Source organism: Patella vulgata, chromosome 9, assembly GCF_932274485.2.
Source record: "Patella vulgata chromosome 9, xgPatVulg1.2, whole genome shotgun sequence".
Lineage (NCBI taxonomy): Eukaryota > Metazoa > Mollusca > Gastropoda > Patellidae > Patella > Patella vulgata.
The window spans coordinates 21,894,821-22,038,999 of NC_065887.2; the positions used below are offsets into that span (position 1 = coordinate 21,894,821).

Consider the following 144,179-nt stretch of genomic DNA (forward strand, 5'->3'; position numbering starts at 1 on the left):
CAGCGGCTTACAATCACCGACTTAATATCATTGTAATTAAATAAAAGACGAGCCATCAGGGAATACCTGTTTACAATGGCCGTGGTACAATACCTGTCAACAATTAACTCTTTACAATCTCAAATATACTACTCTCTTTGAAACTGTTTGTGTTAGACACTGGCAGAAGTGGGTTGATCAAATCAAATAAATTGCAATTTATTGCCATTGAGTTTTGAAGACATTATACATTTAAAAAGTTGTTGGTCGTTTTTTCATTAGTACACTGACATTGTGGGTTTTGATTAAATTTTAAACCATTGAATTAAACATAGGTTGTGTTTATAACATGGGAAAGGGAAGGCCTATCGTTGGTTTAAAACGAAAGTCGCTGCTGTAATTTGGCCATTCCGAAAACTTTGGAATGATATTTCAGAAGGCCTTTGTCTTTGTCTTTTTAATTCTTCATATTTGACCATTCCAAAAACTTCGGAATAATATACTATTCAAAAAAAGTAGGGGATATTTGATTTTGGGGGCATAATACTAAAATATGCAAATGACTACGAAAAAAGTCACTATAGAACCTAACAGAAGAAACATTTCCAGTTACATTTGACGCAAAACGCACCAATAGCTACCGCATGGAATGCAGGTGATGCTTGGGATCATCATGGGGGTCCAACCCAAGATTTGCACGACTCTGACTTTGAATGTTACAGTCATTGTGGCATTGAATTCCAGGGTGGAAACATCAGTTTAATTGTTTTAGTGACCAGAAAACAAATTTTGATATGCGTCGGCTTACCCAAAATGAAAGGTTACGTGCCCTTGGCATGCTACAGATCGGCACAACACAGGCGGTTGTGGCGCGGACGATGAATGTTTCTCAGTCTGTCATAAGCAGGCTATGGTCCAGATACCGTGATACACAATCTGTACAGGACAGACCACGCTCAGGTCGACCAAGGGCGACAACTCAAGCCCAGGATCGATTTATCCGTACCTTGGCCTTGAGAAATCGTGTCATCACAGCAAATCAGATCAGCGCTCGTCTTCAAACAGACACTGGTGTGAGAGTGAGTGGCCAGACGATTCGAAATCGACTGCATAGGGGTCACCTTCGCGCCCGACGTCCTCGCGTGATCCCTTGTTTGAGAGATCATCACATTCAGGCAAGACGTCGTTGGTGTAGGGATCGTCAACACTGGGATAATCGACGCTGGAGCAATGTGATGTTTTCAGATGAGTCAAGGTTCACTGTTGATTTTTTGGACAGACTTAGGAGGGTGTGGCGTCGTCGAAACGAGCGCTTCCAAGATGTTAACGTCATCAGACATGATCGATTTGGGGGTGGTTCTGTTATGGTGTGGGGAGGCATCACTGTTGCTGGAAGAACGGCTTTACATGTTGTTGCAGGGCGTGTTACAGGCCAGTACTACAGGGACAACATCTTGGCAGTCCATGTTGTGCCGTTCGCACGACGTCATGGCCGCCGTTTCATCTTCCAGGATGACACGCAAGATGTCACAGGGCCAGGATTGTTACAGGTTACCTCCAACAACAGAACATCACCACATTACCTTGGCCAGCACTGAGTCCCGACCTCTCCCCCATCGAGCATGTCTGGGACATGCTTGGACAGAGGTTACGTCAACGTCAACAACGTCCTGACAATGTCCAAGAACTTGCTGCTGCGTTGCAACAGGAATGGGACAATCTGGACCAAAATGACCTTAGACGTCTCATTAGGAGTATGCCACGTCGGATCAATGCTTGTTTGGCAAACAGAGGAGGATTTACCCGTTACTGACTTGGTTGTGATGCTGTGGTAACTTTGCTGTTTGACCCCGGCTATCATTTTACCCTTATAATGGTCAGTCTGTGCCTTACTTAGTCTAACGATCATTTGGAATAAATCGATGAATGTGAACTTCATTTCATTTTGTCATTTGTTTCTTCGTCAGTTTCATTAGGTGACTTTAATAACACTTAAAAATCAAATATCCCCTACTTTTTTTGAATAGTATATTTAGAAGACTAATAAAATATTCTTCCCATCTGCCGTCTTCACCTACTGGTTCTTAGAATTTCTCTCGGACCTGGTGCAGTCGATCCTGATGTTGGGACAACATCAAATTCTAGTTTAGGTGATAAACATTCTCCCCGGACGAAAGCTTATATTATTTAGGAAAATTTAACCTGCGCAAATGAGTTGTGATTAGCACATGGTCTCGCGAACCCCTGCGTGACCAATAAGAACCTTGGGTAAACGTAATTTCTCTTTTGAAAAGGTACCAGCAATGCTAGAAGGATGGATGCTTTGACGTTCAGGGGCCCAGGTGGAATACACACATTAGCAGGGGCCTGTGAAGAAGGGTCGGGTCAGGGGTACGGACATTATTCTGCTCGCACAGAGCTAATTACATTAATTAATGGGTGCTATGATGATTGATGGGGTGGAATGAAAACATAGGTGGGTGGATTGGTGGAATGGGATTCGAGATGGATGGAATCATGGGACAAAATGAAATTAATGGATGGAAAGGATGAGAAAATGAGGTTGTGGAAAGATTCATGCAAAATGTGGAAGTCTTCATCAGTCCTAGATAATATATTATTTAAACAGAACAATTATCTGTGGCTTTCATCTAATATGTAATTAAACTGCATAATGGTGTGCACACATATATATCAAATAATTTACTTATAAGCTTTTAAAGCAGAATAGAGGTATATAATCAATTTGAATTACCATATCACTGATACAACTGAATAGTAAAATTCTTAAACCAGTTAGGTTATCCCATCATATAAATCTATTGATTATTTCTGAATAACACAAATATTTTGATTCTAAAAGTTTTAGACAATAGGTTTATTTCTGTCCATTTTAGTTTTTGGTGTGTGTAAATAAACCTACTTTTATCATGAGATATTCTGTGCAATCTCATTAAACAACATAATGTACTATCTATGTGTTAACTATGGTGGATGATTGGTATCATGTCGTGATGTTGTGGTGTCGCCCTTCATAAGGCGACAACCCAACATCACGACATCATGACATTATAACCCGACACCACAACAACCCGACATGATACCAATCAGCCACCATAGTTAACTTTATTGTTCTAGTATAAAATTTCTTTCATAATTGTGAACATTTTAGTATTCATTAAAATATAAAGAAGTATAAACTACTTAAATACACTAGGTTGGAATGGAAACCCTACTCCTTGTCACATACAATCAGGGAATCAAAACCATGCCATTTGACTCAATGACAGACCTTATGATTGAACAAACACACGTTAACCATTGGGCCACCCAACCCCACTATTAGACTTCAGAAAACACACAAGAGAATAATCAAATCAAGGGATGTAAAATACTTATATTAACTTATATTATTTAAAACATAGATTGAGTCTGTCAGACCTCCTTATACATGTATGCTCACTACCAGCAATAAATCCCTGTTCAACAATTCCATTGAGATCTCTATCCTGAAAATTTAGAATTTTCAATAATTTTCTTCCATATGCACAAATGAGTTTGAAATTTTATTACTGTGTTCATAAGAAATCTTAAACTGGGAGGCAACTTCACAACATCTGTCATGCACACTGAGCATTAGTGTGTTCACAAAAACAGATCATTGAACAGGATAAATAACAATATACGTCCACATTAAATGTGGGTATATAAAAAGTTATAGTCACATGATCATAAAAATACCAACAAAACAATATTTTAAAGCTCAAAACAGATACAGTACCACAACAACATTAACAATATTATATATTGAGATGCAATAAAAATGCACCACTGAAAACCCAACAGCAAACCACAGAAATCATAATAACTTTACTTTAGAGAGAAATGCAGGCACGTGGGGTAATAGAGCATCTTCAATAGAAGTCTTAATCTCGCTTTAACTCCGTACATCTATCAAGCCCTTAAAGTAATGCCCTGCATATTTTGTCACTAATTTCGATTGGCTACTGACCCAGCTGGGGAGAATATCAGATTTTCGCGCTTTCCAGCTAAAATGTCTACCTGTTTTAACATTCATCCCTCAAGCATGGTAATAGAGTGTAGGCACTGATGAACCCCTGACAGCTTACAGTAGCAGTGGTATGGGAACCTTAAAGAAAGCGATCCTGGAGATGTCGTCAGATAATGTGCCTATCTTGTTAAGGTGCTGTCATGTGTTATGGGTGACATAATCTGATGTTTTAACATTCATCCCTCAAGCCAGATTTACAATTATCCGTTTATAAAAGTGCTGCATATTCATTGCATCTCAGTCATGAGCAAAACAAAGCACCTAAAATCTTTTACTATTTCAAAATAAATGGTCATGCCACTGTCACTGTTACAACAACGTGGGCTTTTTTTTTCTTAAAATTAGCAAATCTGTGAACCTTAACATTCCAATATTTCGTTAATATCCATTAAGCAAAAAAACCAGAAACACTAATAAAATATATAGTACAATCACAGATTTTAGCGATAAGCTTGCAGACTTTTATTCATTTCCCCACTCTTCATACCAGGAACTAACGACGATCGACACATGCCCCAGAAGAGTTGTGGAGTGAAGTTTTTGTGTGTAGCTTTAAATTTCCAACCCATGTGATTGGCGCAACTTCTGCACTGTGCTATTTTCCATGAATATCCTGGAAACCATGAATGTTCGGTTGAAGAGCGACCAATTAGTTGAATATTCTGCACATTGTATATTGTCAATGTTTCATGTACATGGCCAGCAGGATTAACGAATGCACCCATTGGGCCCTCGACCGCCATACTGAACACATCATTCTTGTTAGCTATTGGTGCATTACAATATTTACATTGAAGAACTGTGCATGTTTTCATCACAACTAGCTCATAACGCAATCTCTGAATGGCTGAGTCATAACTAAGTAAACGAAGTCTAATTGTATCATCCAATGGAAGATTTTGAGCCAGCCAAAAGGACAACTCTGTTGGTGTTTGAGGGATTTTAGCTTCATTTAGAGAATCGTTCCAGCTTCTTAATTCCTTCTTTATTTCTTGAAACAATATATCTGTATCAAATCTTTTATATACCCAAGGAGGCCACCATGTATAATTTGCACAAGTCATTTTATTTATTCGATGTATCTTAACTGCTACAGGTGCAGTTTCAGCAACCTTGTGTTTCTTAAATATGCTTTTTTTCTCAACCTTTGTCTTCAAAGCTGCAGTTGCATCCGATGCAGACATTGGCTTACAACAAAATTTAAAATGTGACGGAGGACGTGCACCACATAAATTCTCAGGTAAAATTCTTTCTGGCATAATTTTAACTTTAGCTCTCAATACACCAGTTATGTCCCTTCGTGATTCTATCAAACGAAATCTTTGTCGCCCTCTGGCTTTTATCCTTAGAGTTGATATCCCAGAAATGTCGTCAGTTTCATCTTTTATGGAGAATATTTCTGCTGTGGTACCAATATAATCTAATTCATCCATCTCTCCATCAGTTCGATTTCTGTATGTCATTATTCCAAAGGTCTTGTCATTTTCTGGTTCTGCCACTCTTTTCATCATTGCCACCATCTGAGGCTGGAATAAATGAAGGGGGATAACCTGGTCTGGAATTAATACAATTCCTGGAAGCATGTATAATGGAATATCAATATAAGACTCGTCATCATGAATTGTTCTTCCAGAATGGACATCTTCCATGTCATTGCCTAGATAAGAGTGTGTTGATGGGAGGTGTCTATCGAAACCAGCGGTAGTATTGACGTGCTTTTCTTCCTCATCATGCATTTCGTTATTTCTGTTTTCATCTTCACTCTCCTCTGAATCTGAGTTACCTAACAACATAGCCAAATCCTCCATAATGTACGTTCATTTGTTTATACTGACACTCCGCTGATCTTGCTCGCGAGTAACTTTTACAAATTAAATAAGAGCTGTCAAATCCTTCGATGCCAATGTTGTTATGTCTTCAGTACACATGTACCGGAAAGAAATCAAGGTCGAGTTTCTTGCAATCTATTTCACAATCCCATGTTTTGGGGTAATTTCCAATTCAAATTAACAGGTAAATAGAGATTAGAAAAAAATAGAGTATCTTGGGAAACACGTTAAAAAAAAATTCCAATTTGTGATATAATAAGATCAATATTTGGTGTCATTCTATGTTTTGTTAAACACGACTCGGTGTAGTCTTGTTTGTCAATATTAAATAAGGTGAAGAAAAAAATAACCTAAAATATTTAAGAGTGCCTTCCCTTGGAAAATACTCTATCTTTAGAAACATTGAAGGTTAATAATTTTCAAGATGGAAGTACTCGACACATGTTATGTCAGTACAGCGTGTAATAGAACTTGTCACGCTGCTAATTGGGGACAGAACAACTTAATTTGCTATGGATCATGTAATGCCGTTTGCATTTACAAGCCTGAGGTAATGCCACTAGCATCATTTTCGAAATAAAACTTTTAACAGTAAAATTTCCATCAAGGATTAAAAGTTACATCACCTACCTCTACTACTGTTGAACCTTCGGAAATTTTAATTGGATTTCTTCGATTATGAACAAACTACTGCCATTAAAAACGTGCCTATATGTTTGAAATCACCTCCCGTTAAATAAAATCCATTGAACAATTAAATATCCCAATAAATAGAAAAGTTCTCTCTTGGAAAATTGAACTCCTCACAAAGTAAAAGTTGGACATGATGATGATGGTCGAGAAATACAAAAATAAACGTTATTTAAATTACGTTGCTTATCGGGATAGATTATTTCGTGTGGGGGGGGGGGAGTCGGCAAGGCTTGTCTGTCATAACGGGATGTCTACCTCTTATACGATAGTTCAATTTTTGTGTATGAATAACGTATTGCTCTCGGACCCAATAATGAGTTTGGGTGTTTACAAACATAAATACGCCTGTAGTCCATTATTTCGTGTCCGTCTTGTATTAATTATTTGATTAAAGAGTTGGGTGTGATTATTTCCTCTGAACACAGGTGCAGAACAAAAAGAATGGCATTCGTTTAATGGGCCTTGTATTTCACTCTTGAATATCTTTAATATTTCCTGATAAACATAGCAGCCTTGTCAGTTAACCTCGGCAATCTTCTGTAGCTGAGGTTAATCTGTATATGCCGGTGTATTGTACATTTTCCTCTGCAAAATAAATAGCCATGGCCATTGAATACGTATAACGTTATTTAGAGTCCATTTTATTTTGGTGGGGGGGGACACGGTGGCTAAGTGGATAAGATGCTGGCTCGCTAGCCTGGAGGTTGCATGTTCGATCCCTGCATTATTGGCCAAGAAAGTTCATCAGGATTTTCCGGCATAGTTTCCCCTTGTCAGTGGTGCAGGACGGAAGGCCTGACAAGGACAGCTGTCTAGTCATTTGAATGGGACAAAACCAGAGGTACCATGTATATATATTGGTGTGCATCTAAAAGATCCCTTGGCAGTTGGAATTTGCTTATAAAAGTAGGCCATAGTGCCGCTGGCCGAGCTAAATTTCTGTCATGGTACACTGTATGACGTAGTCCCATCTTTATTAGCCCAGTCGGAGCAGAACCGTAGGATATTAAATTTTAATACTGCGCATCGGTATAATTATCAACAGATACATGTAGTTCCATTTCTTTCTATTTCTCTTCGTATAATAATTCTGTTGTACAAAAACTGTTTTGAAATTCACAGGGCATTGTATCTATATGATTGTACTCTCAGTTATTAATTATATATTAATCACAAGTGCAACTCCATTTTGAAATCCATGGAGAATGGAATTTTCCGATGGCATTTCGTAGATCACGATCATTCCTCAGCCAATCAATGCTTTGAATTCTATTACCGTTAAAGGTTCCATGCCATAAGAGTTATTGTATGCTATACAGATGCACTGAAAATGGTTAAATTATGCGCAAAACATGCACAAGTTTTTCTCATGTCTAAATAATTAACACACAAGATCTAATAATACACAAAATTTGCGATGCCTCTTTTGACCAGTGAATTTTTGTTTCAATATATTTTTATAAGACGATAAATGATGTTTATTCATCCTGAATTATTCTTATGAAGAATTTTTCGTTTTCAGTATCTTTTGAATAAACAAAAAAACCATAATTTTATCTGGAATATTATTGACATGGACAGTCGGAACATGAATAAAATATGGAATTTTTTGAAGCGGTGACCTTTTTTCATATTTTTGTGGTAATCATAAAACTTTGAAAATGGACTAATAACCACAGAGCATTGATGTTAATTTATAAATGTTAGCCACAAAGTTGCCTATAATTGACAGAGATGTTATATAATTTATAAAAATATGTATAGTATACAGGCTATTTACAATTATGGGGAGACGATGATGTGAAAAGCAATGTTATTGTCTTCAGTTGCCATTTTTTGTTCCCCAAACTCAAACGATCGAAAAGTTTGTGTGGTTTTTTTTATTGCAACACACATGATTGTCACAATTTGTCAACCTTTACCCCCCATCCCCACCCTTCAATGTCTTACGATGGTTTAGCTCATCACATGACATGTGCAATGTTGTGATGAAATTCCACCAGTCTCTTTAAAACATGTAATATTGATAAAGATAAAATAAGTTACCCTCTCTGTGTGAATGTCTCCATATTTTAACAGTAGAATCGGTTGAAGAAGAGGCATATGATAGTATCTATCATAATAATAAATACAATCATAAGCCTTTTTGTAAATTTGACAAAATTAAATATAAACAGAAGCAGTCTGTCCTAATACAGGTGAATAGGGATGAACAGGAACGGTCAGAGGACAGCATTAGGATTTTACTGTAAAGGTTACCATTAAGCTGTCTAGATATGGCGAAAAGCATACCATTGGTGTACTGACAATGCCCAGGAAAAATATTCGCCACCCTTCTGGCAAGGAATAATTCGCCACCTATATCCATTATTTGCTAACCCGAACCCCAATTCTGGAATATCAAACCTTAAAATGGAGGTTTTCCAAGCTTTTGCTCCGCTGAAAGCAGCATGGTTATTTGTGAATATTATAGTATACAAGAACAATCAGGTGGTGACTGATTTTTTGCATTGTTCTGGGATATTAGCCACCCAAGCCATTGGTTAAAAGAAATATGGTCTCTTCACTAGCTTTAAATCCAATATATAGATTCTAAGAGTTTTATTCAAGATGATAATAGTAGGTGATTATTATGGTAAATCCAATGCCAACTAAGCACCTTCTGGTACTGTAAACTGCAGAAACTGATTGTTTTTACATATGATTTATTTGTAGGTTGGTAACAATTCACCATGTGAGATAACACAGACTCTCTGTGGACATACTGATAGAGTCAATTGTGTCAACTGGATTAAAAACACAGCAAATTGTAAGTAGATCTGATATTTGAAATGCATGACTACATTTAATTTTCCAAGCAATGTAATTATCATAATTGAAAACTTAAATACATGTATATATTACATAAATTGTAGTGTAGATTTTACAAATCTCAACCACAGCTCCATTATTCCCATCTTCAATAGAAGGCTTGATCCTGCTTTAACTCTGTACACCTTATCAAGCCCTTCACGTAATACCTCGCATATTTTGGCACTATTTTCGATTGGGTACAAGCCCAGCTTGAGAGCCTATCAGATTCCCTGATCATCGCGAATACCAAGTCTTGTGCTTTCCAGCTGGAATGTCTACCTGTGATAATCGAGTTTCAAAGTTCAATGTTCGTTTAATGTCAAGGTTTAATGATTGGACACTGCTGTTCACTTGTTCTGGGTAAAGGTAGATAACATAGCTATAAGTTCGGGAATTTCTGACTACTCTAGCAACGGTTAGATGTAAAACTCGCGGTCGTTGCTTCAGGAACATGCATTATTCCATAAGATCAGGCCTGGAAATAACGGTTTTAGATGTACCTGACAAAATGTCAGTCACTATTGAAATAGTACCTGGAATTTTCAACTTAGTGCTGGACATGTATTAATAATGTCAATAAAAAAGACAAATCAATGCCGGACAAAATGACAGGCACCAAAGGTTTTGTACCTGACAAAGCCTGAATCTGTGTCTGATATTGTCTGTGACAGGTGCCTTATTTCCAGGCTTGCATAAGATCATACTAATCATTCCCCATTCAGTTAGAATGTTTATTGCTATCAGATGATTGGATTGAAACATCTTGTTCTATATTTTACCACAATTCAGTCATGGTATCATAACATGTGTCACACTTGGTGGACAATTCCTGTCTGTATAATGTTTTTGCTAAATGGTTATTTTTTTATTATTTTTTTTTCTAAGGTGAAGAAACAGAGTTTGTATCTGGTTCTGTGGATAAGTCAGTCATTGTATGGAAAAAAGAAAATGATAAGGTAAATTAATATTAGCCGAGTAGCTTATTAGCCCATTGTTATTAAAATTAATTTTAATTACATTGTACATAAAAGATGAACTATATACTGTTAGTGAAATAGAGAACCCATTTCGCTCAATATGGAAATCATGACTATTTACAGCTGAATTAAGGTCATGTCCAACCTTTATTTTATTATTTTATTTAATCAATTCTTATCCAATTACATTGGTATAACATTTGAAATCTGTATACACCTGATCTGAAAATATTTTTATGTTGAACAGCAAATATATTTTTATATAGAGCAGTGTTTCTCAACCTTTTTTTACCAATGACACACCTTGGAACACATGAAAGAATAGCGGGACACCTGGCTAAATATATATGAAAAATATTTGAATTTTGCAAAATAAAAACATGTCAAGTCATACAGAGCATACAACCGTAGACACAGACTAATCATAGAATGACTCAAACTGAATAAATAAAATAAAACACAGCTATGAACTTACTTTATTGCAGTGTTTCGAATTTCAGATAGCTGGCTTCTTTAGTGAGTAATTTTCTCAGTGTGCTGTTCAAAATTTTGCGGCACACTTAGGAAGATCTCGCAGCACACTTAGGAAGATCTTGCGGCACACTGGTTGAGAATCCTGGATATAGAGAGATATACAGTAGTTGAGTTACATGTCTATGTACATTCTGTATAAGAAAGACTGCTTCTGTTTATATTTAATTTTGTGAAATTTAGAAAAAGGCTTATGATTGTGTTTTATTATTTCAGTTTGTGGAGAAAGTGTGTTTAAAGGGTCATTCACTATCAGTTAATGCTGTATGTGGTATCCATCTTGATAAAGAATCTCAGTCTAATAACAAATCTAATGTTGAAAATATAGATACTATCATAGCCTCTTCTTCAACTGATTCTACTGTTAAAATATGGAGACAGTCTCATGGAGAGGGTAACTTATTTTATCTTTATCAATATTACATGTTTTGAAGAGATTGGTGGACATTCGATCAACCTGCTTTGAAATATTTTTGAAAGGCTTTCATTATTCAGATAGGAGCCACACAGGCATCGGTGAGTAAGGCCATGGCTCACAAATCAGGAGATCCAGTTTTCAATCTCAGTGTTGGCCGAGAAAATTCCCAAAGATTGTCAGTGTGATTTCCCGATTTCAGTGATGTAGGACAGAGGACCTGGCCAGAAACAGTGTCTAGTCATTCAGATGGTATAAATAAAATGCGATCCTGTATACCTGTCTCATATTTCTCTGTATATTTCAGATTTCAAAGAGCTACAGACTATATCATTTGGAAGTGGATTTTCTTTAGATGTGGTGTTAACAGTAATTCCAAATACACAAGGTAATATATTGTATATAGCTGTGATCTCAATTGTCTTGTTTTAATGTGTTGTGTGGAATTCATGTGTTGAATATCATATTTCTGTTTTGTATTTAAAAATACACTGTCGTTATTTAAATAATTATAAAAGTATCAATTTGGTTAAATTTGATGTCTGCAGATAAAGCCAATGTTGACATATGACTGATTTTGTGTTCAATAGTCAAAAGTTTTAGCCAAAATTTGAAACTAGAGTTAATAATAAGTAGGCTACCGGTATCATTTAATCTTTCAAAACCAAATTTTGTTCTTCACAACTGAAATAACACATGAATTCAATACTTCAAATCAACCTAAATCTGGTAACATATCTGTAGTATGACTTAGTTTTATAAAATTATTTGTCTGTGTTCTTTTTCCAGTTCCAATACTAGCTTGTGGCGCAGATGATCAGAAAATACATATTTTTACTTTTCAAGAAGATACGGTAGATAGTATTAAACTCATCTATTATGCATTTATGAAACCATGAAAATATATTCTCATGTATTACCACAATGATTTGATATTGTTACATTCTGCATATCATGATTAAGATCTACCTCTCAAATGAGATTTAAATTTATCCATTAATAAAAGTGATTTATTTTCATTGCGTCTCCGTATATAAGTAAACTATCAAATAAATGAGATTTACATTCATCCATGAATAGAAGTACTATGATTTGCATTCTGTCACATTATCTAAGTAAACTATCAAATAAATGTATTGATAAAACCGACCATCACATCCGTCACTAATTTTTAGCAGTAGGTGCTTTTGCATTCAATTCCCCGATGAACTGGCCAGTGATATTTAGAACATGTGGAAACGACTATACAATATGCTCTTTTCAGTTATGTAGCTTCTGTAAAATTATATATCTCACATCACCAAATTTAATTGTCTCCCTTCCATATTTTTATATAATTTTTTGTTGTAGTTTGTGAAATCTATTGTAATAACTGGACATGAAGATTGGGTTCGTGGCTTGGATTTTTCAGTCGACAGTAAGTCTAATTCTGGATTTTGTTCATTGGTTGATGTGTCAAGGGAGGTAACTCTTACTAGGGAGAGATTTGGGGCGTTTAATCTTATATGCCAGTATGATTCAGAAGATTTATTACAATTACTAGATGCAAGAGAGTGATTTGAATATATATGTTTTCTGATAAATCTATAATAATTAGATTTGTATCAGAATAATGTGATACTTTTTTAAAGCTTTATTAAAGCACTTTTCGTACAATATCTGATTTTTCACAGTTTAATCTCTATGCTAACATGTACTTGTGTTGGTTATTTAACATTGAATTCAGAAAACAAAACCAAAATATCATTGGTAGTTCATTCATTAGATTTATAAGAGACTTATCAAAAGATTCTACCCTGGCTCGTTTATATCTTCTGTATGTAGAGGATGCTGAATGTTGAGAAATTTTAAATACATAAAATCCCTTGAATGACGATCAACATCTTTAACATTCTGAACATCAGAGACACTATTTTATTAAATGAGAAAACATGTAGACATATAGATTATCAATCTATACTCCGTTATATGTCTTCTTTTGAAAATTAACATTTAATTGCATTTATTTGATTACAGATTATTTATTGAATTTGTCTACTTTTGTATATTAGATAATGGAGATTTGTTATTGGCTAGTTGTGGTCAGGATAATATGATAAGAATATGGAGGTTCTCTAGACGAGAGAGTAGTTCAGGACAGCCTGTTCAGTCAGTGAAAGACCTTACTTTAAATGAAGATATCAAAATGCAAGAAAATACTTTTACTTTTGACATAAATGGTAAGATATTGTGTAACATTTTATCTAAACGGTTTAATTGGATTTATACGATTTTTGTCAACCAGGGGTTGTTACTTCTTTAATAGGCATATTAGTAATTGAACATATTAACATAATATTATGGATACACAATTACTGCATTTATTACTATGAAACATTTTGACAAGGATACTCTTGTCTTTATCAAGCAGGGGTTATTTGATTCTGATAATTTGCTGAAATTATTTTAAGCAAATTCCTATGAAATTGGATGATGAAACTGCTGTGAATCTTGAAGCATATCAGATATAAAAATGGGTTCAATAATGTAAGCTAAATTACAAAATGTGTGGATATTGTCTTTTTATCTTGTCTCAAAATAATCAGCCATTCAGAATTGATCACTAGTTTTGCTTATCATGGTTACGTAACTCATTGAGGGCACGTCAATTTTATATGCCAAAATTTTCATGTGGGCGTATATAGATGTCGCCTCCGTCCGTTCGTCTGTCCGTCCACAATTTGTTTGGCTAAATGCATATTTATAACCCAAAGATCTTGGTTCCTTTAGATATTCGCGCAGATCGGACAGTAACTTCCTGAATGATGGCCTCTGATTGTACGAAAAATGATTTTTTTAGCTTGTGATTCCTCCAGAGGTCACAATTATTATCCGATTTAAAAAAAACGTTCTTATATATCGCCGTTAAACCGTAATGTCTGTCGAGATTGAATTTCGTGAAAATCAGACCAAAACTGCCAGACAAAATGGCCGCCCCTCGAAGGCAAATAGTGTACACATATTAAGGTATATCAAGTTTGTGGAATGTGGACCCTTAATGGTCACAATTTTGATCCGGACAAAATGGCCGCCCCTCGAAGGCAAATAGTGTACACATATTATGGTATATCAAGGTTGTGGAATGTGGACCCTCTAGAGGTCACAATTTTGATCCGGACATGGCCGCCCCTCGAAGGCAAATAGTGTACACATATTATGATATAAAAATGTTGTGGAATGTGGACCCTCAAGAGGTCACAATTTTGATCCGATTTTGATGAAACTTGAAATACATGTTTATAATCCAAAGACCCTGGTTTCTTTCGATAGAGGTCACAATTTTCATCCGATTTTGATAAAACTTAAAATATATGTTATATGTCCCAAAGATCTTGGTTCCTTTCGCTATTTGCACATATCAGACAGTAACTTCCTGGACTACGGCCCCTGATTGTACGAAAAATCATGGTTTTTAGTTTGTGGATTCTCTAGAGGTCACAGTAAATTTGTATTTCTTCAGAAAAGTACAGCAGAGTTTTAGAAAGTTACATAGGATAAATGTTTGAAAGGGTAGTTTTTTGAGTAAAATATATCTGGGACAATCACTTATCACTATAACTTTTGTGATTATATAGACATTGTTATCCAGGCCAACCGAACAAAGTGTGAAAGAGAATAAAGGTTTGCACAAATTGTTCACCCATAATGAACTAGGTTTATTCATTAAGATTATTAGGGACTGTTCCTTTAAAGTCAGTATAAATATTAGATGTTTGAAAATTTATATTTTTAGGTCAGCTTTGTTATTATGCTGTGATTCTAGAATCTGTTTTAAGTGGACATGATAATTGGATCTACAGTGTAAAATGGCAGAAACCCTTCAAATCAGGTAATCCTCTTCAACTAAAACAGTTCCAATGCATTGAGTTAATTAGCCAAAGTATGCACAGTTCTACTAAGGTCAAGATTCCATTATTCAATAACTCCATGCCCTTGAATTATTATTCACCAACGTCCAACATTGATTCTCATTTTGGTATTTATGTATTTTCCACTGCCAATAATTTAAATGCACAATAATTTGAATCGTTTATCCTCCTACAAGCTGTCATCTGACAGATGTATGTAGTGTTCCAGTGATGGGATTTCAAAATTTTAGTTGTTGGATCTTTTCTTCCCGAAAATAAAGGGGCATAACTCTTATCTTTATTTAAGCAGGCGTTTTCAAACCACAATTAAGAATCACGTGTCAACAAATTATTCAAATTCATACGTAATAAAAAAAATAGGTGCACCTCGTTATTTTTCACATTTAATTCCCGTACGGTATTCAAATTTATGTCAATAATATTCCTACAAAATTACATGAAATCGTAATACCATAGAATGAAAGCGTGCCGACTACTACCCATCAGTACCGGTTTCAAATTCCTCCAAAATTACCGTATTTTTCAGGTCATAAGTCGATACATTTTTCAGCGAAGTCCGGCATTCGTCTTATACTCTGTTTCGATTTATATACGGAAGGTAAAAAAAATGACATCCCGAAATTTATTTGACCGTAAACCGTAGTAAAAAATCCCATTCGACTCTAAGCATGCGCTCTCGTCTAAAACCATTACCGTAACTACTTACGTTATTCCAATCAAAATATTGGTCAACATTTTTTAGCGTGTTTATTTATTTATTTAAAAACATAAACCCCATTCAAAATATGATCATAAATTCGACAATATGCCATCAAAATATAATCTTTTCTCCCAACATCAGACGTATTAGATTGGCACGTTTACACGTGTCTCGCGAGATTTCTACTTTCATTTTGCGAGTGTGTGAAATAGCTTTATTTAACATCGGCTTCCCCTGAAGAAATATCACAGACAAGTTATCGAACACAATGTATATTAATTTGGGGTGTTATATACTATTAGGATATGTGACATATATGACTAATGTCTACGGCTGACATCAAGGAGATTAAAACGTGAGACAATGGAGAAATCACGGGTTAATCACATAGATTAAGTTTACTGGATTGATATATAGTCTGACAAAGGAGAAGCAATGACTTCTGTTCAGGATTGAATTGATGAATTGTCCGACAAAGAATTAAATTTGGTATTCAAGGCAGATTAAGTAGTTAATCAAGGTATGTGTATAGACTGTAGTACAAAACGATAAATACGTTGATCACCAAATTACCTAATCAATCCAGCCTATTATCAATGATAATCGGGTTGAGTGGTAGTTATACACTCAGTACACTATATTAATTTTGGAATTTTGAATATTATTTACCATATTCTTTAAGTGGCATTTAGCGATCGGGGAACACATTAACAGAACACAGTTTTTATGGGATACAATCACTAGTTTATTCTAAAAGCACGACGTTTCGACAAGTATCCTCTTATCCTCTTTTGTGCTTGATAACGATAAGAGGATACTTGTCGAAACGTTGTGCTTTTAGAATAAACTAGTGATTGTATCCCATAAAAACTGTGTTCTGTTAATATTATTTACCATGTCTTGAATATTATTTACCATGTCTTGATGTCTGATTCGGCATATTCCTGGTCGGACAATTGATGTTTGGAAAATAGCGTCGGACATGTCCGGAATATACGGGCAAAATCCCATCACTGTAGTGTACGTACAAAGGGACCTCACAAATGCTATAAGGCAGTTTGCTGTATAAGGCTGCGGTCACCATGGGTTTATGAGGTGCTGGTAATGGAATGTAGTCATTACAAGATCGGTCATGTAATGAATAATGGAAGATTTCAAAATTAGATATTAAATTTAAATACATTCCAAGAAACATGTAATTATCAATTACTTTAAATTTTGAATTACATTTTATTTCAAATAACAGTATTTCCAAAAATGACAAGCCTAAAAATTTAGCATCAAAGAAATAAATACATTAGAATTGAAAAAATAAAATTGAATACGTTTCAACAAGCCGTAGCAGTTTTAGTTAGTAAATTTCAGTTTTATAGTGAACCGTATTATGTAGATTTTATATTTGTTGTTGATTCTGTACCTATAATGCATTTGTTCATTATTTTTATTTTAAAGAAACTGGTGAATTGAATCAGTCGATGAGTTTATTATCAGCTTCTATGGATAAAACAATGATTGTATGGAAACCTGATCCTGAGGCTCATGTATGGGTTGAACAGGTACAGTTTAAAATAATTTAGAAATTTCCTGTGGTCAAACATATTTTTTTGATGAATAATTGCTCTGAAATCTCTCTTGTAAATTTGTGCACAACTATATTGTTACCAGTATATGATGAGCAAAACCACATGAACTGCAAATTAGTCAGTCAGGTGGCCAAGCCCAAGTAGGCTGCTGCATTGCACTTGAGCTGTTCCACTGTTATCTATCAGTACAGGGGTGATGGTGGCTGGGTAAGTATGGCAGCAGGTTCACTTACAACAAGGTCCAACTCCAAGGTTCAACTGTGATCGTGGTTGAAAAGTTCCTCAGGATATCCCAGTCGAAAATACTAATCGGTGTTTCGTGGTCTGATTAAAAATAATATTCACGGTACAGATCAAGCTAACACTAACTTATCTTCTCTGTAGGTTCGTGTTGGAGAAGTAGGGGGCAATACTCTTGGTTTCTATGGTGGAATGTTTGGACCAGATGGACAATCTATAATGGCACATGGTTACCATGGTGCTTTCCATCACTGGTCATTTAATGATGTAAGTAGGGTCTAACCCAGACTAAATTTCTTGAAAATGTTTTCTTTGCATCTTCGTTTAAATCAGAACTAATCTTAAAAGCATAGGCATTTTGCCTGTTCACCAATCTCCCATTCATTTATAGTGAATAAAATATCTCTTTAAAAACAAACCAACAAATTGGAGCTAATTTCTAATATTATATTTTTCTAGAAAACTAAACAGTGGGATCCATCTGTGACTGGTGGTGGCCATTTTAACTCTGTGGAAGATATTGACTGGGATAAAGATGGTGGCCAATTTCTACTGAGTACGAGTACAGATCAAACAACACGATTACATGCACCCTGGGTAGTTAAAGATAGACCAGTAAGAATTTAATAATTTACTAGATTGTGACACCTTTATTTAATGTCACAGTTATCACAATATCTCAAAATATTTTGAAAAGTCTGATTTGTACTTTTGGTAAACCAAATTCATTTGCAAGTAAGAAAATGTATTATTGATAAAGAGTTATGCTGTGTTGCTTTTGAGTTCTCACAGTTTATATCATGTAGTAAATTTAGCACTAAGCTTTTATGTTTAGCTCTGTTGGGACAAGTCACTTGTCCATCGGATATGGAGGTTACTATTTTCATTAGTAGTCACCAGGGCTCGCTGTCAGTCGCCAAAATCGCAATTTTCGATAAAAATATGAAAATGGCAATTAAAATTTGATTATGACGATAATTTTGGCGAAACAGTTATAGGATACTGGCGATTTTTTTTGAGAACTGGCGACAAAAATCTTAAAATTCTAGTCGTATATATATATTGAGTCTCAATCACACTCACGTGGCGAGGCTGCATACTATAAATTAATCACCTCGCTGATAATCTGGATCGTGCCAATGAGTAATACTAACCAATTGTCATGGATTAATGATTACTTGATTGATTATTGCCAATGATATATATATAGCCTGTTTCAAGACATTATTTACTCCTAATAATTAATCCAAGCGGTGATTATTTAATGTTTCGCTTCGTCTTAAAAAAATAAATGGGAATAATCAAAATGGCCGACAATCCTTTTCGAAGAGAATTAAATATTTTGATAGTTGAATTCCGTTTACTGTGGCTTCATACAGCATGCAAAATATACAAGCATGCCCTAATCGAATATTATTATTTCGAATTATATTATTTTCATGTGAACGTATATTGTCGTCACCCCTGTGTGACTTGTCACAATTTTTATCCATTTTGATGAAACTTAAAATTTATTTTTATATCCCACAGATCTCAGTTCCTTTCAATATTGGGGATCACGTGGCTAAGTGGGTAAGACGCTAGCTCGCTAGCCTGGAGGTCGGGTGTTCGATCCCTGCATTGGCCGAGAAAGTTCATCCAGATTTTCCGGCGTGGTTCTCCCTTGTCAGTGATGCAGGACGGAGGGGCTGACAAGGAAAGCTGTCTAGTCGTTCGGATGGGACGAAAAACCGAGGTCCCGTGTACACATTGGCGTGCACGTAAAAGATCCCTTGGCAGTTGGAATTCAATATAAGAGTAGGCCGTAGTGCCGCAGTCCGGGTAATAATTTCCCTCATAGCACACTGTATGGCGTAAGCCCGTCTTCATTAGCCCAGGTTAGGAGCAGAACAGTAGGACGTTAAACTCCATTTCATTTCATTTCATTTCCTTTCAATATTCGTGCAATTCAGACCATCTCTTGCAAAATGTGGGCGTATCTTGCATGGCAACTGTTTTTTAGTCATTGTGATTGATTACAGATGTTGTTAGACCATACAAATAGAAGAGAAACGAAAGAAATAAGTATTTATCTGACACTGACAGAATATATATGAGTGTAAAATTTATTTATTTCTAGGTAAAATGGTATGAAATAGCCCGTCCCCAGGTACATGGTTACGATTTACAGTGTCTCACTATGATCAATAGATATCAGTTCGCCTCAGGAGCAGATGAAAAAGTTCCCAGAGTATTTGGTGCACCCAAAAACTTTTTAGAAAACTTTTGCAGAATATGTGGAGAAAATCTTCAAAATGAACTGAACAAAAAGGTGTGTGTGTGATAGATTAAAATTCTGTTTTAAATTTAAGCAATTTTTTATATATATAATGAGAACTACACAAAACCTCAGTTTGGAAAATAGAAATACATTTTTCTCCTGTCAAAGGGAAAGCCATTTATTTCTATTTTCATGTTACTGTCATGTAAATGTTTTAAAAGAAGAAAGGCTTTCCAGTCCATTGGCAGAAGTATAGTTATTATCTCACTTACCTCGTGTCTTGATGAATATCGATGGTTAATTTAAACCTAAGAGTTAAGCAAGTTTATTTAATAAAACAATTTTGAACTAATTGAAGTATTCAAACTTTGGAATTCGTCATGATTTTAAAAAAAAGTCCAAAAAATCAAAAGGGTCCTGCGATTTCAAACTGGAGTTTGTCCTGCGATCTCAAACTGGAGTTTGTCCTGCGATCTCAAACTGGAGTTTGTCCTGCGATCTCAAACTGGAGTTTGTCCTGCGATCTCAAACTGGAGTTTGTCCTGCGATCTCAAACTGGAGTTTGTCCTGCGATCTCAAACTGGAGTTTATAAATGCAAATGACTTGCATTAGTACACTTATACCAGCATCTGTCAATATGTACAACTTCATATCATTATAGAGGAGATGACTCCCCTAGATTTATGATATTCAACAATGATGTATGAGACTATTCTTTAAATGGCATTTAGTAATTGGAACATAATCAAATAACACACTATTTATGGATAACAATTACTGTGGTTTATTTCACTGCGACGTTTCAACAAGATTTCACAAGTCGTTATCAAGCATATAACACATTTTATGCTTGATAACAACTTGTTATAATGACTTGTGAAATCTTGTTGAAACGTCGCAGTGAAATAAACCACAGTAATTGTTATCCATAAATAGTGTGTTATTTGATGATGTATGAGACTAAGTGATCAAGAATAGTAGCTCATTGTAAGCCAATTATCTTTCTCTTTATTTGCCCCTTTGGTTCATTGGGTGAAAAAAAACCATAACACCATTTGTATGGGAAAAAAATCATTGTTGCATTCACATAATGTTTCGTTTTCAATCACAAATGATGACTGAGTGAAAGATATTGATCCTAGACAATACATTATGTAATACAAGCAATACAAATGTATTTTAATTTGATTTATTAGGAAGCAGAATCACTACCAGAGGGAGCCAGTGTACCAGCTTTAGGTTTATCTAATAAAGCTGTGTTTTCAGGCGATGTTTCATCAAATATACAGGAAAATACAGAAGCTAAATGGAATGAACAGTACCCTGAAGTCTTTTTCAATCCTCTTTCAATATCAGGTAGATTTTTATTTTGAGTATGTGGAAAAGGATGTTTTGGATGATTGTATTCTTACCAACACCTTTTCTATACACAAAGATAGATATTAAATTTATGTTCCAGTTTGTTTTCTAATTGTCATTCATGAAGATGCCTTCTCGCAAAGCACATGACAAGGAGTAGGGTCGACTGACCAACCTCGTTTTTTTTCTCCAGGACCTTCTGTTTCCTCCCACTGCTAAAGACCCCTACGCGCAAGCGAATTATTGAAATAAAATTGAACCATGTGTTAGTCCCGAAATGACCTAGTTTGTGTCAATGGTTAAACTCTCTCTCTCTCTCACTCTCTCTCTCTCTCAAATCACATTTGTTTTTATATGGTTATGTTATCAGAGTTTCAGTACAAACAATCATATAACCAGTCTTTGTAAAATATAGGGAGGGTGATTAATTTCATATATAAATGAAAAAAATTGTTCAACTGTTGTTCTTATGGAATAAATTGAAATCATCTAACCACTCAAATGATAATGTCATTTTGTATCAAAATATTAATTTATTTAGCACCACCAAGTGAAGAGAATTTGTTACAGAATACATTATGGCCTGAAACTCAGAAATTATATGGTCATGGTTATGAGATATTCTCAATAGCTAGTAATCCTAGCGGAACAATATTAGCTACAGCTTGTAAGGTAAGTCTATATATGGTAATATGGTTCAGTCTTATTAAAATTAAATCTTTATTTCATTTCAGTAGAATGAGGGGTGGGTGGCAGAGTGGTCTAATACGCACAATGTAGATCACAAGGTCTATCATTAAATTAAGCGCTGGTTTCAATCCCAAACCTGTATGGGACAAAGGTTAAAAGGTCTGTCATTGAGTCAAGTGCTGTGGTTTTGAACCCAGACCTGCGCATAACAAAGGGTAGGATCATCGGCCTAATGTGTGGGTTTTCTTTGCGTCCTCAGGTTCCTCTCATCAGTAAAAAGCGCAACATGGAAGCAAATTATTGAAATAAAAATGTTCCATATGTTAGTCCCAATATTAACTAGTTTGTGTCTATTTTACCCCCATTTCTTTCTCTCTTCTATTCCATTTCGATTTTAATTTTTGTTGACCTTCTCATGAATGAGTCCTACCTGTTGTGGATTTTTATGTGTGTAAGTAAAAATCAAGCCTATCTTAATATATTTAGCTGAATTCAAAATTGAATTTTAACTTTGTATTTTTCAGGCAACCAAAGCAGAGTATGCAAATATATTATTATGGGATACAACAACATATAAACAGGTCGGGTCACTAGAGGGGTCAACATTAACAGTAACCCAGTTAGCTTTCTCACATAATGGACAGTATTTACTAGCTGTATCTAGAGATAGAACATGGTCACTATATTCCCAAACAACAGGTACAATATTTACTACCTGTATCTAGAGATAGAACTTGGTCACTATATTCCCAAACAACAGGTACAATATTTACTACCTGTATATAGAGATAGAACATGGTCACTATATTCCCAAATAACAGGTACAGTATTTACTACCTGTATCTAGAGATAGAACTTGGTCACTATATTCCCAAACAACAGGTACAATATTTACTACCTGTATCTAGAGATACAGGTACAGTAAATCCCAGTATAATTTTATTATGTTAAATACAAGGTATTTTGTATGGAACAGCATCTTATCTCACCACTCAAACTCGATATATTTTAAATTAAATAATTTTCTATCAAAAGAAATGCTTCTGGAAAGTTTGCATGGCTGTGTGATTTATAATAGAATATATAGCAACATGACAGACTGAACAAAGCTAAAATTTAGTACACACTGAGAATTTTATTTGAAACTAAATGTAACAGAGGAAAGAATGTAAAGTTTTCCTAAACTTAGCACATGCTGTTGTAAATTGAATAATGATATATTACAGGTGATAGTGGTTGTATGTTTGAGAAAGTAGCATATGTTGATAAAAAGACCACATCACATTCTAGAATTATCTGGTCTTGTAGCTGGACATGGAATGATGAATATTTTATAACTTCATCGAGAGATAAAAAGGTGGGTAGTAATTGTAAACAGGAAACATATTGTAGATCATATTCAGGAACAAGATTCTAGTTTCCTGATCTTTCTTTTCATAATACATGTATATATGAAATAATATTAACCTTGTTAATCTCAGGATGCCAGAAAATTTGAATGTCCATTTTGAAGATGAGCTTGTAAAAGACATAAATCTTGCAAATCTTAGTAAAAAATATTGAGGCAAAATCTGTTTGGGCTGCGTGTTAAGCACTCACTTGTTACCAGCAGCGGATCTGCTATTAAAATAATGAAGCTTAAGTCCTGGAGGGGCTCTCAAGCAATTTTAGTCCACACTGTAGATATGTTTTATGGATCAAACTGTTAGTACATGGAGTAGGCAAGTTTGTGGGTAATTTCCCAGGTAAAATCTGGAATTAAGCTCCCACTGAATTGGATGAGTGTAACTTTTTGTATTAACTTCGTTGTTTTCTTACCACTTATAACTGACACAGCTGAATATTTTTTTTTTTCTAACAAGGTTATGATTTGGTGTGTAAAGGATGTCTGTGATAAAAATAAAGTACCCAAACCAACCAGTATATTAGATTTAACTGATTCTGTAACAGCTGTAGATATAGCTTCAAAATGTTTTAATTATAATACGTAAGATATTCAATATTATATTGTACATTTTTACGTGTACACGGAATATTACAAGAACTTTAAGACTAAACTGTCAAATGATTTTTATAAATGCACTCCATGCACATTGAATCTGTACTTACTATTATCCCCTGTGTCAGTAGTGCAGGATGGAGCATCTAGTTGTTTAGATGGGATGAAAAAAAAAAAGATCCACCTTTGTACTCAATGGTGTGAGAGTTCTAATTCAATGAAATGTAGGCAGAAATGCTTCTATCCGATAAAATTTCCATGGTAGCAGACTGCATGAAGTTTGCCCATCTTCATAAGCCAGGTTGGTGTTGAACCCCATCTCATTTCATTTACATTTAGTGCTTATTTTTTTTACGTAGGGGAGAGCATTTTAAACACCCACAGTGACTTTTTACCAAGGAAATGGGATACAAAAAAGTTGTGTTAAAGTAAATAAAACTGTTGTCTCTCTGTGATATGGTTAATTATTACTTTCAGGTATTTAATCAGTGTTGGATTAGAGAGTGGTTGTATATTATTATATAAATGGAATCCAACAGATGTAGACAAGTCATGGACACGATGTGCAGCATTAAATAAATCGTATCCTTTTACTATTCACTTTATAGCCCAGATTTCACATTTTACCAGTTGATAAAGGGGAATTAGCTATACAAATAAAACTTATATAAGTAGGGAGCAATGGTGGCTAAGTGAGTAGGATGTTGCCTTGCTAATCAGGGGTGCACAACAGGGGGGTATGGGGGGGGGGGGGCACCCCCCCGAGCTTAGTCCAGATAGGCAAATGGACAGATTTATTTGTCATGTGGGCTGAGTAGTTTTTTTCGGGGAAATGGGCCGGTTTGCCGGAGTCTCTTACACATTTAATCAAACCAAAATGAGGCCTACAAATCAATATTCAACTGAGTCATTTAAAAATTACATAATTATTATACTGTCCCTATGACGTCGACATCCAGTGAGTGTTCCTTTTCTAAGTTGAAGTTAGTAAATTGGAGGATTTGCTAATTCTCTCCTTAGAAAAGGACCTCACTGATGCAATTGATCTTAACAAGATCGCCAGTAAATGGGTAAAATGCCCAAAACAAAACGAAGTATCACATTATAGGTATCCCAGACTTTAGATGCGTATATATAATTTCTATCGATATTTACTGAAACTGCAATAGCTCCAGTTGGCAATGTTCATACTGTCGTTAATCAAACCAAGCTTTCTTTCTGCCTAAGAATTCATCCATTGCCTTAGGTCATGGTTTGTGTACCCCTGCTGCTAACCAAGAGCTCCAGTGTTTGATCCCTGCAGTGGCCAAGAAAGTCCATTGGGATTTTCCGGCGTGGTTCCCCCTTGTCAGTGATGTAGGACAGAGGACCTAGCAAGGGACAACGTATAGTCATTCGAATGGGAGGAAAAACCGAGGTCCTGTGTATACATTGGCATGCGCATAAAAGATCCCTTGACAAATTGAATTCGCAATAATAGTAGGCCTTAGCACTGCTGTCCAGGCAAAATTTCCCTCATGGCACACTGCATGGAACATGCCCGCTTCATTAGTCCAGTAGGAGCAGAACAGTAGAACGTAAAACCCCATTTCATTTCATTTCTTATGTAAGTATGTAGACATGGCTGTCAAGGCACTTGGGAATAGTTTGAAATTTTGGGATGTTTCACCAAAACATAATCATTGCTTTGAGATTGTATCCAAACTAAAGGAAAAAATATATTTGTTGATGAAAAACACATTGTGAATTATATTTTATCTTAAATCTAAATCTATTTTCCTTAATTCTTTTCTAGAGAAGCTCATCATTTAGCTGTGAAAAGGTTAAAGTTTCGGCAATATCTTGGTCTAGCACCAGACAAAAAGGGAGATAATTCATCCATATTACAGTTAGCCAGTTGTAGTGCAGATCACGGTGTTAAAATATATAATATTCATTTAGATAAATTATGATATTTATTATTTTCTTTTAACATGTTTCACCTTTCATATTATAATGTGATAAACAGATTAAAATTATCTCCTGTTCTTTACTTGATGGCAGGGTATGCTTGCATCTTCTGGAACACCAGCAAGTTTGAAAAAACTCTTCAATTAAAGATACATTATGGGAGATAAGATAAAGAGATGGCAGTTCTTGCTATAATAGTTAAAAACTAGATAGTGTAAAGGTAATTTGCTGAAAATTTCAGTCAAATTGATCCACTATGGGGTTCATTCCAGGAAATTTGAAAACAAACAGAGCGATTACAAGTTTTCTTTTTAACACAAGGTCATTATGTGACCTCACACATGTGCTTTAGATCATAGATGGCAATGAGTCGGGTCACCTGTCCAACCTCATGGGTTTTCTTCAGGTCCTCGGGGATTTTCTCCAAATGCTAAGACCTATACGTGCAAGCTAATTATTATAATAATATTGAACCATATGTTAGTCTGGAAATGACCTAATTGTGTCAAATGGATGGTAAACCAACCTCTCTCTCTCTCTCTCTCTCTAGTAAAAACTTCTGAGTGACAAAAGAAAAATAAACTTGAAAACTCTGCCCTATAACCTGTAACTGATTGCAAGGTTTCGATGATAAAGACTCTGTGAACTAGTTGCATATATCTGTAGAGTGATTACAAGGATTTGCACAAACCCACTAAAAGATTGACCACAAAATACCATTACCCATGTGAGCTATAAACACTATTTGTCATGTTTACATCCCTGTGTGTAATCAACCTTGAGTGTAATTGAGTTGATAATCTTTACCTGATCAACCCGAGATTGTAAGGGGGATAATAGTCTTTAAACTCAACTTTTCTAAACCTGCACCACGTAAAAGGGTGATTTAGATATGCAATATAAAGGGGATATACATTAATGAATTCAGAGTAGACATCAGTCAGTCAAATCTCATCGATAATCCTCCAGATGACTTTAATGAACTTGTTGACCTATTCAATGCTACTCTGTCTGAGTTATTAGACAAGCATGTCCTACTTGAAACAAAATGTGTACAAACCTAAAAGTCAGTCCATTGGATTACCACATAGGTGCCGGGCAGAGATAGTGGAAAAAGACAAAGCTTGAAATTGATAGACAACTGTTTAATTCAGCCCACAGTGACACAAACAAACTTGTGAATAGATCAAAAGTTGATTATTACAACAAACTTATTGAAGATAATGTGGATAATCCTAAATGCTTTACTTGGCAAGACTGAGGAATAGGATGTACCCTATCCCAAAGGAGACGATCTGAAAAATGCAAGAATCAATACGGTTATCAACATAATCAGCAAGATCCGATCAGGATATAATCCAATATCTGATAGAATTGTTGCTAATGATTACATTGGGTGAAAACTTTGAATCTTTTGAACCAGTCAGTGAACATGATCTTAAATGTATTACTCAATAGTCTAAACCTACGTCATGTGATCTGGATCACATTCCAACCAATCTTCTGCTTCAAGTATTGGATGTTCTTCCTGTAGCAACTAGAATTGTTAATACTAGCTGAAGTATGGTATTGTACCTCAGTAATCTTAACATGTTATCATTAACCCCCTTCTAAAGAAATCAACACTGGATACTGAAGTTCTAAAAAACTACGACCAGTTTCAAATTTGCACCTTTTCTTCAAGATCCTTAAAAAGGTGGTCAAACTGCAACTTGTCAACTTGCTAGAATGAAGTAACCTATGTGTTAAATTCCATTCTGGGTACCGAGTGGCACACAGCGCAGAAACTGTTCTCAACTGTGTACTGAAAGCAGCAAGTGATCTGTTAACAATGATGACGTGTCAATGTTGGTAATACTTGATTTATCAGCTGCCTTTGACACGATTGACCATAGGAAGCTTCTACATCGTCTTGAATGTGATTATGGCATCAGTTCAGTTGCCCTAAATTGGTGCTCCTCATATTTGTCTGGAAGGTAACAGGCTGTAGTAATCGGAAAAGCCGTCTCAATCCCAGTGACACTTAACATTTACTTCAAGGATCCGACCGTGGACCAATACTGTTTTGTCTCTACACTACACCCCTTGAACTGTTGATTTGGCATGTGATTACCCGTAAAAATATTTGTTTGTGGACACTCTACAGGTTACAGTTTTTATCCCATACGATTACCTCCTAAAGATCTCTGTTCCTTTCAAAATTGGCATCTAACGGATCGTAACTTAATGGATTATAGCCCCCGATTTTTTTCGAAAAATCACGTTGTTAGCTTGTGGACATTTTAGAGATCACAATTTTCATCTGATATTGAATATTGATGAAACTTGAAATGTGTGTGTATAACCCAAAGATCTTGGTTCATTTCGATATTCGCGCATAGCGGATCATAACTTCGTGGATTATGGCCTTTGATTGTACGAACATTTGCATTTTTAGCTTGTTTTCCCTCTAGAAGTCACAATTTTTTATCTGATTTAACAAAAAAAACGTTCGAACACATTACTGTCGATCCTCCAGAGATCACAAATTTTATTTTGATCCGATTTTAATGAAACTTTAAAGTTATGTTTATATCACAAAGATCTCAGTCGATTTTGATAATCGCGCATATCGGAACGTAACTTCCTGGATTATGGCAACTTGTGGACCCTCTAAAAGTCACAATTTGTAGTCTTTTTTAAACACAGATTAAATATATCACAGGGGTGTGGTGACCCATGATTATGCATGAGGAACAAGATCCCGTCCGCCCCCCCCCCCCCGCCAAAACAAAACCCCCAAAAATATGTGTGTGCAGGGAAGGGGTGGGGTGGCAACCCCTCCCAGTGATATTGGCCTGTGTGGCATATGCTAGAGCTGATTTGTATATGTTTGACACTGGTTGAGCATGATGATTATAATTTGGAAACCAAATTGAACCTGTATGATTTTATGCAATTTGCGAGGGGGGCGCAAAAACTCAAGAGGGCGCAAACACTTTAAACCATTACACAAAGCTGGTCGTCGCGTCCCTCTCACTTAGCCCCCGATATATAACTGTTACACCCAAATGAAGGTTGAGATCGAATTTCGTAAATATCCGACCGAAACTGTCAGACAAAATGGTCGCTCCTTGTATGCAAATAGTCTAAAAGTATGTAATACTAAGTTTGTTGACCTCTATAGCTAGAAGTCACAATTTTTATTCGATTTTGATGAAACTTGAAATGTATGTTTATAACCTAAAGATCTCGGTTCCTTCCTATATTCGCGCATATCGGATCTTAACTTCCTGGATTATGAGATTTATAAAACCGTTTAAATATATCACCATTACACCCTAATGATGGTTGAGTTCGAATTTCGTAAAAATCGGACTGTAAAAGTATGTTATACTAGGATTTTGGACCCTCTAGAAGTCACAATTTTTATCTGATTTTGATGAAACTTAAAATATATGTTTATATCCAAAAGACCTCTGTTCCTTTCGATATTCGTGCATATCGGACCGTAACTTCCTGGATTATGGCCCCTGATTGTACAAAAAATCACATTTATTTTTAACTTGTTTTCTATCCATATCCTGCAAAACGTGGGCGTGTCTTGCATGGCAACCGTTGGTTCCACCTCCTGCTCGACTCCAGAAATGTGAAATCACTTCCCTTAATGTCAATGATTCAATTATCCCTTTCGCTTTATCTGTAAAAAAAACCAAAAACTTTTCTTATAATGGATCAGCTACTTATGGAAGGTCTGCGCTGTGCCAGAATCGTCACTGGGCCTAAACTGCGTTCTCACATGTCTTAGTTCTGAACATTCTATATTGGCTTAGAATTCAGGAACAGGTGGAATTTAAAGTACTCTCTTTAACATTTCAAACTGTCAAAAATGGCTCCATCGTATCTACAGGACATTGTTGTTCCAGGTTCCCTACGTTCTAATGGTCAATATCCGCTTGAGAAACCCAAATACAAATTGAAAACATTTGGAGCCAGATCTTTTTCATATAATATCTCTGCAACGTTTTGGAATTTCTTACCCCTAAAATTCAAGTCTGCTGAAACATTAACTTCCTTTAAATCAAACCTCAAGACCTATCTTTTCAAACGTTGTCTTTAAATAGGACATTATCATGTGTGTTTTGTCTTGTAGCATGCTTGGTGTGTGGTCAGCACTTATGAACATTTCCCTATTGTGATGTGGATTTTAGCGCATATTTTAAGTGGAAGTATAGATGCATTACAAGAATCGAATACACGGTCGTCCATTCCACGTGCAAATTATATCCATCGCATTCACACAGTGGGTGTAGGCTATGTCATTATGCATATAGTTTTCCAATTCGGTATCACGGGAAACCACCATCGATCCTGGCTTAATGGTAACGGATGTAGAAAACAATTAAAACTTCACTTCAATGCTGAGTAATATAATTAGCCAGAAATCTCTCAAAATGCGTCCCCCCCCCCCCCCAGGAGCTTCAGGAACCTATGCATCAGAAATTACTTCTGCCCGGCCGGCTCTGCAGTTGTCGATTATATAGAGTTTGTAAAGAGTGTCTCCATTTTAATGTTTTGGGGTTTTGAAAAGAATCTCAGCAAGTTTGAAAGGCAAAATGTCAAAAATGCTGACTTTGATTACAAAGCTTTTAATGACAAGGTATTAATTCCAAAAGTAACTGATGGGCGGCTCTGAATTTCAATAGTGGCCATCGTTTTATCTCTGCCCGTTCCTAAAGGAACTATCTGAAAGCTAGTCAAGCAATTTCAAAAATTCTGGCCCAGGAAGGTACTGATATTTAACTCTTCAAGTGAAATACGAACGACTGTGAATTTTGAAAGGGATCATACCGGCTAAATTGAAAATAAGCAATTTCATACACATAATCCTGGATCTACGCTGTGGTGGGAAATGAAAGCTGTAGAGTTTCTTTTTTTTTCTTTTTGTGGATAGACCGTTTAGAATAATGGTATTCTGAAATGTTTCTGCCTATACAAAAAAAATTCTTCTGACCCGCATTGCAGAGAGAAATGTACGTGTAGGCTTCCGTACTTCTAACGTTTTGCTGCGGGAAAGATACATTTAGTGGGGCCTACAATAATGCAACAGAATATCAAAATATTATAGATCACTGTTTATATACATTACAAAGGTCTTGTGAACAAGCGTGGGGGACCCCTAAGAATTAAAAGTGCATGGAAATTTGGAGAATTTGGTATTATCGCACGCTAAAATTAAACCATGTTGATTATTTAACAATTAATTAAGAAATCAAAATATTAACGCTAGATAAACTCCGGGTTGGGTTCAATCGTATTAGCAGGAGTCATATCAAAAGATTTTCTCTAGGATTAAATAAAGGTACCCCACGGTACCGTATTTCTGCATGTTGACCGTATCCCGTTTATATCGTCTGGGGATGCCGAATGTTAACAAATGTTCCGTCATATTTGGAATTATTGAACCGGTTTTAGATTGATATTCTTTTCATAAATTCACCTTTCACAATATTGTAGTTTGCAAGGGATTTCTCAATCCATATAAATGACGTGTTTATAGACTTTATAAACGTGCAACGGTAAATCTCTTTAATCTTTGGGGTATATTCTATGCACGGAATAACTTGAGGTCTGAAAGTCGAGGGCGGCTTTGAATATATACAGGGGAATTTGGGGTTATTCTTCTGAAAGTTTTTCTTTAAACCTGTAACAGGGTATTCTTCCAGGGTAGGTTTTTTTTCTCCATAAGAAAACGTGATCTAAGGTTTTTCTTAGGGGAATTATGGGATATTCTCATTTTGCGTACATGTAAACCTAGACGGTTTATAAGCAAGATAAAGTCCTCGACTTCGGTTATGCTGGGGAAGTAAATCTTCAGAAAAAACCCTCGACAGAAAAACCTCGGCCTGCCGGCCTCGGTTTTTCTTTTTCTCGGATGATTTTCTTCAGTTTTTCTTTCCCCAGCATAACCTCAGTCTCATGCTTTATCCTACACTTAATTTTCAGTGGTTTAAAGGAACGCCCATGAAAATACCTTACTTTAACTACGTAGGTTACAACATGGATTTTCGATAATTAGCTAGATACGTCTAGGCCTGCGGTTATTTTGAAATAAAATATTAAATAAAACTTTAAAATTTATTTTCTTGTTGCCTAGTCTACAGTACATTGTAGATTTTTCTCTCTTTTTTTTTTTTTTTTTTTCTTGTAAATTACAGATTTATCTCTCTTTTTTGCAAACAACCTAAATACCCGATTCCACTCTATACTCATAAAATTCAAACTGATCAAACTGCCGACCAGCCAAATTAGAGTACCGCTTGGCGCTTTAATGTTTCCGTCCATTTCCCCGCATAAATCTAAGACGCGGAGTCGTGATACTTTAACTCTACTTTCAATTTCCCGCAATTTTTGAGAACCGGAAATGGAAAAGAATTCCCAGCGTGCTTTCCGAAGCAATGGAGGACATAGCTGGTAATGTAGCTTGTTTTCTCTCGTTTTATGACATTTTAAGTGGAATTTCTTATCTTCTTATGGAACGATAAAAGTAGACCATAACGAGACATAACGGCAAAATGGCGATGTTGACGGGAATGTCACAGACTTGTTGTAAAACGCCCTAGATATGGCGTTAGCAGGCAGGAAGTCAGTATGTCAGGTGAGATTGACGAACGGAACGTTTTTCTCATTAAAGCTGTCAGTCAGGAGTAATTTAACATCCCGACGTTCTAGCAGAGAGCTACTACATGTTTTCAATATTCATATCAATTTTATAGTAGAAGATAGCTTTATTGTACAAATTCTACAATTAATTATTTTACAAAGACCGCTATAAGATCAGAATATATCAGCATCATGGACAGTATTCTGTTCTGACACTGACAGCCACAAGTCATCAAGTTCAGTTGATGATGAGGATCAAATAAAAGAGAAGGTGGGATGGGCAACATGTTTTCTGAGTTATCATGCATTCACTTCGACAACCAGATTTTCTACTTGGCATATTAAACTTGTTATACAAATTTTATTTATGATGATCATCATGTGGTCAGGAAAAAAGTTTGGCCATAATTGCCATAATGATATTATTTATTTTCAACTTGCCTTGAATTGAAGTACCGGTAATAACAAGTCAGAATACTATTTTCTTATTTAGAGTATGATTATATATTGTTAATGTCATTACTAAGAAATATGTGTAGAAGAATCTGATATACATGTAGATATTTAGATAAATGAATGAGGAAAAGTGATTTCTACATTACAGTACCGGTAGTAACTACGAGAATGTAACTAAAAACACTGAGATATACTGATGTGCTTGTTTTTAGCTACAATTGGATGCCTTTAGTTCCAAGTGGCAAACTCAATTTCTTTATTAATGCATGTACCATCTTAAAAATAAGTTAATTTTATACTATTAGTACTTATTACACATATGCAGTCCAATCTACTGAAACAACATTCATTTATCAGCAAATATTGACAATAAAGTAAATCAAGCGATGTTTTTATCAAAATTGATTCAGACGTTCATAATTACGGCATATTACTACTGCGCAACTCTGATCAGATTACATGAGGTACTTTGATTGGCAATTGCACACGATGCCCCGCCTTTATGTGTTACAGACGTAAATTTAAAATGTCGGAAAAAGCAATCTACTGTCGCTTTGATTTAAAATGAGGGGATTTGTACCCGTTTCAGGTACATTAGGATTATATCCTTAATTGTAGTTGGGTGTGGCAGAAATATTATAAATAACAATAAATGAATTGTTGTTTTGATTAAAAATATTGTCAATTTTGTTTACAAATGCCGGGTGCGAATCGCTCCCGCATGTGCTACGTTGTTGATGTCAATAGCACCATTTCTTATCTCGAAACACACAGGGTGGAGAGATAAGGTTTGTTATCTATACTGATAGTTACTTAAAATTTATATAATCCAAAAATCACTCAGGCGACACCAAACATATAATTTATAGCCGAAACTTTTAGATAAAAAGAAAATGTGCATGTACAATACTTGCACAGCATTGATCTACTTGTTACTAAATATTTGTACAGTAAAAAGTTATTTTTAGTTCAAGATTACTATGAAGAGGTGCAATATATTTTGTTAAATAAGATCTTGCATGCCTACATCCCTTTTTCCTATAATTGAGGCCTTCTAAATCTCTTTCCTATTAAAGAAATAATATTTTATCAACACACCATTTAAATGTATCTGATGCCCCTTCTACTGAAAGGAGTTATTCATTCATGGCTAGAGTGGGTTTTTTTTGTATATTTATTTTCCTTCATGTACATGTATGGATGTTGTTTTTTTTTGTTTTTTTTTTAAACATTATGTGACCTCTTTCATATTGCTCTTGCATTCATTATGAAATTTAGTTATTTTCATTGCTGATTGGCGAACATGTACACATTTATTATTGTTACACTGTTAGCCCACAAATTCTAATTTAATAGAGACTTGAGAAGTTAACTATTATAAAGTTAGTGTTAAATTTTTTTACTACTGATCATCATGTAAATGTCAAATACATGTACATATACATCAAATGTAGGCAAACAAAACTATTGTTATTACCTTATGATGTAAATTATAGATAGTCTCTATTTGGAAGTCTTCAGCAATATGTTATTTTACGTTTAATCTCTGTGGTTTATTCTGAAAATCGTATAAAAGACCCTGTAGTTTTGCAGATCTTTCATTTATTATAAGTATAACTTCATAAGATGATATATGTTCATTATCTTCATTCACTGAAATTCATTGATTCAAACACAGAGAATCCCTGTATTTTATTATTAAACCATTTGGAGTTATTCAATAGAATATTCAGTCCACATGTATACACGAACACATCTTTGGTAATTAATTCAAATTTTTATTCAATGGTTGGATGTTTTTTCTATCAAATGTAAACAAACTGGCTTCGTGAATGTCATTTGTCTACAGGTACATGTAGTCGTTATCATCAAGTTCATGTTATTGATACTAGAGTTCAGCAGGCTGAGCGAAAGACTGAATGCACACTTTTGACATGTCTGGAAGTATGTACTCATTATAAAGTTATGAGCATTATGCTTATGAGAATGCTTATATTTAAAGACATGCTATGTACACAATCAATATTTTACTGTGCAATAAAACTCAATATCCACCTTGTAATACTGCAAATGTAGGTCCATCTATCCTGTTTATTTTATGTCGACCATAATATTATATAAAGGCCATTTCGGTATTAGATCTATTAGTATTAGGGTTATTTCCTCATAACCTAAACTGAATATACAGTGCACATACATGCACATGTATCAGTCATATCCCATGTATTTTAATACACAGTGTACACCAACTAATCATATATGAAGGCAAATGAATGCATGCTCTACAGGTAGATGGAAATTGATATGCGTTTTAAATTTATTTTGTTTGTTCTAGGTTTGTCAATAAACAATATGGATCAACATTTGAAAAAGAGAAAATTGCTGTTTGGTCACTGTGGAGTAAAAAAGAAACAAGGCCAGATTTAAACCTGCTTAATGATGGTTTTGCCAGTAAAATTATTCATGTTGAGTTGACAAGTGTGATATTAAACTAGTGAATGGTTTTAATTTTAGAATTAGAATGTCTGTTCCTGAACCGTAAAATGTGTGTTATTTTTTTTAAAATGTTCAAAATATAAGTGTTCAGTTCAATATCAATATAAAAATGGCGGAAGCGATGCTGCCTAAAAGTAAGAACTCAGACTACAGTTCTGTGGATGATTTGTCTATTCCTGTCACAAGAAAATCAAGTTTGTCAGATATAGAGACGCCAATACGCGAGAGGTCAAACAGTGACTCGACCCTTAACTTTATGAGTGAGCAGTCATGGTCTGTGCTATCGGTAGATAAATATAAGTTTACGATAGGTAAAGATAGATATATTACTGTATCCTGGGATGTAAGAGAAGATGTTGGAGCTAGAGACTGGATTGGTTTATTTCCTAAAGGTTTGTCCCATTGATTTTGAAACTATGTTTAGTGACCTATCGAAGCAGAAATGCTGCCTTCCATTGCTTAAGTACATGTATCTACGTAAGTGTGTTTTTGTAAAGCTCAAAATGTAGTTTGACATTGACTTTACATAATGCAGTAATCATGCAGTGAATTTGAATAGATTTGTAAAAACCTCAAATACATGGGTTGTTGTAATGTACATGTACCACGTAATATAAGCTTATTTGTAGGTGACATTTTTCTTATCTGTGACAAAATTTATGCAGCCATATTTTTCTATTTGCATACAATTTACATATCCCTATAGACTGTCTGCAGTTCTTCTAATGCATTATTAATGCATTGTTTCAATTTTCTCATTTAAAGAAGCATTATGTAAGATTTAGATAAAGAACTGGCCGTTCCTGCTATAATAGATCAAAAATACATAATCAAAAAATAAAAATATATATGTATTAGAAATTCCATTCAAACTACATTATTCTGGGCAAAGTTATGACAGATTGACGGTGTGGTGTCCTTGACAATCGATAGTAAATTTTATTGTTAAATTTTTAAAACTCGCAGGTATTTGAATCTTGGCCATCCGATGAACTAGAGAGTTGGTTATAGGCTTGACATGTTAGTAAATGTCTAAATAATAATTAACATAAAATTTTGTCAGAAAAAAGACCTGCAATTGGCAGGTACATGTATACATGTAACTCTTACTATAATGCATCTTACATGACTGTTGTGATTTACCTCCTCACTTGGTTATAATTGTGCTGTTCTTTGATGTTACATTACTGACAGAAGACATGTCCAGATTGTACTGGTCACATCAAATGCAAAATTTACTATTTGAATGCTATTCGAATATTTGATTCCATTGTATCTTCTCCTATTTGTACTTCTCAGATTGATATAGTTTCTTTTGAATTTGAATATTAATTTTATTACTATTGAATAACTGATTGCCCAGTGCCAAAAAATTCAAAAAAACAAATACACACATTTAAATATATGTGTAAACACTACATGTACTTTGTTGCTATTGCAAACCATAGCTAAGACCAAGAAAAACACTTTAAACTGGCTTGAATCTGCACATTCAGCACACAGGACAGAAAACATGTTTTGAGATGTAATTTCTTTGCAACTTAAGAGATTTTCAATAATTCTCATGCCAGATTAAATTTATCTTGCACGATTTATTGTACATGTAATTAGTGCATTATCATGAAATAACTATTACTTTCATACAGTTTCTGTAGACTGGAGTTAGCCTAATTTCTCTTATACATGTACACATTTCTTATACATGTGTTGACATTTATTGATTAATTTCTAAGTTTGTGTAAACATGATCAAGAACTTCATGTATATAATTATGATACAATTTACAAAATTTCTCCCTGCCTTCTTTATTCAAAATCCGGTGATAATTTTTGAAAATTATTTTCAATTTTAGGTGAAACAGTTTCAACTAAATTTGTTGATTGTAAGAATCGTGGCGTCAACGGAGGTCATACCGGTCAAATTCAATGGGATATTGATGCCATTAGTCATAATTTTATAGAAGGTGAGAAACAAATTAATGTTTTATTGTTATTTTTACATCATTATCAGACTGATAGAGGATCTTCTCAAAATACAGGTCAAATCTTTCAGTGCTCAATGTCCAGTTTCCGCACATAAGTGCATAATGAAACACTAAGCTACTTGCAAGACTATGGATGATGGAATGGACTGCATATTATATTGTCTTCAGTAGATCTGCATATTATGTTGTCTTCAGTAGGTCATTAATGTAATTTCTTGATTTAGAATTTGTAAAGACCATGCTCATTTCGGGGAACTTGAGTTGAGAATTGAAATAACATATCATTCCCCATTGTGTAACTATTCCATTGAACAGATTATTTATATTTACAGCTGAATCCGAACTATGTTTTAAATATTATCAAGGGAGTACTGGAGATGTTTTAGCTACAAGTCCTATGATAGTTCTCGTTAATCCACATCCAGGAAGAAGGGTAAGATTAGAATTTTTTTTTAAACATTTCTGTTTCTTTATCCTTGAAAATTGCAGCTGAATAAAACAGAATAAGATATGTTTAGATTGTCATAATAATAAAATTTTTGCGAATATAAATGGACAAAATAAAATGTAAAGTTTAAGATCATTCACAGTTAAAATTACATGTACACAATACTAAACAACAAAATTGTTTAAAAGTCCTTTAAATGTATATCATCATTTGCCCAATCTAATTAAAATAAAGATCTATATTTCGTTTCGTTTTTTATACTTTCGATGGCCTACACTACATGTAGATCTAACTAACAAGTTATAGTGGGAGTTCACGTTCTATGCTTTGTTTTGATTTCTATTGCCGCTAATGTCTACCCACAATTCCGTGCAAAAAAGGTCAAACGCTCGATTCGACAGACCATTTGATTGGCTGACCCCTCATTTCAAGCAGAACACAAGTTAAATAACAACGCTTCCAGATCCAACGACCAAGTGTAGTAAAGACAAGTAAAATCGAAATTTTGAACTATAAAAACGAAACGAAATTGGATCTATGTTTTAACCAGATTGTCATTTGCCCAAACATACATGTACAATGTAATTTATAGCCATTAGTTTCTATTGATCTCTTCTGCCATCTTGGTGTGACTGTAGTCTTTCGAAATAAGCTTCTAGTTTTTATTGACTTTATGGCTATTGGAAGTTTACGTTGGTTTTAACTTTTATCTAAAAAAAAAATTTAATTTAATTTCATAATGAGAATTTTAATGTTGCCTCCTTAATTACTAATAAACCCATACGCAACTACTAATTGTTTTAATTAATTATGCTGATCCTGTTCCCATTTTCTAGTTTGTCGTACATCTATGTTGATATAGATTAAAAGTAAGCTTACTACATAATATACTACCAAACTACTACAGTTGGTCGATTGTTTCAATGTTTGATTTTCTCTAATCAACTTGACCCCTCATTTCCTTAATAGGTCGCTATTCATGGTCAACCAATGGAAATTGGCCTATTAAATTAGCTGACCTCTGATTTCCTGTAAGACAAGCTTCTGCTCTTCTTCAAACAATGCTTCTGCAGTTTTCATCAAGAAATGTTTACGTGTGGTACATAATATGGGTTGGGATTTCCAGGTTTTCTATGCCATTTACGTGAAATTGGAGAAAGGGAGTGAATGTGAATGCTCTAAAAATACACCCCTCAAGTATCAGTTCCTTGTTTTATGAATTAATTCATTCAACTTCAAGTTTCATTAACATTATTTCAAAATGACACACTTTTACATCATTGATCCCAGTCCCTACCCGTTTAAAAATAGAACCTATTAAATGAGAGTATGTTAATATTAAACTTATTAAACTTTGGCATGTGAGCAGAGATGTTGTGAATGGATATGAACAATGAAGATAAATGTTAGTTTTACTATTTGAATATTCAGTCATTATTTGAATGCTATTTGAATATTCTGTTCAAATCTGATTATCTGTTTTAGGCCTACCGGTAGATTTCTTGAAGTTGTAAATTTTTCAAATCATTACATTTTCTTTAATTTTTGAATATTAGTTGATTTCATAAGATTAATATTTTTATATACATGTATTTTCTGTAGACAAAAGAAAAATGATCAAATTTCTATAGTCTTAATTGACATTCAAATTCAAATATTGTAATTTTTGACCGCGTACTGTTAGTTACATGTACACGGTAATACATATTTCATTTAGAGGTTGTTCATTAAGATACATTTGTTAAGATGATTCTATAGTAGAAATAATAGAATGTCATATATATGTAATTACTGTGAAATGTAACTAAAATAAATCAGATACATGTACCCATGGGTCTTAATATAAAACCACCACAACATTTTTTGATTAAACCAGTTACAATTGAAAACAAAAATATATTACAGTATAGTAAAATAACTAAAGCCAATTGTACCGGTACATGTATAAAATAGAAAACATTGTTTGTTTATGCTAGAGGGAAGACACAAATGTATTAGTTTACATTTTATTAAAAATGTCTTGTTGAATGACTAGGCAGTTACTATTGTACATACAGATATAATCATTTGATTTATCACTATATTTATCTTGGTTTTTTTTACAGCTGAAAAAATTTTGTGATTCACATTTTAAAGGGGTGTTATTAAAGAGCTAAATCTGCCTATTGTGGTTCTTTTTTTTCTGGCTTCAAATATGAAATGTTATATAAATTATTATTCAGATATTTATTCACATGATAAACCCATAATCAACTCGCTAGACCATTAGACGGCTGAGATATTAAGTGGATTAGACAATAACTGCGGTATATTCTTTAAAATGGAAAGTCGATACATCGATTATATTGTAACAATAGTACTTGACAATAGAGACTATTTGCGTTATTGGTTGTCAAAATTTCAAACATTCATAACTTCGCTCAGAACAAAATAATTAGACTGAAATTTTCAATATATTCATTTTTCATTATTAATTTTTGAACTATTATAAAATTATAAAATGACCAGCTCTTTATCTAAGTATTACATTTATGCATCTCTCAGGTTGAAGTAAACCATGTGCATGTCTTAGTCTACAGTAGTTACCAGTAATTAAACATTAACTAATCTAGGGCTCTTTCCAAAACAAGATAAACTCATGCCAAAATTTGTATACAGACAGCTTCATATGATAATACCAAGGGCATAAATATTTAATTTATAACAATATTTTGTTATTTTACAAATAAATGCTATTTAATTTATTTGAACGATTTGGAAAAGAAATCTGGTTTGGTACCACATGCTTCGGTTTTTGCTGATAACAAACACACATTAAAGGAGTCACCCCAGATATATTTTTATGAATCAGACGAGTAAGAAACCCTTATGCTAGCCTTGTACTTCTTTTTCAAAGAAATACAAACTTTCAGTTTCCATACATGTACAATATGTGGTTGGCGATAATGTAATCCCCAAATTCTGCGCTCTCCCTACATGTAATTGCCATGATAGCCATGTGTACATACTTGTATTATTTATAGTGTATATTTTTGTCGTCATTACAATTCAACAATGGAATTCCTTGCAAAATTAAATTGCACAAAAATTTGTTACCAGACAGCATTCAAGTAATTAATGCACAAAATTTGACCAGTTACAATATAAATTTCTGATGTTTAACAGAACATAATATCCTTTACTTTGAACAAAATAATCAATTGGAATGTGAAGTTGTTGTCAATGTCATGATTTTTCAAAAGTATGATTTTATTTGATATCAAGTTGTCTTTATATAAGCTCCCTTTGTGTCATACCAATTTCAATATGTTGATATTCTATACATCACATAGCATGTCAGATTTCAGTAGAACATTTATTGCAAAGATATTACTAAATAATATAGCAACAAAGAATTTAATAAAATGATTTGCTTTGTGTACATGTATAGTCAGTGATAACATTATTATAGTCAGCCATTGTTTTGCAGTGTTAATAATCCATCAGCATTAATGATAGCTCACAGACAGACAATACTTGATTACTTAATATCAGATTCGAGAATAAGAAAACATGTATTATTTTCTGATTTGGATTTATTCAACTTTGTAGTTCAAAATGAAAAGAAAAACTAGTCAGTGCAAAATGGTGTAGTCACAAAATCGAAGAACCAAATTTGCTGCTAGACTTCCTGGTCTTACTTGTATAATGTTCAGATCCAAATTTTTATTTTAAAAAATCCTAAATTTTAACACCAGACCACATAATTGAATGTGAAACAATGTTATAATATATATTGTTAATACAATGTAGGTAATTGAATGTAGATAATATTATGTGTAATTAAATGTGAAATATAATATTATATGTAATATTTATATCCAAGGGTAGTATGTTATTGAATGTGAAATATATTATATATAATTTTTTTTTATTGTAGGGTAGTATATCAGTTAATGGCTCATCATCACCAGAAGAAGAAGATGCGTTATTTCGTGTTATAATAACTGGTAAGTATAATAACGAACTACTTGCATTTATCATTGTGGTCTGATGCACACTGTGGATCACAAGGCCTGTTACCAAGGAGTAGGGTTGTCTGACTAACCATATTGGTTTTCTTGGGCTACTCCCCCCCCCCCCCAGTTCTAAAGACCCCTGTAAGTATATATTGATAATATGTTACTAATTAACTACTATACATCAATCAATTTATCATGATTGTTTAGTATAATATTACATGTACATGTTATACTACTATCATATTATAATTGGATACTGGTTTGAGGCTATTAGGTTATCACATTATATAAACACTGTTTTGTAGTTTATCCAATGATTTCTACACTACAGTGCTGGAGTTTGGGACTATAATCGCCGAACACCGCGGAAAAACACTCTATTTCACGGTGGAATCTTGGAGAATCGCTAGCGAAACGGCAGCTAGCCAAATCACCGCGAAATAGGGTGTTTCGCGGTGAATTATGGTATTTCGCGGTGAAACACGGTGAATCGCTTGAGTGCCGATATCATCCCGATGTAAGCATGTTGACGAAAAATGTAATTTATTTAATTTGAATACAAGATATGTTAACCGTTGGCGAGGCAGCTACGGTCGTATTTCTAACACACTGTACATGTATAACGTGGTGCCACAATGTACGTGTATGCAAACAATGAATAACTTACAATTTTTTAAACGTATCATTTCATCTTATTGGCTGCTATCAAATCCAAACTTTAAATTATATTCGATGAGATTTTACACATAACTTCATTACTCGCAGCTTCAGTTAATCTAAATCAACCATTCATAAATCACAGTGCCATACATGTAAATCACTCCGCAATGCGGTTAACCGTACGTCATGTGGTCAGAAACGCGTTAAAACATGAGATGTTGGGTTCGACACGGGGACTATATATTCTTAGACTGTGTTACTTGGCAAAAAGTATTTAGCAAATCTTGACTGTCACCGGTATATGATAATAATGCATTATGACGTATTAAAATAATATGGGTGGGAGGGGGTACACTGCGAAAGTCACAATAGTGACAAATAGAACTTGCAACCGGACAAATCAGACATAAGAAGCTCGTACTTACCGCAAAAATGAAATGAACGCGACACAAGTCTCCGATGTCAGAGAATATTAGTAAAGTATAACCGCTATCAAATCCACACAAAAATCCAAGGCACTCATTTTATTTTAGAAAAGAATAACGGTAGGCTCGATAGAAGAGCCTATTCTTCATGAACCCCAAACCAATGGTAACTGTCAACTTGTGTGTTGTCATTCTCGTGCAGATTTGTTTGAATAACAGAAATGTCCCGTGTATCAAGATCAAAGAATAAAATCGCACGTAGCCACTCTTTGTTGTTTTTATGCGAATTCAATTAATCTAAAAGGGGCCCCGGCGCAATTTAAGGAATTATTTTTGAGCCAATATTAACCATCGCCAATTTTTTAAATCATGGGATAAAGTCAATTAACAAACAATACGGGTCTACTTTATTACAAAAACATTGGTGAACTTACCATTTTGTCTAAAATCATAACGCTAATCAACAAACAATACTATTGTTCTTTATTACAAAAACATCGGTGAACTATATTGTTTTTGTACATATTGTATTTATTTATTTGTTTGTACTATATGTTATACCTGATGAGTCTTTGGCTTAAAGGAATAAAGAATTTGAACTCGAACTAATTGGTTTGAAATTCTCAACAAATAACCGGTATAAATGCTTCTAACACTTTATTTAATTTTCTCTGTGTATAAAGCGTTCTGAAATATAAGATAAACAAAGGCTCTCAGAATCCCAACCCGACATAAATATGCAATATTCTTGAAAGGCAAACAAATAACAAATATAGGCTTACAGGCATAAAACACAATAGATAAATCCTTAACCTATCTTTACTAATACCTTTCTTCATTTCACTTATTATATATAGCCTAATAACAACTTAAGTAACTATTTCACCGAATGACATTAAACTCTGTTAAATACATATAAAACAGTCATATGATACTACTGCGAAAATCTTAATAATTGAATATGTACCTGAAGGGTAGATTTACCGGTATTTAAAATGAAACGACTAGTACACAAATACATGGAAACATGTCTTCCTCTTCACATGTATGCACGAAATAAAATGGCGGTAATTTTTACAGGGAGTAACCATGGGAATTAATTTACAGGGAGCATTCATTAAAACGAAATAAAGTATCAACTTTTAAATGTCAGTGTCTGAGTGTCCGTATTTCAAAACACTAATCGCTGTCGGGATGGCGAGCCAAGCTAGTTGATTATTAGGTAAATGAAACAATATAAACAACCAATGAGTAAAAGTGATCTATTCTCATGAATTAAATAATATAGAAGTCAAGTACCGGTATTACCTTAACCGTGGACGGGTTTGCTTGTGGACGGGTTAACGGACACTCAACTTACAAATATTAAATCATCGCCGCATTGGCACTGACTGACGGCACTTCGTGCACGGACTGTTGAATTCTCGTTTAATTTATTGTGTTAATTTCACTATTGTTTAAAATGTAAACAAAATCTTATCTCGAGTACGTACATGTAGTACCGTATATCGAGCTAGTCTAGTAAGTAGTAGGCTTGGTTAATCCAGACTAAAACGAAAGACCTTTCATTGTATTAATAACATTGGCTTCTGGTAGACTCGATTGTCATCTAAGGGATTATATTTTATTTACGCAGTCTATTTATAGAACAGTAAAACGATTGTAAATATTGGCGCGATAAAAATTTAATTATAAGTCCAAGCTATTGTTGATAGAAAATAATAATGATTTACGTGTATCATAGATAATATTAAGTAACAATAGAATGAAAATACTGTTTGTTGTTTTTCGAGTTTTAGGCCATTATTACTTATTTTATGCATATTTTTGGTATGAACTTTTTTGGACCAGTAAAATCTCATTCGGTCCAGCAATAGTTGGAATAATACCTGCCCAAATGTCCAGTAAAAAAAATATCATTTCGCATGGACTGCAGGGTACATGTATATGCAGTAGGAAATCGACAAGTTGGACGTACAAAAGAATGGAATCATTCAGAAAGTGTACTCAAAATAAGTAAATTATAACAGGGTGAAGACGAGAATTAACACACTCGTGGATATTGTATAAATATATGAGGCGCATGTAATGTACACGTATGTGTGTGTGAAATGGCTTTATTCAATATCTGCTCCCACCGAAATGAATTGGGTGACATAAAGTAGATGTATATTGTCACAGCGGATATTATTCACCGAGTAAAACAGCGTAAGAATATACATGTAGTCCCAATCTTTTGGCGCGTTTCTGACCACGTAACATACCGTTAAGTGACCCGCGGAGTGATTTACTGTACGTGCTGTATGGATGATTGATTTAGATTAACCGAAGCTGCGAGTAATGAAGTAATGTGTAAAAGCTCATTTATATAATTTAAAGTTTGGATTTGATAGCAGCCCCAAATTGACGGATTACATCTAAGTTATAAACGAAGATGAATTGATATGTTTAAAAAATTGTAAGTTGTTCATAGTTTGCATACATTTTGGCCGGCGTTATGTATGTATAAAGTGCGTTGGGGAAAAAATCCTAACCGATACAGAATGCCGGTAAATGTCTTCCCAAGATTACCTAACTCATTTGTTATTCAAACCTGCCTGTACATTATACATGTACACGTTTCCCGGGAGCATTACTATATTACAACTCCTTTAATTTATTATAGACAATATTGGTTCAACCTTAGCTTAAGGTAGGCTCGCTAATTCCTTGCGGGAAGCACGGCAAAACACGATGTATTCTTATCGAAACACGGTGAATTCCTAGAGAAACACAGTGAATTCCTAGCGAATCTTAGAGAAAAATCGCCGCGGAATCAAGCGAAATTTCACCGTGAAATCTAAGAGAATTCTGAGAGGTTTTTTTCACCGCGTCGCGGCGATTTCGGTCCAAAAAATTTGGGAGGAACTGTATGTACATGTAGTACCAGACATGTTAGAGTTCAGTGGCTTTATAAATGTGTTGCTACATTACATTACCAAATATTTATGTTTACAAATGGTCACTAATAATAATGTGTATATGATTAGGTAGTTGAATAATTGTAAAATGATCAGCTATGTACCATATGTCGTGTTTAATTGTATATAAAATCTGTAACACTAAACTATTAACTATGCAGTATGTATATTCCATTAGAATGAAATATAGCCATTCATAAATTGAAATATGTAGATCATTCATAAATTGTAAAATGATAAGGTATAACCACATGTTGGGTTTACAATGTAATTGTATACATAATCTGTAATCCCAAATTATTAAAGTAATGATGCATCATTTGCTTTTTTCGCTGAAATTAATATCTCAAATTTTCACTGTTCACCATCTTGGATTCAATCTGATTTAAAAAAGGATTATCAGCTGTTCGCCCAGAACAAAATGACAACAGGCTTATTACATAGCGGGGAGCCACGGTGGCTAAGTGGGTAAGACACTGGCTCGCTAGGCAGGAGGTTGCTTGTTCGATCCCAGAATTGGCCGAGAAAGTTGATCAAGATTTTCCGGCGTGGTTTCCCTTGGTAGTGGGTGCAGGACGAAGGGCCTGACAAGAACAGCCGTTTAATCCTTCGGATGGGACGAAAAACCGAGGACCCGTGTATACGTTGGCGTGCATGTAAAAGATCCCCTGCCAGTTGGAATTTGATATAAGAGTAGACCATAGTGCCGCTGCCAGGGCAAAATTTCCCTCACAGCACCCTGTATGGAGTATGCCCATCTTCATTAGCCCAGTCGGAAAAGAACAGTAGAACATTACCTGTATACCCAATTTCATTTCGGGGGGTTGGATGGCCAGATGGTTAGCACGTGCATGCTGTATCATAACGCCTGTCAATGGGCTGTCATTGAGTCAACTGGCATGGTTTCGAATCCCCAGTTGTACGTGACAAGGAGTAGAGTCGCCTGTCCAACCTCGTGGGTTTTCTCCTGGTCCTCCGGTTTCCTCCCACTGCTAAAGACCCCTACGTGCAAGCGAATTATTGAAATAAAATTAAACCATACGTTAGTCCTGAAATGACCTAGTTTGTGCCGAGTGGACGTTAAACCCTATTTCTCTCTCTCTCTCCCAATTTCATTTCATTTATCACATAGCGAGCAGCATATATCAATGAAATTTCAATTCAACATAACTTTATAAATATTGAACGATATTCCTATTAGAGATTCATCTTTCACAATATTGCATTGTGCAATGGATTCATATTGATTCTATTAAAATGAATTTATTCCCGTTCATAACTTGCTTTAAATTTGCGTTCTAAAAAAAAAAAAAAAAAAATAGATTTTCTTGATAATTCAATCTGTATACTGTATTGACAAAAACATTGATTATTCCAATGAAAATAATGAATCAAAAAACACCTGTAACTAACATTATTAATGTTTAATTTTCTCTCAATAGCTGGTACATGTACCCATACATGTATCTTGAATGGTTCATTTCCTTCTTTCACTTTTTATCGTAGTCCTGGTTACATTTATCACAATCTGTAATTACCTGTATATTTCACTATGTTAAGCTAAGTAAGGATAAACAAGGCTAGAGGAAGTGCTGTATTGATACAAACATAAAAGTCATTTTTTTTTTTTTTTTTTTTACTGACAAGGCATCAAAACCTAATTTATTCACACTGTAACCCATTTATTATTTAATCTTGTGTATCTAGCACTAATTTCTATCACATTCGTTTAATATCCAATCTTTGTTTAAAAATTCGTAAAAACTGTTTAAAATTGCCATAAATCGTTTAATTTGTACTTCTGACCATTCAATTTTGATAATGAGTGTCCAATTTACAATTGTTTAATTTCTCAATCACTGTTAAAAAATAAACAACCCAATTGATTAATGATGTATAATGATTAATTTTTGAACAGTGGTCAGGAAATTAAATACTTGTAAATTGGACACTCATTATCAAAATTAATCAGTACAAATTAGATGATTTTTAAACAAAGATTTGATATTAAACGAATGTCCAAAAAAATAGTGCTAGATAAACAAGATTAAATGATACCTGGGTTACTGTGTCAGTGGGAATAAATATAAGTTCTGAGAGAATGAGGATAACATTAAAAAGATCCGCTTTGTTGTGTGCCAAAAAGTTCGGTGGGATTTTTTGTATGTATTGTATCATCCTCCCATGACAGGTTGCTATTGATAAATCGCTACCATGCCAAATGACTATTATGAATTAGACAACAAATTGTTTGCTCATGTTTTTGGAGAAAATGTTATATTTCCAACCAGTTAAAATGCAGGACAGAATTACTTTTACTTAGATAAGGACTTAGACAAAGGCTCCTTGTCAGTGGTGCAGGATCGGGGGGGGGGGGGCTTGGCAAAAGACAACCAAGGTGGTCCCTTGTACACATTAGCATGCACGTAAAAGATCCCTTGGCAGTTGGAATTCGATATAAGAATAGGTCACATTGTATGGCATATGCACATCTTCATTAGCCCAGTCGGAGCAGAATAGTAGGACATTAAACCTCATTTCATTTCATTTTTGTACTTTGAAGGTTGAAATTAAATGAGGAAAGGGGACTTTATTAATTAGAGTGATAATTTTGGTTTCATTTTTAATGTCCATAAATCAGTATAACTACATATAATAGACAAATGTATTCTTTTAGATCTTAAAATAGAACTAGAATGCATTGTCCTACATGTATATGTGAAGTAGGCTGCTAAATGTCAGAATGTTAATAAATTAATGTCACATGTACTGATCTTTATATCCATGTAAATAACTTTTAAAAACCTATGAACGAAAAATCAAAGTCCATTTAAAACTAGATTATACATGTACATGTATACATCAAGTTTTGTTGAAATAAAAGAACAATAGGAAGCCTGTAAGTAATTAACAGGGTACTTTATTATACAATTTCAAAGATAATAATGATGCTCTGTGATATTGTTTATTATTGTTCTATAAACTGTACAATCTTTGTTGATTTGTTGGAAGAACACAATACTTAATTGCATTATTATCAAACCTGTTTTTTCATTCGATGATATTGCCATTTTGAAAACTTTTGTTGTCTGTTTCAATTAATTATTATGTTTTGATGATAGTTGTCTTTGCTAAAAATATTTAATGTTGAAATAATGCCAACTGTCAACGGTTTAAGCAATGAAACAACTAGAATTAGATTACAAACCAACTACCACTCAATTTTTCCTGACAAACGAAATGAAATGGAAATGGGGTTTAACGTCCTACTGTTCTGCTCCTATACTGGGCTAATGAAGACGGTCCATTTAATCGTGTAGAGCTTGTAACATCACTAATTAAATTAACATATCAGATCAACTTGCATGTACATTATTAAAAGATTTATTTAGACCTAAATCAAAGAGGATTAGTTCTTTTAAAGTTCAATATTCCAGGTTATATTGATTCCATTTTATTTTGACAGATTTGGAGGCATCAAACCTAAAGAAAGGAATGTTTTTTAATCCTGATCCATATGTCAAAATCCAGGCACTACCTGGTAAATTACAAGAACAAAAACCACATCATATGAAGGATGTCCGCTCATCTATACAATCTAATACAACAAACCCTCACTGGGAAGGGGAGGTAAGTCTCAAGAAAAATAATAAAAAATAGCTGTGTCAGGGATTGTATCATTTACAGAAACAAGGGTACATTTGTGTCATTTTATTATGGTCATGTTTCATGTATTTATTTCACAATCAGCTCATTTTAAACAATACACATTGATAAATAATGACTTGATGATGTCAATTAATAGTACATCACAAGACTTTATGATTCAAGTGATCACACTGCTTGTGTTTAACTTTAAATAAGACTTATCTTCAAGCTGAGCAGAATCAGATGGAATCATTTTCTTGTGGATTTTGTGTTGGATATTTTCTGGAGCATTTTCATTACTTGGAGGTCATTTTCACATTTGTCAAGTGCTGTATTGTTCTAACCCTCCCCATAACTATTTGCCTAGATTTAACACAGTGACACAGACACCTAGAAACTCAAAAGGAATAGTTACTTTTAATGGATACTGTGTAAGAGGATTCAGTAAAAACACATATTTATCCAAAAATATTCAAATTGACAAATACTTAATGAAGGTATATGTATGGCGATCTAAAATTCCCATTGCTTGTTAATGGTTCCATCCAGCCATCTTGTTTTTGTCTAAGATCATAGCTGATACCGTATCAATATTTCATTTATATCCATGCATATGGAGCTCAAGAAGCATCTAACACAATTTTTTTGTTATAATCATTTAGATTATATGTTACTATCTAAAGAATATTTTGAATTAAGGTCCATATCTGCATGTCTGTTGTATGAGTAAAAATGTTTTATAGACATTTTGAAAATAATTAAATGAAAATATTAAATGATATATATTTTTTTTACTTTTTGACAGGTATTCACTGTTGATGCCAAGCTTTGTGATATTTTAGATTTAGAAATTAAAGATAAATTTTCTAAGAGTAGACCAACTATTAGCAGATTTCTAGGAAAGGCTTCTGTTATAGTACAGCGTATCATGGATAAAGTGTCACAATCACAAAGGTAATTTGGATAGAAATATCAATGAATAACATACATACAGCCACATATTCCTTTTCTCCCATCATTTCTCAAGTTATTTATCTTTATTTTTTTTTTATTTTTTTTTTTCTTAAGATATTTATCTACCTTAAAATTTCCCTTTTCACAAAATATTTATCTTAAAATTTCCCTTTCCAAAAGATATTTCTCTTAAAATTTTCCTTTTCACATGATATTTCTCTTAAAACTTCGCCTCTTTCCACAAGATATATCTCTTAAAACTTCTTATCTTTTCACAAAATATTTAAATCTCTTAAAACTTCTATTTTCACAAGATATTTATCTTGCAATGTACTACTTCGTTGCATGCCAGTTATCATTAGAACATGTAGAGTAGATGTTTGTAGGTAATTTGATTTTTTCTATATTTTCAGTCCTTCAAACTTCAGCATAGATTTATCAAGAAGAAATCCATCAGATAATATAAGTGGAACTTTGAAATTTAAGGCCAACATACAACTTATTATCTCAGGTTAGTTAATACAAAAATTTATTAGTCTACAACACTTGGCTCTCTGACAAAGTTTACTTAAAATGAGATTTTTAATGCCTTGTTAAAGTGGTGATTTGTTTTCTGAAGTTGGTAACAAATATTATAGATCAGTAGTAAATTTTATCCTAGCTGGATGGGGGGGGGGGGGGGGTGGATGGCTGAATGGTTAGCACATGCGCGCTGTATCATAAAGTCTGTCATTGAGTCAACTGGCGTGGTTTCAATTCCCCGGTTGTACGTGACAAGGAGTAGGGTCGCCTGTCCAACCTTGTGGGTTTTCTCCGGGTCCTCCGGTTTCCTCCCACTGCTAAAGACCCCTACGCGCAAGCAAATTATTGAAATAAAATTAACCATATGTTAGTCCCGAAATGACCTAGTTTGTGTTGAGTGGACGTTAAACCCCATTTCTCTCTCTCTCTCCTAACCGGATGGCAAAACTACTACATCAAATTTTGTTTTGGACCTCTACTTTGTTAATGAACCTTATTAAGATCAGATGTTTTTTCAGATGGCTTTTCATTTCTTTTCGTTTTATATTCCATATTTTATATTTTACCAGACATGGGGTGTACAAGTTGTATCAATGTGTCAGTAATAAAATGTGCTATAAATCATAAGGTCTTGTCATGGTCAAGTAGCTTTGTTTTGATCCCACTTGTATGTGACAAGCCGTAAGGTTGCCTGCCTGCCTAACCTCATGGGTTTCCTCTGGTTTTATTACAATCTTTATCTATTATCAATTATTTGTTTCAGGTATAAAAAATGAACAAACAAAAAAACGAAAAAATCACCAAAGAAAGGCTTCATTACCAGCAGATCTAGATCCACAAGTTAATCAGAATAGAAATAATCAACATCGACATCGTCACACGGACCCAGGGTTCACGAAAAATACTGAATCTACATGGAAAAATACATCAGAAGTGATTGAAGAACAAGATGTGTCTATAGCGCAGTTAACACGAGGCCGTATTACAGATGAAGAGGCTGCTGTGACTAACGAAGATAGTGCGATCAATGGGAGTCCGCCAAATACATCTGTTGTGCCAAATGCTGCATGTGCTGGTTGTCACAATCAGACTGATAGTTCGGATTCGGGCACATCATTGACTCTGGTCTCATCCAGTGATAATTCGGGTGGCTCGATTACGTGTACGACAGCCACACCGTCTATGAATTTACAAAATAGCAGTGATAGTCAGTTAGGCCAGGATATAACAGAGACATATAGCTTCGGTGGACAGGCGTCTCTAAGTACAGGTTATAGTTGTGATGCAGAAATTGTGAATATTGTTGACTCTGCTGTTTGTAATGCAGAAAACTCAAGTGATCCAAATTCAAATGTGTGGGCTAAACCCAAGAACATGGTGTCTCAATCTCAAAATGCAGCTACGTCGAATTCTAATTTTTACACAAAAGACGCTCAACCTCCCATTTTACCTCCCCGAACTTATGCTGCAAAGGTTAGAGCCCCACCCCTTCCTCCCCGTAAGAAACCTGTAGAAGCCCCTCCCCTCCCTCCAAGAAAGGCTGAAAAGATAACTCCTACAAAAGGTCAACCTGGATCAAATACAGGAAGTCCAAATTCTTCATTAGGAGAGGAACCCACAAACAAATTAGAACTGCCTCCCCCTCCCCTCCCCCCACGCACATATAGCCCAATTCACATGCAGCTTGGGACAGGAAGTTCAAATACAGAAGAGGAGATTCAGACAAGTGATAGAAATAGTTTTAATAGTTTAGAAACATTTACTGGTTCACGTGAAAATTCTCGACAAGATTTGGACGATGTTCTTGGTGCTGAAGGTGGAGCGCCTCAATCTGAACCAGTAATTGTGCGGGAACAACCAAAAGAACTCTCCAGAGAACAAGAAGTCTTCCCATGGGGAGCTAATAGTGCTATGCCTTCACAAAGATCTAGCATCTGCTCAAGCACAGATTCACCTGATCTTGCAAATGTTCCAAGGCGACATATACAAAAAAGCCGCAGTAGAAACTCAATGCCTTCACTGTCAGATCAGTTGGCGCGAATTCCATCAATAGACTCTGTTGTTTCAAACAGCCAATCAGGATCTGGGTCTCAAGCTCTCATGTCCAGATCTTATATTAGTCCTTCAGATAGTGCGGTGTCAACCACAGTTTCTGGAGAGACACCCCGTGATAGAGGCCTAGGAACGGCAATGGGTGTGACTGAATTACAGCGTAAAAGAAGAAGTCACGATGGGGCTTCTCCACAGCGTTCAGCTAGTTTCAATAGTGCTCCTGTACCATCACTACAACCTAGAAACCGTGTTTTATCCGAAGAAGAAAAAGAACAAAATAGACTTCAGATTTATCAATATTTACAATTATGGTCAGAAAGGGCCAAAGGCAAAACAAACATCTCCAAACCTGAAATTCAGGTTTCTGGCCCTTCCGGTGCTACGATAACAGAAAACGTGCCAAATCGTGGTTGTGAAAATGTGACTCCACCTCCTCATATAGACTCGTGTATTGCTGCATCGTCAGCGCCTAATTCAAAACAATATCGTAAACAGGTGGCTCATAATCCTAAACGTGATAGTGTGGACGGTACACCTACTTCGTCTGTTAGGCCTGGTAGAGATTCGTCTCAAACAAATAATGTGTGGCAGTCTCGAAGAAATGATTCCCCCAGTTCGGGTGGTGCTGGCCAGAGAACATCTATGGCCTCCTCTACTGGTAAGTTACAGTATAATCTATGCTTTACTATAAATCTATGAAATGGGGATTAAGGTCCTACTTTTATCCACAAACTGGGCTAATGAAAATGGGCACTATAAAACTAATATTGGGTTAATTTAGAGGGCCTCAGTGGGCCTGATTAGGCTGTATTTAACTAACTTGTATCCAGGAACAACAGCTCAGGAATGGTGCTTAAAACAGAACCATTGGACACTGTATCTCAAAAGGCCATCCATTTTCAACCTATGCTACATGTACATGTACATGTAGCTAGCCTTTCGTGACTTGCTTTTCCTGCATGCCTCAAGCTCCTGGGAGACACTTGGGGTGGCAGCAGACATAAAAATTGGATAAACTAACTATAAACTAACCTTTATAATGAGTCCAAAGTAAAAACAATGGTTAATAAATGGATACATGTACATGTATGTTCTGTCACAGATTAACAATCCGATGAAAACAATGAAAAACCTGACCAATTAAAATACACATCCTATTTCATTTCCTTATATTTCAAATTTCATTACATTTATCTGGATCTGGGACAGATTTTTAAATAAAATGTATTCTGTTTGAAGTGGTCTGTTTATACATGTAACTGAGTTGTGCACTGAATAGAACAAAAGAGAAAAAACAAGTCATTCAGCATAGTTCACATATAATTATATGGCCCCTGACCAACTGCTCAAATCTATATGTAATGTACATTGTCAAAATTTAGATGAGTATTTAATGAGATGGACGATAAATGTCTGATTTAAGAAATAAGTAAATGGTCTGGATACATATTCAATCACAGTTATTAACCCTTATATTTCACTTGTTTGATTGATATGAATTATATTTATAGGAAGTGACAATAATCCAGTTTTATTACCTAAAGTTCCTGCTAGAAAACCTAAATATAGTCCTGTTGACAATAATACAGAGGAAGAACCATTACCAGCAGGTAATAATACATAGCATTACCATCAATCATAAACATCAATCATAATTAAAATATAATAAATACAATAATGGCATATAATAGTACATGTATGTAGATTTAATTATGACAGCATACCAAAGTAACTGGTGCTGCTACAGTAAAGTAGTATCAGGTGTTTAAAACAGTAAGCATATGCTGCTTCATGCACGGCATCCATCACTACTATAATAACACATAATTAGTTAATTACAGAGAGAGAGAGAAATGGGGTTTAACGTCCACTCGACACAAACTAGGTCATTTCGGGACTAACATGGTTTAATTTTATTTCAATAATTCGCTTGCGTGTAGGGTTCTTTAGCAGTAGGAGGAAACCGGAGGACCCGGAGAAAACCCACGAGGTTGGACAAGCGACCCTACTCCTTGTCACGTACAACCGGGGATTCGAAACCACGCCAGTCGACTCAATGACAGACTTTATGATACAGCGCGCGCACGCTAACCATTCGGCCATCCAACCCCCCAGTTAATTACAGAAACATAAATGTAGGCTAATGAAATACATCTGGATCTGTGATAATATTTTGTACTCCCAACTGAAGAATTGCACGGATCCACAAAGGTTGCAATTAATAGTTTCCATTGTGTTGCTGCGATCCACAAAGTTGGTAATAAACCTTACCATTGTGTTGTTTTGATCCCCAAAGATGGCAATTCAAGTCTTCCATTGTGTTGTATTAATCCACAAAGGCGCATGATGGAAGAAAAGTATAAACAAGTGAAAAAATGCAAGATTTTAGCGAAATAAAAACAAAGATAAAACTCTTAAACTCCATTGATGCCATACAAACATTTGTTAGTTTGGTTGAATTTTTATGACACTAAATTGAAGGAGTAATTTAGAATTGGTTGTAATATTAATTGTAATATTTTGTAGGCTGGGAAGCAAGGGTTGATAGTCATGGTCGTATATTTTATATTGATCATATCAACAGACAGACAACATGGCAGAGACCACAGAGTAATACTCGTACAGTACATCGTAGACCCACAATTAGTTCAGAACAGAGACAGCAACTAGATAGAAGGTATGTACACTGATTTTATTACAAGTGGAACTTAAAGAAAATGAAATGAAATGGGGTTTAACTTCCTACTGTTCTACTCCTACTGGGCTAATGAAGATGGGGGAACTTAAAGGCACTGTTCTGGTTATTCCAAGCTCTGTGATACTTTTTTTAAAAAAATAAAACGTTCATTTTGTATGTAATGTTTGGCTGTAAATTCCCAAATGCCTCATTATATAAGTTCCTGGATAAACATGTCTATGTTTTGTAAACTTAAGGTTGTAAGTGATCATCAGGATTATCAAGACACCCATGCAATTGAACAGTGAAATTCCTTGAATGAATTACATGAGTCTAACCATATTTCCAAATACCATTGTTTTTATTTGAAATCTGGGACTGCTCCTGTAACGCAGACATGGATAATAAAAATCTGCTTCCAAACTTTCAAATAATGATTTCTTTGACGGTATACATTGAATTATGTGTATGGATAACAAGGCTGATTATTGAAAGATATATTTATATGTCCAAGATTTCATCTATTTAAAATTTATGTTACAGATATCAAAGTATCCGCCGAACCATCACACAGAGTCGAGAACAAGATGGAGGATCTAACACGTCTATGGATATGCCCCCAGGTAAATTTATGTAGTGGTAATGAATGGGGGTTACGTATGCTTACAATTTCTAGTATTCTTAATACCCCATCTGAATTATTGATATCAGAATTGACAATTAGATTCTATAGTCATTTATACAAAATTTCTAATTATATCCTAACTTATTTACTTCTATCGTGCGATTTCCGAACAAGATGTATATTGTTAAAAATGATCTATTTGAAATAAAATATTTTATTTGTAGTATCAACACCAGAAGTTAGTCCACAGAGTCTAGTTACACAAACTCCAACAGAAAGATCAGTGTATAAATTACCAGCTGTTAAATTTCTTATTAGACCTGATTTCTTTCCTATGTTACAAGGCAATGAGGTAATTATCAATATTTTCATTTATGGGTTCTTTTTATTAACCAGTTAATAATGTAAATTTGTATTGAATATGGTTAATATTAAATTATCCCTAAGTCTGTATCCCTAAATTAAATGAATCGAATAACAATTACTTTAGTTTTGTTACAGCGACTTTATCTAGACTGTTGACTCAAAAATTATGAAATATGGTTTGGTTCCATATGAAAAGTGTAACTCAAGTTTAACTAATGTCAAACTTCAGTTTAGATAACTGTTGCACATTCAACCTAAAGTTTTGTTTGATTCAACTTAATTGGTTATTTTAATTGATTTCTGTCGTTCATTCAAGTGTTTGTTTTTGTTCAGATAGAAATTGTAATTTGTTTTGTTCATTTCAGTTGGCCTTAGCAGAATATAATCGTAATTCTCAGCTCAAACATATGATTACCAGAATCAGGAGAGATGCTCAAACATTCGAAAGGTGAATTGTCTTTATTAAAAATCTAATGTAGTTATGTAGTTATACAGAAATTTGATCTTAGGCCGTATAGAAAAAATAATCTGGTTCTCCTATACCAAATGAAATGAAATTGGGTTTAACGTCTTATTGTTCTGCTCTGACTGGGCTGCGACAGGCATACACCATACAGTGTGATATGAGGGAAATTTTGCCCGAACAGTTGCACTACGGCCTACTCTTATATCGAATTCCAACTGCCAAGGGATCTTTTACATGTACATAGGACCTCTGTTTTCTATCCCATCCAAAGGACTAGTTCTCATATTCTGCTGTATCACTTAAAAAGAGCTGCAGAGTCCTGTATTCATTTAAAAAGCTTAAAACATTTAAACCTCCTCATTGATTATTAGTTGATCATATCTTTGGTGTAGGCTCTTTTTGTTTAGCATGTCCATATATTATGGATAGTTTAAATTATTTTAGAATAATATTTTTTTTTTTGTTATTTTCTAGATATCAACATAATCGTGATCTTGTGATGTTTTTAAATCTGTTTGCTGATATGAGTAAAGAAGTACCTCGGCGTTGGGAGATGAAGTTAGACAGGTCAGGAAAAGTAAGTGATTAATATAAGAAAAATATTGACAGAGAAAACATTTTGTTTGGTATAAGGATTGGTCATGTTTTGTTGATCACCAGCTTAGGTTTCACTCCACCAAATAACACAGTACCACATGAACATACCTTATATCATATATTGTTCCAAATACATATCTCCTGCCTTTTTGCTTGTTCTTTATCCAAAACAGTATACCTACCATGTATCGACATTTCAAGATTATTCAGAGACATATAATATTGACAGGTAATGTTGTTTGGGATACAATACCAAACATACAATCGTTAGAAATATCTGGGATACATATTGAGAAAAACAATTAATTAAGCATTCAGTAAATGTATAAGAAAAGGTGGAATGTTCTTTTGTTCAGAACACTGACATAAAGCAGGGCCTTATTCAGATTCCCCATTGGTATTCAGCCCTCAAAATTAACAATCATTGCCTAAGTAGTGTCAGACTGTAGCTAGCGAGAAAGACAGTTAGGGCTCTTAGAGCACCCCAGAACCCAGGTGGAAGTTAAGGGCACGAAGCCCCTAAATTGTTGTTTTTTGGGGCAATTTTAATAACAGTGAGCCTAATTAAGTAGACAGTCATGAACTGAAAAATAGAATTTCATGAAAGTATTTTTAACTTTTGTTAACTGGTATGTAACTAAAACTGTATTCCTTATATCCAAACTTTACTTTATATCATAGCCCCGGTTGTATGTGACAAGGAGTAGGGTCGCCTGTCCAATCTCGTGGGTTTTCTCCGGGTCCTCCAGCTTCCTCCCACTGCTAAAGACCCCTACGCACAAGCGAATTATTGAAATAAAATTAAAAACTATATGTTAGTCCCGAAATGACCTAGTTTGTGTCGAGTGGACGTTAAACCCCATTTCTCTCTCTCTCTCTTTATATCATAGATTGTTTTATTGTTTCTTGATATATTACAGACATTTTTTATCGACCATAAAATGAAGATTACAACGTTTATAGATCCTAGATTACCAACAGATGTACCGTTAATTAATACAGATTTCTTACAAACACCATTACCTAGAGGACCAAACAGAGCTCCACGTGAATCATTACGTCTTGATGCTGTAAGTTTATTGAATTATCATTTCCAAATATTACAAATAAATGATCAGCTTCTCTATATTAAAGACCCAACAAAAAATAAGGGCTTAAATATGTTTTTTTAAGCATTAATAGACAATTAAAACAAAAAATCTAGGTTAGATAGCATGTTTTCCCCTATGTTTCTGAAAAGAAATGAGTTATGATATGTATAATATATAAACTATAATACTGATTATATTACAGCCTGTACCACCACCTCGTCAACCTGTAACAGAACCAACTAATACAGCTATACCTTCAGGTAGGTCGGATTCTTCTTACATCTGTCTTACTAAACTATTTACTATATCTAAAATTACTACATCCTGACTGCATCATTTTAATTGGTGCAGAAAAGTAGGACATTAAACACCATTTCTTTTCATTTCACAACCAGCATCCTAATTGCTAATTAAGATAGAATGATGTGCATTCTTGGAAATAAATGGCTATGTTTAGAGTTCTCTTTTAAATTGTCAAATTACATGATCATTATTTTCTCTTTGTTACAGCATATAATGAAAAGGTTGTGTTGTTTTTACGTCAAACTGAGATTGATGATGTCATTAAAGAGAAATTCTCCTCGTATAGTAGTAACAGTTCTTTACGTGATAAAGTACATAAAATACGAAACCATGGTACAGAAGCTCTAGATAGATTGTGTAATGATATAGATTTAACAATATTATTAAGGTAAGTCAACTGGCCACATATAGATAGTTAGACTCTAGAACTTGTGAATGCTATGAACTGTTTAAAAGCTAGCACTGATTAGTGATTACATTGCTCCTTTAGTGTGTAGATTTGGGTTTTACACAAGCTGATATCAATGTTATTATCCACTGGTCTTCAAAGTCGGGGCTAATGTATCCATATTGATTGACATCCGTACACCTGATGTAATCTGAATGACTAAATCATATTGAATCATCCAATGGGAAAATATCATCCATTCTGGATGGTAAATCCCAGTTCTGCTAAAATGTTTATAGTTTTACACAATAAAATGATTGAATTAAGACAACTTAAATGGTACAGAGTATTAATAAATATAACTATGACGGCAGACAGTCTATGACATAACTGGGAAAGTCGACTTTTCAACAGTTAAAAGATTTTGTAGAAAAGCAATAGGATGTTGGTTAGTTTGAACATCATTATATGTGATATCAATAACTTAACTATATATTGAACTATTGACCTGAAGATGATCCCTATTGCACACTTATTATAGAAACCATTTCTGTGATAAACTCATAGATAGATCAGGTGAAAAACACATCTTCTGAATACTGGACTGTTAGATTATATTTTGATTAACAAATATTACTTGTATGAAAGTACAATGAAATTGTTGAATAAGTAAACTTCCTAAATAGATGAGAAGTGGTATCAGATGTTATTTTATATTACAGTGTATTTGAACAAGATATAATGTCATATATACCACCAGCTTTACGTAATCCAGCCAGTAATTTAGAAACTAATCAAGGTTCACCGCAAGGTTCACCAGGTAAGATTTACACAACTCTACTCAGTGAACAGGGGCCTTAGAAAAATAGTTTAAGAATTTTAACCTCCAACCCATGAAAAGGCTGCATCATTAAAATATTTCATTTTAAATTTCATAAATACAGATCTAGAACATAAAATGAAATGGGGTTTAACATCTTACTTCTCTTTTACATGAATGCCAACTGAACATATATTGAAATCTTTACTTACTGATGCAGGTTAATAATTCTCTTATTTCAGCCCCAAATAGACCGCCTGCTCGTGTTCCAGCTCCCCATAAAAGAGATTTCCATGCAAAACTGCGAAACTTCTATAGAAAACTAGATTCTAAAGGTTATGGTCAAGGACCAGGAAAATTAAAGTAAGTTAAAAGACAATACAGGTAATCTGACAGTAACCATTAAAAATATCGCTTCACTAGTGATTGAGAACTTTAATATAAGGTTATCTAATTAGATGTCTTCATTTTATATGGGAGTGCACATTGTCATCCTCAAATAAAAAACCAAAATATCAATAGTAGCTAATATCTCGACTTGGGTTTCAATCAGATTAAAAAGAGACCCATCAAAAGATTTTGCTGTATGTGATACTAGTTTGTTAATACCATCTGGAAAGGTTGCCGAATGTTTGAAATATTTCAATTCATCGTTTCTTTGGAAATACTGAATGGAATTGAACCATTTTTGGATTGATAGTGGTTTGCAAGGGATTCAGAATCCTTTAAAAGATGATCAGCAGCTTCATGATATTTTTATATCACAACATATTATGATGTTCTTGTCACCATTCAGAATGCTTTAGGTTGGAATATGTTCCCGCCATGCTACATAAATGTGACTATGTAATGTCTGTAGAATTTGATTCCACCATGCTACATAATTGTGACTGTCTATAGAATTTGTTTCCACCATGCTATATAAAAGTGACAGATGTAATTTCTATTACTTTCTATAAAATTTATGAAGGATAAAATGTTTTATATTTCATTTGTAGATTAACTGTTAGAAGAGATCATGTTTTAGAAGATTCTTTTAATAAAATTATGTCCACACAGAAAAAAGAACTACAGAAAAATAAACTTTATATAACATTTGCTGGAGAAGAAGGGTTCGTACAATGTCTATAATAATTTATTTATATTTGTTCTATTTACAAACAAATGATGCAGAAACTTAGCTCAAGATCAGTAGGCAATTTCAGCAAGTGACTTGTACTTTTAAAAGAAACAGCCATTAGTTTACATTGTAAGTTTGACAATTAATTGTTAGTAGGGCTATTGTTGGCACTGCTAATTGGTGTTGATGGAATGGAAACCATGTCAACATCCATTATTTCCTAGAGTTTTCACAAGTCTTGATTACAAATGACAAATGTAGTTAACATATTTGAAGTCTTTGTCTATCTTAATCCAAAATCATAATATTAGTTTACACATATTGAAAATAATATTGTATTTTCAGATTGGATTATGGTGGTCCATCTCGAGAGTTTTTCTTCCTTCTATCAAGAGAATTATTTAATCCATACTATGGTTTATTTGAATATTCAGCTAATGATACATATACAGTACAAATCAGTCCTATGTCAGCTTTTGTTGAAAATGCTCATGAATGGTAATCTCCCTTTGTTTATTATCACACTATCTAATATTAGGGTACTATAGTAGAAAGTGGAAAACTACACAGCAAAACACAGACATAATGCATAAAGTGTCAATACTGTAAACGCCATGATGTCAAAACTCCACTATGATGGGAAAAATGTTGTGTTCCTTGGAGAAATTAACAAAAGCAGAGCAAAGACTTCAAAAGCTTTGAAATAAGTTAAAATTTGTCAATTAGATGTACATTCAAAGTTTCGGCCCAAAAAATTTATGCAAGAGTCAAGTGAGTCACGATTTCAAAGAATCTGCTGAGTAATCTTTCTGTCCCTCAGTACCAAATGTATCAACTGAAATAAATTAGAGTGTAACCCTGATTTTAATCCAAATGTCATTAAATCATATAAGATTTGTTCTAACTATGATCTCTGCCTTTATTTTCAGGTTTCGTTTCGCTGGTCGAGTTCTAGGTCTTGCCTTAGTTCATCAATATCTGCTGGATGCGTTTTTTACTCGTCCATTTTACAAATTTATATTGAGAGTGTAAGTATAACATGTTCACAAATTTAACAATGTGATTGGGGGCTTGGGTTGGCATAGTAGCCTAGAGTGTCGCACTTTGAACTCTAACTGGTCTGTCACCTTTGGCTTGTGGTGGTGGTTTCGATCCCTGGTGTGAGCTTATGTGGCTTGGAGATAAGGGACCTTCTAAACCTTATGGGCTTACTCCAGGTACTCTGGTTCCTTCCCACAGGAAAGACCCTTGCGCATGTGCTGAATACACTAAAATGAGTAATAAAAGAAAAACTTGTCTGCGATATGATCTTCGGGGGAATCAGATGTTTAACCCTAAGAACAACAATGTGATTTATCATACAGCCAATTGAAAAGTAGCCAGATTATTTAGAAAATATTTTCTATAATTAATAAATCTTGAGTAATCCTGACATTCAGTTTTCAAACAAAAAGGTTTAAAACTGGCTCCTGTTACCATTTTTATATGCCCACATTGAAATGTGGTTGTTTGTCTATAATAATTTCCTGTAAACATTCTGTAGATTTATTCTACAGATACAAATTTCTTTGGTTAATTTTTATCTAATGCTTATTTAGGCCTTGGTCTTTAGAAGATGTGGAGACTATTGATGCTGGATTTTATCAGAGTTTGTTGTGGATAAAAGATAATGATATAACAGACTTAGATCTAGATCTTACATTCTCTGTTAGTGAAGAAGTCTTTGGTCAGGTATGTTTACAACTATTTTGTTGACCTTGTAATAAATATAATAATGTTATGTAAAAAATATTAAAATGAGTATAGTGGTTTAAAGGCACAGTTAACCACCAGCCTATATATTTAAATAGTGCATTTATACACCCACATTTTCATATTGTCGTCGCCCCGGTCCGTCCATCCACAATTTGTATGTGGTCACAATTCTTATCCGATTTTGACGAAACTTGAAATATATGTTTAGATACAAAAGATCTCAGTTCCTTTCTATATTCGCGCATATCGGATCGTAACTTCCTGGATTGTACAAAAAATTGCTTTTTGTTTTTAGCTTGTTCTCTGTCCATCTCTTACAAAATGTGGGCGTCTAGCTTGTTGTGCCTTTAAAGAAAGATGTTTGGCCTATACACAAAAAGTGATATTATACCACCTATCATAATTCCTTCAATAATTATACTTTGCCAATATTTGGTGTAACTCCTCCATTAAAATAAAGTTTTTTTAGGGGATTATATTATTGTATTTCATACTTCTAAGGTAACTGAGAGAGAATTAAAACCAAGTGGTAGTAAAACAGCTGTAACAGAACGTAATAAGAAGGAATATATAGAAAAAATGGCTAAATGGAGATTAGAAAGAGGTGTGTCTGATCAAACAGAAAGTCTTATCCGAGGATTTCATGAGGTAATTATTTATTTTGGTTTTCTGGGAGATTTTAACCTAACTCTGTATTTTCAAGCACAGGGCATAAGATAAACTTCGGATTTCGGCTTGTCGATCAGGTGTGACGGGTTTCTCAACAGTTGATATTCAAAGTAGAGTATCTGGAAATGCTTCTGTCTTGGCATAATCGCCCCCCCCCCCCACAACATAATAACTGAAGTGTAATGTTTTAAGTTTTTCTCCATATACCATATCATTATATTTATATGTATATAAGTATCTGGTCACTCATGCCAGTTTCTTAACTGAAGTAATTTACCAGGGCTAAGTTGCAATGTTTATTTCTTTTTTATACGCCCACATTGAAATGTGGTCGTATATTGTTGTCGCCCCCGTCGGTCCGGCGTCCAAAATTGCTTGTGGACGCTCTAGAGGCTAAAGTTAATATCCGATTCACTTTAAATGTATACACAGTGTTAAAGGTCATGAGACGATGAAGCCTATTGATTTTCAGCTATTTCCGATAATTACTGTCAGAGTTATGGCCCTTGATCACTTCAAAAAATCTTGTGGACTCTTTAGAGGTCAAAGTTAATATCCAATTGACTTTAAATTTATACACAGTGTTTAAGGTCATGAGACGAAGAAGCCTATTGATTTTTAACGAGTTTCGATAATTACTGCCTGAGTTATGGCCCTTGATCACTTCCAAAAATCTTGTGGATGCTCTAGAGGTCAAAGTTAATATCCGATTGACTTTAAATTTATACACAGTGTTTAAGATCATGAGACGAAGAAGCCTATTGATTTTCAGCGATTTCCAATAATTACTGCCAGAGTTATGGCCCTTGATCACTTTCAAAAATCTTGTGGACGCTCTAGAGGCTAAAGTTAATATCCGATTGACTTTAAATTTATACACAGTGTTTGAGGCCATGAAATGAATCATATTGATTTTCAACGATTTCGGATAATTACTGCCAGAGTTATGGCCCTTGATCACTTCAAAAAATCTTGTGATGCTCTAGGGGCTAAAGTTATCAACCGATTGACTTTAGATTGATACACAGAGTTTAAGGTCTTGAGACGAACAAGTATATTGATTTTCAATGAATCTTTATGACTTGAACAGTTAAATCCATGATGTTAAAAGTTTTGTGTACTAAATGTTAGCATGGGGCAGAACTTTATAAAAACCAAACAAATTCTAATGGTTTAATGATAATTACTTAATGAGTTGTTACTCTTAATCAGATTTTAATGTATTATAAATTTTTCATTACCGAAAAAAGTAAAAATATGCGACAACTCTTGTTGACTGCCCGGACAATATAGCTGCTGTGGAAATGTTTCGTTGCCTGGCAACCTATCTTTGTTATTGTACTTCAGGTTGTGGAGCCACGAATTGTATCTTTATTTGATGCTAGAGAATTAGAGTTAGTGATAGCTGGTACTGTAGAAATAGATATAACTGATTGGAGAAAAAACACAGAATATAGATCAGGTAATAGTTCACTCAAAAAATTTCTACACGACTCAAATCCACAAAACTAGCTTTATTAATATTATTTGAATTAAACATCACTTTACTTAATTATATCCTAGCTATTTTATTTCAAAATATTTGATATGTTTCTAGGTTATCATGATCAACATCCTGTTATACAGTGGTTTTGGACAGCTATATCTAAATTTGATAATGAAAGAAGGCTTAGATTACTACAGGTACATCACACATTTTATATAATTTATTATATCCCCTCCATTTTCCAAATACAGGGGTAATTTGAACCCTTGCATTCATGAGGAAGATGAACCCATTTCATTTCAAGAGTGAATATTTTTGTTTTAACTCCTGATAAACTGATGAGCCTAGTATGTTAGCCTATGGTAACCAACTATACAAATAACCCTAATATAAGATATATGTACAATACATCTTTAAACAGTCATAACTTCACTCAGAATAAAGTAATTTAAATGAATCTTTCAATACATTCATTTTTCATCATCTACTTTTTGAACTGATATAGCAAGGATGTCCAGCTCTTTATTTAAATCTTAACATAATGCATTTTTAAACTTGACTTGCTTATTTCAAATTTGATTAAGAAAACAAAACCAAAATGCTAGGTGGTGCTGGCTTGTTGATATCATATGTAGAGGATGCCTAATATTGTGGAAGTTTTGATTCATCATATCTTTGTTAGTACAGAAATCAAATTGAACCATTTTGGGACTAATATTCCTTTTAGAGATTCAACATTTGGAATATTGTAAGGGATTTGAAATCCTGTGAATGACGATTTTCGGCTTTAGATTTATTAAAGTAGACCTGATAAATCTCAACTTCTTGAAACAAAAGTAATAACAAGGGTTAGTGTGCCATTTGCTTTTGTTCTGTTTGTTCTGTGTTTTGTTAGCGATTCGGCTGCTTTGTTGATTGGGTATATATATTCAGTTGTGACAAGTCTGTTCCTTGAAATATGTTGTGTTGAAACTTTACATGCTAAATTTTGAAAATGAAGAAAAATGTAATTTCCTTAATTTATCACATTCAGATATATCTTGTTTTAAATATTGGTACTATAAAATGTTTTTTTGTGTTTTTAGTTTGTAACAGGAACATCTAGTATACCTTATGAAGGTTTCTCGGCTCTGAGAGGTAGCAATGGTCCACGCAAATTCTGTATAGAAAAATGGGGCAAGGTGACAAGTTTACCTCGGTATGTTTATTGTTTTACTAACCAGTTCACGAGAAAGGGTATATCTGATATTGGCCTTTTTCAGGAATTTGAGCAGGGGATGGTGAAAGGTGGAGTGTCATATATAGCCCCTATTACTTGCTCACTATTCTATTTTTACAAAGTAGATTAATACTAATTAGTTAAATGTGGTCTGAAGCCTTCTTAAAACCATTGTGGTATATAGAGTTGTTTCCCTTCTTAATAAAAGGCCTTAGTCCTAGAGGATTCTGGGATTGGGTGAACTTCAAGATGAATGCTTGTTTTGATGGAGTGTTCTAAATAAAAATCAATCCAGGACAATCCTAAATAAAACACACAACATATATATAATCAGAAGCTCAGAGACAATTTTTCTGCTCATTGGATTAGAGTGGAATTAGGCTAAAACAGTGGCAGTGCTTCCCACATTTGTTTGTTCGACTTTATTTCAATGAATGTAGCAGCAAAAAATATTCTCTGCGCAAACATGGGGTGGGCCTGAAAGCCCTCTCTGAACACACTTCTGATAATACCAGAAGTGAGGGTGTATCGCATACTACCAAATATCACAGCTACGTTTATTTTATAAAATATATTTTCAGAGCTCACACATGTTTTAATCGATTAGATCTACCACCTTATACTTGCTGTGATATGTTGTTTGAAAAAATAGTAATGGCTGTAGAAGAGACTAGTACGTTTGGTATCGAGTGAAGGAAAGTGAATCTAAATGAATTAGGAAGGTGACATAATGGCATAGGAATTAATGATCTGCAAGAGGAGCCTAGTGAAGATGTATAAGATGATTATCAAATACAGGGTTGATTATAAATGATATATTCCAGACTAAAGAAGAAACCTAAAGAGATCAATTTTTATTTTATGAAAAATATTTGATGTTGTTGTTCCTCATTTTCTTCATCAAGAGTCTTTTGATATTATTTTTAAATAACAATTTTACAATAGAGTATTAGTGAAAATTTGTGATTTATTGCTTTTTGTTCAATTAGGCTAGAATTATTCAAACTTTTAAAATGTGAAAATGCAATAATATGTTCTTTCAAGACCATTTTCCCCTAAATACACATTGATCCCCATTTCTTTTCTCTTTTTTCATCTAAAATGTGTGATTGAATATATCTAGTCATTAGAATGGTCTAGTAATCATACCAAAGCACAAGTAATATTAATATATTAATATAGTACTGGTATAGTAAGAATTAGATAAACCTATAAATTTATAATTTAACTCATAATAGGAATAATATATTCTTCTATTTTTATTATAGAAAATATAAAAAGCTTTCATTTGTAGAGATGAAAATTGTCTTTGGCATTAATACAAACGTAACATTTTGTTTATTATAATCAATGGATATCCCTACATTGAGTATTCATAACGTTTTTGTCATGAATTTTCCACATATGCGTGAAATATTTTCTAGTCCCATATTTATTTACTGTTGGCCTTGTGCTGTAACTGTAAATGACATCCAAATGTTTATATTGTACTGCATATGTTGTGTGACATTCTGTATACATACATACAACTCTTGGATAGATATACCATATTAGGGTTATCTCAGGGATTCCACTGGAAAACCAAGGGGATGCTCGATTGTCAGTCCGGAACGTCCAGAATTAATAGAATTTCAATCGAATGACGCAGAATTCAGTTCTATCACAGTTCTGTCAATCCTGACAACAGAGGTGGTGTGAGTAGAATCATGATGTAATTAAACACAACACATATGTTTCAGCTGTCATTGTTGGTTGGGTTATTTTCTTCAGGCAGTCAGCACATGCATTGTAGCTCAAAATCCCCTTTTCACTCGATTGTCACTATTTTGGGGATGAAGAAATTCAATTCCGGAACGTTCAATCGAGTATCCCCCTAGAGTGTAATATTGTCAACAATCTATTAATAGCCTACAAAGCAGAGCAGAGAGACTTTGTAATTAAATTGTATAATTATTGTGAACCCTTTGTCAGAAATTGATGATTTTTAATAACCAACTGAATATGCCTGAAATAGGACTAAGCCATAATTTCCTACTCATTCTCCCTCGTTTAAAGATTTGCTTGAATTTGAGTTATTTTGTTACTACACTGTACAATTAATGTACTGTAAAACATGAAATCACTTAAAGATGCATTATTTAAAAGCTAAATCTGCCTATTGCAGGTATTTTTTTCTGACTTCAATTGTTATATATGAATTATTAACATGACAAGCCCATAATCAAATCTCTGGGCCATCGTTGGGCTCCGATTTTGTCAAAACTATAAACACTGATAGCATCACACAGAATAAAACAATTTGGCTGATATTTTCAATGTACAGTGTATTCATTATCTTATTTTGAACTATTATAGCAAGAATGGACAACACTTTATCAAATCCTTACATAATGCATCTTTAGATTACTTTCGAGGTGTCGTTTGTTGATTTTAAAATATGTCAAATTAAAAAAACTCTGTTATTCCATTGAATTACTATGATTGTCTTTAAAGAGGAGACTCAATCTTGAACTGTGAGATAGATTACAATTGCCTTAATCTGTAATGAGCTCAAAATGGTGATAAAAATATCCAAACCTTGTACATGTATATATTGCCAATACTATATATGGCTCAATCCTTGAAATATATTCTAGAAGGAGACTAAGATCTCAAACAACATTAAATGCATGAAATAAATCATTTTCCTTTTAAACTCGGAGTATGCTAAATATCAAAATTATACTATACCTATTCAAGTGTGAAAATAAGTAGCTAATTATAAATAAAGCACCCATTTGCACTCACTGCAGACGTTTCTTTCAAAATGAATGCTGTTACATAGCTGTATTAATTGCATTTATGTCCTTTTGAAGTTGGTTCTTGATGCATTATCTCAATTTTGTGTACATTCACTCAACTTCTTGCCAGATGCTTAGTTGTACATTCAGCCGCATTGTTAGGATTTCAGGAACTACTTCTTGTCTTTATGTAAAGAGAGTGAAGCAACTTTTGGACAAGCCAAAACAAACCAGCTATATTATGATTCTTATTTGATAAGCTGAGTTAGTAAATCAAAAATCTAGTTCCTAAACAAGATAACTACTTATTTGCTTTTAAAATGCTGTGATATTTGTCCAAGCAAAAAATTAATTGCGTTTGAACTGGGTGTTTTATTTGTCATTAGTTACTTATTATCAGACTAATTTACTTTTGTTCCATGATCCTTGTCGTTTATTTTATCAGATATTTGAAATACTGTTATTGTACATGTATGTTGTATCTTTGTATTTTATGTAATTTTATTTCAGTTTTAACTTATTCAAAAATATGACAATTTACTTTATTACGTGTTAGATGTTCAAGTTATGGTATATTGCTGATTCAGTCAGTCATATATGTGTAACATTTATACTCCGATTATATTGATCCGCTTCTGTCAAAATCACCACATATTATTTTGTTAATGATTGATTAAATATATCTAAATTAATGGTGATGTCATTACATGTCGTCATCAGTGTTTGGATTAAAGAGGATTGAGTAACTTTTTTTAACAGCAAAAATTTCTTACTGTGTAGAATATTAAGAAAATGAAATAGCAAAACCAAATTTAAACTGTTGCATGCTTTATTTTATTTGACAGTATAGGGTTTAATATGTTTTTTTTGGGGGGGTGGGGGGGTAAATCAGTTGAAAAAAATATTGAAGAATTTGTGGGCAAATCAGATTTTGTTAAGCCATAAGGCAGTTCGCTATGAGTTGGGGCCAGCATGGATGATATTAATGAATTCTGACAACAGTGTTACAGTAATACCTGGCGTAGATTGTGATAAAATACAGGTTAATCTGATCTCTGGTTGTAATTACTGTATAAAAAAAAAATAGTTGTGAATATTGTTCCTTCTAAAGCTTCAAACACTAATAAGTTTTAATTATCAGAGTTCAGCACACAGAGTACTGACATTTTGTGAACACAATATTTGTCAGCAGAAATGAATACAGCAGTGTACTATTCACTCTTAGAAGAGTTACATCCCCTTCCACATTGTACTGGGCTATGTTTGTGAAGCATCCATTTTGTTGTGTTCCATGGTAAAAGCCTCCTGTTGTTATTCATATGTATCACTTTATTTCTCACAGTATTCTTAATACATTTAAATCAGAACACATTAGTCTGTTAAATTAAATTAAACTTAATATGATATTCTGTTTTATTTTTGGGGGGATATTAGTTGTAATTATAAACATATAGATTTTTTAATAGTAAATATTCAATGAATGATTGTGATAATATGTTAAATAACTGTGAATATGTGCTGGAAATCACAGCAAGATTTTTCTTAGAAATATTCTGTTATATTATTTTTTTTGATAAACCAAATATTATATCTGTATAACATTATGAATTGATTTGCAGTCCCAGTATATGTAGGGAAAATGATGAGAAGGGGTTCTAGATACTTTGCTTATCACAAGAACTAATTTTGGATTGTGGTTGTGACTTTTTGAAAATTTGTCTTTAAAGATATAGTTCATTGACAGTCACAATCCTTAATAAATAAACATCAATTGACAAACGTGTCCAAACTACCAAGAACAATTTTTGGGGTGGATAGGGATACTGTTGGTTTTTTTGAGATACGTCAAAGGAAGCTGTATTAATAATCTATAAGTTTTAACCTAACTGTCATTATGTATTATACTCGCTAAACGGGTAGGTTATTTGTCAGATAAAAATATATTTACAGGAAGTTATAAGGAAATATTCATAATTGGTCAATGGAACCTACTTAAATATCCGATTAGTATGTAAATTTGGAATTTTGGGGGGTATATTTTGAATTGAGTTCCTTTTTTGACATAAGAAAATGTAGGTTTGTCTTGGACTGTGGGAACTTTAAAGATAAGATCATTTGGGAAACTGTATTTTTTTTATTGTCAAAATGTTAATGGTTATTTATATTGTTTGCTTGTGTTCATGTATAAAACCACCATGTTAGCCTATATTAATTGTACAGAATCTTATATATATATGTATAAAACATTGTATATCAACAAACTAATCTCTACTTAAAATTTAAAATTATACATAAAACCACCATGTTTCAATGAATTGTTCTCATACTTTGATAGGAAGCCTCTTCCATAAATATGTCCTGATGGCTAGGTCTATGGTGGTCAAACAGTAGGTTCTAGTGTTACAGGTTGTAAGTCTACATGTGTAATAAACCAAAACCAAACTGTCTTCAGTCTTATATAGTGGAACATATTAAGTTTTGAGTTGAATTATAAGAGAGTGGATGTCGATTGTTATTTACGGTAATATTGGGTTGAAAAGATTGACATTTGGTCACCTAGAAATACAATCACTGCCTGTGACAATAAATTTTACAATTTAAAAATATTTGACTGCATTTTGTCTCTATTGGGCAATGAGTAAATGAGAATCACATACATATAGCAGAGTTAAGACTGTAATAACCACAATGGGCCATATAATCTATAATAGGTTTCATCATATTTCTGTGATATAGTTCTATGCTACTTTACTTTTGACATTATTTACCTTCCATATATACCGATCAAGTTCTTTTAGTGTTATATACTCTGCTTATGCATTTATACCTATTCTGTCTATATAGTATATATATGTGTACACTGTTGTACTAATAATACCATGTCTATATTTACCTACTGTCAAATAACTCTTTCACCTACATTTATCTGTAATTTTAACTTGTATAAACATTTTCTCCAATTTAACTTGACACAAGTAGATAAGACAGTATGTATACTAGTTTTAAATCTTGTATAGGTGTGTTTGTAATGAGCTTCACAGGTTTATTTTTATCAGTTAAACATTGTGCAATGATACTCTGTTTGATTTCTAACAGGTGTGACAATAGTATGGTTTTGTGGACATATTTCTGTTTTTGAACTGTTTTCAAATTACGAGTATTTTTGTTGATTAGAAAACACATTGCAATAACTATTGTTAAAACCTCTGATCCTCATTTCAAAGATTTGTAATCCCTTGAAAACTACAATATTGTGAAAGTTGAATCATGCATAGGAATATTGTTGGGAGAGGGGTTTTACATAGGCTAAGTCTGTTCCCCAACCCCATTCAGACATCCTGAATAAAAACATTGTTTTAAAAAAGAGAAAGTAAAAATGTTCCAATGATTTGAAAAATTTGCAACATTTGGCATTTTCTGCCGGTTGTATAAACACACTACCACCACTATTAAGTGAGGGGTAAAATCTTATTATAGGTCTCTTTTTAATCCGATTAAATGCAACCATCTCAGTGTTGATATTTTGGTTTTGTTTTCTTAATTAAATGTTAAATAATCTACTTGAGTACATCTAATCGTGGATTAAGCCCTGATGAATTGGATATTGGTCGAAAATGCAAATAACAATCAATGGGTTTTAATTGAAGTTTAAACTTTTTTTATTTTAGTTTAGTAGTTATAGGTCAACAAATTATGTTAGGTCTGTCCCTGTTCACCCAGAGCCTTGAATTATCATTGTTACTTCCACTAGATACATGTAGATCATATAGAACAGTATATGTACCTCTAATATAATCATGAATAGGGCAAAATTTGTTATTAAATTTGTTATAAAGTTATCATATTTTTATATATATATTAATTTGTTTGTATTAAGATAGTTATGTCCAATATACCTATAGTACTACCATTCTACATGCTCTGTGTACTGCTGATCATTGGAGTCGTCTCGGCGGATCATTGGCAGAATCGCTTCTGGTAGATATTCCAGTGGGTTTTTCCCCGTCAGTGCTCGGATGGGATGGAAAACCGAAGTCTCGCGTACACATTGGTGTGCACGTAAAAGTACTCTGGACAGTTGGAATTCGAAATAAGAGTAGATTGTAACCCAGCTGTCTGGGCAAAATTTCCTAATGGCACATTGCATTGCTTATGCCTGTCTTCATTAGCTCGGCCGGTGCAGAAAGGAAGTGTGACTGACTAGAAGTGTTACAGTGTTTTGATCTTGATTAATGGCTGATGATCCAATAATGTAATAGACCAGGGGGCAAGTAGAATGTGTTTGTTCTATACTATAGCAGGTTTTTATACTCTTTGTTTCTCCAGACATTGTGTACATTGATTGGTGGTTACTTGATGTGATTGAATTAATATATTAATTAATGACATGGAAAATTGTTTACACTTTATTGGTCCAAGACATGATAATTATGTTAGAATATTTAAAAACTTATCAATTATTACTTTTATTACACAATAGTTGTTAAATGTTTTATTTAGCTTTTGTTAAATGTTTATAAGCTATTTATATTAAGGAAATTAGATCTGCTCATCTGTCAAACTCATAATTCAAATATTGTATGTCATAGACCATCATAATTTCTTTTGCATCATTATCAATGCAATTTCTCATTATTATTTTTATGCTGAGCCTGTACAAGGTACTTGGAATTTTGTTGGGTTTTCTCTTTATAACTAGCCAAATAACCACAGCCAGTTTTAATCAAAAAGCACAAATACTCTAATCTGTAGAGTGTTCAACAAGAAAGATGAAAGAATGCTACTCTAAAGAATGATAGTCAACCAAATGTTGTTTTGCTGTATGTTGCCATTAGTAACTTGACAGTTACTAGTATATTTAGGTGGTTTCAAAGAGAATGTAGCTGGTTTTAGGTTGTTTAATGATCAAAGGTGTACAATATATAACCAATAAATGGTGTTAATTGAGTGATAATTGTGAAATGTAAAACTGTCCATGACATTTTATCAGCTACATTGGACACTGTACTAACAACAATAAACATACGCAGTGTGGGTCTGGGAATTTCTTCCTATGGTCAAATGATAAAATAGTCCCCTAAAATCATTAACTTTTTTTTCCTTGAAAATGATATTTTCGTTTTTGAACAAGACAAGTCATATAACACAATGTAGCGTTCATCACAAAAACAAAATATTTTAAGGATTTAGAATTTTCATTGGCTGAGAGTTAAAATCCTGGTATATTCACTGCTTCTCAGCCAATGAAAAGGCTGCATTCTTAAGATATACAAGTTGATGTGAATAAAGGCCCCTGGTGTTTATTGATAAAGTCTTAAATAATTGACTGCTTTACTTTGCTATAAGATAATGTAACACTTTAATGCAAGTTGTTTATGTTAAATGTATATTAATGTATAATATATATTATGTAAGATGTATGTATCAATCATGTTATGTAATTGTTCTATGGTTGTAATACATGGGTTATTATTAATTTATTATAAATATAATTATTGTATATGTAGATATACTAATATGTAATATATAGACTAGACAGTATCTAATCACTGTAAATAACTAACGCTTGAATCTGACCACACCTTGTATGTATCTCCTTGTACTTCCTAATGTAAATATGTTTTAAAAGTAATCCCATTTTTCATAAAGCTATAAAATGCAAATAATAAAATTATGCAAAATAGTTTCTTTTTATTTTGAAGAAAGTAAATTGTTATTTTAAAAAGTGGGGACTGTTTAGCAGATTCTGTATGGGTTTTCGGCCAGGTGAAGAACATGTTTCATATTCGCAAGAAACCATGCATGATCAGAAACCATATTAGGAAGGTAAAAGACAAATGGGACTTTCACTGTGTGTATTATAGGTGTACTGGAAAAATAAACCATCTGTTCTTCTGATGGTTCAAGTCTGGTGTAGTCCTGATCATCTTGCATAAAAACTGACAAAATGCCTGAAAGCAATTGCAGTAAAGTATTTGGTTCTTTTGAGAATAGTTTGAAAAGGAAATCTTGATTCCAGTCCTGCTTGATAGAATTTCTACACCTTGAAGTTTTATATATGCAAAAAGGAAAGTTACCACGTATAACATTAAATCTGTCATCAAAGTTTTCTAATCTATTTTAGAAACCCCAACTATATTTCAGGGAAGGCTGTTGGAACTCTTTATTTTTGTCCCAAGCAATTATCTGGGTGGTGTTATATGTTTTCAAAAGGGTGCCGCAGGGCTCAGTAATCCCTCCCCTTTGTTGGCCAAGCAAGTTCATTAGGATTTTCAAACATGGGTTTCTCCAGCAGTATGAAGGGCCTGGCAAGGCACAGTTTCTAGTCATTCAAATGGGATGGAAGTAAAAGAACCCTTGACGGCTGGAATTCGAAAGTCACAAATTCCCTAATGGCACCCTGCATGGCAAATGTCCATATTCATTATCCCGGTTGGTGCAGATTTGTAGGACCAGTGTCACGTCTAGCTGTAAACCAGTTTCCTGATTAGCTATCAGCTTTCTATAACTGAGATGCTTGCATGGATCCCACAGTGACAAATGACTCGATATTTTGGTCTCTAATATTCAGACAAGGTAAATAGGTTATATCTTCACATTTCAGCATTTAATTTGCATACTGAAACAAACCTTTTGGAGGTGGGGGTTATAAAAGCTCTCACTTGTTTACACCCATCATAATCCAGTCCAGTATAACTATACACACAGGTTTCAGGCTTACTATCTGTTTTAAATTAAAAAATATTACAAAGAAAAATTGAAGATATTAAAGAAAGCATTTAATTCACTAAAGGCTGGCGAGTGCCTGAAAACTGCATATAAATTGGCATGATTTTTATTACAAAATGAAGCGTGACCACAGAAATTAAAGACACATTTACAGTTATATAATGATTCTATTATTGCTGTTCATCAAAGAAAATACGGAGATATTCAAATGAAATGTATTTTCTTATTCCTCCAGAACTAAGTAATATCAATTATAGTGCTGCCATGAGAGGTTGCATATTAAGTTGAATTCTATCAACATCAGAATTAGTTTACTTAAGCTATTATTACAACATGGCAAAATAAAATATATGCAGAGTATATGAAGGGATATACAGTAAAATACATTTCATTTCTGCTACGAACAGAGCTCAATTTTACAAAGCAATTCATCCCACTGAATCTAAGTTAATAATATTCGTGGAATGACTAGCACTTCTGTAATCCGGCAAGATGGAGCGATCGACATGCCCAGTATGAGGTATTTATAATTCATGATGTAATAATTATGTATTTCAAACTCCATTTAACTATTTTAGTATTTATAACTAAAAGCTTATTTAATACTTATATTACTAAGAGTCAAGCACACCTATATTTACTTACATACTACATACGATAAATAATTCAATCTCAAAAACTTTAGCCCCTAGATATCAAAAACTTTGTTTTTCAGTGACTGAGAGTTCATATTTGTTTAATAGTCATTGCCCTTTCATTATTTGGCAATTACCACACAATTTCTGTTGCCATTGGGCTGTTTATGCACATGAGATGAAACTAATTTTCAAAGTGCTATTTCAACAACATAGATTTTTATTCCAACATTGCGGGTTATAATACCTAATCCATATCAGCCAAAATATACTATAATAACTCCATTTCTTTGTTCTCAATGTATAATCCATTTCGTACTCTGACCATAGGCGTAGGAGCTCAAAGTAATTCAGGGGGACATAAGAGAAAATTGCCCGAAATCAATACCGTTTTTTGGGGCATACATATCATAAGAGAGCTTCGGGCATATTTACGGTCATGCAATGGACAAGAAAAAGACGAGAAAATACTTTTCGGGCAGTGTGGATCTCATAGAAATAAGTTAGTTATAATTTTTCCCTAAACGTTAATAGAAAATTTGCCCCTCCTGCCCCCCACCTCCCCGGCTCCTACGCCTATGACTCTGACCATCAGACTTGGAACTCTCTTGAAAAGAGGGCATTGTCAGAATATCCATAGTTTGAATTTTTACACACAAATTAGTTAAGTCACTACTACAACAATTTCTGATATTATCAACAACATTAACTGTACAAATACGTTTTATTAAAACATTTAATATATGAAGTCATACATGTATCAAAACATTTAATATGAACAGAATAAAATTTTGATTACAAGTCTGCTGGCTTAAAGTATACAACATTCATTTGTACATTATGTAAGATTTCTTCAGTCATTTTCAACAAAACCTTAAAAATAATACCAATGTAAGATCTAGTTAAAAATTGATGAAGATAGAATTTAGCTGGATTGTAATCAAATTATTATTATTAGGAATAAACACCAACAAGGTTGGTTTTTTTTAAGTACAAAGATTATTTTGTTGATTTCTAATAACATTTCGAAAAACCTGAAAATTTGATGGGACAAAAAGCTTAATTAAAAAATATATTTATGAGGTAAGAATATAAAATTAAGCAGGTGATTTGAATTGGTTAAAATTAAAAAGGGCATTTGTCAATAAACCAAATGGCTTTTCGTATCAGATCCACACCTCCTCTTCCAACTGGTAATACAAGAAATTAAATGCTTAGAGTTTCACCCATTGTCCAATCTATACTAAATTTATTCTGATAACAACTTATGCTAACTTATATCCATATAAGGTTGAGACAGGGGAATTAATTCTAACAAGGAAAGCACCATTAATTTGCAAGTCCACAGAATGTTATTTTTTTCTTAAAATTTTGTTTAGGGTTTTTCTGAATAGAGATTGGAAAACAGGAACACACATAATATATGTAGACTATCCGAATTCCTCTCCCTTAATTTGACCCTCATGTCTGAAGAAGCAGGCAGTTCTCCTTCATTGCTGGCATTAGTTCTGGCAGATAAAGGGTGGGAACTAAGTAGATTTGGTATATTGACAAATGCACCATTCGCATGTAAGTAATATACAATAAAAAGATATATAAGGAATGTTGTAAAATATATATATTTAAAAAAGAGAATTATTTTATTCTAAAAGTAACAATAAAGGTCTATTTTTTTAAAAATTCCAATATGATTCACAATAAAAATTTATATACAACTACAATAAAGAAACACAGAATACATCATTGTTAATGGATTCAAAGCATTCTGTTAAATTCCAACATTTGTGCAAGCTGTTTCCATATCTCACAGATGTTTTCTGTAGGACCTTACAGCACTATTCTGGATTTTAACGGATGCTTTGATTAGCCATCTTAATTAGGTTATGGAGCACAAACATTCTTCAATTCTTTAAGATCAACCATTTGAAATTTGAACATAGTGGCAACCCACAACCCAATAAAGAGTTTTTTCCAAACATATATTTTCAAAGTATCAGTTCCCAAAATTTAATTGATCAGAAGTAACCGTTCCTTTCTTTAGAAATTTCACATACAGATCATTTTAGCCTCTTTAATCTTAACTCCAACTTTATTACGCCTGCACATACAATAAACAGTTATTCCTGATTTTTAGTTTTGAGAAAGAAAAACTAAAAAATAGACACACACACATTTCTGATTTTCAGAAATGTAATAGCACATTTCACTTTCTGTTAGCACAAATATTTCACATTAATTCAGATGTAGTAGATATCCAATTCCTTCTGCTAAATAGTCTCTTTTCAAGTCCTTAAAATCCAGTTATCTCCCTTGATACACGTCTGTTATCTCTATCACCTTCCATATTAAAATCCTAACAAATAATCTCTTACACCATCCATTTACTAATTAATCCAATCAAACAGCTTATAAAAAGTACTAATCCAACAGGTCGAACAACACCACTACCATTAACTACAAAAAAAAGTTTATAATTATAACACAACCACCATTCACAAATAAAATAGTGATACTCGATAAATCAGAATCAGAGTCTTCTTGATCTAATACTAATCATTGACATTATTCAAGGTATTGATGTAATTAAACTATATACAAAGTTCCATTACTCTGACTCAATTAAAATCAAAGCCATGGTGTTCCAAAGTCACAAAAAATCAAATTGATTATCAGTGCATAAACTAAGTAGAAAATGCATTCTTATCATCAAACTCAGTCAAGACATATTCCTTTAATTAACATCTACACCACGTTTGACGCCCCTGATACAAATTAGGTCAATTTGGGACCAACATGTATAATTTTATTTCAATAATTCACTTGAACTTAGGGAGAGGAAACCAGAGGACCCTGAGAAAATGCATGAGGTTGCATGGAATCGAAACCACTCGTCTTGACTCCATGACAGAATCTATTATCTAAAACTAACTCTTACCTTGTCTGAGAAAAACTGCTTCCTTATAAATCTTTCCGTCAGTAGATTCTACTATCAGATAAAAGTATGAATTAAAATGGCGAGTTTGAGCTTCATAAATATCCAATGTTACAATTTTATTTTCCTCATCTCCCTGTAATAAACAAAGTAAAAATATGTATTAATGTTCCCAATAATTCTTACAAATTTAAACATTCAAATAATAGAGTATCTTTTATGTGGTCTCATCTATTGTAGTTTGTTTCATCTGCATTTGATGGGAGCCGCGGTGGCTCTGTGAGTTTCTAGTTGGGATGAAAAACCCAGATCTAGTGTACACACATAAGCATGCACATAAAAGAACCCTTGACAGTCGAAATTCAACAAAGAGTAGGCAAAATTTCCCTAATAGCACACTGTATGGTGTATGGCCATCTTCATTAGACTGATTGGTATAGAATAGTACAATGTTTAAACCCACTTCATTTCATTTTGCCATCAACTTTTTTGTAAGATCTAAATGGTAAGCTATAAATGTGTGCTATGATTATCCAGTTGTCCTTCTAACCTAATTTAATACCGTAATCTATGCAAAACCTGAAGTTGTAAGATTGCGATCTGCTACCTGAGAGCAAACATTCAGCACAGGTTTCTTAGATCTCTATGTAGTGTTGGCCAACAAAATTATATGCACTGATACAAAATAAAGTTCTTATTTTAATTTCGTTGCTATGTCTTGTCACAAAAACAATACTGATTCTATGTTGTTAACAGATCCTAAAATCTGCTGCACAGCACTTTAGATCACTTAGATTTCTTTACTAACCTCTATTCTGACTTCTGTTAAATCGGCAGTTTTGTTACCAGGGTAGAGAATTTCTATTTCGTTATTGTAGCCAACTTCCCAGTACAAATGTTTAATTGGTTTCTGGGAGGAAACATCACACTTCAGTTCAACAAAACGATCTTTCAAAACAGCTGTTTTGTTTCGACAGCTTATCAGAGGAGTAACTGAAAATACACAAAACATAGTTTAAATGTTTGGAAAAAAAACTGTAAATTTTGATGTGGTTACCTGTTAAGATTAAAAATCTCAAATGTGTGGGCATACCAAAACTGGAATTCCAGCACCAGTATTTGAAACAACAATTCCGTTAATGAAACCGAAGTTCCCTTAAAACTGATGTAGATTTCAAATTTTGACGTGGTTACTCTTTAAGACAAAAAAGATCTCCAATTTACAAGAATTGTGGATGCACAAAAATTGGAATTCCAGTACCAGTATCTAAAACAATGATTTCTTTAAGGTAAATGAAATGCCATTTTACGATATATTATTCAGACATAAAGCAATCCATATTTCTAACATTGTTTCATTTGATTAATCACATTTCACAATGCTGGACCAAGCCATCGTTCTTGTGTCTTGTACTCTCTTACTGCAGTTGATTCATTTTGTCGTAGAGCTGCCTGCAGTTTAATTACCAATTAAACATTTCACTGACCAGAAACCAGGGTGTCATCACCACCATCTTGGAATTATCAAAAATCATACTTTAATTAGCAGAGCCATATGCTTTTTTCAAAGACAGTCACACCCAAGAACAACAACAATATCAGTCACCCTTGGGGCCCAGTTCTATGATAACAGAATATAGAAAGGCGAAGGTTAACTTACTTGAAATAATATGCAAATTAATACTGGCCACTGCATTAGCAAAATCATTAGCTACAGTATCTGGAATTTTAACTTTGGCAACACATTTCAATTTCTTGTGTTTGGGTAGAAATCGAATGTGAGCGGTGATAGAACATTTGTACGATGGACTGGCTCGAGTAGAAGCAGAATCCTGTATATCGAGAGCTTGATCTGGAGCCAGAAGAGTTTCATCCATATACAATTCTAATGCAGCATGAGGATTGCTACCATAGGTTGTGCAAGTCACAAATGAGTTACCACTTTTGACTTCTGCTTCAAAAGTTGCATCTACAGCCTCGGTGATTGGTTCTTCACTGCCTTCAAAAATTAGTTCAATTTTCTCGATGTTATCTAAAATATTTTAAAAGAATAATAATAATCTTAAAAAAAGAAACATTAATTTAAAGATAAAAAAAACAGGGGCTTGTCAATCTCCCTAATACCCCCAATAGCAGCAAAGTCTTTCAGGCTATCAACAAGAGGTTGCCATGGAAGATACGCGAACATTTTGCAAGAGATGGACAGAGAACAAGCTCAAATAAAGAAGTGATTTTTAGTACAATAAGGGGCCATAATCCAGGAAGTTACGGTCCAATATGCGTGAATATCTATAGGAACTTAGATCTTCGGGATATAAACATATTTTATTTTTCATCAAAATCAAAACATTTTGTCAGGCAGTTTTGGCCAGATTTTCACGAAATTCAAACTCAACTATCATTAGGGTGCAACAGTGATACATTCAAACGTTTTTTTTAAATTGGATGAAAATTGTGACATCTAGAGGGACGACAAGCTAAAAACGCGATTTTTTGTACAATCAAGGGCCATAATTCAAGAAGTTACAATTCGATATGCACAAATATCAAAAGGAACCAAGATCTTTGGGTTATAAATGTGCATTTCAAGTTTCATCAAAATCTAATCAAAATTGTGACCTCTAGAGGGACCAAAACCATGTTTTTTTAAATCGGATAATAATTGTGACCACAAGTTAAAAAATCAATTTTTCGTACAATCGGGGGCCATAATTCAGGAAGTTTCTATCCGATATGCGCGATTATCGAAAGAAACCAATATCTTTGGGTTATAAACATGCATTTCAAGTTTCACCAAAATCAGATGAAAATTGTGACTTCTAGAGTGTCCACAAACTAAAAACGTAATTTTTCGTGGACGGACAGACAAGGGCGACAGCATAATACATCCACATGAAAATCTGGGTGTATAAAAATCATGGTCAACAAATTCCTCTGAGAAAGTTCTAAAATCCAAACACTACACTGTATCTCATTCATAACATGGTCAAAACATAATCCTGGATATGACTGTTATGTGAGGATTACAACTAATTTTGATAGTGTTTTCCTTACCGTCAAACACTCCACAGAGAGAAATTTGTCCTGTCACATTGACAAACTTTAAAAGTAATAATTTGAATTCTATGAGAACTACTTAGTGTTTCTTCCTTGTCTGCCCTAATTCCACCAAGTATGAAAAAATTACACTGACAAATTTTCCTGTACCACATTCACAGATAACTTGGAAAAACACATTTTAAGTTTTTAAGATCAGGAAATTTTTATTACAATTTGACAGTGAATCCCTAAGCCCCAATAATATATCCCATCAAGGTTTCAATTAAAAATTTCTTCCAGAACTCTGTCCTGTATCGGGTTCACATTAATTGGAAATTTACAATTGCATATTCTGAATTTCAATAGGGTTCATCCATAGGTCAAATGAACAATAGGTTTTTGTGCTCAGAATTGTTCTTAATTAAACTGTAATAATAGCAAAACAGTAGCCTATGTAATTTTATTACCATTTTCATAAACTCTCTAGTGTATGTTACTCCTTGAATTATACATTAAATACAATTATGTATTTAAAAAAAATGCAATTATGCATTAAAAAAAATTATGCATTAAAAAAAAATACAATTATACTTTTTTAAAAATATAATCATACATAAAATATAAAATATAATTATACATAAACTATATATTATACAAAAAATATAATTATACATAATACGTAAAAAAAAAAGATAACTTACGCAATACAGAAACGTGGACAGATGCTTGATGAACAACTGCACCTTGTTCCATTGCCTTAAGAATATATTCACCATCAGTTTTATCTTGAACTGTAAACAGACATTATACATGGAATAAAAGATTTATTGATGGGTACCTGAAGGCAACACTGGAAGGGATGGATACCAAAAAAAATTTCTTAACTAGACTGACCCCTCCTTGAATTCAAGTCTCACTACACTAACTGATAGAAGGAAGATGGAATCCTCAAAAGCTAGCTAATTTCTATAGCACTGATGTAGTGGTTTGATGACTTTACTGTAGCCTAATAGCAGGACCCTTATATATTATACATGTGGGTGCAGGACAGATTTTCTGCTAATATAGAAAGTTGTGTGCCATACTGACCACCATCTGAAAACAGCTCTACATTTAAAACAGGCCTACATTTTATACAAAATTTGAATAAAACACAGATTTTGAATCAAAATTTACCCATTTTATTAGGAAATTTGCCATTTAATACATGTAATATTTAGATAAAGAGCTGGTTGTTTTATAATAATTCAAAAATAGATAATGCAAAATGAATATATTGAAAATTTCATGGAAATTACTTTATTCTGAGCAAAGATATTGAAGGTTTGACAAGATGTGTGCCCTGATTGTGACCACCATACTGGTTATTAGAGACTAAGCCTTGCTTCAACATTTTTACAATAAATCATCAAATGAGTGAACCAATCTAATCTGCCTAAAATCGGACTCATCCGATGGCATCGAGAGTTGATTATAAGATCTTGTCATGTTAATAAATTTCTAATTAATAGTTTATATAATATTTAAGACCTGCAATAGGCAGATTTAACAAACCATGTTATTAATTCATCAAATTTACTACATCATTATTTGTAACAACAACTCATTGAACTAATATCAAATCATAATGGCCAAAATAAAAACTTACCATTGAGAAGGATTAATGAACCCTTGATGAAATCTTCAGCATTGAACTCCAACTGGTATTCATTGCCACTTATGCCAGTTTCCAAACTTGCTTGGGTTGAAATTTTATGTTCATTACCTTCTTTGTCTTTATGAAACCAGCTTACTTGTCCCTTTAAAATAAACTGGATTTTCACATCCAACACAAAATTTAATGTTTGTGTTTCTCCAACTTTTACATACTGTGTTTCTGTTGGAGTTACAGTAACTGTCACTGCTTCACCTGTAAGGAAAGATAAAACATTATGGTAGAAATTGGTTTTGGTTATAGACTGTATTATTGAACATGAACTGGGAAATAGAAAGTTTTATTTCTTTGAGGAAGTGCCAGAGATCTATTGTCTTGTATGCGGTCCAAATTAAGTTCTAGCTGCTGTTTAACAAACCATGCATGGTGGTTTAACCAAACATTAGAATTTTGTGCAGGAACAGTGATAGTGAAATAATCATGGACTTCTGCATGGGGAGTACTGTATATAAATATCTAAGCAACATTAGAGCTTTCTGAAACAAACTAGGTTATTTTGGGACAAACAAATGGTTTATTTGCACTCAGGTATCTGAAGCAGTAAGAGGAAAATTTGTGGAACACGAGATAATCCACAACATTTGGCAGTATGTAAATTAGGTCTATTTAACGCCTGCTTCCACCTAGATGACATCACAGATAAAGCATTGTCATTCTCCACAACAAGTCTTGCTATCCAGCATTCCTTAGTGTGAAATACAAGGGAAGACAACTCTGCTTGTGGGATTGGTACATTGTAGTTGAGCAGGTAACCCTATAAGCCTGGGATTGAAATGATGACACTTAAAAACAGACCTTATGATCTAAAGGTCACATATCAAAACATTTTGACATCCACATCTCAAAGGCACATTCAACAAGAAATTATATGTCATAAATTTGATACATTCAAAACAACCCGGCCTGGACTAGCCTAATTATCAAATGTCTAAGAACTGTTGAAGAGCGTTGATCTGTGAGTCGAGATGATATTCCGACAGAATTTAATACTTCATTTATACAAACTATTGCGTAGGCATATTTCAACATACAGTGCATGTAACAATATATTTATTCTACATATCATAGTTCACTGACACATTTACTTAAGTAGTAAGCAAATAACGCTGGCGTGCCCCCATTTAAAATTGTTTGCAATGTTAATGCTGCTTTTGAAGGATTTATTCAGTTCAGCTTAAATCTTGTATTACAAGTGCTGTTAAATTTAAACTTTTTCTCCTACTTAAAAATGGTTGGTGTATGTTGTTAATTGGGATTTAACATCCACTTCCACTGATAATAATATTGCAGTAATATGGTAAAAACAAGTCATGCAGCATCAACTATATAATCATTGCTTAAATCTCTTGATGTGAAGTATTTTAATACAACTGAATCTGAGCCTGGAGATTATGTACTCTTAATTTTGATTTGTTTTTTTAATTAACTGTTGAACAAATTATACAAATGCAGCAAGGACAACAAAGTAAACACAAAAAATATTGACCTACACACGTAGGTTATATAAACAAACATAAAAGAGAGAGGGAGAGACAAATTAGGTTTAACCTTCACTCAACACAAACTATTTTAAAGTAGCCTACACAATGTTATCAGTCTTCTTATAGTTTAGATAAGAATCAAATTTCAAAAATCATTTCAAGGACAAAATGTTTTCAACCCTACACCTGCCAATACTTTGCATAACAGTACTTAAAGATGGGTTCCCAGAAAAGTATTTATCGGTTGGTTGTTTCCAATAAAAGTATGGCAATTTTGGTATATATGGAAAGTAGAGATATCCAATCTTACTAGAAAAATACTGGATTCCCCGAAAAACACTCATGGAGCGTATACAGGACAAAAATGTAAGGGTTCCCCTAATCAACAGCCCGACGATTAAGAATTACTGCACGCGTGATATCAAAGGTCACACGCGAACATTGAGCGCTTGATGTACAAGTTGATAAACTTTATGAAGAGTTAGATGTACAACACTTTCTGAGATAAAAATGACGGAAAAAGACGCGGGTAGTGGATAATCCGAGAATTTAATTAGGATTCAATATTTGTAATAAATAGTAAGCGATTAAAGACAACATCGTCTTATGTGTGCAATGAATTCTCCTCTGATTTCCAAGACGTGACGTAAACATGACCTGGTTTGATCGAATTTTAATAGCAGGGCATTCCTTCGCAATTACAATGTTTGAGAAGGATTTGAAGCATAATTATGACAAATTAATTAGTTTGAACATGTTTTTAGTCCATATATACCATTAAATCACCCAGTTTATACGCGGGAACCCATCTTTAAGCTCGCAAAACAAGCAAGAGAATAAATATCATACAATTTACAGGCTTTTGCAATAAATAATAGATTAATCTATAATTCCTCAGTCAGAGCTTTCCGAGACTACAGTTTGTCGTAGTTCTCACTACTCAGTCTATTGTTTCAATGGCATTTAGTAATTGAACTGGAATATACAGGTCACAATTATATGGAAGCAGTAATTGTATGCAGTAATTGTGACCGGTATACTCAATCTATGTCTTCTTAAAAATATCAATGGAACTTAAAATTCTCTTGTTAAAGACTAAGCCCCCCCCACCACCACCAAAAACACTGTTTTAATCTTGGAGCTTCATTGTACCCCTTTTGAAAATTCTGGGTACACCACTGTTTGTGTGAGTCATACATTGAACCCCACTCATTCATACTAGTTTAAGAACAGTCATATTGAACAAGCTATTTATATATGTTTATAATATCAGGTAATATCAGGTATATTGACTTGTAAACAATAGAACTATCCCCTGTATTGACCAGTACATTATACTGTATGAAATCAATCTGTGGATTGTACAATTAATGTCCAAACACGTTTTATTTGTACAAGGAAACTGCATCCAACAGTGCGATCCTAGATTCTACAAGGTAAATCAATGATAAATGTATAACTGAGTGAATAGTAATCGCGAGATTGTCTTACTGAACAATCAATGTAGTAAAATATAGTACTGAAGCTGTCAAGTCCTACTGTGGTATTAACTTTATCAATTTTTATATCAAACTAAGTGTCATAAAACAACAGCATGGTGATAAGCCTTTGATTGTCCACTACAAAACAATATGTACAGGTCTACTCAAAAGAGAGCTCTATAACTGGTCCACGTTCTGTTCTATTCAGATCCTTTTAACAATATTTTGTGAATGGAATTAGGATAAAGGGCTTCTAGACTCACTCTATTTTATTTTGATCACAAATATGTTGATAAAACAGGGGAGGGCAGCTCATCTAGGAAAATAATGGGTGTATTATAAAAAGTTACAATAAATATACACTTATGTTGTATTTTTGCAGTATAAAAGACAAAATCATGTTTTAGATGTGTAATGACTTGGCTTAGAGATTTCTAACTTTAAACTAATAATACACCCCGCTCGGTCTGTCCCTGCATTGACAGCGTGTTTTCCAATATTTCAAATTTTATATTAATGGTTAAAGGAATATCTTAAATCAGGCTAATTAACTTGCTTTAAGAAAGATATGTCATCTTTAATTCAAAAGTAAGACTTTTTGTTGCTAGGAAACTAAAGTATTGGTTTGTAAATTGGTTTGGAAACTGAATCAAAGAACCATTAAAGAATTTAAAAACTTCAAACCAAAACCTTTTCATTTAGATAAACTTTTAGGGCCTTTTGGTTTTAGGCATACAGCAGTAGGCTACCAATCTATTCACAGGACCTCGGTCAGTCCTGCAGGTACCACCCCTAACATATGTAAAATCTTGAAGTTCCTTCTTGGCCAAGATTATAATATGGACAGGAAAGACATTTATAACAATCCTAACATGCCTAATAATATGAACTCAGCAACAATAGAACTTTCCAGAGTAATTACAGGATCTGTTCTGCACATTTTTCTGAACTTAACTTTTGTTCACAGTGGTGTGTAATACAAGTATTAACATCAGTGACAAATACATCCTAGGGCCTGTTTCACGAAATTTTAACTAAGATAAAATCCACAATTTTAGTAATTTGATTGGATAATATTAGATTGATTTTAGAGCTTAGCCAATCAAAATTGAAGTATCTACTAAAATTTGGATTTTATCGTTAGTTAAGATTTTGAGAAACAGGGCCCAGGTATATATTTATAACCAAAACTCTGATAATGGTTAATGAGGATTTAGCACTTCATCCTCATCACTAGTACAACTTAGGTATTTAACACCTGAACTATTTTTGGATGAATGACAACATTGACATACAGATGCATACATATCATTAAAATATGTCTTTACATCTTCTGAAAGGTTCTATTCTTAATCAGACAGATTACATGTGAAGTTAACGTGTTCAGTAGAAATGAACCCAACTGAGTTACTCCTAGATTACATGGATTACCAATGTCCATCGGGTTGTCCGAACAATAGCCATACGGTCAGTCTGCCTCTTCAACAAATGACCATATAGAGACAGGTGGTCAACAGGTTATTCTCACCAATTTGTATAGTGGTCAGTCATCGTTGACCTTTAAGGTGATCTTTGAAGTGTGCTCATGGTAACCTGTATTTGATTTGTTGAAACAAAGAGATATTGTTAAACAATGCATGAGCAGGTCTAATTAAACCAGTTGGCTTCGTACAGTTCAATAAATCACTCTTTTATACCAATAAATTCAGAGCCTAATCAACTTGCATGCAACCTATTATTATAACTTTTAATGCCTCTTTATGACATCTAATATTGCAAGCAATAAGACCAGTGCTGCAGTTATGACTATAATTGATGGCAAAGAAACATTCATGGTGTACTTTTGGGTTTCCAAATCTCATCTCCCAAAGTCTAGCAAATAAAATTACTTTGTATCCTGAATTTAAAGTCAGCTAAAAATGGGTTCTAGCAACACGCTTGAGGAGCCTTAATTCACTAAAATAGTTTATGGATCCTGCCTTTTCATTGGTTGTTACTTAAGATCCTGGTACAATTTTTTGCTTTGATCTAATGAAAAACCAGCATTCTTAAAATATTTTAGTTTAAGTTTTTGTGAATATACTCCTGGCTACAGTATAAATACATGTTGCAACTGTTACTTTCCATGAAATGTCCATTAGAATCAATAAGCTTGTATAGAAGTAAAAATAGTTCCCCATCTATATTTGTACATACCGGTCCTACATATATATATATATATATATATATATATATATATATATATATATATATATATATATAGCTGTAGCGAGTTGTTGTTCTAATGTACAGTATCATATATCATAGTATAAAATATAAAAATAACACCGATTTGCTTCTACATGTTTCAATATATGAAAACATGTAGAAGCAAATCGGTGTTATTTTTATATTTTATACTATGATATATATATATATATATATATATACATGTAACATAATGCGTCTTTCAAAAACACAACATGAGGTTAAAGGGGAAACATAAATTTCTTTTGAATTACATCTATCTCATAAATATATGAACCCATCTCAAATACAATAGTCTAAGCTGCAGCAATTCAATATTTAATGACATACAAAAATTTGTAAAAATTACATAAAGCATGTCTGTCATTATGACAAGTATTTGACACCTTAATGCCTTGAAAAGATTTTTTAACACCTGCAAGATCATCGTTCATATTGTAAGACGAATTTAGTGTATATTAGTGTGAACTAATGTAGTGTATTCATATGGCGTTAAAATAATTTTAGATATTATTAAAGCAATAAAAGTGTAATATCAACATGGATAACAATGAAATATGTGCAATGAAAGTCATTCAAAGCCCCCATTAATTTGTATGCCATTTGTTACATGTAGGAAAACTCTCATTAAATAAATTACTAAAAAGAGCAAGACAGCTCAGAAAATAAATCCTTTGCTTTCAAAAAAGAAAAGTCTTGAACTTTCACCTATGAATATAAAGAATAATCTGCTAAATGTGTTACTTTTGATGGAGTATCTGGCTGGAGGGTCAAGGAGATACGAGCTTCAATCCAAAATGAGCAACAATACTGACAGTTGTTTTTAAGAGGGTCTTCTGCAAGATAACATTCAGATTATTGTTCCTTGTTCCAATTTTTAAGATTCCATGGCATGTTATTAAATGGATGGAACATTTATAATACCAAATGGCATTCTGTCTATATTTAACTACAAGTAGGCTACTCTTAGTAACTACACCTTTGTCCCCGGTGTGTGAAAATTTTAAAATGTCAATTGAAATTAAGTTGATCACACACTGACATTAATTCACCTAAAGGGAGAAAATGACCAGTGTGATGACCTTTAAGTTTAAATTGAAAGGGTGGTTTCTGTTTTCCAAAATTTCAATAGAATGTGACCTCATTTCATATTGGAGGTGGTGATTAAATTATTCAAATGATTAGACCCATTCATTTGCTACACCCATACATTACCAAGTTGATGTTTCGATACCAGTAGAAAATAACAATCATTGTTCGTTTATAGTGGTGACCCATGAATGGATTGTCAGTTTAGGTCAAGAAAAATAAAACTGATGACAAGTAAACTATCCCTTTACTCATTAAAGTGCACAGTGACAGTTCATATTCAAAAGACCCACTTTTTTGCACCGTACACGATAAGGCTCCCGTCGGGTCAAAATTTTACTACCATACATGTAGTAAATAAACTAGTTAGTAATAAAATTATCTGTTGACTAGCGGTATTAAACATCATTCCATTCTATTAATGAAAGTCAAAAAGACCTACTGTATAGCATTGTTTTAGAAAGGTTAATTTCTGATATTCAATTGAGTTGTATGTGACAGACTCATAAATGTTAATCTAATTATATGGTAGTCTTTTTTTCAGAATTTAAGTTCTTAGGGGTTTCAAGAAATCAAAAAAAATAATTTGGACAGTCTGGCATTGGAATTTAGTAGAAATCAGGTCTGCACTTAAGAGGCAATCAAAGAAGTAATGACCATATGGATGCTAAATCACTCTGATATTCTAAAAGACTGATAACATTAATGGTCCATGCTTTTAAACTACAAGTATGTTAACTCATGCTACATATAGTCTAGGTCAATTGACATCCAAAATATTTCTTAATACAATACATGTCTGCTTAACAATTCATATCATGATTCACGTTCCGCTTGATGCAATAAATTCTGATTATTTCACCCCCACCCCATAATATGTCCCTATACAGAAGACATACAGATCTAATACCTGTAAAAATAAATAGTATAAAAAAGCCATATAAGGCTTGAACATAACTTCATATAATTGTTTGTCTGCTAGAGTTATTATACATGTATGTTATCAAGCATGACCTTCTCGAATAATCTGAAAGCTGGTAGATTTGCCTTGGTTTTTTCTTTACATCTGTTTTTTACCTGATAAAATTATGTTTGTGCAGTCTGTTATATAATGTAGATGTATTTATGGAAATTGAGCAAGTATATTTGTAAGACAAGTTTGTTCAGTTTGAACAAATAAATGAAATTCATAGGATTAGGTTTGAAGCATTGTCAATATTTTTGATAAACATAATTTAACTGTCAACTGTCCTGAAACTACCATATATGGTGCAAACATGCATATATTCCTCCAAAATATTAACCTCCAAAGGTGTCTTTAACATGAACCGAACATTACCTTTAATACCTGTTATGCATATACATAAACATATGTATCAAAAATAATTGCATACATTCTCTTCTATCACATAACATCAAAAGGTGTCTTTGACATGCACTGAGCTCTTTATGACTACTTTGTTCGTAACCCTAATTCCCCCACATGAAATGTTGTTTATTACTTATTTATTAGTCATACATCTGTATATATATATATATAGCTTAGCCCAGCCTGTTTTTAGACAATACCCTGGACACAACGTCTATTTTATATATAATTGTTTCCAGCAAAATCATAGGGCAATGTTAATTTTACAACTACAATTGCATTGTCTTGTTGTAGCTAGTGTACCATTGATATTACATGTATTTTTTGGGTGGAAAGGTGCGTTACTTGTATTTATAAATGTACTATACAATATTTTTTACTCATACTCCTATGAAAGAATTCCACATCATGGTTAAATACATAACACTATCCATCAGACATTACTTAAACAAATGTATAAGCCCTACATATTGCTCCCAAACACACAAAAAAATCTCAAATAATCAGCCGAATTCTTGCACATGGGTGAGAATGGCCTAAACATATCAGTTATATTTAAATACAATTACAGCTGTCATAAATTTGCCCATTTTATTCGTGTTAGTTTAATGCAGAAAATCCTTATTATTAGCAGTGTAAATGAGAAATGGTATCAGATGTTCCAGAGAGCCCAGAATTCTTCACTAATAATAGGTAATTGGTGTGATAGACTTGACTTGGATTTCAGAAATTACTTATTTGATAAACGGTAAAGAATTGGTTTGTTTGATCAGTGCTAGCAAAAAAATTGACCAAGTTGTACGAAGGATCAATAGAAGTTGATTGATTCTGAATTGGCCTCCATTAAGCCCATTAATAGGATCTATTACAAAAAATAATTTGTTGGAAAGTCATGAACTGCATAGTAATTTACTGATCACCAAGGGAAAATCTCATTGTCTCGATCTCTAACGATGCATCTAAGATTACAACTAATTGCAAAACCACTAAATAAAAGACTTCTCTACAAATTGCTTCAAAAACAATCTGAAACGAAACCATGATTCTATTGTTAGACCAAATTCATTAAACTGCAACATTGGGTTTTCAAGATGATTAATTATTGTCTTTTCTTTTGCAGCGAATCTGTTTAATTTGAGAAAGGATGTTTCTCTCCCAACATCAATGTTTTAACAAAAAGTCATCAAAGCCTTTCTGGGTTAGTAGTAGCTAACTACATGTCATTTGTCAATCAAGTGTCGAATTCTAAGACCCTTTATTAAAAAATAAATCCCTAATAGGGAAGTCTTTCTTAATAATATTTCTAAACCACATTAAATGAGATTGATGTTCATTGTAAGATTCTATGCCAGGGATTTAGTCTTCAGAAAACAATTGATTCCCTTTTTATCTCAAATAACAATTTTGCCGACTTACACTCATGCCTATCAAATTTTTGATACAATTTTAAATTTAACAAATGTCATTTGTGAAACCCAAGACTTCTCAAACAAATTGACAATTTTTTTATAGCTTTATTTTGAGATGCTAAACAAGAAATGTAATAATTATTCTTTTATTCTATATATTGGTACGAAACCATACACTATAATATGTACCAATACAACCCTCATATAAAACCAACGCCCAACCCTTATTTTATTATTCTTTCATTTGTAAATATTAATTAAATCAACCTGTCCATAATATCATGCATAATATTTTGGACGTCAACAATACTGTCAATTAATTTATCATCAACATCCATCACTGGATGCATTGCTTACAAATTTTAAAATCTGTCTTTAAATTTTTTTCCGACAAAAATGAATGATCACAAATATTTGATATTTTGTAAACCTCAATGCATTAACAAGGTAGAGCATTGTTATCAACCATTATTATACATTAGTCACTACCCCTATTAGTTAATTAAAAACCCAACCCTCCAGCAATTTTACCCCGCGCTTGCAGGTGCATAGTAATCATTTAATCTACCTTTCATCTATTCAACCTCGCATGATTTCACATTAAATGTCATCTGACTAGTCAGTACAATTTATTGTGTACAAATATTTATATTATTACACATGAATTAAAATTCCAATTTCATGCGTCATTATTTATATTTACTTTTTGACATTTTAATCATCTGAATGTAACATTTCTAATGTGACAATTACACCTGAATTAAAATTCTAATTCCATTCAGTTTTAATCATCTAAAGAATATTCTGGAAGGACAATTAATTAAACTGGATATTTTATTCTTTTATCATACAGTACAGTATATCATTTAGGGATAAAGTGATAGTGAGAGAGAGAGAGAGAGAGAGAGAGAGATGTGGTTTAAAGTTCACTCGACACACAAACTAGGTCATTTCGGGACTAACATATGGTTTAATTTTATTTCAATAATTCGCTTGCGCGTAGGGGTCTTTCGCAGTGGGAGGAAACCGGAGGACCCAGAGAAAACCCACGAGGTTGGCCAGGCAACCCTACTCCTTGTAACGTACAACCAGGGATTCGAAACCACGCCAGTTGACTCAATGATACAGCCTGTACGTGCTAACCATCCGGCCATCCAACCCCCAGTGATATTGAGAGGTTACATCTAAAATCCAATAAGTATGGGTGTAATTGACATACAGTAACATGGCAAGGAAAAGGGTGATACACTTGCAGCCCACAACCCTCAGAACACTCTAGGATCTGCTCATGAAATGTGATGTATGTAGGTAGAAGTGGTTACCATTAGGCATGATTCACTCCAACCCAAAAATTCTTGGCTTCTTTTATCTGTGAATCTACCAGCAAAACACAATGAGGAGTTATAGGAATTATGTGACAGGCTATAATCATAATGGCATTCCACATTGATTATATTGATCTACCTTAATCAATAAAAAAATACTTGTATATTTTCGTTAATATGTTTGATGGATACAAAGATGGTGGACAGCAAGATCCCTGTCAGCTGCATAGGAAAAATATTCACTTTTTAATTCCCAAAACTTAGTGACAGAACCAAAAGTTGGTTTCAAAATAATACAAAATTTTTATTGAAGAGAGTAAAACCCAAATTCATTAATTAAATTATTCTCAAAGGTTTTGCCTCCATTCTTTAAATCCAGCCAAAAGATTAGTATTCTATTGATTAGGTCAGGACTTTCAATTAAACCATGGTTATTTTTTTGTGCTATGAGGAATATTGACTATTTTCACGAAGGAATGAAAAGAGCTGTTGAGAATAAAATATTCATACATTCAGAAAAACTTGAACAGATTCACCCTCATCTAAATGTAGCATTGTTAGTAGGGACACTGAAAATTAAAACAGTCTCCATATTCAAGCTAGACAGAATATGCCCCACCTGCGGACGAACAGGTAATGTAATATTCATATATTTGTGACCGCAATAATCCAAACCTACATGTACATTTGGGAAATGCAGAGGAGGGAAATATTTCCAGGCCAACAGCTTTCCTGCACCTCTCCTCAGAATTCAGACCCAAAGATCTTACTGGCATTGCCAATGTAACTAAATTGTAATAGCCATCAGGTTGTCATCTATTCAGTAGTCTTTAATTTTTGAAATCCAGATAAAAGTAGTGACAGGTGTCATGCATGAGGCAGATTGTGTTTATTTCTTTTAGAACTCATGATACCATTTCTCATTTAGTTTTCTGGATATATTTTAAAATTTGAAAAGTGTGAATGGATTGTTTTAAGTTGTATAACGTTAGTTATCTTTCACATACATTTCATGTAAGATGTAAATGAAACCCAATATATTCATTAGCTTCATGTAAATATCTGAATGTAGGCCTACAAATGTTCATACTAATATATAAGAAAATTTCAAGCTATGTGATATTTCTGTAATAAGTCTATAGTATATGATATGATATATAAGATTATAATAAGCTTGATTACATACATGTACATGTATTGTATATACTAGATATCTACATAAACATACATGTATCAACATTGGTATTTACTATTTCTATATGTAGATGTACAGGTATCAAATGAAGGTAAAATCTTGCTACAATTTTATCAATAATGCATGAATCACATTATATATCTTTTATTGAAAGATAATTTTGTCAGCTACATTATTGCAACAACCAACCTCAAGACCAATTTTAATGACTAGTTTTTTCTTCGTAGATAGAGATATTCAGCTTTTTTAGTATATTGATTATATAAAATTGAATGTCACAATGTAGAGACAGAGATCAAATGCTACACAACCATCAATAAGAATATCTCCATGGTGCTTGCAAGTTCTATTACAGTCATGTCAGAAGATTATGCTGCTCTATTTATTTGAACAGAATGCACATAACTGCATCACCATACTGAAAGAGAGAGAGAGAGAGAAAGAGAGAGAGAAATGGAGTTTAACATCCACTTGACACAAACTAACATATGGTTTTTTAATTTTTTATTTCAATAATTCGCTTGCGCATAGGGGTCTTTACCAGTGGGAGGACCCGGAGAAAACCCACGAGGTTGGACAGGCTACCCTACTCCTTGTCACATACAACCGGGGATTCAAAACCACGCCAGTTGATTCAATGACAGACCTTATGATACTGCGCACACATGCTAACCATTCGACCATCCACCCCCCACCCCCCTTCCACGATACTGATTTGACATTCGAGAGCTTTCATATATTGATATTATCCTAATAGCAAGAGGTGATCTTTGTATTAAAAATAAGATTAGATAAAGTTACATGTATTGGTAATCTGTCATATTGTATTAATAGTTGTTAAAGGTTTACATATGTATTATCTATTAGTTATAATACAACATGTATTCATATACTGTCATGATGTCATGTCAGTTTATAATGGATCTGGTCGCAGACTAGTCATAATGCTCTCCCAATTGATTTTAATGTTAAATCCATGCTATTTCTTGGCATCTTAACAAATCTTTGAACATTCCAATAATCTTAATCTTTATGCCCACATAAAACCCAACATGACACAAGCATCTGGTAAAAATATTGAAGAGGTTGATCTATCTCAGTTTTTTTTTTTACGCCAGGTAAAATGCATCTACATGCATATAGATTGTGACGTCATTTTTGTAGGCAATCACCCTAATTCATATCTGTTTACCCCCTCATTTGTCTGCTTCAAGCTGGGTTGGGTAAACGAATGGTTGGGTGCTCGTTGCATCACGAGGTCTGTCATTGAGTCAAGTGGCCAGCTTTCAATTCCTTGCTTGTACATGACAAGAAGTAGGGTCGCCTGTCCAATCTCGTGAGTTTTCTCTGGGTCCTCTGGTTTCCTCCCACTGCTAAAGACCCCTATGCGCAAGCGAATTAATGAAATAAAATTGAACCATATGACCTAGTTTGTGTCAGTGGAGTAGACATTAAACCACATCTCTCTCTCTCTCTCTCTCTCTCTCCACCAAAATCATGATAATCTGCCAAACTTGGCAGAAAATCTAAATTTAAACCAAAAAGTCAACAAAAACTTTGCTGGAAAGGGGGGGGGGGGGGAAGCCACAATTGCTATAAATAGTCATACTACATTAGGGTATCATAATATCAGTGAATCCTAATTAGACTGAAGGCACACGAACCATGCATACAACATACTGTCACACTACTAAAATATAACTTGTACATTGCATCTATAAATCTACATTATATGTAGCTACTATATACATAGAATAAAATATATAGTATTTAATATCAAATGATCTAATCACATTTTTCAAATATCAAATCTTGACCTTCTATATCTTTTAGGCGAGGTTTGACCTGAATATCACCAAATTGCCCCAATCAAAATTGACATCTATACACACACCTTATCACACAATCTATGATAGGACAAATAATTTATGAATATATATCATAAAGAAATTTTTTGAGAAGACATTTACCAGTATGGTGTTCACTTAACCGTGACTCTATCCTGGAAATGGTCCAGATAAGTTTTTCTTTTCTCAGAACACAGTTCTTGGTTAACAAAGAGATTATTTGGCCTGGGTTGAAAATTGAACCACACAGCATTTAAGTCGATTTTGTTATGGAACAGAAATACAGAAAGACCTACATGTATAACCTAACATTTAAAATTCTAGTAGTTTGACAAAAATTGTTTGGGCAGAGAGCGATCCTATCTGTTGATGTTATACATGTAGCTACAATACAAAATAGAATTGAATTGTATACAAGTCCCCAAACAGCATTCCAATCCATAATCTACAGTTGAAATTAATTACAGCAGGCAATGTTCAGACACCTAATCAATTCAGGTTATATTTTCGTGTAAAGGATTCATGTAATTAGAAGGTAATTCCATATATTATTTTTTTTTCCAGACCAATATCAATCTATTTATAGCCTGTCTTTGATTATCTGATGATGAGTTAGTTGTATTTTACGTCCGCTTCCACCGAAGTGATATCGCAGACAATTTTGATTATCTCTTACAGACCACAATATAATAGTTCACAGCCATAGACACCAATTACATCATTTTCCACCTATTAAATCTTTAACAATAGACATTCTTTATGATATGGCAGCAGCTGGAACAATGTATTTTTATAACCTATAACTTTTAATGATAAATTTATGTGCAATTAAATGGTTGATGTGGTTTTTATTTCTATTGGGTAACAAATTAAATCCTTTTATTAGCTGTACGCTGTAGGTAAACAGAACAATTAATAATTAATAATTCCAATGTCTATTAAAGGTAATGCAAAAAATAAACAAACAACATCAAAAAATGGCCTTCTATATAGCCCAACTGTTTAAGTGTGTATGGGCTAAATAAATTTCTAATTCATAAACTGATTTAAGATAAAATTTGAAATCTATATAGTGGCAATAATAATGTTTAAGATAATAAAATTACATATTGATAAAGTAACTTATTTAGTAGATAAGATCACTAATGGTAAATATACTTATCACTTTCTTACATATACCTATCTATGAGCGCTGATGTTATCATAGTAAGTATAGCAACTTGCAATATTTGACTGTTCAGTATTTTGTATTGAGTGTATAAGAATGGCTGGTAATTATAATAGCTGTCCATGGGTATTAAACAAAGTTAGAAAATGTTTATTACAGACCTACATTACTCAAAAGATGTATAACACAGTTGTATATTCTCTGTTAAATATGTTAATATTAATTATATGATGTATTATTACAATTTTATCAAAGTACAATATGCATTGCAAGTGTGTTTTACACCCATTTATTTATGTGTATATCAAACTGGTAGTTCACTGATTCTGAATATGTAATACACATAAAAAATGTGCATTGATATTACATATCTGTAGTGGTATAATGTGTATTGCAGTTAAAGGGACCAATACTAAAAGTGATATATTGTACCACTAATGTTGATTATGCACTGTGTAATATAAATGTACATTATACATGTGCATTATACAAGAATATAATGTGAACTATGATGATATCTTGTTGTAATCATAGCATTTGAACAATGGGAACAATAATATTTCATGTCTTATATATATGTAGATAGTAATATCAAGCTAACATACTATTAGGGTACAAGTTTATATGAAAATGCACAAGATTGAGTAGGTCTACTTTAGTATCTCAATATTTATCATACAACTTTTAATTCACTACCTTAATTAGCATAACAATGACCAAAGTTCGAACAAGTGTGAAATTCTTTCACTCAATCTCGTAATAATATTTCACTGCTTAAAAAAGGCATCGTGACTACTAAGACTGAAATGACTTGATATACCAAATGTTTCGCCTAAACGCAATTAACTGGAAGCTATTTAAAATTTATTTCCATTTTGAGTAAATTAAGATGTATTGCTTTGTACCTATCCCACATTTAGTATACAATAAATTTGTAACTACTTTTTTTTCTCAATGCATTACACCCGATTGATCACGCTGTTAGTCACTGAACGGGGATATCATATTGTTGATTTTTTGTTTGTTTAACCTAATTTTAGGGACATAACATGTCTTAAATTTACTATATTTTACGGAGAATAAACCGAAATATTTTGCTTAAAGCACGTTTCAAAATTAAATCCACGAATATCGTACTTTCAGAGATATGGTCTAATTTACAAACGCCGGTATAGATATTTTTCGGGGCACGCTTGAACCGTTATGGCGGTTATTTGCTAGTTGTCGCGCCTCTTTCTACACAGGTGTATAAGAAATGACTTGAATAGCTCTGCAGACAGTTACACACCTCAAGCTTGAAAAATGTCAATCAAAGTTGAAAACATTAAAATAAATTTGCACACAACTCACCAGAAGCAAATAAAGTTATTGCCAAAAAAGCACACAGTAATCCTTGAGCAGTATACATGATGTTCGTTCGTCAACTCCACTCACTATGATGTGAACTCTATCTTATCTCTCCGCTCAATGGCCGCAAGTCCCGCTACCTGTAAGGATGAAATGTGACGTCACTAAAGGTAATCGCGTTTGTCACGAGCTGTCTTCAAAAAGCACGGGCTTTAAAAATCCAAGCAAGAAAATGTCCTGTTACTCCGCGCTGGAGAAAATTCGTAATTGATCGAATTGAATGACAAGTGAATTCTATTAGTGAACGCTCTGTTCTGATGATTGATTATCATACGAAGCATAGCAAGCTATTGGCTAACGGGGTGTTATATCGTCGTAGGCGGATTGTCGCTTACAGAATAAACAAAACCATTAAGACAGAAACTGATATTATTGTACCCATGTTTCAGATATTGTATACTTTTATAGCCTATGTTGCCCTCCGCGTGTAGTTTTATTTATATCAGTTATATAAGGGCGGGATTACCATTAATTCTCTTTTTTTTAAAAAAAAAAAAAAACAACAAAAAAACAGCCCGGGTGTAATATAACCAAATTGCTGTTCGTATTTCGTGGAATGCATACCCCAGATTAATGATATGGATATTAAATAACATTACTTATTTTTTTAAAACTATTATACATAAGTTGATTGTTAATGCTGCAGAGAATCGAATGGAAAAACAAGTTTTTTGACGCTGTATTAGAATACTTGCCAGACCACTTGGCGTTTTATATTAAGTTGATTAAAATAGATAATTCTAACTGATACGCTACTGTTTGTCATTGAATCATCTTGTATTACAGCTTTTAATGAATTTAGAATTATAAGCTACAAATTTAACATTGTATCGAGACATTCGATATTAAACAGACGAGTCGATTTACACGTGGAATACATTATGAAAATACACTGTTTCGATATTGTTATTTAATTCCTTCGTAGAAACCCCAATCGTCAAATATTTGAGATCAGTATTCCCTGAATGTTACATTAAATTGATAAATATAGCAAGGTGAAAGTCTGTTGCTTGTTTTCGTTGGGGATATTTTTTTTCAGGCTTATTCTCCTATAGATCGAAATAAAATAACTCCGTATTTAGTCAAATAATATCTCAATTCTAGCGTCTATAAGATCCACCGACAGTGAATTCAAAATGAGACAAGACACGTATGGTATTGTATTCGCTCGATGTTATAGCCCATTGATAGATTTCGCTAAGGTAAAAATAATCGTGTTATTCAATAACCAATACCGTATTGGTATTCAAGTTCAAGTAAGGTGGTAGATTCTTCATAGTTCAAATTGAATAGATCTGTATGAGTACATAATACGGGACCATTTTCATCATTTTTGATATGATATTTTGCACCATATATTAAGCGGGTTCTAAAAATGTTATTCATGCTCATCTCCCAGTTGGGCCTAGCCAGTAAATCAAGGTACAACAACAATACAGATATTCAGTTTTAAAAAGCTATATAACTATAATATCCAGAATAATATCAACGTTTCTAATAATGTTATTCATGCAAACCTTCCAATGTGATCTAGCCACCAAATCAAGACAGCGCCAAATGGTAATAGTTTACAGAACGTTAATGTGCCATTAATGCGTTCATTGTTGGAATTAAAAATTGTTTTCCTATCTCGCTACTTAATCTTTCTGTAAAATGTCAAATCTAATTATAAGTAGGTGAAGGATTTAAATAATAGATGCTTATAACACCTCCTTTACTAATGTTGAAAGTTTTATGAATTGTGTAGTAATGGCTCAGTTGTAATTTATTTTTTCTGGACGCAAATATTCGCCTGGGGGTTATTTTTTTTAAAACGATTTTTATGTCGAGCTTATTGCCCTTAGCTTTACACCAAGGTATTTGTAGCTGTTATGTTTTTTTTAAACCGACTCTTGTGAATTTATTTAATCCTGCTATATACGGTCACTATCAAGATTCTTTTGAAATTCAACCAGGCGCATCATTTGTTCACCTTTACCAAAAAACATACCTCCGCCTCAATGGCCACCATATTTGATCCGACCATGATATATCATGATGTCATGTGGAGCGGTTATTGTCAATGGGGTCTGATTTAATGGGTAACGGTTGTTAATAGGTAAACGGAAAGACACGTAAATGACCTCACACCATCTTTTGACATATTGAGCTGAAAAGGACACTGTACAAAGTGAAAGGCTTTAAATCGGCAAAATACGTTATCACACATAACAAAGCCAATAACCCTCCAATAGAAAACAATAGCCACTCTCGTAAACAGAAGCATCATTGTTTTTAGTCTGTCCTAGAAAACGTTTGTCGGTAGAAACAATAAAAGGTGTCCATTGATTTAACACACACACTGAACTATATATTACTTATATGCTTACCTATAAACTACGTATATACTATTATACAATCAATTAATGACTGGTCATAGAGAAAAAACGAACATGTCCAACAATGAGCACAAAGTTTAACTCATTTGGAATATTTTAACATCAATAGATTCTGACGGAAGATCTGAGCTAGGATTTTAAATATCCACGCCTACCTAGATTAAAGCACGATCTAAGACAGGGACGAGCCAGGGCTTTTAATGCAGAACAATTATTTTAACTGATGCTATTTCCGCCATTTAATTAAAAGTTAAGAACATTTGTCATTTTTTGGTGTACCAAATATGTCAGTTAACACATAACGAAGTTAAACCTTCGAACTTAAAATACTAAACGAAATAATGAACCGAAATGTCGTCCATAGAATATTGCTGCACCAAACTTGTCTCAAATGGACCTTAAGTCACAGTTTAAGTGGCAATGTCATAAGTAATATACATATATATAACAATGACAACATGGGATCTTCTTTACCATGGCATACACATTTTAATGGTAGAATTTATCAATGCTTGGGCTGTTAGGAGCTCAAAATCCATCCCAGATGCAAGAATGGAGATTTATACATAAAGTTAACAATGTTTTAATGCAGCTCCCCGTCAGTCGGCTAGTATTTCAATGTCACGGTAAAGAAAACCCTGACATTTAAAGCTATACATTATAGACTAAGTATGTGTACTAACGGAGCGGAACCAGGCGATTAAAGTGTCACGTCATCATCTCAGATTTTACATGTTCAGGCTATAAAATTTGTAAGATACGGAATATATTGATAAACGGAAATCTCTTCGCTAAAATCATTTCACACAGCTATATCTATCTCTTCTTGAATGGTTCGGGTTTGACTGTAGGAATGTACAGTTATGATTACTGCAATATTAGTCCATAATAGGTCATAGTGGAGACTCTTCCTTTTAACAAGAATCCATGATAACGAAAATACATTTCAAAGAAACACCCCGGATACGGTTTCTTTGTAACACTGCTTTTTGGCGTATAACTTGTATTTTAATAATAAAGACACCCCATGGCCACCAAACCTTTAAATGAAACAGCTCTACAAAGTCATGGCATATTAACATTATGTTATATATTTTCAAGTAATTTTATCGAACATGTCTGTGGCGGTCGACTTATAGATTTCTAATGCAAAGTCAGCACATTCATAATCAGTCAACCAAGCATATCAAATGGCCTAGAAACATAGACTGTAAGCCGTGTATAAAGAAAATTTCTTTGAAGTCCTTCTTATATATTTAGAATCTGAAATCTAGCAATTGCCTTCGAACAGCTTAATATTTTTTGCTGTATCTTTCAGACAATCTATTTGGACCATTTCTTTACATGTTGGCGTTTAATTTGTACATAAAAACCCGCCTTTCTCAACGTTATGCACGTTGGTTGATGAACGTCATGCACATTGATTTGATTAAGATAATATTTGGAATTTGTCAAGCTCGTCACAGGGTGCCGAACACAGCCCTCCCTATGTGGACGTCTCAATATCACACCCACATCCTCATTATTACAAATATTATATAAAAATTAGATTTTCATATTTTCTAAATACCTGTTAATATTCCTTTAAAGACGAAGAGAAAACGTGGTTTATCTATTCTACATGGGTATTATTTAATAAGTAGATAAATGATTATATAAACTTGAGACTATGAAATTTGCTGATCAAACAATAACTACAACCTTTCTCTTATACACACGATAATAATCGATAGATGTTGTATACTTCCGCCCAACATTATTTAAACTTTATATTCCTAATTCTTTTGATATTACCCAAGTCAAAGGTCGGTTTTAGAGGCAAGCAGTCTGTTCGAATATCAAACATAAGACATTGTATTTCTGAAAACAGACGACGTTATGTGACTAGACAACGCTTTCCTAATAACTGCAGCTTTGGATGTGCTGTAAAAACGAACCGACGAATATCTTTATTCTGCAAGGTTATCATTAAATAATGCACAAAATTATACAGCTTAAAACATCGGTTGAGACGTGTTCGAGTGTATTATCTCGAACGCTCGACTTAGTATCTCGAGCGCTCGAGATATTATTTTTTTTTTGTGTGTGTCCTAAATCAGCCACCGTAAGAAATTTACTTTGAAAGGGTATTTTTAAAAACAGCGTTATGAGTGACCGTACCGGACAAAGCTTTGGAGATATAATCTTAAAAAATGATTTATTATGTCTCGATGTTTACATTTATTTTGTATTTTTCTTGTATGCCAAGTCAAGTTTAGTCATGTTTATGTAAATTTAAATTTGAAATAAATAATTGATATTTATAGTTTGATAGGGAACCGCGGTGTCTCAGTGAGTAGGACGTTGGCTCGTTAACCTGAAAGGCAGAGGGTTTGGTAAGGAACAACGTATAGTCTTTCGTATGGGACTAAAAACCAAGGTACCGTGTACATATTGCACGTAAAAGAATAGTTGACAGTTTGAGATGGCCGTAGCACCGCTGCTAGGGCAAAATTTCCCTCACACTGTATGGCGTATGCCCGTCACCAGTATCCAGTCGGAACAGAACAGTAGGACGTTAAACCCCATTTCATTTCATTTCATGTGGTTTGATAATGTACATGTAATATGTTGTTAGAGTATTGTTAGATTATATGATACCAACAGAAGGTTGTCAACTTTCATCTTATAATTTGATTTATGGGCGGATTGTATGTAATTATCTACATGCTTGTACTATACTACTTTAACGAACCTGTGAATTATAAGATACCGAGACGCAAAAAACCGGATAATTTTTAAATTAGATCACGAAAATAATACGGGAGAATGATGTTTTCGCAATCGTGTAAACGTACCACACACAGATCAATTCTCCCGAACACAAAAATCACGAATTGATGGATGGGGATATAAAATATGGCTTTTAAAAAGTTTTGAAGACGTGACGATTGATCCCTGGACACTGAGAATGCGCCATTGGGTTAATTCAAGATATCATCAGCCCACCAGAGCCACTAAAAGCAGCATTATATACAACGCGAGGAGAGGAATTCTACACGCATTCATTCGGTTGTATATCTCCTCCATGTGGCGAAGTTGCATGGCATGTGCAGCAGCTACGTTTCACTGTAATGTTGTTATGACCTCCATGTTTTTTTTGCTGAATTTCTTTTGTCCGTAAACATCCAGTTTGCAATCATGTCAAAACTCACAATATCTTAACTCTTCCAGATTCAGGATATCTGCATGGGCACAAGCTTCTTGGTTACATTCTTTATTTTTATGGTCGCCTCTCAACATCTGAACGACAACTTCTGGACCCAGGATCACCGAGCCCACGGGTGTTGTTGTAGGTTTTAAGGGTTTTGGGGTTGTTTTTTTTTTGTTTTTTTTTGGTTTACTCGATAACATTATTATTTATACAGGACAATTTTCAGCCTATTTGATTAAATTTAGAACAATGAAAATGTTTATTGACCTTCTATCGCATTGTACCCGGTTTCTGAAAATGATGAGAATGAGAACTATATACCTCCTAATTTAAGATTATTGGCAAAAACATTCACATACTTTTCAGTACCCGTGTTCTATGACTTTACTATACGTCAAATATCACAATTCTTATAACAAGTTTCCATTCAAAATTCCCACAACCGAATGCCGTAATGCATGATGGCCGGAATGTGAATGATAACTAAAGATACGTTATCTATATAAGTACGGACGTTTATATTCATATATTGTCTCTTGTGATCAAAACTAGGGGCTTAACAGAGGGGACGGATATTTAAACAATGATAAAATGGCTGTTTAAGATACAAGGTGTCTAAAAGTATACACTCTTGTCAAATTTTAGAGGGTATTTTAATGGCGACTGACTAATTATAGCAGGGTCGTATTAAAATAGTTGTCTTATCGATGCACATACGGTTGTACATCTATCTTATCAAAGGTTGGCTATAAAAAGTGTATAGATGTTGATGTTGTCAAATGAGAGATAAGTGTAGAGTCAGGCGACAGGAAATGATTAGTGTGTCGATTCCTTTATAGTCTAATATAATAATCGTTTTTCACCAATCAACTTAATCTCATTCTGATAAAGCGAAAATAATCGTACCCTACTCACTTAGGATGCTTTACGAGCATTGCTCTTTATTATGGTTGATATATCATTACTACTAGGGTTCAGACTAAGATGATCTTTTTTCCGCCAAATTGTTCAAATATTTCAAAATATCGATAAGTCCCAATTTTTTTTGCCACTTGGAACAAAAATGAAGTTTAGAAATCAAAAGAGGAATTCTGTTGTATTTTCCCACACTGATCCGCAGTGAATATTCGCTAGGCCGCTACAATCACTGATAAGGATGACATCAATGCGACTTAATGAGTCTCAAATGTTAACTTTTTTCCACCGACAAATTAAATTCTAAAACATTTTTTTGATGTATTAGAAAAATAAATAATGACGTTTGACGTATTTGTAGGTAAAAATTATTTCCTATTTAGTGTAAATGGGTATTAAAATGACTAAAAGGCAGCATTCTGCCCGAAGCACTAACGTCTTATGTAAAAAAATGCACGTGCCATTCAGCCAATGATTGACGCCGCGTGCTGTGACGGCACGTGTTAAAGGCAGTCATTTTTACAGAGATATTAGAGAAAACTCGTAATTCTCTGTGAAACAGATTGGTATTTTCCATCTAGTAATGTGTTGTATCAAGGTTGTGTTATCTCATGAACAAACTGGGCAGTTGTCGAGAGTCCCGTGAATTTAGGGGACACAGCTTTAAGTTGAAAAATGAAAAAATAAGGTTCATATTGGGTACTTGAATAGTTTTTGATATACCTTGAAGCCTATTACAATTATAACATAACCGAGGGTCTACTCGAACGAACGAAATAGTATAGCAATAATGAAATTTCTTTTTATGCTTAATACTGAACCTGGATGATAAAGCTGCACATATTTAGTTTTATGGATTGAATAATTATCCCGCAACCATTGATAGAACTAGTTTCATATTGACTGGCGCGTCAACTTTGACCATGATATCAGAATACAAAGCACACTGGTCGTCCAGTGGGAACACTTTATTAATAAGATACAATGAACTAATAGCGATTTTATGTAAAGCAGTATGTTTGTACAAAGGTTATGGTTTTATCAGTGAAAGTTGTTTAGAGACTCTCGGTTTTGGACTAGATTAAAGGGCTGTATTCCACCAGGGAAATTGGTATTCAAGTTTTAGCGAAGAGGTCAATAGCCCTGTACAGCACTCGTCATAGATCGCATCTATCATATACTTTATGATTCTCAATTTGTAGGACTATATGGTGTAAATTTAAGATAATGACACTTGAATGTCGATAAGAAAACCCTTAAATGTGTTTATTTCAAAGTTACGGGCAATACCAATTTTCATTTATCAAAAAAGAGGGTGAAATAGTGCACAAAAATGCCCAAATCTAACTCATTTCCACGGAGAACATTGACCCACGGTCACTACTGATTTTATCACTATAAATGCCATATTAATTCTCACCACTTTGACCGACATTAACTGTTTCATGTTAATTCTCACCACTTTGACCTTAATTTTCCTTCTGTTGAACGCTTTCTACCACTGATGACTTAAAAGGACAATCTTAAGTTCCGTGACAAATTTCCGTAGTTTAAACAGCGATAATTAGACTAATTATGTTGAATATTGCGACTTAATAATAAATTGAATCATCACAGGAAAGCAACTCATTCACAGTTTGAACTGTTACGAAACTGTTACTGTTGTTCTTTTATTCGTCATTTGTCGATATGCATTTTCTATATCTGATCACACATAAATGTATCAGTTACAAATATTTCCCTTTAAGTTATACATAAAAAAAAAACAAAAAAAACAAAAAAATCAAAGGTATTAAGTGTTTAATTTTTTATTTCAATTTGAACCATTTATAAATATTAAGAGGAAAGTGAGAAATGGGGTTTAACGTCCACTCAACATAAACTAGGTCATTTCGCGACTACCCTATGGTTCAACTTTTATTGCAATAATTCGCTTGTGCGTAGGGGTTTTTAGCAGTAGGAGGACAGGTTGGACAGGCGACCCTACTCCTTGCCACGTACAAGTCGGGGATCATGGCATTTGACTCAGTGACAGATCTTGTGATTTCAAGCTCACGCATTTAACCACTAGCCCCCCGCCCTAAATATTAAGGATATTGCCACTGACAATATATTATACATACAGTACTTACAAATGATTGAATTATATTTATTAAGACAAATCATTTTATGACAGTCCATTAAAATAGTTGCAGAACTGTCATTCGTGTGCTCATAACATTAATCTAAATTACACTGTACATCTATATCGCCTCTATTGTAAGGATAGTGAATTTGAAATATTTCGGGTTTATATCCTTTTACATCGACGGCAAGATATTCTAATTCTACATTTTCTGGTTTTTAGCTTCCTGCATATAGTATACCTTTTTATCCCTATTTGTCTAGGACTTGCATATGCAAAAAAATGTTTATCATTAAAAAATTGAAAGTCCGAAATTGACACCTGTTTCTATAAGTTTAACACGTTACCGGCGGCTCTTTTTACTTAGCTGGGATATAGACGCAGCATTGACACCTGTTGATTTGAACAGAAGCACGTGTAGTTAAATTAGAGTTATCGACATATTGATCTATACTTAATAAGTTAATGAGGCAAAGATAATCTATTGTTTGACATGATAGTTTTACAACAATTCATATTAAATATGTATCTCGGGAATTATCAATGGTTGTGTTTGATGATAGAAGATGGTTGCTCTGCTTGTCTGTGGTTATTGATTGCTATAGGGTACTTGATGTATTGTTATTGGTAGGCGATACATATCGAGGCGATTAGTAGTCATTGATATTCGCCTCGCATTAGAAAGTCAATAAATTAGTTATTAATTCATAAGTATGTACTTAAACCTGTTAGGAAATGAATCTGTATGCATGGAGCCAAGGAGCTGATCCTCTCTGATGGCAAAACAAGAACTTTGAAATAACTAAGTAGGGTTTGTACATATCTAAAGGTGTGTATGTAGTCTACAGAGGTTCGAATCCACGAGAATCGATTTCATAGAATCTTCTGTTTCTGGCGAAGTGTCTGTTACAAATCTCTCAGATGGATGAATTTTTTTGTCTTTTGGGTTTTCTATACATAGTTCCATTGGCCCCAATATATTTCTAAAAAAAACAACAAACAAAAAACAAACATAATGTTAACCATCTGAAATTCTCAAATCAGGGCAGTTGTGAAAGATTAAAAGGTATACTAACATTCGATATCAATTACAAATCCATTTTATATTCAATTCCACCACCCGATGTATTCAAATCAATCACCAAATGACGTACACGTACATTCGAAAAATTCAAACCTAAACTAATTATCGAACCCAACGTAGTTACATATTATTATAGAGTTTTGGAAGAGATCAGACTAAAATGGAACTTTAGACCCTTGTTTTCGTGTCGGAAAATATACCACGTGGCGCTCTGTGTATACTGTCTGACCATTATGATATAAAACCCTAGTTGTTTTGTCAAATTTCACATTAAATAGTTCTTTATTGTGTTATTCAAGTAAAGTTTATATATCCATATTGCATGTTTATTGTTATTAAATGGTTGATATCCAGGGGTTTTATGGGCGTGTTGTAGACAACCACTGGTCGATCTTGGCCAGATGCCTTTTCGGTATCTTCCATATCTCGATACCCATAAATCAATGGCCCTCGAATATGACTTGTACGACTTCTAAACGGTGGACAATATGATTAAAGTTTTGCGCCCTCGTGTCAACAATACATTTAATGAGGTCGGGTATGACGAATTTATTAAAAATCTACTACACAAAGCTCATTGTGATTATTATTAGAAAGTGAATATATTGGGCGACAAAGATACTAGAAGTCAATTAAATGAGCAGCAAGACAGATGGCGAAGAAAGAAAATATTAATTAAATTATTGATAAATTTAATCTATATATGGTATTATATCTATTGCAATTAAGAAGATTAGAGCAAAACAAATTTAATATATTCCCCCGACACCGAGGGAGATCTAAAGTCACAAACCGCTATATCTCTGGTTTGCGAGGTCGGCTTTAAAATTCCAAATTAAAATATTCCATTGATAAAGCTTTCAATGTTTTGTCACTTTAAACTACATATCAATTCAGTTCAACTATAGTAGAAAAATTCGAAATTTATGATTTTGATAAAGGCACAGTGTGGCTAGGGTTATCCCAAAATAAAGGGAATTGAAATGGGATGGGGCTTTAACGTCTTACTTTTCTGCACCAACCGGGGTAATGAAGACGCACATACGCCATGCTGTGTGCTACGAGAGAGCTTTTGCTATTTGGATTTTCAACTGTCAAGGGATCTTTAATGTGCTAACACTGGTATATAATTAATAGACAGGACCTCGGTTTTTGGTACCGTGTGTGCATGCCTTGACGCCCTTTTCTGCTAGGACCCCTGTCAAGGGAAACAGGGTGGCAAATCCTCTGAAACTTTCTCGGCCACAACTGCTATCTATCCTGGTACTATTTTAGAATTAAGACACTATTTTATAAAGTACATCCCAGTTATTTAAAAAATATAATAAAAAAACGTCACGAAATAACAACTGGCGTATACGAAAAAGGTAGCCGAATTTTCTTTTACATTATTTCTCTAAGACACATAATGACGGTGGTGTGAAATGAATAGAAACCAATTTAAAGATGCATTATTCAAGTGCCAAATCTGCCTATTGCATGTCTTTTTTTAGGCCTTAAATATTATATAAATCATTAATTAGATATTTAATAACTTGTCAATACCATAATCAACCCTCGATGCCATCGGATGCTCGAGATTTTTAACGGATTTAAACACGATCGGTAGTTGATGATTTGATTAAAAAATGGATACTCGAGACTATCGTAAAGGCGGTAGTAATGGGGATGCAATCGTGTGATTTCTCAGCCCAGACAACTAAGGTGGTGTGAATAGAATCGTGACGTATTTTAAGTAACAAATATGTTTCAGTTGTCATGATTGGTTGATATTTTTTTATGCAGTCGGCACATGCGTTGAACTCCGAAATTCTCTTTTTCACTCGATTAACGTCGCTCAGAATGAAGTAATTTGACTGAACTTTTCAAGATATACCATCTTCATTACATAGTTTTTAACTATTATAGTGGGGACTGTCAGCTCTTTATCTAAATCTTAAATAACGCATCTTTAAATTTTTATGGCAATTACCGAATTTCGGTTTGAAGAAATTTTCGACCTGAATTTGCTTTAAAGCTGCAATTTCATATTTTTAAGTTATATTTTTAAAAATTATTAAAATAAAGCCTTAAAATAGATGGTATCTATAAACAGTCCTACCTTGTTAAAGAATAATCCTATTAATCCTATAATTCACTATTGCCAGTTGAGAAATTCGCAAAAAGATCATTTTCAACTTTAAATTCAAACGTTTGAAGATAGCTATTCCATGGGGGGAATAGAAAAACAAGGGAGGTAATTGTGTTATTATTTCCGGGGTCAAAGGATTTTTAAGAGGGAGAATAATACCTATAATTGTATAATAGTGAGTTGACAACCTTTTGGGCAAAAGACATAGAAATAATTATGTTTTGACTTTCTTAGAAAAAATGAAGTTATCGCTTTAAATAAAAGCAGTTTTGATTGAGTATGTTCTTAAACTTCATATTTATCATTTATACAGGCACGTTCGGGGCTTTAATAAATGAAATTTCTAGTACAAAGTACCTATATTTTTTAATACGCAAGAAAATCATGAATAAGCGAAACTATATTATTGCAAATAGTATGTATAGTAATATAATATACTTTCATCAATCATTATATAGATGAGCCCTAGGGTATTTGACTTTAATGTTGAAACAAGCTAATAAATATCAGTATTAAAACACTCACAAACTGAATATTATATTGAGTAGATGTCGACAGGTCATCTAGGGTTATTTATGAATAATGAGATGAGCTACACGATTTTATAGCAATATAACAACCCTAAGGATCTTATCACTGAATGGAAAAAATAAGCACAGGAATTCTGAGAATATTGCAATCTGAGAATATTGCAATCTGATTATACTTTTTTATACTTTAAAATTTCGTTTTACTGCTCTTTTCTATACTAGGATCTGAAAGAGTTGTTATATAACCCGCGTTCTGGATGATATGAGGGATTAGCCAATGAAACGGTCTGTTACGGCGAATTTTTGGCGTGAGGTGCACGGAACTGTGGGTAACCCACTAGAAACATCAACGATGATTGGTTAATCAAATATCTGACGTCATATGGTCAAAAGCCGCTCGCATGACCTCTGTCGCAACCTTCCACTACAACTTGTCTGATCTTCATGTAGTAGAGGCCATTAAAAGTACCCAAAAAAAACGAAACGAAATGTAGATCTGTATTTTAAAGGACAATATTGGTGCCAGTCATTATCACACATGTGTTAGAGCTGGTTAAACACATTCCATGAGCTTGTATTAAAGGACAATATTGGTGCCAGTCATTATCACATATGTGTTAGAGCTGGTTAAACACATTCCAAATATATTTTTAACACAGAGATCATTGCTACGATAGCTGAGTAATACAGGTTTCCCGTATCGGAAGTGACGAACGCCAAAGGAAAACACGAGTCACCGCACAATATAACTGACTGAAGCGACGAGTGATAACAGATATACGGCCGAATTTCTGCTCACTAATAATTCCTTTGAAGACCAACAGTTGTTGTGTGAGACTGTGAGATGATATCTGACAATTCATAAAAAGAATTGACTGCCACTAGATAAGAGAACACGAAAGAAAAACAGAAAAAGTCCGTGCATTACCGTGTTTTTATAAGGTATAGAATGAATATAAACAAGGGAATGTACGGATTATTTCTATTTTTCTCGTGTTCTCTTATCTAATGACATTCAATTACTTTATTGAATTGTCAGATATCCTCTTACATTCCCATATAACAACTTTTGGTTTTCGAAGGAATTATTAGTGAGTAGAAATTCGGCCGTGTATCTGTTATCACTCGTCGCTTCAGTCAGTTATTTAGAGCGGTGACTCATGTTTTCCTTTGGCGTTCGTCACTTCCGATACGGGAAACCTGTATTATTCAGCTATCGTAGCAATGATCTCTGTGTTAAAAATATATTGGGAATGTGTTTAACCAGCTCTAACACATATGTGATAATGACTGGCACCAATATTGTCCTTTAATACAAGCTCATTACTGGTCTCTATAAAATCTGATAAAACGATGTTTATTATTGAACGGAACAGGGCACAAAGTTACGCATCAAATTACCGTGACAAATTCCTCTAATGTAAATAAACCATGACGAAACTGGATCAGTGGATCAAATTCTCGGTTAAGATCTTCATGCGCAAAGAAAAGAAATGTCGTACAAACGGTTTCTTAAACATACATTATGCAAGAGCTAAATCTGCCTATTGCAGGTCTTTCTTTAGGCCTGAAATGTTTTCTAAATTATTAATTAGACATTAACTAACTGATCCAGACCATAATCAACTCTCGATGGCATCGGATTTCTCCGATATTAATTAGATTCGAACGGTTCAGCTATATTTTGATTTAAGCTAAAAATGGAGGAGCGAGACTTAGCTTCGAACAACCAGTACGGTGGCTGAAGTTATTGCACACGTATTGTCAAACATTTAAGGCTAATATCTTCGCTCGCAATAGATTAATCTGAATGAAATTTTCAAATTATTCATTTTACATTATCTATTTTTGAACTATTATAGCAAGAATGGCTAGCTCTTTATCTAAATTTTACATAATGTATCTTTAACCTTGACGAAACATGATCTGTATAACTGTCCTACATCCATGGTATGACATGGACCAAATATTAGCCTAAACCTGCAAGTCATCTTTCATTAATACTTCGACTAAGTTTGATAGTGAGCATTTTCTGCTTAGGTTATGTGATGATTAATTATATTGCTAGAAGATGCTTTGTACACATATAAATGTGCACGTAATTAATGAGTGCCTTCTATTTATAATGGTTACATCGATCCTCACTGCTGTCTTGTTAATTACGAGAAAAATACCTCAGCCTTTTACATTTTTGCTTGTCTTTTATAGGTGAGCGTACATATAATACACGATGCAGTATTCAAAAGACCTATGTAGATCTAATAAGTATAATACGAAAATATTAAATGAAATGAAATTAGGTTTAAAGTCCTACTGTTCTGATCCGACTGGGCTAATATGGGCAATTTTGCCCGGACAGAGGCGCTACGGCCTACTCTTATATCGAAAGTGATCTTTAACATGCACGCCAATGTGTACACGGGACCTTGGTTTTTCGTCCCATGCGAACGATTATAAGTTGTCCCTTGCCAGGCCCTGAACTTTCTCGGCCAACGCATGGATCGAAATCTGGACCTCCTGGTAAACGATCCAACGTCTACCTCACTGAGCCACTGTGGCTCCCAGTACCAAAAGAACAAGATATAAATAATTAAGAAATGCAACAACAAATTAAAGATTCATACATTTAGTAATAATGAACTGTTGGGTTCTTAAAAAGCTCTCTCACAGTGGTTTTAAAATAAATATAAAAGACAGTGAAAAAGGTGAAGCAATATGATAAATCAATTCTCGACCGTTATGAAATAGGGTTTTGTGAGAACCAAATACCAGATCTATTCATTTGATACTGCACTTGCGAATTACAGTGTCCATGTGTTTGTCTTATAGTTGAGTGATTCATGCACATAACAAAAAAACAATCAACGAGCTATATTTGGGGCTTATTTTAACATAAGACTTACCATTAAAAACATCATTCATGAACAATTAAACTATTGCTAAGTTGGATTTTTGTGTGATGTAACCATATGAATGTTTTTTGTTTAACTTGTAGAAAAATTCATCGCCCCATGTGGCGTTACAGCGGTAGATTTTTTTTATCACAAAGAGTTAAGTTTCTTGGTCACAGTAAAGTTTCTTAACTTTAGCTCTGAAAAACGAATTCTTAATTTACTCAGTCGGGATTCTTACTAATGCGTGGCACGGGTCTCATACACACTAAAGCTCGGTTCATACTACATCCGTATCCATAAACGTATCCGTATCCGTATCTGCACCCGCATCCGTATCCGCGTTTTGCCGTTCAAATAGAAAACGTGAAAACGTCCGGCTTTCAAGGCTGAATTGTCTGTCAGAGATTGAGTTTCTATTTGGGGAGATGATGTAATAAGGGGAAAGTACTCGCTGATTGGCTAAAGCTCGGCGCACTAGCCGAAATGCGGCCGCATTTTTAAAAAAATACGCTCTGGGAGCAATCAATCCGGCTTAACGGACGTAGTTGTTTTTGTGCGCAATACGTGCCGGATTCTATTTGAACCCTTTCTCTAAAAATGACTCAAGTATACCAGTACGTATTCACGCACGTATTTACAGATACGGATACGGATGTAGTATGAACGGAAATTAAGTGACTGGTACACTGATTACTAAGAGCACTTATGTCGTATGAAGGATGTTCTTTGAATACTTAATTTTATACTACATTATAATCGACCATCCAGTCCATCGACCAATACTTAGCGATATGCACATTTATATACATTTAGGCTTCAATTCCCTTAAAGGGGGTTGGATGGCTGAATGGTTAGCGTGTGCGCGCTGTATCATAAAGTCTGTCATTGAGTCAACTGGCGTGGTTTCGAATCCCCGGTTGTACGTGACAAGGAGTAGGGTCGCCTGTCCAACCTCGTGGGTTTTCTCCGGGTCCTCCGGTTTCCTCCCACTGCTAAAGACCCCTACGCGCAAGCGAATTATTGAAATAAAATTAAACCATATGTTAGTCCCGAAATGACATAGTTTTAGTCGAGTGGACGTTAAACCCCATTTCTCTCTCAATTCTCTTAAAACACCATGCCTTTTCTGAGTAATACTATTCAAACAAACAAAAGAAAACCCAAAGAGAACCAAGTAATAAAACACAAAGAATTCACAGAAATCAAAACCGAACCCCGCTGATCTTAACTCCAATGTTCGCTTCTGCCCCCTTAACTTGTCCAATGTAGTTTCAATGGTTATTTGATACAGTTCATCAAGAAATCGGAAGTTGGTATTCTGGATCCAGATACTAGAAAATAAAATAATTGAAATCAGAGATGTCATCAAACTGAAATCTGAAACTTGGATTGTTTGGTTTCGTATTAATTATTAATAAGAGACGCTGTTTCGTATGATATTGTTATTTGATATTGAAAGAGAATCTGCTAGAAATGGAGATAATAACACGGATTTACCTGACATGGCCGTGCGTCACAGATTCGTTGACATGCTGACAGATTTCAAACTGCTTTATAGATGGTAACAAAGTTGGAACATATAGTACGTTAATTTCTTTGGCAACGTTTTGTTTGGACAACATGGTTGCCATGTCCAACGTCTAAAAAGTTTTTAAATGATCTATAACTCCCTTTGCTTTAGTAAAATTATCTCCGTGAGTTTTGAATTAATGGTTGCCATTACCAACACTCCATCATTCAATTTTTCACATCGAATAAATTGTATTTTTCGATTTCGAGAAGTCCACAAGGGCCGATTTATGTAAATGAGTAGTTTGTGGAATACTAACCATAACCCTTTCTAGAAGGCTGAACTTGGATCCGATTTAGTTGTTTAATTGGGTTGCAGAGTAAAAGATAAAAACAGTTTGTAGGTGATTTCAGATACGAAACTTCATTTTTTCTAAGTGTCATTGAAATCTCAGTTAACTGCCTGTAAAAGTAAATCTACACAGAGTGTAATGAACGTCTCCAGTAGCCACTTATATTGCACACTTTTAAGAAAATAAAAACAATTGGCAATTTACCCGTGATATTCAATGGTAGTGTAAATATTTTATTATATAACCTGATGACTCAAGTGGTTACCATGGCAGTTATGTTTTTGACCTAACGGTGTTTATGGTGATGACCATCTTCAAAACAAACTGTTTGTAACACTTGTTGTGACATTTGCTCGATACATATAGCATGATCATTTTTCTGTTAATCTGGTTAACGTCAGATGTCAATTACGTGTGTTTTTTGGGTTTTTTTTTTAAAAGCTGATCAATGTAGTGGAAAATAAACGAAACGTCTGAGTTTAAGTTGTTTTCAGTAAACCATGAAAACAAGATAGTGGGTGTTTAAATCGGATCAACCAGTCACCTGGACCTGAACAAGAATATGCAGCATCAGAGTAGGAGAAAAATCCCATGGGTCCTGTCTCAACTCTGCACCATGAAGAAACACCAGCAGATAAACTATCAAATTGTATGAAGGCGTATTTTTATCGCTTCAATGAAAAACTGTACAAACTGGTTCTCGTCACATAGTTTTATATAAACCCACGCGTATTCTTCAATATAAAACGAATCCAATGTTTCGTCCGGGAAAGCAATCCGTACGAGTTTCTTTCATGAAATAGGTATTTAAATTACATTGCATTCTTTCATTAGCTAAAAATTAAAAAAAACACATTATGCATACTGTTGACCGGTTTGGCTTGTTTCCTTGTATGTAGGACTCTAGTGAACCTGCATCAGTTGCGTATGTTTGGTTTCCTGTTTTGAAATGGAACATATTCTACATCTACAACAGCCAATAATTGATTCACCATGTTGCTTCACATTTTCTTCATTGTCAATGTCATTATGACACATCCTGCCAGAGAGCTTTTCAACAACCAAGTATAAATCTAATTCTTCTCTACATTTATATATTTGTGTTGTCTTCTTATTAATTTAGGTCTAATTAGCAGGTCTATTGAGTATCTGTATATTTTAAGTGTGCCTAACATATACTTGCAAAAATGCCCAGCAAGGTCACTTTTTTTTGTAACTAAACAAGTAAGACACCGAACCAAAGTGTGTACAAAGGCAACGCGCGACATCGGTTAGAATTTCGTATCTTTGAGAGCCCCTTACACGTATTTCTTGTCGTCACAGGATAACAATCAAAGTTTAGCTTTATCGAAGGTTTCGATCTGGTATGCAAAGCGTGTGATATAATTGGTAGCTTTCTAGAAATCGCAATTGGAAGCAAAAGTCAATAACAAAGAATCACAATAGGTGTCACAGCTCTATTAAGTCTACTTCAAGACACTTCAACTTACTGCAGGCATGGGTATAACTGACGTCTCCTAATGGGATTTTACCGGTCATTAACCCTTTAACTTGATTCAACAATGAAAGCATATACTTGAGCAGTAATTATGGTTATTAAAGGGTTAAAGTAGCATTATAAGTAAGGGTACGCGGTTAATCTTATATGAAGATATCTTGAAGTTGGCAATGATTAAAATGTCCAGACCTTCTGTGACAGATGTAATTTAATAAATTTGTCATCCGGGTCTGCATGTCTAAATTAATATGAGTGTAAACACAGCTAATCCACACAAGAACAAACCTGTGTTATTTCAAACTAGCAGGACAACTGAACAATAGAACAAAGACAGAACAAGCTAATATATAATCCACATATCTGGCTCCGCACCTACTATATATGTTGATTTACACATTTCTGGAAAGGTACCAAATGATTCGGCATTACAAAAGTCTCCCCAGGATTCGATATCAGATGTCTCTTCCGACGAACCTCTCCCAGAAGTCTCTCCTCCTGGATAAATCAGTGCCTGAAATCTCTTTTGAATTAGAGAGCTCCAGAACTCTCCTTTGGATTAACCACTACCAGGAAGTCTCCCCTGGATTAACCACTACCAGAAGTCTCCCCTGCATTAATCATACCTAAGCCATCGCCTTGATTAACCACTACCAAATGTCTCAGCGGTATTAGTCACTACCAGAAGTCTCACCTAGATTAAACAGCACCAAATGTTTACCCTGGCTTAGTCACTACCAGGTCCAGCAGCACCCCCACCCACCTCAACCCCTCGGATTAATCAATACCATATCTTTTTTACCTGGATTAGTCAGTACCTGACTCTTCCCGTGTATTAGCCTTTACCAGAAGTCTACCCCGGACAAATCAGTAGTCTCCCAATGGTTAATTAGTACCTGTGGTTACTTCTGGATGAAGTAGTAATATAAGTTTCTTATGTATAATATGTCTCAGAAATCTCATTTCATTAGCTATTTAATTGGTGTTGGAAATAGTCTTCTTAGATTGAACGAGCATACGTTCCTCTTTTAAATTCTTAAAATTTCCCTTAAATACACACAAACTGTTCATGTATATTTTGTGTGCGTGTTAACTTTCAATTCGGGTAATCTTAGAAAACAATTTGTCGTTTGAATACATAGAAACATTATAGCAAAATGTTTTTTAATTCTATACCCGAATATACGGTGTAATGAGACGCCTCGTAACACCTACGCATAAATTTATTTATACAAACTTATACAACGCTAATAGACAATGACCTTTAGGTCATATAATAATACAGCTTCTGTTTCGAGATACAAAAATACATTAAAAAACGTTCAAAACATTTATATATTGCCAGAGGGTGGGTGAGTGATAGGCCTATAGGCTGGATGGCTGTAATTTGACGAGGCTCTATGTCACACTGAATGATTAATGTGTATTGAAAATATGTCCATTTTATAGTTATATATGAGCCGGTGGATTTTTTTTATTTGGACAAAAGCTAAGACATGGCGTCAGTGTAGAAAGGTGATGTACAGTAATATTAACGTGGCTCTTTTAATCACACCTGGACCTGCATGTGCGTGGTGCCCACTGACGTTGCATTAAGATCAAGATCCGGTGCATAGGCGTTCATTCGTTCGTGGGGCTTAACGTCGGCTTCCGCTCTGGGGGAACAAACCCAATCTTTTTATCATTAGGGATCCAGGGGGTTCTCTGTGATAGCTGCGGGGAACACACTAGAGTCGAGGCTCAGAATAGGTCAATAGAGTTGAAGACCGCATTGAAACCACGTGATTATGTCCATTGGAAAGGGGCGTAAATTCTGAAGGGGGCGCAATCAGTCTAAACCCGCGACACATAGCGCGTCATTGCGTCCACTATACGTATACCGGTATAAAAGAACAAAATTTTAAATATTATTTAAGGATACAAAGTACTCATAACTGTTTCGTTAAAATTACAAAGGGTTTGGACAATCGATGCAAGTCATAGATCTTCCCATAAATATCTAGAAAACGTGCCTGTCCAATACCGATGTGAATATCACAAATGAAAACTTATAAAATAAGAATGAAAGATGGACATATATTATATATAAATTGGAGTAATTTGTTAGAATTAGGCAATAAAACACTTCTCTTTATTAATTTATTTAATAACGTATTGTCACTTACTTCATTTAATTAACGCATCATGTCCGGTATCTCGGCTTATATTGCTGTTTTATGACGCTTTAAAACATTATAAAGGCAAAAAACGCACAAATAACAATGAATGTTGTTTTTATGGTTTATGTTCTATCATGAGAGATATATTGCAATGTAATGTAAAGTGCCACTTGTCATTTGTCATTCCTTTAATGTTTTAGGGAGGTGAGTGGAGGGAGGCATGATTGTTGGTGTGTGGCTGTATCTATCAGTAATTATTAACTTCAACCCTAAGGAGTTGGACAAGCGTTACTCCGGGAATTGGGGGTGGGTGATCCCAGGTGATAGCGACTGCAATTGTAGTTGTCCCAGAGTGAAAGCCTGCTGTTTTCTGTCATTTAATTCGGCTATCTTGCAATGTCACCTTTGGAACACGCGTAATCAGTATAAAGGGTTGTTTGCGACCGCCATTGTAGTAATCTCAAAGTCAGAGCGCGTGCTATTTTCTGTCACTCAGGACGACTAACTTGCAATGTTACCTTTGGTCCGCTCGCTCGTGGAAAGATTTACGACCGCCACAAAATAATCCAGGTGCTATTTTCTGTCACTCAAGACGACTAGCTTGCAATGCCACCTTCTGTCCGCTCGTAGAGAGATCGGTTGTTTGCGACCGCCATAGAGTAATCTCAGATCTCATGTTGTTTCCTGTCGGGGGATTGGATGGCCGAAGGGTTAGCACGTGCGCGCTGTATCATAAGGTCTGTCATTGAGTTAACTGGCGTGGTTTCGATTCCTCGGTTGTACGTGACAAGGAGTAGGTTCGCCTGTCCAACCTCTTGGGTTTTCTCCGGGTCCTCCGGTTTCCTCCCACTGCTAAAGACCCCTACGCGCAAGCGAATTTTTAAAATAAAATTTAACCATATGTTAGTCCCGAAATGACCTAGTTTGTGTCGAGTGGGCGTTTAACCCCATTTCTCTCTCTGTGTTTTCAGTCCACGACTAGCTAGCAATATCACCTTTATTCCAGGCGTAGATAGCATAGGTTAACTATTTATAATCACTGTAACATCACCACTGGGCCTTTATTCACGAAAACTTAAACTAAGTTACAACCGAAATTTTAAGAAATACTGCAACTTCATTGGATATATGCAAATTGATTTTACTGGTCAGCCAATCGAATTGCAGTATTTCTTAAAATTTTGATTGTATCTTAGTTTAAGTTTTCGTGAATAACCGGTCTCTTTTTCCACTTTAAATTTTAAATTTATCAATCAATGTGAACTCGAAGGCAATCTGGTTCAATATCAAATTACAACTGGTGGACTCTTTAAGATTACCAGCCCATATGTGTCAAAATAAATGCATGTTTAGTATTTATCTGACTCGAGACTGACTCATCCACCAGTAATTAACTTGTGTTTTATGGGAAGTAACGTATAAAACCCTCTAAGCATAGGACACTATGAATAATGAACTGAATTAGAAAGTCTTCCCTTGCAATACAGCGTTTGGTCATTACACATTGATTATAAAGAGACAGTTTGCAGAGATTTCATTTTATATTTTGATGATAGTGCATTTTGACGTTGAATTTTCAAGAATTAAGGTAACTTCCTAGCTGAAGTTGCGGTTAGGTCTAACTGCAGATTTGATCAACGGTTACGGGATGTAAAAAGGGCGAGAGCTAACCCTAGACCTGGCACTAACCCACAATCTCGTCAACAATCACGTACCCTAACTCTATTTACGACAAAATCTGCAGTTGGTCTTCATATTTAGACCTGAACCTGAAGTTGCCCCACTTCCACCCAGCTCATGTTGGACAGACATATGACGATTACACAGGATATTTATTTATCCCGTCAAATTTTTTATTTACTATTGGTCCCAGAACATTTATAATTTCAAAAATTTCTAAAGTTTCCAGCGATATATATATTTTTTCAATTATAAAAATATCGATGGGGGTTCTGTAAAATCAGTGCAGAAAGGTGGTACGTTTAAGTTTAACCTCATTTCGTTTGTTCAGTCTGTCAAATCAATACAGAATGAAAAGGGCTGATGCTTAGATTAGTGACCTACTCGTTGTGTCTAATATGCGAAAATAGCGAAAATATGGCGATCAAGAAAATTTTCTCGGAAGAAAATGACCTTAGGATACATTATTTTGTGATGTAGATGTAGACAATTTTGCGCCGCAGTGTTGTTATTAATGATAGTGACAGCTGCCACGACCTCAACCATAATCCCATATAGATCCCAATCTGGTCCACTTCTTTTTATTTTCTAATTAGCGGACAAGACTGTCCACACTTTGTCTTTTTACTGACCAGTCAGCCAAGTCCTATCATTATAAATAATACTCGGTCAAGAGTTTGCGACCCCTTGCTAGAATAATATTTGTCTTTTAAGACGTAATACGGCTAACAAGCACGGTAATAATACACCCCTTGTTTATGTATTTATAAGCATACACAAATAGTTTTGCTGAAAAGCTCTATTTGGTGATAATGTTTAAAGGAGCTAAATCTCTTTTCTTTGGAACCTATATGGACGAAAATGAGTCAAAAAGCACACATAAATATAATTGAATTGTATATAAACTGATTTACATTCATTTTTAAAATTTTTATTCTAATATCTAATCAGACCTGTTCGTCGAAATAAGCAAACAGTTTAGTGGTTCGACCTTGGTTAGTCCAGTCTACATCGGAAGTACAGTTTGGCATTTCACTTATGCACTCATGTTTAGCCTCGTTTATCAAGGCGCCTCATTACAAATAGCACTCGACGGCATAGAGTACACGCCGTCGTGTACTGGTTTTGAAATTGTTCACTGTGTCTTAAATATTTGATATCAGAAGCCCAGCAACATCGCTGTTATTGGAATGGACCAATAATTCGTGTTTGCGTGTCGAAGACACTGGATGATATTGAGTTAGAGCTTTACGCACTTTAATGCGACATATTTATCTTTTGCTGTAATATAAAGATTTGTGTTAAGACTTATTACACGGTTATTTGAGGTCAATTTCCGATTATGCTAATACCAGCTTACGCCATAAGGGGGAAATGTAAGTCAGGTGAAAAAGATAGAAGATTATGTACCAAAATAACCCAATTAGATCCACGTGGAAGCCCAACGCACACGCGTCACCGATATATACATCCAAGCAATTATGCATTTAAGCCCAGGTTACACGCACAAACATTTTGTCTCTTGAGGCAAACAAATTAGGCGACACACGACAGAAATAACTCTATCTCTCAAGAAGGGGTTTAGGATTTCAGATCTATCTAATTTAAAAAATCAGAAAATTATGACATTGGAAGCAGCAGGGCTTTGTATAATATCAAATTACATCTTCTGAACATTTACAGGGAAGCGCGATAGTCAACTGTGTGATATAGGAACTGGAACGGTATTTATCAAACTTTTTAAATAAACATTATCATCTCCGTCAAAAAAAACAACAACAAAAAAATTAATATATAAGTGCAAGGTCAAGACTAAAATAACCCCAATGTGACAATATTGTTAAATCTCGTTAGATCGCAAATTCGAAAATTTCCAAATTATGTCGGATTATTGGCATTGCACTGTGGTCTCATATAATTTACCAAAGCGCAAATTCTTGGCATTGAACGATCAACTATACTTGTAACAAGAATATAAGGAATTAAAATCCCAACATATCAGCTTAAATGCTGTGGTTTAAAGTCCTACTGTTCTGCTCCGAACTGGGCTAATGAAGACGGGCATACGACATACAGTGTGCTATGAGGGAAATTTTGCCCGGACAGCGGCACTATGGCCTACTCTTATATCGAATTCCAACTTTCAAGGGATCTTTTACGTGCACGCCAATGCGTACACGGGACCTCGGTTTTCCGTCCCATCCGAACGACCAGACAGCTGTCCTTGTCAGGCGCCTTAACATTAAAAGACCAAACGTACTTCTATAGAATAAAGGGGGGGGGGGAGTGGATGGCCGAATGGTTAGCACTTGTGCGCTGTATCATAAGGTCTGTCATTGAGTCAACTGGCGTGGTTTCGATTCCCTGGTTGTACGTGACAAGGTGTAGGGTCGCCTGTCCAACCTCCTGGGTTTTCTCCGGGTCCTTCGCCCCCCCCCCCCACTGCTAAAAGACGCCTACGCGCAAGCGAATTATTGAAATAAAATTGAACCATATGTTACTCCCGAAATGACCTAGTTAATCCCTCTCTCTCTCTCTCTCTCTCTCTCTCTTGAATAATTTTGATCAAAAACTATTTAAATCAACCAATTCTAACAAATTATGAAAATCAAGTATAAGTAGAAGGAAACATTGCTACCCGGACACAATTTTACGCAGTAGCATTGTACATCTGTAACCATAAAACTTAAATTGTGTCACATGATAGTCGAATGATGACTAATGGGTTCATGATATTACAGTTAACCTACACATTCATTGAAATCTTTTTTAATTCATTACCTATCTACACAATCTTAATCGACTGATGTATTATGTAGACGAATATAAAAACCCTAAGGGTCGTGATTTTGACAGGACAAAGGGTCAGATAAGGAGATATTATTTTCTTTTGTAAGTCTCACCTCGTGGCCCTTAACTGTCTTGTAAGTTATATAATTATTAATTATGATATACTTATCAATTCTCTTAATGTTATTAGTTGGTATTAGTATCTTTTATAATACAGATTTTGAGATGAAATGGGGTTTATCGTCCTACTGTTCTACTCCAACTGAGCTAATGTACACGGGACCTCGTTTTTTCGTACAACAGCTGTCCTTGTCAGGCCCTCCGTCTTGCACCACTGACAAGGGAAACCACGCCGGAAAATCTCGATGAACTTCCCAGCCAACTCCGGGAGCGAACCCGCGATCTCCGGGCTATATGTGCCAGCATCTTTCCCACTTAGTCACCGTGGCTCCGAAATAGCCCATAAGTACAATACAATGTGCATCCCTGTCATGATGCTTGACAAAATTGAATGGATTGGAATGGGATGGGGTTTAACGTCCCATTATCACAATACTTCGGTCATTTTGAGACAAACATGTTAATTTTTTCCATGGTCACGTGTGCAATTCTTAAATTTTGTCTGGAAAGCGACGTTCCTGTTGCCGCTTTATCGAATTCCAACTGCCTGGTCAAGTACAGCGATAGGCCCCTGATATTGTCCCATCCGGACGAATAAAACAAGAGCAAAATTCAAAACTAAGTGAGAGAATACTGTTTAGGACATTTATACAAGTTAAATATAACCTAAGAATTTTGTAATTGTGGGACGTATTATTTTTTTTTATATTGAATTATAAGGTTGTATGTCGTTCAGATGGGACGAAATCCAACCCATGTAATCGTTTGCTTTAAGCAACGCGTATATAGGCGGTAACGCGTAACGCCGCTATCTAGAAATAATTTCCCTGATAGCACACTGCATGATGTATGCCCAGACATTTTCAGTGACCCCATTTTTGCAGAAATATCCGTTTCATTTCACATTCTAACAGTATACTCCACTATATCGACTGACACTAAGTTGGAAGCAGGTAATCACAGGGTCATTAAATAGATACCTAATATATACCTAACATGGGGGACCAGTTTGTGAAATATTTTAAGTGCACAGTCATAATATATATATAAATATATATATATATATATATATTATGTATTTATAATATTTATATTTGTATTGTATGGTGTCCTCAATTGGTAATTTGGTACAATAAAATCTTATCTCTGATATTATATTAGGATATATATTAATATTCTGCTCGAGCTATTTTCGTTTTCTATACGAAAAAACAACATAAACATTTGGGACTTGGTGTTAGGGGGGTTGCAAGGTTCTGATAATCCAAACATGTTTTTAAAACTAATTTACCAACATAGTAATTCTCGTATAAACATTTGTTTTAATATTTATTGCGAAGACGTAATTATAGCAGGACTATATATAAATAGACTAATATGACTTAATATGGCTGTGAATGTTTACAGAACGTGCCCGGTTATAATACTAAAAACATGCAGATAATAGAGGCTAACAAATTATACTAATATGTCTAGTGGCTATCTCTTTAAAAGCTTTTGTAGCTTTGTTCGTGTACTGTTAGTTTTCTCTCCTAAACTTTCTGGAAAACATTATGCGAAAAACAGTGCCATCGATCTGAATTAAAAATATAAATCTTATTGCAATGTCCACCGATTAGTGTGTGATTTTGACTATTGAATTATCGCATTTAATAATAGTGATGTACCTGAAAATGCCCAAGTTACCGGTTTAATATATAGAGAGAATCTTTGCCGAGTTTTTTTTACGAGTGTTGATAATTTTTGATTTGAAAAAAGACGAGTAGAAGATTTTATTTATCACCCAACCCTTTCTTACACGAACAAATAAATATATATATAATTCTTTGGGTATAAATCAAATTCATGTAAAGTGATATAATATCTCCACTGTAGATATCGCTCAGTAGAATGTGAAATTTATCACACAAGCAATATCTACTGAAGAATGTGTTATTGGGTGATAAATATATATAACACATCCTCATAAATCCGTAAGCATGCATGAATGTGCTAAATCTATAGTTGGCAGTACACAAGGGTCGATGTTAGGGACAATCTTGTTTATTGCATTCATCGAACCCTATCCATCTTATCTCAGATTGGTACAGTTCACTTCTGCGTATGAAAGTATGTATATACTGATCCATGCAGTGTTTGTTCGTCTGCTGTACGGGAAAAAAAGACATAGTTTTGGTTTTTCACTCAAAACGTCTTCTTCAACGCAGCCTAACCAGTGAAAACACAGCATTAACTAAACTTATCAAGGGGTACGGTATTCTTCATTTGCAGATTGGACACATCTGTGCCGGAGATATCCTCCTTGTGGTAATTGTGATACTATACAAGCTATGACCACTTTGACTACTCGTTGGCACTTTTGATTGCTATTATTGCTATTTACTAAAAAAAAAACCTTACAATTACCGCTATAAATCTGTAATCTATAAATCTTTAAAAGAGATTACTGATACTCAACATTATTGGACTTGATTATTGGAGATAACAAAATCAAATGAATCAAGGTAAATGTGACTCATATAGCTATATCTCATCTACTAACAGTCTTGGAATAGAGTGGGTTTAATGTTTCGTCAACAATTTACTTGGACCACCTTGAGACTAACATATTAGTTTTATTTCCCGGCTTCGAATTTCTACTGCCAAGGAGTATTTTACGTGGATCAATTTATTGGCATTATTCATGAGAAGTGAGAACCGGGCTTGAAAAATCCGGAAGCCCACCAGTCCACTCTGTGATTCCAACATGAATATTTGTACCACGTAATTACATTATGAGTAATAACAAGAAATATAGACCCGTTTTGCATTCCATAGTACATAAATGTCTGAGTGGTCATTGCAATTACATTATATTATATTATGTTGGTATATCCGTTCCTGGTATGGTGATCATTTCCCCCTAGCGACACTTGAAAAGAAACCCACAAAACATGATACAAATATTAATTCCATTCCAAATCACGGAATATTGGCATAAAACACTGGGGGTAAGAGATACACGTATCGTCTAGGTTATCACGCTATCTAGTCATAGGTCATCACGGTTCATTATATTGATGAATTCTATGCAGATTCTGTCTAAAAATGACTAAAAGCCCCAATAACTATAATAATTCAGTTAAAGCTCTGGTTATCCCATGTTAAAGAGACATAATGTCAGATTGACAATCTTAACACAGGAAATATATTAGTGGTGGGGTCTGTGAATCTGCTACAAAGAAGTGCCCACAATTAGGAAAATGCTTTCAACACAAATGAATGTAGTTATTATAGAAATAGACGAGCTAGATGCCAGTGAGGGTCCGCCATTTTTATTACCTATATTGCCCATGCAGTGGCAAAGTGTTGGATAGAAGTGGGAGCAAATTTGTCGGACGATTCCTATATCGAACTCTCAAACTGAAAATGACACAGTACACTTATTATATCCGAGATCACGAAATTACGTTAATACGTTATAGGTTACTAATACTAATATTTTTAAATATTTATTTAGTATCAATCAGTTTCAAAGAGGATTACGAAAGTCTTTTAATATCTCTGTAAAATATGACTGTCTTCAACACGTGACGTCACATCACGCGGCGTCAATCACTGGCTCAATGACGCGTGCATTGTTTACATAAGACGTTACTGGTTCGGTCAGAATGGTGCCTTTTACTCATTTTAATACCCATTAACACTAAATAGGAAATAATTTTTACCTACAAATGCTTCAAACGTCATTTATTTTTCTAATACATCAAAAAAATGTTTTAGAATTTAATTTGTCGGTGGGAAAAAGTTAATATTTGTGGCTCATTAAGTCGCATCGATGTCATCCTTAACAATGATTGGCTAGCGAATATTCACTGCTGATCAGTGTGATTTAGTATTAGTAAGCTTTAAAAAGCTCTAAACATTTTAATTTGGGTGTCATTTCGAATTTTTCTTTTAGCGTTAAATGCCCGATGGTATCCAATATTTAAAGAATAACTCATATACAATAGGTTTATTTAATAATATTCATATTAATAGATTAATTAATCTGCACGGACCACCCATGGTTATTAATTTTTATAAAGATGATCGACAGAAATATAGAGAAAAAAAAGGATGTTATAATGCAAATTGTTTTTCAAGCCTTTTGATAGAACATAATGCCAAACCTTTTATACTTTTAATATTGTATCAATATGGATACAATTTGCATCTCAGGGGAACAAGGGTGGCTCAGTGGGTATGGCGTTGCCTCACCAACCAGGAGGTCCGGGGTTCTATCAAGGTGGGGGATCACTTGGCTAAAAGGGTAAGGTGTTTGCTCGCTAGCCTGGAGGTCGGGTGTTCGATCCCTGCATTGGCCGAGAAAGTTCATCTCGATTTTCCGGCGTGGTTTCCCCTTGTCAGTGATGCAGAACAGAGGGCCTGACAAGGACAGCTGCCTAGTCGTTCGGATGGGACGACAAACCGAGGTCCCGTGTACACATTGGCGTGCACGTAAAAGATCCCTTGGCAGTTGGAATTCGATATAAGAGTAGGCCGTAGCGCCGCTGCCCGGGCAAAATTTCCCTCATAGCACACTGTATGGCGTATGCCCGTCTTCAATTAGCCCAGGTTAGGTGCAGAAGAGTAGGACCTTAAACACCATTTCATTTCATTTCATTTCTATCAAGGTGTTGGATGAGAAAGTTTTCAGGGATTTCCCAGCGTGGTTTCACCTTTCAGTGTTGAGGAACTGACAAGGAAAGGCGTCTAGTCGTTCGGGTAGTACGAAAAACCAAGGCCTCGTGCACACGTTAAAGAACCCTTGATAGTTGGAATTCGATTGCTGTCCAGGCAAAACTTTCCCCACAGCCCACTCTAAGGTATATGCCTGTCTTCATTGGTGTAGAAGGGGGGTTGGGTGGCCGAATGGTTAGCACGTGCGTGCTGTATCATAAAGCCTGTCATTGAGTGAGTCAACTGGCGTGGTATCGAATCCTCGGTTGTACGTGACAAGGAGTAGGGTCGCCTGTCCAACCTCGTCGGTTTTCTCCGGGTCCTCAAGTTTCCTCCCACTGCTAAAGACCCCTACGCGCAAGCGAATTATTGAAATAAAATTAAACCATATGTTAGTCCCGAAATTACCTAGTTTCTGTCGAGTGGACGTTAAACCCCATTTCTCTCTCTCTCTCTCCCTCTCTCATTAGTGTAGAGAAGAACAATAAGCCCGATCTCAATCTTTGCATATACTAGCCCCTGAAAGCCTCAACATTGTCGTCTGTCTGTACCGTACCCGCTGAGATGGAAAAATCCTGCTGACTATGGTTCCCCCACCATTCAAACACTAAGGCTTGTGCTATCAAAATAAAGTAACAGAATGGTAGGTTAATTTCCAAGAAAGGGGCCGTAAATTGTTAAATTAAAAAAACGGCACATTGACATATTGCCAAGAATAGGTAACTCAAAACGTTTAGGTTTCAAGTTCCAAAGTACAAAGGGTCAATTTCAGAATATGTTTTACAAATTGTATGGCGATTAAATTTTTTACTAACTCTTGTAGGTCACCTTTTGTACATATAATGTCGACGGGGTAAATAGACCCTTTTTAAACCTGATTTATGATGTTAATTTTTATCCAATAGAACTCATGAATTTGTTCATAGTATCAGCTTCATAATTCGTGGGTGTAAGCGAATCCCCTTTCATGTTTGATCAACATAAAATAATAAGAATGTCATTCAATGTCATATATTTGAAGGTTAAGGACCTCGGCGTGTTCTTGCTCCGCTAATCAAGTGAACACACGCTTCCATTTGTATTATATAAAACACAATAGGAAAATATGTTATTATGATATTACACACACTAAAGTCACTTGATTCAAAGAAGTAAATGCTGAAAGCACACTGTAAAAACTAATAATGGATTGGTACACAAGTATACACAATCAATACCAAAACTGTTAACGTCTTGTTATTATACAAAAGTATAAAACAAACGTTTGAGGTGGCCTGTAGATAATAAACACTGCCAGCTATGTAAGTGTTATGAGCCCAATCCTACATTGTACGTGACAACAAGGAGTAGAGTCACCCGACTTACCTCGTGGGGTTTCATTTTGTACAAACCCATGTGTCTATCCGTGTTTTAAGTGTGGCCCCACGGTCAGTTAAAGATGCACTGTGTAAGATTTACATAAACAGCTGGCGTTCTTTCTAAATTTCAGTCAAATTACTTTATTCTGGGCGAAATTATGAGCTTTGGACATAGCTGAATGTCATTGCCATGATAATAAACGAAGTCTCGAAATCCTTTTATAGAGACACATCCATTTTAATATTAACCGATTATAAGGGGCGGATGGTCTGATCCATTCAATGTCTCGATCATCCGATGGTCTGAAATTATAACAATATGTTTTTTTTGATTTGCATTTTGTTGTGCAAGCTGTCCTATTTAATTTGAATAAAAAGTTTATTTCTTCTCTCTCCCTTTCCCACATTTCGTAGAAATAGATCCATCTAGAGGCTTGGGGGCATATAATTAAAGCATTTTCCTCGGGCATCACCAACTGCTAGGGCCTTGCTTTACAAAATAACACACATAGGCCTACACTGTGCGTAGGGTTTTGTTATACAACACAGTTCATCTGGATTTTCAGGCGTGGTTTCCCCTTGTCAGTGGTGCAGGACGGAGGGCCTGACAAGGACAACTGTCTAGTCGTTCGGATGGTACGAAAACCCGAGGTCCCGTGATACTTTGGCGTACACGTAAAAGATCCCTTGGGAATTGGAATTTGATATAAGAGTAGGTCATACTGACGCTGCCCAGGCTACATTTCCCTCATAGCATGCCGCATGGCGTAGGCCCTTCTTCATTAACCCATTTCTTTTACAACACACACGTACACTGTACGTAACATTTTACTCAGTGACGGATTGGGGTCGGCGGTCTCTGAGGAAGCGTAGCTGCAGGGCCACAGTGACAAAATGTCATGGAAGCGGGGGTCCGTGGGTCCTCCACCGAGAAATCTTTTGAAATTTCGACCTGAAATGATGGTCTGTAGAGTATATTATATACTTGGTTGTAAGCAGTTAGTGTCTATCTAAATAAGTAATCTGAATGAAGTTGCTGAAGACCATATTTCCCAATAGTGCAGAACTTGTTTCGTCAGGAATATACTCGGAGAAACTATCCAAGATTTTTCTAACGGTTATGCCACTTTCCTGTTACCCAGTCCGGGTCCGATGACAGCTGTTCACGATTCTTGTTGTCAAGCCAACTGGTTGAGTGAGAAACGGGGGCCCAGCGGAAATATTGGACAATTAACAAGACCGCTACCTGTCAACCAGAAATAATATTTCAGCTTTCGGGTTATGATATTAATTTTCTTCTTGACCGATGCCCCTTGGGGCCCCCCCTACCTAATAATTTCAAAACTCGTCGTAAAAAGGTCACTTTGTTTCCATATATTTTTTCTACAAAATATAAAAAAAAAAATTTATGGGGGGGGGGGGGGGGGTCATTTGTCTCTGTTGCTCTCGACATGATCCGTCACTGATTTTACTGTAGAAAGTTACTGAATTGGTGTATACGCTTGAAAAAACCGACCTCAGGAGACCGAAGACAAAACACTACCAGTTTATGGAATTAAACGAATAGTGTCGATTGTAACAAATGGAAATATTTTGAATAATACCCAACAGATTTGAAGGAAATGAATATTAATTATTAATGGTTCTACTGCAGAATAATCAATTGAAAAATATTCAAATTGAATGGTCTTTGAAGGTGTTCTATATAGGGTAGCTGGATCTGTCCGGCAGATGTGAGCGTTTTGATGTTTTTCATGCATTTAGTTTATTAATAACTAAATTATTGTAATTAATTGATTATCTGCTACAGATCAAAATGGTGTCTAATTGTAATTCATTCATTAAGCTTGACAGCAGACAAGATCGGTTAGCAAGGCTTTATTTTGTATAAATAATAGTCGAGGACAGTCACACAAAGTTCATGATAAACCCCGGGGGAAGGGATTATGACATGTTCCCTGGGGAATATATAGTACAGGTGTAACGGTCGTTGATTTTATTACCTGTAAGCATTGCATAGCGGCGTTTCTTTGATCTTTGTTTTTTAATGTTGACACTACGCTAGTATGTAATTATTTGATTGGCAGATGTCATGAGATGGACATGAAAGCCATTTTGTTGTGGTGACAGGTTTCATGGTTTACGCATCTATTTCATTGATGCCATATTCAGCTTATTCTTTATATTAGTGTGACAATATTTAAAGTCCCGTCTACAATATGTCAGAATGTTATTAATGACTAACATTGGTCTCGGATGTTAGTCCACTAGGTCCAAAATGCATCAAAAGGTGACAGTGCAGTTAAAATATATAATAAGAAGATCAAAGCTCAACAGGTATATCATAATGCTAGAGCCACATGAAAAAGTTGCGCCCACAATAGACGAGAGTCACGGGGAACAGATGCGCCCATTATAGACCAGGGTCACAGAAAAAAGTTGCGCCCGTTCACACATGAGCAGTAATACATTTTACAAAATCACAGCTAGAGATGACAAACGTCACTGCGACTTTTCGTTTCAGAATTTCAGAGAGGATAAACCCTATAGATTTTCCCTCTTTGCCGAATACCTTGTGAACACGACTGTAATTTTTAACGGGTGTTTTTTTTAAATTTCGTGGGACGCATTGGGGTCATGAGAGGATGGGCGCTATCGATATTCAGTGTTCTGCTACTATCCCCCATTTGCTCAACATCCAAGTTTTCCTTTGGTATAGCTACCGTTTTAAATGTCAAATCTAGATATAACTGTTAATTCTGTTTGAGGGACTCCCGGAAACCTTTATTATGCTCTGAGCAATTATCTGATGCTTTGTAACACTCTTTCGACCAGTAATAAACTGGTAATTCCTGGCAGACACGTTCCTTGGCAGAGCACCAGGCTTTAAAACCTCGTGAAGTTTCTTCTCAGTCCAGACAGTGATTTGTAACCTGGATATTCGAAACACACACACTGTTTTTGACAGTTACGGGAGACTTTCATTCTCTATCGATAAATTTGAGCTAAAGAAATCTTACTGACATCATAATCATTTATGACTATATATGCATGTAAGTTTCCAGTTTATCTTACCACTACAATCCGAAAGGTTAAACGCTAGTTTAGAATGGAACAATGTGTATTTACTCAGTCGATACCTTCGCATTTAAGTATTAGATTAAAATCTTCAAATCGATATGTATGATATGTCAATCTTAAATCAAAACAACAAAAGTATTACAACCAACCAAGACCAAGACGTGTAAAATGCCGACTGCCTCCGATTAATTTCCGTTTGTCAGCTGTTACATACACACTTGAGTAAACTTTTTATTATTGACGCATGTTCAAGTAACATGATGACGTGTATTATGACATATTGTGCTCTTCTCTATTGTACGAGAGACGTGTCTTACTGGAGTGTCCGTCACTTTTAATTTATTATCACGCGCCAAACGAAGTTAGGGAGGGATATTGAAATGGGCTTCGTCCGTCCGGTTGTAGTGGAAGGTCGCGTCAGAGGTCAAACGAGCGGCTTTTGACCCTATGGCATCAAGACATTTGATTAACCAATCAGCGTTGATGTTTCTAGTGGGTTACCCACAGTTCTGTGCACCTCACGCGCCAAAAACTCGCCATAAAAGACCGTTTCATTGGTTAATCCCTTACATCATCCAGAACGTGGGTTATATAACAACTTTTCCAGATCCTAGTGTAGTAAAGACAAGTAAAACGAAATTTTGAACTTTACAAAACGAAAGGAAATAGGATCTATGTTTTAATTAGATTGAATTTGTATTCAACTTTAAAACGCGTCTAAATATATCACCGCTACACATCAATGAAGGTTGGGTTTGAATTTTGTAAATATCTGACCAAAACTGCCGGACAGAATGGCCGGTTTTTTATACGCAAATAGTGTTAAAGTATGTAATACCAAAGTTGTGGACACTCTAGAAGTCACAATTTTTATCCGATTTTAATAAAACTTGAAATGTATAATTATAATCCAAAGATCTTGGTTCCTTTCGATATTTGCGCATATAGACGGAGAGATAATTCCTGTTTATGAAGTACCGAGAACAAATTGCAAAATAATTTCTTTCACTGGAATATAGTAAATGATGCCTAAAGGACTCCCAACTCTAAATTGTCCGCTGAAACCCTGTAGCGCTTTTCATAATTAGCATAAATCCAAGATGACCGCCAATTGGACCTTCTGACCATTATACCTTCGAAACGGTTTGTCTTTAGAGCATATAATTGTATTATCATTAGATACAAAAGTGATACCAACGAATCGGAAAAAAATATTATCGCGACGCCAGGACGCCATTATGAAGTCGTTTGACATCAAAATGTTTTGTGTGGAGCAAAGAACTATCAAATGTGCTTCTCTGGTTGCAAAATTAAATTTAACCATGTGATAATATGACGAAGAACAGACTGCGATTAGGCCTACATGGTTTTCAAAAGAGAGGTACGAGCCAATAATGGCACCAATATTCTTAGCATTGCTAGTGGGATTAAAGGTGGTTTGCTTAATTTTATTTTTTTTAGTTGGTGTTTACTCCCTAGAAAGAGGATCTTTGTTTTGTAAGGGTTTAGCTTTAGAAAATGAAGTGTCATCCAGTCATAGATTTCTTGCATACCTTCTCCATAACTGGGGGTTGGATGGCTGAATGGTTAGCGTGTGCGCGCTGTACCATAAAGTCTGTCATTGAGTCAACTGGCGTGGTTTCGATTCCCCGGTTGTACGTGACAAGGAGTAGGGTCGCCTGTCCAACCTCGTGGGTTTTCTCCGGGTCCTCGGGTTTCCTCCCACTGCTAAAGACCCCTACGCGCAAGCGAATTGTTGAAATAAAATTGAACCATGTGTTAGTCCTGAAATGACCTAGTTTGTGTCGAGTGGACGTTAAACCCCATCTCTCTCTCTCTTTCTCTCTCTCTCTCTTCTCCATAACAATTGCGTCGATCGTAGACGTCGCTACTTAGGTCCAGAACCATATAATGGCCCATACTCCTCGCAGTCTTTCGTTTGATTAGATCTATCGGGCCCTTCCACGAAGCAACATAATAGAGAACATATCTGTTAATCTCTAAGTTTATCTCACGTGGCTGTAAATGTTTTCTCTATCCATTCTTTTTTTTAAAGTACTTTATGATCTTTACATTATACTATCAAGCGTTCGTCAGTTATCCGGGCCGATAACTATTTTCATACATGTAAAGTCATAACCAAGAGAAATTCAAAACCTGTTCTGAATATTAATAATAGTATGTTTCAATATTAAATAGTTTATGGCTTAAAGGGAGAATCTTCCCGAATAAAAACCATACCGTAACCAACAGTATAATAAGTACCGCTGGTCCAATCATAATGCAAGTTTTGGAGAGCGCCAGGGTTTAACATGATCTCGACATAGACTAGGTCAATTCGGGACTGACACATTTGTAGTGTACAAACTTATTACAATAACTCGCTTGTGTGTAGAGGTCTTTCGCAGTGGGAGGAAAACGGTGGACCAGGAGAAACCACACAAGGTTTAGTGTGCGACCCTACTCCTTCACTCCGCAAACCTCGGCAGATTGCGGTAACCACGACTGTATGACAGTAAATGATATGTAGCTACACCCATACAATTGTTATGCAGCTACCAGTTTACTTGTTAGAAAAACTTGCCGCTTGTAGAAAGAAGTTCTCACTCGGAGAGTGAGTAGAGTTTGCATTGCTAGGCTATCCTTAGTTTAAAGAAAATCGGATAAACTTGAAAGAAAACCAGCTTCAGACATTGAAAACTCTGTATGATAAAACACTCTTCACGTGCGTCTTCATGGGCGCCGCCATTTTTAATCTGTGAGCTTGAAAGTAGTTCCAATGGCGGAATTCGTCATACAACCGAGGTTAGATGTAAGGTACCACACTGATCAGCAGTGAATTTTCGCTAGGCCGCTACAATCACTGATAAGGATGACATCGATGCGACTTAATGAGTCTCAAATATTAACTTTTTTCTTCCATCAAATTAGATTCTAAAACATTTTTTTCATTTATTAGAAAATAAATAAAGACGTTTGAATTGTTTGTAGATAAAATCATTTCCTGTTTAGTGTAAATGGGTATTAAAATAAGTAAAATTCACCATTTAGCCCGAATCAGTAACGTCTTATGTAAACAATGCACGCGCTATTGAGCCAATGATTGACGCTGCGTGATGTGACGTCACGTGTCGAAACAGTCATCTGTAACAGAGATATTAAAAGATTTCTATGAAACAGATTGGTAAGGTACCAGAAACTGTCGAGGTTTGCCGAGTGCCTACTCCTTGTCGCGTAAAAACTTATGATCTAAAGCGCATGCGTTATTCGACCACCCAACCACTCCATAACCGATACGAAATTGTAATTTAATTTTAATTAGTTTGGTGTAGTGTCCCTTTAAAGATACATTAGTTAAGGGTTTAATAAAGAGTTGGCCATTCTTGCTACAATAATTCAAAAATAGATGATAAAAAAGAAAACATTGAAAATATCAGTCAAATTACTTTATTCGGAACGGAGTTGTCACCGTTGGAAGTTTGGATTAGAAATAGGCATCAACTGTGCTCGCGCCGTCTACGAGAATTTCCAATCGTTTGATTGACAGACGATATCTCCACCTACATATTCTCGATTATCAAGTAACATTTTCAATGGCCATGGTACCCTCGCTTGGTAGGCCATTCGTCGGAGGTCGTCGGTTGAGACGTCAGTGACAAACGGTAAACGTAAGCTTGGTCGGCCATTTATTGATTTAATTTTAAATGGACGACTGTATAAATCCAAGCTACAACCAAGCCATCCGAGGGTCTACAGAGTAGATTCTGAGCTTGTCATGTAAATAAAGGTCTAATTAATAATTTCTATAACACCTGAAGCCTAAATAAAGACTTGCAATAGGCAGATTTAGCTCTTGCATATGTATGTTTAACATTCTTTTTTCCGCCACGGCTACATAATAGCAAGACCAGTGTGTACATGTATAAAAGTGTAGTGAATTAAATCATATGACATATTATATAAATATTAAACTCAACGAACTATAATAACCTTTACATCTTACAAAAAAATAATCTCCACACAAAATAATAACCCCTGCACTTCATATAGTTTTACATTCATTCAGTACGAATTCTCTCTTTTGAAATTCTATTCAAATATGAAAGATCGAAACCAGTGATAAGAATATTATCTTTATGTGTAGTTTGTCGGTACATAAACATCAAATAAGTATTTAATCTGGAAATGTATAGTTGATTTAACAATTTATTACGTATGTTATTTATCACATGAATCCACGCAGAAAAAGAATCTGTTATCTTTGTACCTTGGCATCTTCTGCAGTTTAGTTACCATCTGTTACCATTGTAATTAGTTCGTGATTTTGAAAATAAGACTTAAAATTCAATTATGTATAGTAAAAACCTTAAATTTCTTACATTATCAGTATAGTCTATTATTGTTTTGTGTATATTATATATAGAGGCACAGTTTTAATATTTTTCCGATGGGTATAAACTCATCAGAAATTGGTGTCTCTTAAACATAATTCCTGAAACACTTAGTTTTGTACTACTGCTGTCCAGACCAACCTTTGAAATATTAAAATATTGTTTCATCATCTCATTTTTTAAATCGACATTTTTGTCTCGTGGTAAGAAATAGTTTTATTATTTTACAAAGACGCTGTTGACCGATCCATTGGACATAAAAACTGTCTACAACATGTCACCGGAAGTTTCTGTCTGGACCTAATTGAAGTAATTGTTATATGGGGATTATTAATATACCCCCGCCACCCGGCATTGTTCTAGTTTCTAACTGTAACCATAGCCATAACACAGCCTACATTTTAAATCACTTAAATGCAACAAAATTTTATTAACTATGCAAAATCCTCAAATAAAAAGTGGTATGGGGTGTTCTATTGATAAGGAAGACTTCATTGGTTTTGGACGATCATAGCCGGTTGGTAGAAAAGCAAAATTTCAATTTATCTTGATTTGCCTATACATTTAAAGCTGCTGGTTGTCATTACCAGGGACTAGCGGATGACTTATGTTATTCCCCGGTCCGAGCTACCCCTATACACCAAATTTCAGTCTCGGGCCAACCCTGAACAGACAAAAGACAGTTACAAATATTAGTATAGATTAAAAACCTTGCAAACTACAATATTGTGAAAGGCTAATATCAGCAGCTTAAAGGGATTAAACCTCTAACTCATTATCATCCATGATATTCAAAATTAGAAATTAATAATGCTGGTCCATTTCAATCAATATTGGTGTTATCATCTTACTGTGAAAATATGAGATCTAAATATCCAATATTTTAAGGCACAATGAACATTTTAAAATCAGTACACGTCTCGTGTACTCAATGGTTTCGAGCATCATTTGTAATTTGCAAAGAAAAGCATATCCCACAAAACATGCGAAGTAATTTAAAGTGACTGATTATTAGCAGGTGCACACTACTGCTGTTCAATTCGGACTGTTCACTTATTTCAACGAACATATTTGATTAGAAATTACAAAATAAAATTGAAATTGAATGTAAATCACTTTATATACACACACACATTACATTAATATGTGCTTTAGACCTGTTAGTGTTTAAGGTTCCAAAGAATAGAGCTATACACCCTTTAACGTCTTGCATATTCAAATTAGATAAAATGCAAGAGTTTGAGAGGACAAATCTGCAACCCATTCCTGAGTTAACTGTCAAATATTTTATAGGTTTTCAATGAGTGTAAGTTTAACAAACGCACACTCTCACAAAATATTATACCCTAAGTAGGTGAACACGCGGATTTTCAGCAATTTTGGGTATTATGTACTATTCAAAATTAATTGCATTTATTTTCTTAAAGTGAGTGTTAATCCCTCTTTATATAAACTTTTTAAGTTTTTTTTTCATCTGAACCAAAGAGAAAAAAGCAGAAATGTCTAATATGCAAATATTGCAAGTTCTGCCTGAATTAAGTACACACATCCTGTTTACATTAACAACTTTCTTGCATTAGAAAATTCATCTGCGTAGGCTGTTTTGAACATATGCCTATCATTTATCATTTCAATTGGTGAACTCAAAACTCTAGTACATTCTCCTTTCTATACATTAAATCTTTTCACGTATTGAAATTACAAGATTGGGGTGTCGAGACCCAGAATACTATATTTACCACAATTGGACACTAGAATGCATGGGAAGAAAAAAAAAACTCGATAGAAAATTGAATATGATAAATAACTTATGAATTGAATTGCATTATGGTAACCGCTATAGAGTGCAGCGTGTTCTAAAAGCTGTAATTTATTCTAGAAAAAAACTGAACAGAAGCGTCAGTTTATGAAATTAGATAGAAGCGGCTTTAAGAAAGCTGATCTCTCACACTAAAGGTTTATTATTCTTCATTTATTTCAGATTTTTTTTATAAAGAAATACGCTTGACTAATCAGTAATACAGTTAATATAATAAATACCTCAACGTTCATGTGGCTTAAAAAACAATTTTATGAGTTATTTTTGTTAGATAATTTATAATACTGTAAATTGTTGTATAGTCTATGACTTTATATGGTAATAAATGCTTGTAATGACGTAAATAAGTAAAATCGCGAGGTATGAATTATGTATGTTGTTTGAACTACATCAAAAGTGTTTGTGTCTTTCAGATAGTTTTAGCAAATAGTAACTATGAATAGTCCGTGGCGGACTAATTCAATTGATTATTTGTTATTAATGTATATTATATATGGATTCGAGTATTTAATATAAGGACTGTTAATATTCCAATTCAATGGGTAGATCCATTGTTGGTACAATACTGATAAGGTGTAGGGTCGACTGTCAAACTTCCACATTTAACGACCTCTGCATGACAGCAAATGTGTGAAATACACCATTCAGTTCTGAAATGAGCCCCTCTCTGTCTCTGTCTCTGTCTCTCTCAGGAAGTGTAAGTTAACACTTCAGTGATGTGATCTACCGGTATAATACAATTAAGCCCTTAGATACGGTTATAATGTTAAAAACATCCTCTATCCGGACAATAAATAGATCCAACTTAATTCTTCTATTATCTATCTCAGTATATCAAGATTATCTACACACTCATTTAATCTCCTCAACTGACATTTGACACTTTGGATTGATTTCTATAATAATCGACATGGATGGAAAAGGATTGAAAAAATAAACATTAAGAAATAACACGGAGTTTTATTGGGGGAAGGGAGGGGGTGTTCGAATGCATAATATTCTAGTTGGTGGTGACATGCTTTGGTGGCGTTTCACATCTAATGTTAACGTCAATTCGACATTTCGGAATCTGAACTTGCACCTTGTTTGTTAATAAGTAGTGACAGGTGTCGTGCACGAGGCGAGATATGTTTATGCATCTTAGAACCCCTTGATATCACTTATCTTTTGACGAGTTCATGTAGGATTGAAATGTTTGCAAATTATATAGTCTGCTTCAATAAACATCTTGTGGATCGCGTGTAATTTTTGATGTTGAGGGCGGAAGGGCTGATAAAATTATTGCAGCATGTTGTATTAGTGTGTCATATATAGGTATGATTCTAGATAGTAAGAATTAAGCATGCATACTATAATTGAACTTTAAATAACACCCAGCCAATTGTACGACCATCGACCTCTGAAATTATATTGTTTTAAGCCAGACTACAGCTCTATCACTGGTGGGGTACGTGGAGGCGGGATATGGTTAAAAGGTGTAGTCACAGATATATTTTAGTGATTACAACGGGTTAATTTGAGGTGAATGACACCTATAACCCTTTGTCCTATGCTATTACCATCTAACCGAGATGGACCAAAAGTAATGTAACTCCATTAAGCATATCTAGTGATCACTTCCAAACAGCTGAATATTTCGATAATGAATTGTCATTGGGTCTATTTAGCACGTGGTTTGCTTAATTGGGAGTCTTTGTGGCTCAGTGAATAAGACGCCAGCTCGCTAGCCAGGAAGTCGCTAATTCGCACCCGGAGTTGAAAGTTCAAGGGGGAGGGTCTGACGGGACAAAAACCTGAGCTCCCGTAATTGCGTGCACTTAAAAAAACTCAGTGATGCAGGACGGAGGGCCTGACAAGGACAGCTATCAAGTCCTTCGGATGAGACGAAAAACCGAGGTCACGTGTATATATTTGGAATGCACGTAAAAGATCCCTTGGCAGTTGGAATTCGATATAAGAGTAGACGATAGTGCCGCTGCCCGGGCAAAATTTCCCTCATAGCACACTGTATGGCGTATGCCCGTCTTCATTAGCCCAGTATAGGAGCAGAACAGTAGGACGTTAAACCCCATTTCATTTCATTTCGTGTCTATTAATTGGGATTAATTTTGTCAATGTAGTATAAAATCATTTAAATTTTGGATATGATTTGTATAATATGCATATCTATATCATATAATTCCTAGTCGGTCACTTTTTAGTTTGGGCAATATTGATAAAAAAAACACTCTTGTTGGGTCATTTCAATGATAAGTATAGGGCCGTTCGCAGACGGTGCTTGAGATTACTAGAGGGTTGTGGGGAGGGTGGACTTTTCCCTGTAGACTCTGAAGCGATTAAAGTCTTATAACGAGATCATCATTGGGATGACCAACTTTGTATGGTTTCGACATTTTTTACTGTTTAAATTTGTATGCACTATTGTGAATCGGGTGTGCCGGTGATATTAGCTATGAAAACGTGATACACCCACCCCGATTGAAATGTTTAAAATTCTTCGCTGAAATTTGTTTAATCGCTTAGCCGTCTGTAGATTTCTTTTCAAAGCAATTTCCACACAGTTTTTACAAAGACATACATTTTGTAACCTATTTAATTGAGGAACGTACTTCAGTTTTAATCAAATATTGCATGTCAACCCTGTATAAAATCGATGATGTGCACTTCGTTGATCTTATCAGATGCATGTTCGCATTCTTTGACAATTTATAACAGTTCAGAAAACGGATTGCTTTTGTACTTTTAAGAGTCACAACA

General features: G+C 34.4%; 4 protein-coding genes across 4 annotated transcripts; 2 read left to right on the forward strand and 2 right to left on the reverse strand.

The window, feature by feature from the left end:
- Positions 1 to 2,605: 2,605 nt before the first annotated feature.
- On the reverse strand, positions 2,606 to 6,153 carry LOC126832599 (protein cereblon). The gene has a single exon (XM_050563443.2). It carries the CDS (start codon positions 5,857 to 5,859, stop codon positions 4,492 to 4,494), a length of 1,368 nt encoding a protein of 455 aa, XP_050419400.1. The 5' UTR covers positions 5,860 to 6,153; the 3' UTR covers positions 2,606 to 4,491.
- Positions 6,154 to 6,291: 138 nt separating this feature from the next.
- LOC126832595 (elongator complex protein 2) lies at positions 6,292 to 26,121 on the forward strand. The gene is made up of 20 exons (XM_050563440.2): positions 6,292 to 6,430; positions 9,289 to 9,382; positions 10,312 to 10,382; positions 11,151 to 11,328; positions 11,657 to 11,737; positions 12,139 to 12,203; positions 12,700 to 12,766; positions 13,401 to 13,568; positions 15,122 to 15,217; positions 17,410 to 17,513; positions 17,925 to 18,047; positions 18,240 to 18,395; positions 19,900 to 20,091; positions 21,238 to 21,397; positions 21,942 to 22,072; positions 22,615 to 22,789; positions 23,317 to 23,447; positions 23,953 to 24,077; positions 24,567 to 24,671; positions 25,885 to 26,121. Exons 1-20 carry the CDS (start codon positions 6,305 to 6,307, stop codon positions 26,039 to 26,041), a joined length of 2,505 nt encoding a protein of 834 aa, XP_050419397.2. The 5' UTR covers positions 6,292 to 6,304; the 3' UTR covers positions 26,042 to 26,121.
- A 6,360-nt stretch (positions 26,122 to 32,481) lies between these two features.
- LOC126832602 (E3 ubiquitin-protein ligase HECW2) lies at positions 32,482 to 75,332 on the forward strand. Its single transcript, XM_056103286.1, has 29 exons — positions 32,482 to 32,676; positions 35,473 to 36,025; positions 37,486 to 37,596; positions 37,950 to 38,050; positions 41,985 to 42,054; positions 49,578 to 49,741; positions 50,565 to 50,713; positions 51,127 to 51,224; positions 51,999 to 53,945; positions 54,799 to 54,897; positions 55,814 to 55,964; positions 56,508 to 56,587; positions 56,814 to 56,941; positions 57,321 to 57,403; positions 57,896 to 57,998; positions 58,939 to 59,088; positions 59,312 to 59,369; positions 59,620 to 59,800; positions 60,523 to 60,620; positions 60,863 to 60,983; positions 61,619 to 61,732; positions 62,086 to 62,238; positions 62,670 to 62,768; positions 63,339 to 63,471; positions 63,997 to 64,143; positions 65,512 to 65,626; positions 65,762 to 65,847; positions 66,736 to 66,848; positions 67,451 to 75,332. Exons 2-29 carry the CDS (start codon positions 35,743 to 35,745, stop codon positions 67,560 to 67,562), a joined length of 5,247 nt encoding a protein of 1,748 aa, XP_055959261.1. The 5' UTR covers positions 32,482 to 32,676; positions 35,473 to 35,742; the 3' UTR covers positions 67,563 to 75,332.
- A 1,074-nt stretch (positions 75,333 to 76,406) lies between these two features.
- Positions 76,407 to 101,027, reverse strand: LOC126832600 (uncharacterized). Its single transcript, XM_050563444.2, has 7 exons — positions 100,660 to 101,027; positions 84,633 to 84,893; positions 83,686 to 83,775; positions 81,606 to 81,977; positions 80,754 to 80,938; positions 79,949 to 80,081; positions 76,407 to 79,467 (listed from the first exon to the last, which is right to left on the reverse strand). Exons 1-7 carry the CDS (start codon positions 100,715 to 100,717, stop codon positions 79,382 to 79,384), a joined length of 1,185 nt encoding a protein of 394 aa, XP_050419401.1. The 5' UTR covers positions 100,718 to 101,027; the 3' UTR covers positions 76,407 to 79,381.
- Between the last annotated feature and the right edge of the window lie 43,152 nt (positions 101,028 to 144,179).

What these genes read in the sequence shown, in the direction of transcription:
- LOC126832599 (XM_050563443.2), bottom strand. Translation starts at nt 5,859, where the DNA reads ATGGAGGATTTGGCTATGTTGTTAGGTAACTCAGATTCAGAGGAGAGT.
- LOC126832600 (XM_050563444.2), bottom strand. Translation starts at nt 100,717, where the DNA reads ATGTATACTGCTCAAGGATTACTGTGTGCTTTTTTGGCAATAACTTTA. An exon ending in TAATTTGCATATTATTTCAA is followed by an intron (nt 80,939 to 81,605) that starts GTAAGTTAACCT and finishes GTGTATTTTCAG; the next exon opens with TTACTCCTCTGATAAGCTGT. An exon ending in AGCAGTTTTTCTCAGACAAG is followed by an intron (nt 79,468 to 79,948) that starts GTAAGAGTTAGT and finishes TTTTTTTTGTAG; the next exon opens with TTAATGGTAGTGGTGTTGTT.
- LOC126832602 (XM_056103286.1), top strand. Translation starts at nt 35,743, where the DNA reads ATGGCGGAAGCGATGCTGCCTAAAAGTAAGAACTCAGACTACAGTTCT. An exon ending in AAAGTGTCACAATCACAAAG is followed by an intron (nt 50,714 to 51,126) that starts GTAATTTGGATA and finishes CTATATTTTCAG; the next exon opens with TCCTTCAAACTTCAGCATAG. An exon ending in AAGGTGACAAGTTTACCTCG is followed by an intron (nt 66,849 to 67,450) that starts GTATGTTTATTG and finishes ATATATTTTCAG; the next exon opens with AGCTCACACATGTTTTAATC.
- LOC126832595 (XM_050563440.2), top strand. Translation starts at nt 6,305, where the DNA reads ATGGAAGTACTCGACACATGTTATGTCAGTACAGCGTGTAATAGAACT. An exon ending in CTCATGTATGGGTTGAACAG is followed by an intron (nt 17,514 to 17,924) that starts GTACAGTTTAAA and finishes TCTTCTCTGTAG; the next exon opens with GTTCGTGTTGGAGAAGTAGG. An exon ending in ACTATATTCCCAAACAACAG is followed by an intron (nt 22,790 to 23,316) that starts GTACAATATTTA and finishes GATATATTACAG; the next exon opens with GTGATAGTGGTTGTATGTTT.